We start from the raw sequence: 142,076 nt of genomic DNA, 5'->3' as shown, positions 1-142,076 counted from the left end.
GGGGAGTCCTCTGTGTACCCTCTGCAGGATAAAAACGGCCATGTTTTTTGAAAAGCACAGCAGATCCTTCTCGGTTTATGCCCGTGTGGATGCTATTACTTGACCAAACTGTATAGCATCTCAATCTATTAAGAAATTATTCGGACAGTTGTGACTATATACAATACCATATTTAAAATAATAGTGCTGGAGGCCGAGGGAATTCCTATCATCTCTTGGGCTCCCCCTGAAACACCTCAGGCAGTCAGTCTTTGTGGGACAGCCCTGCCTTTTTCGTTTAAGTTGAAAAATGCTCTCTTCAAGTCGCAATTCAACACTTTTTTCTTTGACATGTTGTACGTATCTATCATCCAGTAAAAGAGGCCCTGAATGATAGTACTTTACCTCAAAAGAGGCAACAGAAGACTTGTGACTAATATGCTGTTAGTGACCCCCTAGGCTTTGCTCTGGCCATAAATATATACAGTATTGTACCTTGGTGTGTCTACCATTGGTCTGGCTCTCTATGCCCCGGGTGGATTAGGGTTAAGATTACAGTTTTTGTTTTCAAGCCTGCTGCTGAAACTGCCTATGTGTGCAACTGCATCCTTTTTGTTTAGGTGCTGGAGGAAAACCCTGGATTCTGGCTCCTCAGTATTCAGGACCATGGCCATTAGAACAATAGCTGGGCTTCTGGTAGACCTGCGGTCATGGTCGTCTCTAAACTGAAACAGGAGAAGACTGCAGCCTCACTGACAAATATTGTTATGGAGGGAAATACTTGCTACATGTCTTACAGTATATGTTCCAGTAGCACTTACTTTGAGATGACAAGTGTTGATTGGAAGGTTGGTGGAACATTCATGGGGCTGATATGGCTCTAGGGCTATTGTTCATAACTAGAGTGTTGCATTCATTTTGTATAAACACCGGCACAGTGTTTAACACTCAGAGTTAATTAATGCTGATGTTGTGTAAAATGGCAGCTTTGAAAGGCAAGGTCACCTGCACCTTAGTTCAGTTAGTGATTTTGCGTGGGTTGGTATTCCATTTATTTATTTATTCATAACCTAATTAATTATTTAGTTCATTGTTAAATCTGATTATTTGGGAGCTTAAATTATCAAAGCATGCTTTTGGAAGAAGGTCACAAAGCATCCTGTGGTGGTTCCCATTTTTATAAATAATTATAATAATAATAATAAATAATAATAATAATAATTTACACAGGGAATTGTAATATGCAAAAGCCAGTTGCCAGAGTTACATTTAAACTGTTATAAAAGGTGTGTTAAGTTAAAATGTTTGATAACAGTAAGAGAAAATATATTTGACTTATACTGGATCAAAAGTTTTGAGAAATGCCTCAATAACATAAATATGAAAAAATATATAATATCTAAGATTTGGGGAAGGGCCAATGCAAGGCTTTCTGTGCTAGCAATGAAGCATTTTGATTAAAACAATTATCATTTTCTGCTGCACAGAGCTTCAAACGATGTTGCGGCTTTGAAAACATCTCCCTTGATATGAGACTTGATGAGGTTTTCTTTTTTTAGATTTCAGAATTATAGTATTTTTAACTGGAAATAGCTGCTCTCACAAGATCCCGGGCTACACTCTGTCAAGGACAGTGACATTTAACGGGCGCTTAATACTTTGCGCACACTGGAACAAATACATTGATATGAAAACAGATGAATGAGTTTGTGAGCGTGTTTGTGCACCTATGTTCATTACAAATGTGTGCATGTACATGTGAATGCATATTTCAATAGCACTCGGAAGCATAAAAAATATATGTAATTCTACATTTAAATGACTATTTCTTACCGGTTTGACAGTAAACAATAAAGTCCAATTGTCATTAATGACTTAAAGTAAGATGTAAATGTTATATTCTCTCACCACATCCTCACACGCTCCAATCAGAGCTATAACTTTCACAGACTCAAATTAAAACTCACCAAAGCTACAAGAGAGCATGAAAGGATGATGATTTCCATTCCTTAATCTGCACTGTTTGTTACTATTTAAGGTCATGCATATTTATAAGAGTGAAAGCCCCGAAGTAATATGAATGGTTGCATTTATCTTGTTACTGTCATTTCACAATGAATGCCAATCTGCTCACAAAGGCTGTTGAGCAACCATTCATGTTCTATTTACTTATTAGCATTTCAGTTGAATTCCTGCACTAATGGAAAATTCGACTTGCAAGAAAATTCTAATACAATATACAACATTTTAGAGATGCACTGCAGATTAGTTAGATAAAAATATCTGCCCCCTGATATTTTTATAAGGAAAACATACACGGGTATAATTAGGAAATAAAATTGTACTTTAAAATAGCACTTTAAAGCATAATCAAATGATAGAGCGCATATATCTTAAAGTAGGTGCTGTTCTCGGATCATTGTTTACCTTCTAGATGGCCAAGGAGCCAGTTTTCTCCTCCTCTTTAGGTGATTGATCAAGAAACGTCTGACAGTTTGATGGGAGCTTGAGTGATGGGCATCCCTGACTGTATCCCACCTGTCAGGGTGGAATGAATTGTCCATCTTATCAAAGTTCACCTTTGATCTTGCTGGTGGAGATAGTGAAAAGGCACAGAAAAAAAATAAGTGACTTCTACACTCCGTTTCCAGTCAATCTCATTCAATGGAATTGCTCACTCTTCCGCGTCATTTCACATGTGGAGTTTATGTGTTATGGTTTAAAGGTCTTATATGAGATTCTCACATGATATGTTTATAATTGGACAGTCTAAAAAGATGCCCGTGTGACTGACTCAAGCTATAATCAAACCACTTCGCTATCACAAGTAAACAAGGTTATGTGCCGATGTGTCAAATTTTGAATCAAGAGTGCGCATGACCTCTTCAACCTTCAAATGCGGGTCTGTAAATATGTCAGCAAACAGATTTAGTGTAATCTATCATGGGTAGTTGTTGTGTTTGAGTTAACTTAAGCATGATTATCCCAAAGACAAATGTTTCTTCTCATTGCAGAACCCCTCTCAACCTCTGCTTGCTCACAACAAACAGAGAGTAGGATGATCCTGGATGGCTGTCTTACCACGTGCACAGACTGCTGTTTGGAAGGCTTGATGGATAATAGCTTCATGGCACTGCTTATAAGAGAGGCAGCAATGCATCTGAGCAGTATAGAGGTAAAACACTGAATTGACCTGGGTTCAATTCCTGGTTATAAAACAATAGATGTGGTGGGAGGCCAGCTAGGGATCAGATCCTGGTCAGTGGATTTCATACTGGGTGGACTCTCACTCCTACTGGGCGATTTCACTCTCCCAGTGAGGGTTTCTGTTGTGGCAGTGCAGGTCAATGAACATTGCTAATGCTGGCTGGTGTTATGTAGGAAAAGGTGTAGACTACAACCTCATAGCTGACTGCAAGCCAGGCTCCTTGTCATCTTTGCTGTAGTAATCTGTTGCGAAATATTACAGAGTGATGGGATATTGCAAGAATCAGTGACGTGTGTTGCAGTCTTGAGTGTTGCCAACTTTGTTGAATTACAGTAAGACTGAGAGAGAGCCTTCACCTGTTTGACTACTTGTCTTCTGCTGACAACTGTTTATCCGACTACCTCCATATTTGTTTCCCCTTTCATACCAACCACAAACTAGCAAAACCTGAACAAGAGCATCTTTGACAAATGTTATTTTGGCTAGCTGCAGCTTGTTGGGCCACTGCTTAAGCTAGCCGCTGATGCTAACTCAAAGTAAACCCCAAACAACCCACTGCCAGCCAGCCTGAAATGTATTTCCTTAAATCATAACTATTTGCTTTAACACATAAGCTTATTGTCATAACAGTTTGTGTTTGTTTTTCAAAATTTTATTTTCTTTTTTTTAATCAAACCAGTTATTCTGCTTCAGTCCATATTCATTTGTATTTAGCCTTTTTTTTAACAAAATGTTCACTGCTATCAAAATCACAAAGGGAGGCAAAGGGAGGCACGGTGGGGCAGCAATCTAACGGCACTATGGATTACATTTGTATTACCACAGTAACACAAAATCATATTTTCCACATGTTTAAGGTGTTGACATCATAAAATAACTCTGAAGTCAGTGTAAAAGTCAGTGTTATTTGCATGAAACACACAATTCAAATGATAGTAAATAAAATATAAGATGATTAGAGCAAATTGTTTAATACTATTTAGTTTTTAGCCAAAAGACTTAACAGCAGTATCATACATCATCATCGTATTGTTCCTAAGAAGAACACACACTGACTTCTACTCAGCTAGCATCAGATAGCTATCTTTAGTATCATTTCTCAATGTTTCCTTCATAGAGAGCTTGGGCCTGTATCGCCCTTTGAGACATTAAATGTGATTCATGGGCACTACAAATAAACTTGACTTGACTATTATCAGAGAGTAAAGGGGTGCATTCCCCTGGTTTTTGGATTGCTTATCATATGAAAATACATTTATGCCTGTTACACAGTTATGCAGAGACCAAATGTGCCATTTGTCTTGAAACCCATTTGTCACTGTCATAGCATATCGCAATCAATACATTACCTACCAAGAATCTTTTTGTGCCAAATTCAACTCATTTGATCATCTGTGGCTGTGTTTTTCATTATAGGTAATCTATATTCATCATTGTTAACCACAGATATCATTTGTCATAATATGTTCATTTCCATCCCTGGATCCATTTCATGGTCAGAGATCAAGCTATGTGAGCTGAAATAATATATATATGCTGTTAGATGGGACTTGATCTGAAATGAATCTGTTTGAAGGATAAAACGCTCACAACCTATGTAACGAATAACCATGATATCCAGTTGATATTAATATGCTTTGATGCAGGTTTTGTGTGTTGTGAAATGTACCTTCTTGTTGTACATTAGTGGTTTCGTTTGTTACACAGAATGTCTTTCAGTGACTTACTGTGCACGCTATTCACCTGGACCTGCAGCATCCAGCTGGGGTTTTTATGTATGTGGGAGGAGAGAGCAATATTCATGATTGATGACTTTCCAGGGAAGAAAACAACTAAAGCTGAAACATCTTACATATCATGTGGATACATCACATTATAGACTACTGAGACTGCTGCTGATGGAAAGGCTAGAAATACATAAAAGTGACTCTCAAAAAAACATTTTTGGAACATTTAAAACAAATTAAAGAGGAACAACAACAGGCTTTGGTATATAAAGTATTCAAATACATTTTTACTCCACTCTTCCTTCCTGAATCAAAAACTACCTGAATCAACACAAACGGCTGCAATTAACTTAATACCAAAGCAAGCTAAAAACATGGAGGAACCTTCCTCATATAGACCAATTAGTTTGCAATGTGTGGAAAATAAGATATTGGCCAAGCTTTCAGCTAAAAGACTCGACCTTATCCTACCCACCGTTATCGGGCCTGATGAAACAGGATTTGTGGCTGTGAACCTCTTGCTGAGGCGATTAGAACACACCAACATGTTACTGGTATTAACAGGGAAAATGGAGCATATTGTTTCATTGTAAGCGGGCGATATACAGCTATTTCTCTGCAACCCTAAACAATTAATTCCCACTGTGTTAGAAACAATCAATGAATTTAGAAGTCTCTCATGGCTATAAGATCAATGTGGGTAATTCTACTGCCTTGCTACTCGGAGTCAGTAGAGACCCAGATAACTGTATAATATTTCGATCTAATTTGTCTCATAGTGGCTTTAAATATCTGGCAATCCATATCTCCTACCAACTGGAAGATCTGGTGAAGATGAATCTGTCTCCTATCCTTAATAAGCAGGTTGGATTTACTTAGATGGCTGTCACTTCCAATTTCTTGGCTGGGACGGATAGCTTTTATTAAAATGAATATACTCCAGAGAATTTTGAATCCCTTGAAAAGAATACATAATATAATGACATCCCAAGTAACTCATTTAAAGATCTGCATAGGATCATATCTAAGTTTATTTGGAAAAATAGACGGCCTGAAAAGACATTTGAGAAACTCCAACCAGTGGTAAATGGGGGTCATTCTTATTATTATTAATTGTGTCATTCTTAAATAATGTTTAAGCACCAGGCACAACTTCATATAAGTAAAATCCCAAACACATGGAATAGTGTAAAGGAGGTACAGAATATTCTCTTTTTATGCACACAATTGTTTACCTTAAACTGTTCTCTTTAAGTAATATATAAGTATTCACAGCAGCAGGCCATGGCTACATAACTGGGACCGAGATTTGAGATCATTTAATTCTTTTTACAGTGTTAAACTGTAAAAAGCTTCCTTTTCACATCTCCACAAGATGCAATGACATTTAAATTTGGGATGTTGTAATCATTATAACATAATTGGCCCAGACATTCATGGTGTATCACAAAAAGCTGCATTCAAAAGTAGCTTAGTTGTTTTTTGAGCTACTTATTGCAATTATCCATGCAACTGCTGGCTGCTCATACCTAAGACCAGCACATCTGTCACAGTCAGCTAATGTGTTTACCAAGCGCACAGCTCTGTCTCTACCAACTCCCCAGTGCAATGAGGCCACAGAGAGGGCTTGACCTCCATTGTCCCTCCTCAGCTTCCACCTTTTCCGTTCTTTAGTCTGGAAGTTCTGACCAGCAAGAAGGTGAAGGTAAAGACATCTGCTAATGAATTAACTGTCCAATTATAGATACGGCAGTTGCACAGAAATCCCCGTTCACTTTCAGTTACACACTTTCAACTGCCTGGTCTCCTCTGTTTACCTCAATCAGTCTCACCAGATAACAGGAGCATACTGCAGCAAGTACGGCCAATCTGGCTGTTATTAAGGAGAATGATACAGAAATAAAAACACTCTAAGATGAAAATAATTTTCTCAGGCTTTAGACACGGGTTGATTATGATTTCAAAGTTGGCCGTCATGTGAATAGAAAACGTCGCACAAAGCCAGATTCTGCAGGACTACATGTCCATGCTCTATTTTTACCTACAGCTGTTTGTAACTCTGAAGGGTGCTGAAGACAGTTAAGACGGTGTCTTGGCTTCAGTTTGCACCATAGCAAGAGTGTGCCTCATATTTGTCTCAATAACTCCTTTTAAGTACCTGCTGCTATGTGTTGTTTCCCCTCATTATAGGCAAATTACTGCTCTCTCTTTGTTGAGTATGAAATAGTGAACTTAATGTAGATCAGTAAACAGCCCGAGGCCCCTACCCACTTGAGCCTGTGTCTGTCTCCCTGTCAATCACATATAATTAGATCAACAATAGAAAGACATGGACAATTTATGAATCACTTCAGGGAAAAATGGTAAATAAAATGAACACAGATGCACACACACACACACTCTGCACACAAGTATGTCCATATGCAGGCAAGCAAACAAGCATGTGCACGACAAACGATGAAGAAGGTGTACTGCTTTTGGAATATACTGTTCTATACATGCACTTCATACATTGCATGTAAACAGCTTAACTACGACTCTGTGGAGAATGTTTAGGGGGACATCCTTATTCATGGTTCTCAAAACATAATAAAATGGCACAACCATCCACCACCGAAAAGCACATAAAAGTCGCAAATTGCTCTCACAACCAGGAAAAGATATTGGTGCATTTTAGAGACTAATAGCATGGGCTTTTTATGTACCAGCACTTCTTGTGTCTTAAAATGTGGTCCGGTTGTAATGTTTTATCGTTAAAAGGCTGCATCGTTTCACTAAGCATCTTGACTAAATGCTGAGTAAAGACTAAATCTTGGAAACGCAACCAGTACAGCTTTTGTGCAGCTGGTGGTGAATCAGCTCACTGAAACAAATTCAAGGCTGTAAACTGAATACATGTCTGGCAGCTGCAAAAAAAAAAAAAAGACAGTTTGGGACTGCTTATTAAGATATGTACAGTTACTGCAAGACACCCATAAAGGAAAGTGTAGTGGGATATGTCATGTCAACTTTTTTATAGTGAATTAAAGGTGGAAAGCTATATGACAGCACAGTGCAAACCAGATTTAAAAGCATCCCTGTAGTTGCATTTGAAGAAAGGAGAATTACACCCCACTGGTACTTCGCCGGGTGTCTTCACAGCCCCAGCGTATGTAAATCCTGGAAGTGAAGAAGTGTCTTTCTTAGGGGGAAAAACATTATTCTGTAGAGCCTTCATTCAGCGCAGGAATGAAAAACACACCTTGTTGAGGCACTTTGTTATTGTCATCTCCTGTAAATACACCGAAACATGTCAAATGGAAAATGCGCTTATTCATCATTCAGCTGTAACAAGTCCATCACCGACATCCTACAAAATAAATTCAAAATGTCGCATCAGCAAATACGTGCTGTATGGCTTTTTTAGCTTTCAAAACACTATTGTGGCATCTCCGAGCACGATGATGCTTTAAGGACGCTGTAAAACAGAGCCAGATGCTAACCTGTTTTTAGGCACACCCAGAACCATATATCTTCCTGAACCGCATCAAGGAGGCACATTCTACCCGTAGCTTTCATTCCTCTAGGTCTATTTTTAAGTGAAGAGTTTCCATGGTAACCCGAGGTGCAGGTATTGCTTGTTGAAAGTGGTTTTTGAGGTCTAGCCACGGAGTTGGAATTGAATAAAATAAGAAAGAACCAGAAACAACAACCTTAACTCCAATCTTTCTTTTTAGTTGCATAGCCGATGAGAACATGAGAGAGAAGTGTTTGAGCTGGTGATCTGAAGGAGACAGGTGGAAAGGGGGGGGGGGAAGGGGTGAGGATACCAAACTGTTGCTTGCTTGATGGATGCAAGCTGAGATTTGGCAGCCTCTGTGAGTTGGAAAGCTTTGTCTCAATTCCACTGTTTACCTTGAGGGTGTTTGTCGGAGCTGGCTCAAATGTTCATTACTGTGTACCCAGAGAACTCCACGCTCTTAATTTGAAGGGCATCACAAATTGACCCAGACAATCTGCAGAAATTCACAAGTATGCTGTGTTTTAAAGCAAAACAAACAGGAAAATAAAAGATTGGTATTCGACCATTGAAGTGCAGAGCAGTGAGTCTTTCTTCTCCAAAGCCTTCAGGTTGAAAGAAATAATGACTTGGCTGTCAAACAGCATTTCTTGACTGCTGCGATTGAGCGGAAAAGCTGGTCAAGAGAAAAGGCAACTGCATTGATTTTATTGACTGCCAGCAGCAACAGTGACAGAATGAAACGAATAGTTGCGGGAGTTATTCGATAACCAAATGAGAAGCCACATCATTTCGACTCCATCACATAGATAGACTGCAAGTATCCTTCACCGATATCTGTTTCAGTGTGAGCATCCTTCACCGATAATACAAAGTCACACCTTAATGGACAAATCCACCCACAGATGTTCACACTGTCTTATATCAAAAGGTGATATGCAGTATTGTATTTAACGCATTTCACTTTTTTATGTGAAACTCTACAACATGAAAACTCTTAATTTTCAAATAAAAAAGCGTTTCATTGCTCCCCACCTATAAGGCTGTTATAATATAATATAATATCTAGAAAAAACAGTCTTCCATCTTTGTGATTTTTGAAATTAAAGTGTCAGTTAATATAAAACAATCCATTTGCGAATCAACATTTCACCTATTTTAAATGGCACTCACTGTTAAGACTGGAGAAATTGGTCACCTTGAAAATGACACCTTCCACATGCACATTAGCCGTACACTCATCTTCAGCTTCTTTACTCTCCAGACACTCAAACAATCGTAATAACAGAGCCACCTATGTGTCCACCGTCCGTGTTGCATCTATTTTGGAGTATATCCAGCCCTGTTATCAACAGCTTCTAATTAAATGTAAAATGCCAAACTTCTTAAATAGAACGACAAAAATATATGTAAATAGCTATCACACCTCATCCTGAAATCCCTTGAAATAATCTGGGTGTGATGTTCATGTTGGTGGAGAATGCACAAGTAGATCTTGTCATTTCTCTTCAATAAAATACATATTCAGGAAACAAATAAAGTTATCCACATTGGTAAAATAAAAAACATGCAACAATGATAATACTTAAGTTAATAAACTAAGTTTAATCTGCTCGGTTGACTGACACTAGAACAATGCAGTAACCTCTAAATAGAATTCTGCTTTCAAACTCCTCTCTGGCTGTTAAAAGGTTAACCTGGTGTTATCTATGCGAGTTACAGTTGGTTAGGTATCTTTGGGGCAAAGAAAAAGACACCGAGCAACAAAATGGACAGGATGAAGATGAATTCTTACCTTTACCTTTAGCTTTCAAGCACAAAAATGGCTTTTACTCAAGCGCTGCTGTCGTGCCCTGCTGTGACACAACGCTTTGGGATTGGTAGTGACCTGTTAACATTGTTTGTAGTGCATCAACACGACCTGGAAGAAAAAGCTTCCTTCAGCAAAACAAGTAGAAAGGCTGGATTTGACACACAGACACTGGCATTCACAAACCATGAATACATACACAGACAGACCAGGCAGACAGCCAGGGAAATACAGTAATGTGCTGTGGCACAAAATGTTAAGCCTGTCTGGCTTCAACACGCTCCTGATTATGGAGAGAAATTAAGTCTTTAATAAAGGATGGACATGAATATATTAATCAAGTGTTATTTGACAAAGAGAAACAAGGTCAGGGAATTTCATAAAATTATTTAACAAACAACTAATTAGAAAATTTGGAAATAGCAGCTAAAAATTATAACGCCAAAACAATTAAACCTGCTATCACTGAAAAAAACATGCAAAAAATCATCACTCAGAACCTAAACCCTGACTTGTAATTAGTCTCTTCATCATTATGATCAATAATGACAACTAGCTAAAGAGAGACTACATAAAAGACGTGCCAACAATCCTTCTAACATGATTTGTGGACATATTTTCTTTCTGTTACATTCCACGTGGTCGACTCAGCCACAGGTCTGGACCTGAATAGCAGCAAATATGGAGGGACATTGGGCAGGGTAACTTCTTAAAGCTCCAGCGGCCTGTGTAGTCACTTGACTGTAATACAGGCAGACACAGATGAGACATAAGCAGTTCATCTCTTCAACAATACATCAGTGTTGGAGGTTGCAATGGTCCAGAAATAGAAAAATTCTGCTGAGTTGTAGCTATTACAATTAATAAAGCCTGTCAGGATTCTTTTCCTGGTAACGTGTAAGTGACATTTTTGTCACTGGTCTGGTGAGCTGTAATAAGATTTGACACAGATTTCAAATGAAATGCAACCAATCCTGCATGAGCATTAATGAACATGAGAAAGAGCCTTTTTTTTAAAATGACTTCAAAATCTATTTTTGCCTGTTTTTTATTATATTTCAACTGGACAAATTCCAGCTTTTCATATTTTTTTTTGTTTAGCACCGTATTTAGATCAGCTTTACGCTGGCTGCCAATGCTTTCTGAAAGGATACTGTATATACTGTAGATCAGTGCTTCTCCAGAAAGCTTGTGTACCTTGGCTTTTCACTGTTATATTTAGTCAAAGAGCATTGTGAGTCATGTCCATTGTTTAGCTTCGCTGTGCCTCTTGTGTTACTAATCTGGCCAGTTGCTAAATCTCTGCGATTGTCCTGCAGCAGTGAGTCAGTCAGTCTCCAGGTATAGATTTATAATGTTTTGTTCTTCTCATGGTAATCTTATCTTCCCTCCTTCTTCTTCGTCTTTTTCCTGCTCGTCTCCTCCACTCTGCACCAGCCTCACAAATGCGGGAGCATTAATCAAAAGAACTGTCTCCCCATTCCCTCCTAATAAGTAGAGAGTGAATGCATGGCTGCCTCCATCACAAATAGCAATGAGACCTTAGACTCCATTACCACGGGTTTGTTAATTCATGAAGTGGGTTTCTTCTTGCCCCCTCCTCTCAGAGGTTTCAGGCTTTCACATGCCCTTTTTACTTATTCTCCTTGATATATTTTGTACCCTCGCACTTTCACTGCTCTCATTTCCCTGTCATATTTGAGGCGGACGAACATTGTTTCGTTTGGGAGTGCTTCCAGTCCAACATGTCCCGCTTCATAATTCAGCAGCGTACAAGGTACAAGTTATTTCTGGACATGCAGGCAGAACAGAAAAGCAATCCCGACACTCACATTAGCAGCCTTATACCTGCTAATGGATTTATCTAAATGGCATGAGGAGGAAGACCAACATTATTCAGTAACATTTAGTCTTTGAACTTCTTGTTATTCTTTTTTCAGCACTTTTCTCTCAAGAAACTATGCTTCACCAAAAGTACGTTTTGAGGCTCCTGCATTTATTTGAAATTAATTTAACCGGTTTTACCGGTTTCCAAATAAGAAAATACTTTGTTTTATTCAACCTGATATTTGACATTCTACAGATAGTGTTTTCATAAAAAAACGGACATCTTAAAGGGCAGAGCTTTGAGTCCCGTGAGTGCCTGGTCAGTCAAGCTGACGTCAACCACGCTCTTTCTGAGTGGTTTTGTTGCCTAAACCTAAGTTCCTGTGAAGACAGAAGTTCATTTTGAAAGGACGCTATGCACGGAACGAGCATAAATTAAAACGCCAACACAGAGATGTCCAAATCTGACACTAGAGGAATACGCAGAGCGTCATAGTTTGAAGCATAGTGCCACTGACCAAGTTGCAATATTTGACGCATTGGGGGTGAGAATGTGTTTCGATATGAAAGTGGTTTCCTTATCTAACTATATGTCAAACTATTCCTTTAAAGGCAGAGTCAAAGGTTTTAACCCATCCTTTAACTTGGACCCCAAGGCATCTAAAAGAGCTTTATACCGTTTTATAATTAAACAATAAAATATATATATTCTGTTGCTGGGATAGAGAGTGCAGATTAAGGTTGTTAAATTGTGTCTAGCTGCAGCCTGGGGCCATTGTGCCTGAGCCTTCCTGCTCCCACTGACTTAGACTGAGGGCCCCAGTAATATTTGCAGAGCTCATTTGCACTCTGTGTGGCACATGAAATTGCCATTGACTGCAATCTTGCAAGCTCTCAATGGCCTCACATCGACAGTGCTTGTTAAAACCATACCACGAATAAGTCCTACGATAGGGACACACGCCTCAGGGGAGTCCGAGATGGCTAACAAGCACATTAGGTATGGCAACTATGTAGTGCACATTGTTTACACCCACACTCGAGGCACACATGCACATGAACACACGCTCTCACACACACACACACACACACACACACACAGTCACATGGGCCTAAAACTGAAATGTTCAAGGGAAGTAAAGAGGGAGTGCCGACAGGCGTGAGTAAAATTACCTTATTAGGCAAAACACTTAACGCAGGTTGCAGCCTCCAAGTTAAGGATCACACATAGCACAAGTGCCAGCAAAAGATCAGGTAGTCAGGATAATGACTGTAAAGTGGTTTTGAGGTAGCAATTAGCTGTCAGCCGTCGAAATACGGGCTGTTTGTCTTGTCAGAGAATCTGTTACGAAAGGAAAATCTTGTTCGTACAGTTTCCTCTCTCCACTTCCATTCCTCTGCGCTCCTCCTCTGCACTCTGGTGCATTGCCAGAAAATCTGATTTCTCACATGGGCAACTTTTCTCCTACTGAGAGATTATTTCAATAAAAAATAAACAGTCTTCCCCCGCAAGGCATGATCACAGGCCAAATGATCCACTCAGAGAACGTGGCTTTGAGAATGAATAATGCATATGTTCACTGTTAAATTTTATCTCGCTTACAAGCAAAGGGAAAGAAATATCTGTCCTGCTGCCAATCAGAAAAGTGTTAAACCATCATGAAATTTAATATTGCACGTTATTTCTATTGTGCTGTAAAAAGCTAAATACACAGTCAAAGCAAAATTACATAACAGTTAAAAAAAAGTATTCTCTAAGCTAACTCCTGTCGGTTTTGTGACCTGTGCGGTGCTTGCCTCTGTGCAGGCTCTTTAGTTGAAAAATCAATGAATTTAATCAGAAAGTCTATGTAGAGAGGTATCATATTTATGTTTAATATGGTGTGTTAGATATGAAACATAATCTTAAATGTGTATCAAAGTCTACCCACTGAGAAGCTATTAATGGACACATATGAGCAATAAAACAGCCAAAAATACATTAGAAGATTATTTGTTATCCCCGATTTCCAGATTCTTGATGTTTTTTTAATTATTGCCCGCGCTCAAAGATATTGTACTTTCAACTCCAGTCCTCCCTGTAGGAAATGTATTCATCAACATCTACCCTGACTCCAGCATTAATTAAATAAACTCTTAATTTATCAACAAGCCAGTTATAGTATCTTGCAATCAAACCCCAGGAGATGGTGTAGTTTTGTACTCAAAAGACTTTAGCAAATTCCTGACAGCATTAAAGGATTCTTTTACGATGCAGCTTTTTCTCTTGAACCCACAGAGTGAGTGCAGGTCGAACTAGATCACTTTTTTTTTATCAACCAAGTTCTCATGCTTTCGTAACATCTGCAGGTTGCCTTTAAAAATACTGCCTAGGGTAATGGAACTCAAACATCTTGGGTACCAGCCCACCGAGTCTATTTGGCTGTCACCCCGCACTATTTTCATTAATCCCCATAGAAATGTTGGCAGGTGAGGATAATTTGGCACAGTCACCGTCTGAATGGTAACAAGAAGGAGACAGCAGGGGAAGCAATGATTGTCAAGGACTCGGGACTGGGATCACAACACTTGAGTGGCATGTATAAAAAAACTGATATATTTAACATTAGGCTTCAGTCCAGTTATGATTCATCAGTCTAATTCCTTCATCTGTTCTGCCCAAAGACTCCAAATGTAAATGGACCAACAGAGTTGGACCATAGCACATTATAGTAATATCATTACATTTTTCCATAACAAGCAGGAGGGATTACAATTTGGAATTCAGAAATATACAGTTAAGAGCTGAAACGAGTACAGTCAAGTAATCAATGAACTGAGTGACAGAAAATAAATCAACTATTTTATGAATTGATAAATCGTAAGTAATTGTCAAGCAACAATGGTATTTGCTGGGTTTTTTTAATATTATTGGACTGTTGGCCGGATAAAACATTTGAAGTTTTTAGCTTCAGTATGAGACCTTATATTACAGCATGTCGACAACGCAGTCCTATTTAACTAAACTGCGCTCTCAGTAATGTTTCAAGGGAAGCCCCTTTACTCCCGTTCTACAATCAAAGTTTTAAACACATGTTGTAAATGAAAACAAAGAAAAAACGCAACAAAACTACTTTTATAGGTGTAGTAAAACATCATAGTTTGGCTCAAAATAAGTATGTTTGTTACGTTATTTAATTTACAGACATTAATCAAACTAAAGTAACGTTGAGTTTTAGTTTCACACGGGACACAAACAGCTTCTTTTTCTTCCGCTGACTGTGATTAGAGACATATTTGACAAAACAAACTTAATCCGTTTCCCTCAAATCGTAATTGACAATGCAGTTGTGTTGTATAGGAACGCAACATAATTGTTTCAGACATTTCATAAACCCATTAATAGATTAATCAAGAAAATAATCAGCTGATTAATTGATAGTGAAAAAAAGTAGTGTGTTGCAGCCCTTATACACTTTCTGAACCCGGTAACTCAACATTTTAGAGGTAAGCTTGTTTATTATTATTATTATTATTATTATTATCAAATTTGGTTTGCACGCAGGCATTGACACACAGGTCCCAGGGATACACCGATGACACTGAACAGTGACAATGAACACGCTCATACATTAAAATGAAACGTTTTTAATATGTGATAGTGTGCATTCAAAAAAGAGGGCCTAATGCAGGTGCAATCATGTTAAATAATAACTATCGTATTCTTCCAGAGATGCATTTCAGAGTAAAATGATTTCTAGATAACTGCAGCCAGTTTAAAAGGGCAGGGGGGGGGATCCGCCAAATGAAACGGCCTGCCAAAACAGTCCATTAGCAGCTCAGGCGCTGATCAAACCCACATCCCCATTATCTCAACCAGCCTCTTCATTTCTCATGCAGAGCCATGTGAATAGTCATTCATATCTCCCATCTTTCACTCATCTTTATTCAGCTGATCTGATTATAGTTTGCCTTTTCAATTAATGCTACAACCCAGAGAGAGAGGGGGGGGGGGGGGGGGGGGGGGGGGCAGAGGAGAAGCTGATTTTCAGATTGAGCTTGATATGTGGACTGATTGTAAATGAATTGAACAAAAGTTAGATGCATGGAAAAATGCCACCGATGCTGCGGTCCACAGCTCTGGAGGAGCACATCTGGAGCTCCTCCAAGTGCCCCGGGGGCATCGCTAAGAGGAGTTCCACTCCCCGACTCCGTCAGAAGCAGCATGGAGAGGGGGAGGGAGCCTTTAAGAAAACAAGAAGAGAGAGAGAGTTGGCTGGTAGGGTTTGATATGTACTGTTGAGCAGCTGTTCCTTGCAGAGCTTCCTGTTTTATCAACCATCAAAGAGATACTTTGTCAGACATCCACAATGGCTCACAGACTTTCTGTATCCTTTATAAAATCTTTATTTATCACCCTACTCCAAAATACTAAACTAATGAAGTTGAATAGACAAATCTGCTTCAAACTGGCGAAATCCCCAATTTGGATCTGTGATGCTCGGATGTTCAAAGGGAGGCACTGGGAGGACAGCGAGTGTGAGGTTAAAGGCAGAGAAGAGGCGGAAATAGCATCGGGCTCAGAGCAGGCAGGACATCGTTGTGTGCAAGAGGTGACGCGGTAAAGAGGTCTTTTCGGACGCACAGAAGACAATGCCTTATTTGGTTCTAGTAAATTAGAACGGTTGATTGATTTGATGGCACTTGTGGGGCGGGAGAGTGAAGTGCACTGGTCTGTGAAGGGGTCCACGCTCACGGTCGATATTTAAGCCTTCCAGGGAAGCTTTAATAATACAGCATTAAAGGCTCTGTGAAGAAGCACCGTTTCCTTTCTGAGTTTGTCTTCCAGGACACAGTCACCACATGATTACACGACTCCTTCATAAAAACAAATTCTGTTTGCTCTCCCCATGACTCTGCTCCAAATATCTGGTGAAGCACTGTTTAGTTTACAGTGTGCAGTTGAATCAAAGAGCATTGATTTGTTTTATTTGAGAGCCAGAAATAAGCCATTTTAATGAAATGCTGTTTACGACACACGGTTGTTCAAGAGGATATAAAGCTCTTCTGATGATGATACACTTCACGCCACATCTATTTATCACTGTGGGACTAGCTTGTGTATTAAAGCCAGACTCCTGCTGAGCTGCTCCGCTCTGAGTCTATACATTATTTTGAAATTTGAATTATGAATCGTGAATCATGATCATATGAATAGACAAAAGAATACAGTAAATATTCCCCACATCGCTGCTTTAGATTTGTTTGTCTCTTAAAGTTCAGCTAAAGTTTGATTTTAAAAATACATTTGATTTGAAGAGAAGTTTGAGTTTTGTGCTTATAAACTATTTGAGAAAATTCTGCAGCCCTTGGGCTTACCAACTTTTCCAAAGCCAACATAGCTGCAGGCAACAATATAAGAGCTGTAAAACTTTATGCATATATTTTGAAAGGACGTCACGAAGTCAAAAATAATGGACACAAAGATATAGGACACAGGAATATACAGTGACTGAATGCACCGGGAAAGTAAAAGCAATCTCCACAAAACACAAGGGGAAATGGTGAAGCTCTAAGTGTCGTTCGTGCACTCGCGTTGCCTTTTCAGAAAGAGACAAAGAAGAAAATGAAAGCGAGGAGGAAAAACACCGAAGTGTACTGTTCTGTAATCCAAACTGTGCTGTAATTCTTTGTTTTTGCTTTATTGAACGGCAATTTCGTTTTTTATTTCGTTTTTAACTTTTTACTGCTGCCCATGTTTGCTATGCTCTCTGTTTAACTTTTCACTTTTTACATCATGCTTATTTTTTTACTTTGACAGTAAAGTTTATTAATATGCTCTGCCACTGAGAAATAAAGTGGAAAAAGAAGATAGAATAAAGAACAAGAACATTATGTGCTTGAATGCAATATTGATTCTCGTCAATCTAAAAGTCTTTTTTTTTTATCAATTTTGAATCGTCAACATTTTGGAGGTGAATTATTTCTATTCCACACAAGCAAATAATATATTATTCATGACAGTAAAGAAAGACAGATCGACAAAAACTGGTATAGATATTTGCAAGCTCCTGCGCGCGCACACACACACACACACACACAAAACACAAACAAACAATAAAAGTCAATCATTTTTCTTCTGACATCCAAATTAAAACTAAGCGTCCCCCAGAGGATTACATTACCGCAGTGGTGTGTGCTTATGACAGCTTCATCACAGTGGTATGAAATGAAGACCAGGACAGAGGGACACTATTGTTTACCCCCAAACCATTAACAACTATTCTCTCTTATAAATCATTCCTTGCATTCTCTCAGCCTGTTTCTTTTCATTCTGTGTCTGGTGGTTTATTAATTCTTGCACCCTTCATGCTCGGCTGAACGAGATGAGCCGCACACTTCTGGCATCCTCCATGCATCTTGCCATGCGGAATTGATCTTGCTTTGTTGCTTTTGGGCACCTACTGTCTGATAATGTCCTAAAAGTACTGTCAGTATGTATGTACAGTAAACTGTGCTGCTTATGTAATGATCGTGCTGCGTTCATGCTCCATATAGTTGATAAAACACATCTGTGGAGCTGCCTCAGTCACTGGTTTTATGACAAAAGCTTTACATTTTTATATATACATGTTTTTTATGAGCAAGGTTTTATGTCATTTTAGTATCTGTTTTTATTTCTACAAATGTTGAATGTATTAATTTGCATAATGAGTTCATTGTCCTGTGACAAATCTGTTTTACGCAGTACATTCTTTAAATTTCCATATAAAAAACCCATCAGTCATGCATTTCTCTGAATTTCATGAATACGTCTCCATTTGTTAATTTTTATTGCAGCATGCAACTTTTCTTCATTTTTTGTTTTGGTGGCACAGGCAGCAAAGAAATCTGAGCATTCTGATGAACTACAGATAATGTAACATTTCCAGATAGGGCAGAGCTTCAGTTATCTGCCATATGGGCTCATAAAAGGATTCTGAATCTCTGTGAGATCGATTTAAGAGACTTTTCAATAACGAGCTGCTCTTTGATCAAGAGATGCAAGTTGCTTCGCATGGATCTCTAAACCGCTGAGCGCTTACATGATGAATCAATGATATCAATGTCAGACTTTCGATGTCAGATTCTTGTTCCAATTCAAGGATTCTGAACTGCACACGAGCAAAAATACAGAATACGAATTTTGATGTGAGATTATTCTGTGAAAACAGAGCGCCATGGTCTGGAGCAGATACTGCAGCTGCTGAAAGCACTTGACTCATACCTCTCATACTTTATTCATTCATATATAATGCATTCTTAAACTCAATGGCAGTATCCAACACATCCCTTCCTTTAGACCAAAATTGTGGATTGACAAATAATTTATTTATGTGGTTGCAGTTGTTATATTGCTCAACAAACTATATAGGTGGCTCTCAAGCCTTTCTATTTTAGGTGATTGGATACTTGAGCCAGTCTCTGGTGAGTTTTCTTTCTAAAAACCTTTGTTTTACTCAAGTTATTCAAGCAAGTGGGAGCTAATGCCAGCATGATGACCGTTTATAAGAGCTGATGAGATATTGGCAGTCTGTAAAGGCATGCATGTTGATTGGCTGCTTATTCTCAATGCCGCCTGTGACCTTTCGAGTCAATCAGAGAATAATATGGGGGAGGCCCTACATGATGCTTTGGGATGTATTGACTGTTTTCAGCAGATGGTAAGAGCCATTTCAAATCCCAGTGGAAGCTGAAAGGCCCTACTCCACCCTTTGTTCCCCCACACACTCGCACAAACACACTTCAGGGCTGACGGGATAAAATCAATCTTGCCGTGACAGTGCTTCCCCCGGCAGCTATATAGAGGCCTAAATTTACTGGTCTAAATTAGGATCTGACCCAACACCTTTCTCTCAGAGGAGACAGGAAAAAGTACAATTTGGAAAGCGAATGAAAGCCACAAACATCAGACACTAATGTTGGTTTCCCAATGGATCCAATATGCTGCCAACTAATGTAGGAACTCGCCTCTTTAATCCTCCAATTCAACATTAGCCCATGCCCCAAACTACTTATTGGTTGGGTTCGAACTGGCAGGTATAAATTCAAACTTTGTCTAGTCTCGTGTTTAATATAGAGAATATAGGTGCAAAATACAGTATTATTGAGCATCAATAACTACCAACAGCATAATTAGTCTAAAGCCACTAAATCTCCTCCAACTAATGTCATAACGCAGTAATCCCCAAACAGGGAAACTTCACAAATAGTCAGATAAAATCAATAGATAAATGGTTGACATAAACTAAGGATAAATAGGTAAAAATTCTACCAGTTGTTTGCTGTTATCAATATGTTTAATAAGTTGGAAAATAGCCTGCATTCAACAGTTGGTGTCCAGCTCTTCCACAGCGGTAGTGAAAAGTCATTCACAATTGTTCAATTCACAAGGAGAGCTGCAATCAGAGCAAATCAACGCTCCTCATTACAGACTACAAGCAGTCATCTCCATCAGGAGAAGCTTCAGAAACGATATGCCGTCTCTCAGAGAGTATCTAGTTAGGACAAAGCCTGTGAGGCAGCATATCCTGAACAACAGATTTACACAGGTCCAAATAAAACATTCAGATGCTTTTTAAGGTCAGATATACTATCTCTGCATTATCCACACTATTGCTGCGGATCTTTCTGCTGCTCACGTAGGAGAAAACAAACAAAGCCCTGCCCTTTACTATCATGTGAAATGAAAGATATTTGGTATAGACTGTATCAGAGAACTACAGAATATGATTCATCTTTAAAGCACTGAACTATACCAGCTGCAATTCTTTAGATCTTCTTTAAATAACCCCAGATTCTTAAAAATATGTTTTGTTGCAATATGTTTATTTCTATTTAAAATATCATTTGAAGGTATATATAGATACAGAGGTATTAAACTGTGATACAAATGCCCACTGAAGTAATTGTGTCATGTTTAATAAGTAACACAAACATGAAATACATGTTACTCCGGTGTGATTGTTACACACCATTAGTCAATATTGCAATGATACTGACTGTGTGCTATCACAAAGTCAAAGTTGCATGCAGTCGAACATCGTGTGTTTGATTATTGCTCCTCCACTCACATAAAATACCGACCAACATGCTGACTTCCTTTACATAGGAGTTAACTTGTCCAATACGCGTTGATATACCTGCATTGAAAACCGGCAATGTTTCATTCCATTAATAATGAGATACCTAATTGATACCTGCGGGGAAACTTGTCTATTTCCCTCTTTTCACCATGAAGTCTGAGTCAACTTTAGAACACAGGATCTGAGGCGCCACAAAAGCACCTTAAAGAGGTACTGCACACACTAGCTGCAAACTAAAGGACTGCACTGTGATGAAACACAATCAATGCTGGTGTTCTTAAAGAATTTATAAGAATATGCATTTCATGGGTAGCAAATCAGCCCTGAAGCTTTTCTACATTACAGCAGGGGAGGCTTGTACTGTTAGTTCCATTGCAGTTTACATGAAAAGTATCTTTGCATGCAAATATCATTCGTCCCACATATTTTTTTTATATTCTGAAATGTTTGTCCTCTCACATTTTTCCCCACATTATCTTTATTGAAAGTGTCATTTAACAGGATGGCAACATGTTGTTTTATTTAATATATTTGATGTTATTCCCCAGCCATCAAGGCTCACAGCTGAATGAACTCCACTCTCTCCATAATAAAATATGAATAAATAATAATGATGGCAAAGTTAAATACTGAAGGGCGTAGATGCATTACTTGTTTAAATGCATATGCATCGACAAGATATCACCAAAGATACATTTCAAGACAACATTTATAATCTATAGAAAAGAAAAGAAAGAATCCCGTCTCCTTCTAGACTCCCTCTCTTCAGTTGGCTGATACTCCATAATGCTGTTAACTCCAGGCTCAAGTCCAACATGGGTCAGCATTCAAATGCTCCATTTATTTTGGCATCGAGAAGATGATGCTCCATTAATTTTACGAAAAGAATAACAATATTCTCTCGTGCCCTCCTTACATGAAAAGCAGGAGCTCTGTGAACCCGAACTGCAGATGTCCATATACCACTCTGGTTTTCAGGTGCATGTATGCTTGACTGGCCTCCTCCCACCTGTGCATTAGTTTCATCACTCTGGCAAATCATTCAATCTGGACTCCCTGTAGAGCTAATTAAGCCAATAATTCCAAAGCCTCTCCGTGTTTTCTCCTTCATTCAGCTGTAGGCTGCAGTCTGTTTTTTTTTTTGTTTTTTTGTTTTTTCTACCTCCGCAGCAGCTTCAGTTTGTGAAGTGGAGTAAAAGAGAGAAGTGGGGAGAAATCAGAGCCATGGCACAGCAAGGTAAAACCTTAGGGGCCAGGTAATAGACGGGCTCAGACACTTGTTATGATACAATGTCAGTGATATCAAACACCCAGTCCAGCCCGGCACCTCGGCAGGGTGCTAGAGGAGGTGAACCCTGCCTGTTGGATACTCCTCCTCTGTCCCACAGGTGACCAGTGCAGCGTAAGCTGAAGCCCACCAGGAGCACAGACAGTAAGAGTGGCATTAGACCTTCCCCTCCAGAGTACAGCGTGACTGCCACTGCCCTTGACTTCAAAAACATGCATTAGATTCAAATATGTATCAGCACTTATTGGTAAGACGATCACTCTGCCTCTCCCTGTTTCGATTTCTTCGTTTTCCTTTTGCAGGAAATCTCAGATCACTTCACATTGACATTTCAAGGGGAGGAGGCATATCAAGGCAGTGTGGTAGTATGAATGGTATATCCACTGCCAACAGCATCTCGGGCTGGATCTCAGTCCATCAGGCCATGAAATATTCATCCATAATCCGAAAAGTGTCTGTCACGATTCACGAATAGGCTACTGTACAACACGGCCCCTCCTGAATCCTGCAGCACAATTAAAATGGAGCCACGTCATTGTTGGATATGACAACATTGTTCTTGCTCAAACTGGATTTGTAGATGTGCTTGACACTGTTTAGGATGCAGTACAGTAACACCACAGCAGATTGTAAGAATAGAGCCGGAAGAAAGTCTCATTGCCTCGGTATCTTGTTGCCTGATAAGGCGAAGCTGCCACAGTCACATACTGTGTGCAGCAACATGTTTCTGTTGCGCTCTGGATTCGAGCCGAATCCCTTGACTGCCTGCCATTGGACATGGTACAGTTACCACAGGCCGTAGATATCCGCTTCCTTAGCAGCCATTAGCAAGCAGCCAAGGATTTATCATTAATGTCAGGGAGGCATTAGCAGACCTAATGAAATTTCACGTTGTTCTTCAAGCAATATTATCCCTGTGACCCCACTCTTTTCACTACAGCAAGGTCTAACTGCTGAATGTCAAACAGCTGGCTAAGCCTGTGGCATGAAGCTTAGTTTACGTTTCCTTTTCTTTTCTTTTTTATCTGTGCTCATTTGGATTTGTGTTGCACAGAATAATAGAAAATAATGACAACCCCCTAGCTTCTTTCAGTCTGAGGTGGGCTGCAAGGTAATGACATCGGGCCATGTTGTGCTTGGCTGCATCCCCACACATAATTATGGTCTGATTGTGACAAAATTCGTCTGCACTTGCCACTATAGCTGCTGCTGTAGTGTGCTGGGGCTCCAACCATAACTGGCCTGAAATGAGTTATTAAAACTTCATACGATAGGTGCAGCCTGGAAATGTATTGCCATACCGAAAATTCGCATTCGGCATGAGATCCAGTGACAGAGAGAATATGTACAGTAGTGCAGTAATAGTGTACTCATTGTATGTATTTGTATTATATCAATGTGTGCGGCACCATGAATGAGAGAGAGGAGAGAACCCTGTTAACAGGGCCATTAGTTTTATAAACTATAAACTTAATATATACAAGATATACATTTAAATACAGCCTTTGTTTCTGGTACAGTTTGTATTATTTGCTTTGTTATACCTCCCAAAAAAACCCCCCACAATGATTCATTATGTTCTATCATCAGTTAACGTTGTTGTCTCGGAGGTTTAAAAGAAACATTTTCCATGACAGGCACAGCAGAGTCCAGTTGTGCCTGTGCACAGAGATGATAAAGTCTGTTCTGTCTGCTCTTCCAAAACAAAAAGCATTCTGAGAATATACTTCCTCTGTGGCCATCAACACAAGCAGCAAACAAAACTAAGTGAAACGTATTTTCTGGCTCTGTATAGCTTCTGATAGAGGCTGTTCACGCTGACCGTGTGTGTTTTCCATTTTCTTAAAAATCTGTAGTTGTAAACCAATCCCCTGGAAGTGAGACATTCTGCTGGATTCGCCGCCATCGACAACATTTTATATATATATATATATATATATATATATATATATTTATATATATATTTAATCAGAAGGTTCGATGTTGAATTTTTCAGTCAATCTTTTCCATCTTGTCAGTTGTTTCGCCATCTTAAATTGAGCTTGGAGCCGCCATTGCACAACACTGGGACGACTTGTGTGCAGTGAGGAGATACATGGAGGACTTGGCAAACCGTAAAACCAGGACACACACGCCTCTCCTCCTCCCTCCTGCCAGACCTCTCCTGGGACTTACCTCCAAGTTCAGGTGGTTGGTCGTCATGGTAACTGCTGAGAGTGAGGGCTATTTGCATTGTTTCTGCTTTCATCTCTAAAAACCATGTCGCTATCCATACAGTGCAGGTACTCTTGTTTATTTGTATGCTCCAGCCTGCCTGATTGTTCGTCTATTTGTCCGTCCGCCTGCTCGTCTATCAGCCTCTGTCAGGGTCTGCCTCCCTTCCTTCCTTCACAACTGCTCTCTTCTATTTCCGTCCAGTCAATCTGTGCACTGTTCCTCCATCAACGATTCATTTACCACATTTGCCTCTTTATCTGTGTCACAGCTGTGTAGTGCTGTATCTGGACTCACTTTGTTCTGCACCCATTCTCTATTAATTACTAAAGTACCACTACACACACACACACACACACACACACACACAAAGAATGAAAACCTACTTATTCAAATTAGTTATTTACACACTTGACAAAAGCCAGCCCTTGTGCTATATCTGTATTTTGTGCCTGAACATTCATATTACATGTGAAATGTGCAAAGAAACAAGCTTGATGACAATAAGGTGATCTCAGTGCTTAGTGGAACAGCCAGGTTTTGAGGAACACTTCTGACATCTGCTGGTCGTGATGTGAACATCCCAAAATATTTAAAACGGGTAAGATAAATGGACCAAAGCTCGATACTGGCAGGTAGAAGCAGAAACAGCAAATGTGGTGGACTAACTCACTAATTAATGCGCTGCAGAAAAGAGACCAACTACAATTCATCTTCATAAAACATGCAAATATCACAATACAGGTAATATTTGTCATATCATTTGTTATTTAAACAGCAATTTCAAATCCAACAGCGCAATTAGGCTTTTAGTCAACGTACATCTGCATCAAAAAAAGAGCGAGTACGCAAATGCATGAATAGAAATGTATGAGCAATATGCAATCCATTGATAGCTTCTGCTTGAGCGAAGCACATGGTGATTATGCTGGAAATCTGAAGACTGTTTGCTGTGAGATATCCTTCTTTTAAAACCCTACTCCTCCACAGCTGCACTAATTAGGGGATTTATAAGCTATCAAAATGACAGCTTTTTCTATTTTGTTTTGTTTCACTGTATCATCTCCGCATGTAAAGGAAACAGATTGGTTTCCACATTACAGTTCAGTTATTGGATGTGCAAACACCTGTCAGAAAGACTCAACGCAGCAAACATCTCTCTCAGGACTTAATGTGTTATCATACACATATTATTAGAAATTAAGGCCTGAGAGACTTGTGTTTCAATCTGTCTATATATACCGTTTGTATTTGAGCAAGATGAAAATGAGAATTCACAGAGGACTCTGGGAAGACTCTGGAGTTTACAGTGTTTTATTGTGAGTCTGGATTTATGCCAGTATTTCTTGAAAGAGAGAGCAGCTGTTTACTGAATTCCCATATCCATATCCAACTGCTCAGTGTTTGTGTACACCAATTCCCACCTTTCCACAGCATGATTCATTTCAGAATAGTGGCGCTTTGTAAAGTCACCGCAAGTGAAAAAGCCAATTAAACCTGTAAATGTTTGAATTTAAAGTGTCGCAAACATCGGGCCTAAGCAGCAGTCAGCTAGACAGGCTCTAAAATAGAAATGAAAAGCCATTTGAAGAATGGAGGGTGGGGGGTGAGTTTAAAAAAAAAGTTATATAGCAGCAACAGCAGGTCTTTTTAAAAGCAGCAATATTTGGCAGTGCAATGCATTTTTTAAACTCAGACTCAGCACATTTTCCCAAATTAGCATATGACTTCACTAAATATATAAACTCTAAAATACAATACACTCGCATACAAAACTAATTTCTTTGAACATCATTCAGCAGCAATAACTGATTTGATGGCCGATTGGCATTAGCTGGGCTGTGGGCCGTAAAAACCAAAACAATAAGCTAAAATAAGCTTAAACACGCTGTGGAGCTGAGGCAAGGTCTCATCATGTGTAACCACTCTCACAACAATAAATATTGATTAGTGCAGCTTTAAGAATTATTTTGTGATGTATTGTAACGAGAAGAGGACAATTCTACAGTCGAAATTATGATTATTTCGGAAAATAACATGAATATTCAAGGTCAATGAAGTTTGTTTGTATATACATAAGCTAAATGAACAAGCAACACAAAGTTAGTCATTGCTTATTTTAAATATATATATATATATATATATATATATATATATATATATATATATATATATATATACACACACACAGTATATTATATATATCCTCCCACTGAAATGTCTCAGATTCCTCTCATGCACTTCCTTTAGTGAGCAGTTCATGCCACAGGGGCGGTGGACCCACTAAGAAAACTCATGGGAAAGTGAGTCATAGAGCGAACGCTGCAGACAGGATGTGATGATATGATGGGCTGTGGAGAAACTTGTGCTGGCACTGAGAGCTTAATCCGTCTTATCGATGACAGGTCTGTCTCCGTGGCGAGCCTGCGATCGATGGCCCTTAAATATCAGAAGTGCCGGCATCCCTCTCGTCTCCAAGTCTCGTCCAATCAGGATTGATTGCACCTCCTCTTCCACGGACAAGTGACTGCTGTTAGTTCCTCATCTTTGATAATGATGCTCAATGTGTTGCTATGCTGCATATTGATCCAATAGCAGCTTTCTGCCGTGCTTGTAAGTGTCTTGAGAAAGGCTGTTTTAAGGCCTTTGCGCACATTGCACCCATGTAATTAATTCTGCTTTGTCTCGTATTTAGGATTTTTGCAGCAAATGGAGCAATAAAATGCATCCGTGCAATGTTTCTGTGCACTTTGTGTTCCTTCAATATTCTATCTGATAATACAGTGATCGTTCATTTAACACCAAGTCTCCAGCTACATAAGAATCGATGCAAGCCAGTTTATGAGAATTCAAGATGAAATAATTTGAATAACAGTAACACTGAGGTAAGTATAGATTTAGGCTTGACTTACTCAATTATACTATAATGACTACAAATGACTGTAAATTCCATTATTTCTTACCTGGTTTGGATGAATGCTCTGATCTGATTTGCTGACCGTTTTCCGAACAGAGTCCAGAGGAGCAAGGTGTCTTATATTTGTCAAATATAGAGCACCTGTTCAGTGTTCTCACAGGGCCTCCTAACAATGCCATTGACCTTTTCTGTGACACCGACTGTATTTCAGTTGGCCGAATGCTCAAACACCCTAAGCTGGAGACCTGGAGGTGCGGCTTGTGAGCCGTGATTAACGCTTCTCTCTCCCAATCTCTGACAAGCACAAGGGCCACTCTACCCGTGTGATACACTTCTTCCCAAATTGAATCCTCTCTTCTTCTTTTTTTCTTGTTTGTGATGTAATCGCACTTGGTACCGCCACTTCTCACAGGACACCTATCCTCTTTTCATTTCCAGCAATAAAGTATAATGCGTGAGCTGACTTCAGCAGCAGCTCCCAAAAACACATTTGGTTCTTTTGAGGTCAACACGGGTATTCATCAGCGCCGTTCCCCGCTGAGGATGTAATGATCAAAGTTTGTGTGGCACAGGCATAGCAGGATTTACAGCACCCACAAGCGCCCTTGCCCATCACTCTGCATGGCGCAAAGCTTATCATTGTTCAGACCAATTATATGACCCGGTGAGAAGAATACGATTGCCGTTCTGTACCAGTGGCTTGCCAAATAAATAAGTGTTTAATGACCCTCTCACTCCCCCTTTTCAACTTAATTAGGGGAGGACCAGATTTGCTGGATGGATGACTCTACAGCAACAGACTGTGAATTTGAAGCAGGGGACTGCCAGCCCTTCATTTGTTGTGTGTGTTGGTTTGTTCTGCAGCTGCTTGATTGCTGCCCGAGCCACTTAACTGTAGCTGACCACCAGCAGGCCCAGCTGTGTGGCTGCAGCCATTTGAGCACCCTGCTGCAGCACGTCTGAGAGAAACAGACAAGAAGATCGCGTAGCCAATGTTGCAGGTCGCTCGACTGTGCCTCTTTGACGACAAATACGTGCGTGTGTGTGTGTGTGTGTGTGTGTGTGTGTATGTTTCATTGACGGATTTCAATCAAGCATTTTGTTGATGACATTTCTTTACAGTATCAGCAAGGGACAGAAAAGGATTAGTCACTGCAGGCCAGTAATTCTGCATCTGGCTCAGGACACATCAGTGTGGCGCCCTTCAATAACAAACAGCGCAACAAAGAAAAAACACAATTGTCAGTCATACGTGTCGGCAAACGTGGCTTTTCACATTGCCAACATGCAACACAGGCGTTGAACAACAACGGAATATTCAATAAATATGCAAAGCAGGCAATAAATTGTTGGTATTGATCATCAGCTAAATTGGATCTCCTGGTTTAAAAACCCTCGCAGTGCTCAGTATAATTATTAAAGCCACTCACTTTGCCTTCCATCACTTATGATCGTTGAAAGAAAAGAATCTGCTAAATAACCTCTGCTCCTCATACATCTGCACAATCCATGCAAGTATAATGCTCAACGCAGCAGAAGACACATTTCAATAGCATGGGAGAATAAATAGAACAAGATTAGGGTGCTTAAAGTGAAGGTGGTTTCCTCTCGTTCTTTGTGCCAGGCAATTAGAGTGTTATTCAGAGACAGCTGGTTGGGTGGACTTCTTTGTGTTGAAGGCTGCCATGTGACTGAGAGCGGTGTGTGGCTTGTATTTAAGCACATGCTGTTTATGTCTTGACATCTGTACCTTTTTTCATCGCTGTCCTTTGATTCAAGGTTGGGCCTTGCAGTTGTTGTGTTGCTGCATTATCTTCACAATAAGGTACTATATGGTCTAATAAGGTGTGTCTATATATCATATTATATGACCGCTAGGTGTGTTAGTGATGGTGTGATTTCCAAGCTATAGATGGTAATCTGCATACCCACCAGAATGTCTGTTTGCCTGTTCTGCCAGGATTCAGATGATAAGAACAATATCATATATTCTTTGTGCATTCAGTAGATAGAGCGTGTGATTGGTCAGGCTTATCTCAAACACTGGAAGCAGGAGGGAGCTGAGCATTGAGAGCATGGGCCTCGTGTCACAGCAGACAGTTCGACTCGTCACAGCAGGAGAAGCACAGGTGTGCTAGTAACAATAACGATGTCTCAGTGCTATTCAAGTGTCCCATTAAGCCGGCATGCTCAATACCAGTACACTAAAACTGAAGCAGCTAAGTGGAATTCGGCAATCATTAATTGTTTTATTCGCGCTTGTGCCTCCCCTACTGTGACATGTCAGAATGGCCTCAGTGAAAAAGGCCTATTGAATATGTGCCAATGTGGAATCTCCAAAACGGTTAAGGACATCATCAGCCTAATTGATGCCACTGAGCAGTCAGTATTTATTAGATAGCTTGTTTTGGGTCAATAACGAGAAATTATTCATTAAGAAAACGATCAGTATGCAGTAAGTGAAAAGCTAGTAGGCACTGGTATCTAGCGGTCTGCTTGATAATCCTTAATTCAGTTACAAACTACTTGTTTATAAGCAGCAAATTACTTCTTTACTCATGCCTTTCTTTTCTCCAGACAAACTAGACTTTGTTAACTTTTTCTTAGAGCCTCTGCACATTCATGGTCGACCCACACAGGAGCTTCTGCTCACTGCTGATTAGACTCTTCTCAGAGCTGTTTGGTCATGGATGGACCGTGATTGATTCACATCTCTCTTACTCTTCTAGCTGGTTTGTTGTAGCTGTTAGAGACTTCTTTACTATTCATTACCGTCATTATTTTCATGCATTTCTGTTTGACTGACGACGGGAAATGAGGGACGAGAGAAAGATTGGGAGTGACAACAACAAAGGCTCTTCATGGTTGACGTATCAACCCCGCGGATGTCCCCATCTTCATTATTCTTATTATGACATGGAGTCTGTTGAACCAAGCATAACTCCGCCCGACTTCAACATGCAGGTCTAATCAGCCTGATTAACACAGGTGCTCAGGCTCCTTAATGCTATTTGTAAAAGCTCATCCTTTCAACGGTCCGCATAACTTGCTTGAGCAGGCTTAAGTTTAGTTGTATTCAACTCTCGAGCGATGTCGCAAAATGAGTTGTATCACAATGAATACACAAGTGAAAACTGATTGGTCAGTTTGCAGAACAGGGGGCATGGCCTCTATAGCAAACCCTTCAATCATAGCACCGCATTGTGGCTGATTGGGGTCAGAGGTCTTGAATAATGAGGATACTATAGTCGTATTATTGTGCCAAGAGTCAGTTCTCTAACATGGACCGTCTCACAGGAATGTATGTAGAGAAATAATAGTCTTTAATGAATAATAATAATAATATGTTAATTAGAAATGACTTGGTTGTCTAGTTTAACAATATCACAGGTTCCTGCAAGGATGTGATTGGTTTGTCATTCAAAATGTGAAAAGTATGTCAACAAATGCTCACTGAAGGGGACAGCGTAGCGCTGCTGATATGTGACAAATTACATCCTACCGGAGACACAAATGTTTTTTAATGAAGCCCCACAAAGAAATCCTTCTGAATGCAACAAAAGTGATTCAGCCAAACAAACAGTAATTAACCTTTGGTTTGCAACCAGCTTGAAACTGATCACTTTACTGAGTGCTTTGTCCAAATTGTAATTTGGTGGCTCAATGTTTTCCCCGGGATTATTAAATGTACTACAAAGATTTCACAACTCATTAAAATTGTAGCGTTTCAAATTTTCACTTTCTTATTAGCATATTTGGTTGCCACCAGGAGTCCCAGCTGCTTCTGTATCTTGATCCGCAACACAAGCTGTCCACTGAAAACTGCTCATGATGCTGTTTTACACACAGACAGAAGGTACTGCAGAGTCCTACTTAAGGGGGATTTCAGGTTTAAATAGCACCCTAAATTATCTATATAGTGGACAAAGATAGCATCATATCTAAGACGATTAACGTAACAGATGTAACTGTTATCCCCGTTCCACCAAAAGTCTGTCTTATCACCTTTTGGCTAAAGTAGTCTGTCAGAAATAATGGCTACTGCTATGTTGGACATGTACAAATATAGAGTAGACTGCAATGCAGGAATGTTAGGTAAAGGTAAATTAGTAGTGAGGAGTGTTTCGGAGATTCAGAGACATGTCTGTTCTCTGTGAGGACTGTCCTCAGTAGACAACTAAACCTCTTCTTCTGGATAAACGTCACAGCATCCCGAAAAGAAAGATGTGTGAAGATGTTTCTATCAACACAAATATGCCAATGGCTGGGCCTTAATCCAAGTCTCCGACTCTCTAACACACCACACACACACACACACACACACAGAGCCAATCCCAACACTGCTGTTGCAGTCCATCTGGCACTGAACGGGATGCTTTGATGTTGGTAGAGGCCAAAAAATCAGCTGGAATTGCATGAAGGGTGTAAATTGTGAGCGGTTCTGCCTGTAGTAAACATATATGAGTTACTGTGCTGGAGATCATGTTGAGACATTTAGAACAAAAACATTTAAATGACTGCAAAGTTTCCTCAGATCTTTTTTGTAGCTGTGTGTGCGTGTGTGTGTGTGTGTGTGTGTGTGTGTGTGTGTGTGTGTGTGTGTGTGTGTGTAGGTGTGTGTGTGTGTGTTGTTTTGGACCACTACTCAGGACAGAGCCGACCAGGCACTTGATGTACTACTGACTGATTATCAGTCATAAAAAATGAAATATTGAAGCCCCATGTTTGAATTTTGAGGAGAAGAAAACAGTTCCAAATTCACATGTTACCTCTTTAAATGACTCTTAAGACAGCCAACATGCATTCAACAAGTGTACTGTAATGTTCAGTGATTGCTAATTGGTGGCAATTATTGCATATAAAAGTGTTTTTTCCATTTATGGAAGTCTCAAAAGACTTTAAATGAAATGAACAAAGAGGCCATTTGGATTTTTAGAAATCTGTATTCATCAAGTGAGCAGGTAACTACCATGAACACAGTTGGATGCATAATAAGTGGAAGGGTCCCAAAATTAGTTAACCAAAGCATTTGCTTGAGTTGTGTTACATAATACAACTCATACAACATATATGTATATAAGAAGTGGACGTAGTACGGTTTTGAAGCCTCGAGATTTGACATTTTGGTCATTGCAATCTTGCCTTTTTGCAAACAGAAGTTAAAGTTAAAGTTGTAAGACGAAAACATGGATAAATCCCACACCAGACAACGCCGTGGTAGCCACCTGTCAATCACTAGGTAGCAAAGCATGCACTACTTTATAGTTTATTAAACTCTAAATGGGACCATATTTTACTAAATGAACATCACTCTGTATTGAAGAAGACTTGATATAATCAATTGAGAACATAAACTCATGTTAACAATGTTTCATTCAGGTCATTTTCTCATAGACTTCTATATACTTCTTTTTGAGGAATCCCCACCTGCTGGCCGTTTGAAAGAATTCAAGTTTAAGACGCTTCCACATTGGCTTCATGTTTCTAAAACGGAGGTTGTGAAAAGTGGGGCAAAGGGAAACGTTGCTCACTTTAAACCAGACTGCACACTAAAATAACCAAATATTTAGTGTGAATCGCAACCAAAATTCTCTAACTTAACAGCCCATATCTAAAAAAACAAAAATATTCTGCACAGCTCTCTGGACACTCACCATTTCAGCTCACTGGCTTCCACAGAGACTGCAACCAGGCCCGTGTCCCACATTCACAACACTGATTATTCTTTAGCTCCAGATCAGAATGAATCAGTGATCAAAGACCAGCTGGCTTTTCACAGTGGGATTCCGGAGCTCAATTCCAGATATGAAAGTGCTCTCTGACATCTGTTGATCAAACCGAAGAACTACAGCCACTTCTAACAAGAGCTATTGATACAGTAAGTGCATCAAACAGCGGAGTGTCTGATCTAACATGCTAGAGGAGATGATGTTTCAGCATGAGAGCTTTCTAAGAATCTGTTTGGGGTCCTGCAGTCATAGAGGACCCTGCTCTAAATACTCGTGTATGTCCTGTCTGGTTGTGACAGAGTTAACTCTCTTAATGCGATATCTCTGTGGTGCATTTCAGATGTCCAAGGACCAGTGAATTCCTGCCCTGATAAGCTGTCAGGAGCATTGCCCTGTCAAATTGTGTGCGTGTGTGTTATATGAGTGTGTGCGTGATTGGGAATTGAGAGAGAGCGGACAAGCCTCAAGGTTATATGCTATTAAAAACAAGTCTGCATAAATTCCGCCTAATAATTCATAATAATGACTCCCATGTTTGTTGGTTGCTTGTTTATACCACATTCATTAACATGCCCGCCTCATGGTGCACATTTTGCAAAACGTCTTGTGAGTGGGAGTGCGGGAGAATGATTAGAGGGCATATGGAAATGATGTTAACCTGCTGAAGTGGAAGTATCCCAGATCCACACATATAAAACCCCTTATGACCAGCAAGGATTAAATAAATTAGTAAGTTAATGTCCTGTGTGTGTGTGTGTGTGTGTGTGTGTGTGTAGGTGTGTGTGTGTGTGTGTGTGTGTGTGTGTCGCTATCTCTGCTTCGTCACGTTGAACTCTCTTGGCTCTCTTTCAGTCTCCTTGGCCGCTACTTCCTTGTTGGTGATATGACTCCTGTGGTGCCCTTGAGTGTGCTGTATCCTTGGTTTTTGAAGGCAAAGACAATCATTCTGTTCCTCCTAGCTCTACCTAAACACCACTCTATTGTTATATACAATTAAAAATGGAGGAAGTTATGATTTAATGCTCCAATATATTTTTAAATGCCTCCTGCGGAGTAACATAAACTGAGATACAGAAGGAGATACCACAAATGACAACATTATCAGCAATCAATGTCAGTTCAGGAAGAGACTGTTATTCAGGGTAGAAGAACATATATTTACCCGACTCAATCTACCAGAATGCTCTTTTAATTCTCCTTTTCATGTGTGTTGGTTTAACACGGTTGAGTAAAATGCAGCCTTTTCTTTTTCAGTGACACATTCACTCACACACACATTCCCAAAAGCACATACAGATGATGGAACATGGTGTCCTTGCCTATATCCAACTCCCTGGGACTCAATCTGGAAGCTAAATGACCAACAGAGGAGACGCAGCTCTCAACCTTGTGGTTTCAACCAGACATTTCTTAAACAAATGTCAGATTACAAAGCCTTTTGGACTGTAGGAACGTCAGCACATACAGTACAGAGAGTCAGCTGCAGCATATTGTCCAAGTTACACTCACTTTTACAATTTTAATTCAAATGTAAAGGTTCTCTGTACTTGTGATTATCAAAGTGGGGTCTGTGGCACTGTGTCAGAGGGTCGGCAAAATAATTAGCTTTGAGAAATTGTGATGTATCATTAAAAAGAACATAAGACGGGGATCACTGTGTCCATTACTCCCAGTAATATTTTGGACCAATAAAAACAGATATGCTTTTGACCAAAGCACCAAGAATATCAGTCTTAACACGATCCAAATAGTGTGTTTCTGTTTCTCACTATCAAACAATGTTTAGGTTGAAAGGCTTTAAAATACAAATAGTTCCAATGGCATCTAAGAGTACAAATGGTAATAAGCATAAGTGTAATCACTGGTTAGCTCACAGCCACTGCTCTGCACTGCGCTCATACAGCTGATCATCCTTACTCCGGTAATGAGAGCCGTGCGGAGGCGATAGAAATGCTCTGAATTTTGCATTTAGCACCTTTCGTCGTGAGCTCATTCATTTGACTTTGAGAAGGGGTTTTCCATTCAGAGACACTTCCAGGAGTCCTTATTGGTGGAAAAGGCTCTGCTGTTTGCGGGAGCTCTCAAAGTATCAAAGCAACGACGAGGATTCAGCTGAGAGAACTAATCCTCCACTAATTAACATATATTAACTAAAATGATCTGCAAATGAACAAAACGTTCATCACATAAGGAGGAGGTGTCAGCATGAGCGCAATTAGCAGATAATAGTGAAAAGTGCACTTTGCACCTACATGAATATGACTGGATGTTACAAACCGCACAGCTATGAATGAGACAGCGTGACTTCTGACTAATGCGATGCTTCATTTTTGTTAAAAACTCAAATGGGCAGAATTACATGAAAAGAGTTTTGTTCAAGGCCTTGAAATGCAGCGTTACCTAATAGCGGTTGAATTTGACCGAGAGTGGAACCGGGGGATCGTTTTAATTCTATTCGGATTAGAACTTGTCCATTTGACAGTGACGGAAAGAAGTCGATCTTCGCTGCAGCTACAGTGAAGAATAAAACAAAAGCACTCTCACAACACACTCAGTGCCCCTGTTGCCAATTACCTCAAATGCCACAGTGATGTGTGTTTGTTCTTCAACTGACTCCCTGGAAATGTCACTTTCTGTGGAAATAGCAAGTAAACAGCATTTGACACAAAAGTTTGCTTCCACCACTTTCAGTAATGACTGCAGGCCTGTTCTTACTCATAATGGGCTTCACTGATGTACCTTGCTTTTTATGATGCATTGTCTCATGTTGGTTTGTGTTGTTTTGTATTGTGTCATATTCTGGATTCTGGACGCGTGTCACGTCATTTTGTGTCGAGCCGTGCTCCTCACGCTCTCCTTGTGTGCCCTGAATACCAGCAGGACGTTGACAGGTCAACAGCCTCCCAGCCCGAGGCAAGCCGAACCTCGTCTCTAAAAAAGGAACCTCTACATAGTAACAAAGAAGGTGGCGGTGACATTGTGGGGTGCGATCCCACCTACAGTCGGTTATGCCACATCCACACAGGTCTGAATGACACTGCTCTCATCGGCCCCTGTGGTACTCTAAAAAAAGAAGAAGTAGTCCATCTTCCTCGACTGTGGATTCACAAAATATTACTGTTTAGATGTCAAAGATTTACATTCTTACCAGCATTTGCAGATGGTTTTCTTGGAATGCTTTCCACGTAAAAGCCCAAAACAAAAGCAAGGCCATGACTGATTTGGGAGAAGTGCGTTTTAAAGTTTATCTGCAGGAGTAGACATGTGGTCTTATGAGTAAAATCCTCTGTTCCTGCTTGGTGTAAACATGACCTCAGTCCTCTTCAGCAGAGGTGGAAAGAGTAAAAGTATAAGTACTGTTAGTTGACAAAAAATGTACTCAAGTAAAAGGTACTTAAGTAGGAATGTACATAAGTACAAGTTGAAAGTAGGTATGTCAAATGTACTCGGAGTATAAGTTACTGTGTCACATTTAATTATAGGGTGCTTAGAGAGATACTGTTAAATCAAAGAACATATTAAGCTTATAAAATAGATTCATGTGCATTAAATGTCAACTTATACACAAGTGGAGCAACATCCGCAACTAGACTCCTTATGATCACACCAACAGACAGGCAGTCTGCAGTCTGTGCATTCAACTGATAATCAATTATATAAACAGCAAATGTAACTGCCATCCTCAGTGTAGCCCCACAAGAATATAGCAGAAAAGAGAAAAAAACTCAGACAATTAAACCCAAATGATCAATAAAACCAGCTATGGACACGGTGCCTGACACTTCTTTTAGTATCAACAGTAGAATAAAATATCACCAAAGCACACAGCGTGGACAAACAAGGTCAATTCCACGGTGGCCACGGCGGCTGCAGCCACTTACACCAATATTACAGCAAAGGAGAGACTGCACAGTTTCTACACACCGCCTTAGCGCGCGCTTATCTACGTTGTTTACGTCGTCAACTGGAGAGGCCAGCAGTGTGTTTGGTGTACTGACCTGTCCGAACGGCAAGTCCCCCAGGATCTGCTCAAGGTTCAACTTCTCGTTCATTCACAAAGCACATTATCCAGTACCCGGTCCACTCAGCCTCTCTGGTCCCAGTACAACCAGTCCACTCTCTGGTCTCACTGCGCTCCTAAAATTAAAAACATTTAGAGCTGAATGAGGCTCTTCTATCATATATGGGATTAACAGTCTCAAACAGCAGAAAGTCTATGCTAATTATGCTAATTGTCCACACCCACTATGTGAGCCTTCATTTGATTGTGCTTAAGGTGGTACCGGCCGTGAACTCGGCCCCTGAACGCATTTATAGCGTATCATTACCGGAGTAAATCGTCTCTCTGAACACAGAGCTGCAGATGCGCAGCGAGAAGGGTCCGAGTGCGGCCTGTAGCGCGCACAATGCTAACCCTAACCCGTCACCTTAAACATAGGTGCCACAGGCCGCAGCTCGACCATATTGGTCATTGTTGGCATATTGAGATCTGAGCCAAATCAAGGACACTGCACCAAAATGAGCACTTCTATTGGTACAAGGAGACATGTGGATATCTAAGCAGCAGCTCCTGAAAACAAACCTGTACTTTGGACTTCAAGATTTTCTTCATGTATTCTTCATTTGTTGGTCAAAAAAGGAACTTCAACAAGCACTTTTACTGCAGCAGAAATAACAGTGTGGTTTCTTATTTCTTACTAGTATTATTGCTATTATTTTCATCATATACCTTGTTTTTTGAGGTCTTATGTCAGATGAATGAAAATGAAATGAAGTGCAAGCCACAATCTAAACTGATGGGATGATTATACTAGAATAACTAAATTAAAGTTGAATTTGATTTTAATTTATTACAGTGAATAATGAAACATTATGTAACTAATAATATCCTTTATAATGCAGAGAACCAGGACTTTAAATGTGAGTCTTGACATATTATTACTTTACAAATATGCCCCATCCCCCTTTTTTAAACAGTGCCCCATTCAAAAGTTTCTAAAGCCACCCCACCATATTTATAAAAAATAAACTGCACTTTAACAGAGTGTTATCCAAAGATAAGTTTCATCCGTAGCTATTCCAGCCATCCTGATAAGCCTAATAAAGCATGAGGCAAAGTGCTGGCTACTAAAGCACAGCTAATGCTTGAAAAGCAGCACTAATCCAACAATCGACTATTAGAATAAGTGTAACCACTTATTTTTCACATTCCGTCACGCAATTATGAAATTTTAATGTGACGCAGATCTAATTTTGAAATTGTGTCCGTATGCTTTTTCTTGCAAGTCTCTCCCTGCTGTGCGTGACCTTCGAGGTGTGATGTGATGCCCAGCGTGGTGTCGAGCATGAAGACGTGGGCTGACTCATAGAAGTCCACTTGCATAAATTAGTCCCACTCTCTCCCTGTCGGTGTTTCTTTTTTTATCCTACAGAGTTAAACATGCAGGAACTCGACACTGTGCTCGGCTGAGAGGCTGGCAGGGAATGCGAGAGTCTTGGTAAACAGTACCGGGAGGTAACCTCTCCAGGGGACTGAGCGTGTGTGTGTGTGTGTGTGTGTGTGTGTTACACAGCAGCAGTGAGAAGGTGTTGCTGCTCTGTGGTCCTGGGTCACAGTGGCAGTGTGGAGGAGCAGGATGAAAGAGCTGTAAACGGGGTCAGAGTCGCTGACAGGAGAGGAGATGTAGCTCAAACTGGAGTAAATGGGACCTCGGCTCGTTGTTGTGTTGTCTCCTGTGATGTAAAGTGTCGTAAAAGCCAATGTAGTTTAACAGCAAAGTGGCTTTGTGTTGTATTTTCAGTCTCCTTCTCCCAGGTAGAGGTTTCTGCTATGAAAAGGGTTTTCGAGTGGAACAACAAACATGCATCCTGCCTGAGCTTCGTCTTCATCCATGGATGACTGTGGCTAAGTGGAGACCAGGGCCGTCCTTCAATCAGAGGATCGGCGGTTCAATACGTCCTTGAGCAAGACTTAACCCCAAATTTGCTCCCGCAGCTGTGTATGATAGCATCTGAATTGGATAAAAGCGTCTGCTAAATGACTGTAATGTAATGTAAATGGAGGCGCCTGTTGATCACTGCATACAGATAGACTTGACTTGGTTGTACTATTAGTTTCAATGGAGCACACCGACTGTTATAGACAATATAAATAAAACTAACTAGGTTGGTTTAACATGTGTGTCATCCAGTTTTCAGTTGGTCTGTCTTTCTGTTGATGAGTCTTTTAAGTCTGAGCTACACAACTGTGTAAAACTAGGGAAGGAAGAAACTGTATTTATGAAAGTCCCAGTTTCCATGTGTGTCTCCCTCTGTGAATTCTTATTTAGATTTTAATGAGTCAACATAAAAACACATTTTGCTGCAGAGAAGACCGGGCCATAAAAAAATACAGCTGCAGCTTCAGCAGCATATTTTGATGAGAAATGTCTTTGTCTTTTCTCTAACTTCAGGTTTGATTTCTGGCATTTTAAAGGGTACACCATTTAGACAGGCTTTTTTTCTTTTTGTTGGTCTTTATCCAACATGCATTGGAAAAAGAAAATGATGATTCCTTTCAGGGCTATTTACAGCCTCTGTGTAGGGAATTGGGATATGCTGCCGTCAAGTGCAAAAGAGCGTACAGTATGTGATCCTATTTCCAAGTCTGTTTCCTTCCTTCTAATTGTTGATGCATTTGAATTCATTTATTTGGCTTCATAACAGAGTGAACATAATTAATGTCTCTCTTTTCGGATATCCAGCAGAGCACCAACAGAATGAAATTGAGATAATGTATAGTTGACAATAGAAAGTGTTCCATTACAAGACAAGTCCTGCATTCAACATTGTACCTAATTAGAAGTAAATCTATATAAATTATATTGAAAGGACCATAACAGCACTTTTGTATGATTTAGCTCTAAAACTCATAGGGTATACTTTACATTTCAGCTAACACATTTGCTCTATCATGCATCCACTGGTTTCCATTCATTTCCTTAAAAACGTAGTTGCAGAGCATTGTAACTTGCTTAAATAGTGTAATCTATGGCTCAACTTTCTATACATTGTTGTCAACATGATTGTTGAGAGTTGATGCAGTGCAGCCCTTTCAAATCAATCGGCACCTAAACTAGATGTCCAAACCTTGTGGAATTATTAGAAACACATGGACACCTTGAATCACAAAGGGACACATTTAATACGATTTAATTATGCAAAGTATGCTGTTAAATTTGGAGAACTGCACAATTTCCCATCAAAGCTATCAAGATGAAAAGAAAAATGGACCAAAGACTGTTCTCAACTGTAAATGCAATTCTGCTCCCATGAAAGTGGATCTTTCACAAACACAACCGAGTGACAGCTTGACTTCACTGTCACTTTGACTCCAGTACTTGAGTATTAGACAGGTCTCCGCCCACTCAGCGTCACTTCTTCGCAGCTTCGCTGTCAAAGAAAATTTCGCTTGAGTTTCACTTTGTTCAATCTCCCGGACTGGAAGCATCCTCACAATTACGACAGCACCTGAAGGCAGCAGTGGGTCCTGTTGAGAGCACAGGTGGAAAAAGACCGTAACATTATTTAGCCTTGGTCTCGCATGTAAGACTTTCCTAGGTGTTATATATATAAATATATTCAATTTAGAGCAGATTCAGCAGAGTTTTCTTTCTCTTTATTTCATTTTTTAATCCCGACGTGAGTGGTCCGGTGTCACGCATGGCTCCCCGGGCGGTCTGGCTCCTGGTCGCTCTGTCCGGTGTCCTGAATGTGCGCTCCTGCTGGGCTTATACCTGTCCCGCCATCTGCCGCTGCAGCGCCGACACTTTTCAGTGCAGCAGAGACACTCAGCTGGCCTCTCTGGCAGGAGCAACGTCCGTGCCTCGACTGTAAGTAACCCAACTTTCCCCAGATTCAGTGTTGATTGTCTGTGGTAACTTTTAACATTTGTTATTACACTTAGTGTCACTTTAAGGGTTTAAAAAAAAACAAATTTTAGGATGAATGTAATGTTTTTAAGGACAATCTGAATTGTTAACAACTTTACTTATGAATCTCACAGATGGCTCAAACATCTGCCCTTGAAAGAAGTCCCCACTCATGCCTTTAAGGAGCTGATCAACATTACAGTAATGTAAGTCCCTTTATCTCTTTTTATGCTTTTGTTGGGTGAAGAAATATATGTTAAAGTTGGGTTTAACTCAGGAGAAACTTTAGCCACAAGCAAAGGAGAATGCTGACTATTCAAACTTGAGTGAAACACTGGCAACATTCAACATTGTTGCCAGTGTTAAAGTTTGACAATGTTTAGACATTAAATTCAACTAAAAACATTGGACTGCCCCTCAATGAACATTGACAGATATATTATTAGTATCATGTGCTTTCCACTCTGAGGAAATGTAATGGACTGGACAAAAGAAAAATAAATCGATCGGCCTTTCACAAGTCCTTGGCAAATTAACCTCCAAACACAGTTCAAGAATGCTCTCCCTGTAGCGCCACCTGTCGGTCTGTGTGTGCAGAGCATTCACAGTATGTCCATTTTGGATTAAAGAGCAAAACCAAACTACTGTAGCCTAAAAACGATAAGATCAGATCATTTATCCAATTAGAAGCATATTGTAGCACCAAAATATCTGCAAGACAGGTACACACATGCACTTGCCTCTGACAATTCACAACTGAAGTACAATTTCATAAAACATTGTGGTACTATACAGTGTGATGTTTGTACATATTTTCTCTGAGTGCTCTTTGAAACCCGTAAGTGTTTTATTTTCCGCTGTTCCATTGTTTTTGTGATTTTATGTCCTTTAAAACGACTCACATGTTGTAGTGTCTAATGTTAAATTGTTAGAAACGTGGTCTCCAGCAGTGATATTGAAAAATAAATTATAATACAAAAAAAACAAGGTAAGTATATTTGAGAGTCATTTTTATATTTGAAACTTATTTTTTTAAATACATATATTTTTCTGTTATGACACACTGACTAATAAAGAATATACTGTTACATCAGATGTTTGCTAGATGCTTGTACAGAAATAACAACAGTGGAAGAGGTGAACATTTGTTTGTGGCTACTTATTATTCCCTAATATAATTGCATTTCACTGCTCTGGAGTTTACTTCCTATGAAGAATTACGTACGAATGCCATTTATCTTCTTATACAATTTATTCTGCATGAGCAGCCTGCCCTGTAGGTATTAGTCCCATTCAGTAATGAGAGACTTAAGGTGAAAGTGAACGACCCGTATCCAGGACTCAGATGGAAATTATTCATAAACAAGCTGAAAAAGATATCCCACAGCTGAATGATGTATCTTACTAAAAAAACGACAGTCAAGTGAAAACAACCTCTTTTCATCTTAATAGCTGATCTCATCTTTATCATGTTTAGAGCTACTAGAGTCCTAAAGCCAGCACATTATCCTGAATGGGTTTCACCATTTAATTAACATATCACTTACAGTTTGATGAGCAGATAGTGTGTGCTCGCCTGTGGTGAAATCATTTTGAGGAGGTTCGTGTTGAGTGTGTTTGACTTTGCTCCACTCCTCAGGGACACGTCTTATCAGTCTCAGATACGCACAGTACCGACATAGTGTGTTCGTTAGGTTCAAATCTGGCCTCTGTTTGCAAAACAGTTTAAAGCGATAAAACACGTTTGGGTTTAAATGAGTCCTAAAGTTGTCATCTCTTGAGCCCCTTAGCGAGTTAGCCATAACTCCTGTGTCAAGGTGGAATGACATGCGTGTGTGGTTTGTCCCTGGTGACGCAAACCAGAAATCACTGCACAGCTTCAGCTAGATGTAAAAAAAAAAGAAGCTTTTAATGAGCTGTAAGTGGTAATTAGGACACTATACATAATGCAATCAGAGCAGGGCATGAGAGAAACAGAATTGAAGCAGTACAGATGGAGTCATTTAATTGTTTGTTTTTTTTGTTGTTGTTGCTTGAGATGGAAGCTAGGGCGACGTTAACCCAAGAAAAGGGTGCGCTGATTACAGTAGAGTGGGAGAAAACGATGATTACAAAAAACAAGAGGGAGAGCGGCTCGGTGGGGGAAGTCAGCCATGCCTCACATCAGAAAACAAAGTGTTCAAGGACGAACGGAGGAGTCTTGTTGACTTTGTTTGTCTCTGAACGTCTTTGTTTAGTCCTCCTTCTTAAACAGCTTCACTTAGTCTCCCCTGGCCCAGATGCATCCCTGATGTATGTTTGGAGCTTCTCCACACATGAGGTGAGTCATATTCGTGTGGTGCCCTAGAAGTTTTTAATATTCCCCTCGTGGTCCGTGTCCCGATATCAATCATCTCTGTCCTATTTCTAAAAGAAGTGCATTCAAAAAAAGTTGGTAAAGCTCCATGTTTGTTTGCTTGATCTGAGACAATTTCAGGCGTAATTTGTTTACAGGCTGTTATTAATCTGTTGACTGATGTGGAGCCATCTCTTTGTGCCACAGTGAGATCTCCCAGAGCGACTGCATCACACAGATACATAGACATGCCTTCCTCTCCCTCCACAGCCTGGCTCAAATGTAAGTGTACACTTTACCTTCCACCATACGTCCAATTCAAGCAGCACGATGAAGCCAGTTATTCATTTGAGCAGTTGGAAGGTGTTTTTTTTTTGCGTCGCATTCAAGTTTTAGTTTCTCAATCACAAAGCTGCGTGTTTAATCCCAGAGCGGCCGACGTACGCGTAGGCTTCACCGTGTTTGATTGTTGACAGCCAGTAATATTGTAATTACTGATGCCTTTCCCTCAACTTTTTATTCCCACAGTTTTGTGCGGAATATCAACAGTCTGAGGGTTATTGAAAAAGGAGCCTTTACTGACCTCCCCAAGCTGGAATATTTGTAAGTCATTCTGCTTCACATTGCATCATTACTCTATCTATCGCATCTATCTAAACCCCACTGACCAGCTGGTGGGTCAGTCAGTATAATGTGCTTCTCTGCAGCCATGCATTATTCAAACTCACACTTTAAACTCACACTTTACTTTAAATCTAGTGGATCGTTTGACCGTAATCCTACCAACTGGTCCCCAGAGGTATACGTTCTGTCGTATCTCACAGCATGCTTTATTTTTAATCTTTGCAATTTTCTCACGACTTCCTTATGACTTCATGTCATTGTTTTCTGTTTTAGTTAGTGCTTTTTAAAAATACCAATGTATTGGGGTCCTGCGAGACTCCAGTCAAAAGCACCCAACTCAATAAAAATGTATTGAGTTTGTGTTTGCCACGGATCCTAATTCAAAGTATCAATCACTCTCAGTATTAGGGGCACTCACATGTAGCACACATTTCATCATGTGTCTATTTTCATTTCACACAATATGCAAATGAGCTAACTTTCCTCAACTAATACTCATCAGTTTTCTTTTCAGATAACATTATTTGCTTTACTGTTTTGAGAAGAGATAATTGGTTGTTTCTGACAGTAGTTTGGTAGTCCTTGTATGTTTAATATCTTGGTAGTATGAAGGATAAAGCTTCGGCTATAAATGCTGTTGTGTGTGTGTTTGTTGGCCTCTGCTATGTACTTAAGCATCAAAAAGTAGTAATGAAGAGTTAGAAAAAGCCAATACAGAATGAATATGACACCGTCGGACAGAGCTGAATGAGATATTGTATAAATAGGGAAATTAAATGAGGGAAAGTGGATGTTGAAGGGTTAAAGGGGCACCCGAGCCAATGATGTCATCAGGGTTATCTTGAGTTTATACCTAAGACTTCAAATATCTGATAAAAAACCTGCGAGGAGAAACTGGGTTCATGGAGTTTGACACATGAGCGCATTTAACAGGCAAGGACGGTCTAGAGAAAAATGCTGTTGAGTTGCATTCTGGGATACATAGGATCCAGCATTTTGAGTCGTTCAACCTGGAAATACTTTTGTATTTATCTAGCATTCATCGCTGCAAATGAAATGTGAAGAATCGTGTTGAAGGTCGCGAGCAGACTGTGAAATGATGTGATGAACAACATTTAAGCTGAACTGGAAACATTAACTCTTACCTACTCTGACAATCTGAAACCCTCTGCTGCCTGTCCCCACAGGAGCATCACTAACACAGGGCTGATACACTTCCCAGACTTCACAACCATCTCTTCCCTGGTGCCAAATGTTATCCTGTAAGTAATCATATTTAGGAAAAATTGTGTTTTTAAATTGGATTAATGTCTTCCTGCATGTTCTTGTTATAATAACGCCAAGTGGAGCTCAAGTTGTTTATTCTGAGCCCGGTTTTACTTTTATCTATCAATGTCATGATGCCAGCTACCCCGCCGTAAACCCTCCGACCGGGTCACAGTTCATCAAAGTGCTCTTTTTATGTGTGAACGTGCATTATTTTGTCTAACTGATAATTAAGCCAAACAGCCCGGGTGAATGTTATCTCCTCTGTGTACAGAGAAATGGCAGAAAACATGAGGATTGACATCATTCCTGCCAATTCTTTCCAGGGTATCACAGAGGAGTATGTTGTCATGTGAGTACAGGAGCCACATTCTTTTTGCCACATTATCAGAGCTAAGGGCAACAATTTGTCACCATTTGTTCAAATTTGTTGCTGTGTCTCGATATGGTTGTGTCAGTTCTCAGACCTTGGTGCTTTTACAGCAAACGTGTTACATTGTGTCCTTGACAGGAACCTGTTTAGAAACGGCTTCAAGAGAATCAAATCTCATGCATTCAATGGAACCAAGCTCAACACACTGTAAGACTTTTCCCTCATAATAAACATAATCAATTAACAATAACAGAACAGGTTTGAGGACATTTCTGTTTCTAATCATAAAAAAACGGAGTGTACCAGTAAACAAACGTTACGTAAGACCAAACACAGATTGGATGCCCCGTTGTTTTCTTGCTCAATGTGGGACGGGGGACAAGATATGTGCAGACACACTGTAGTCTAAAAATAATGCTCATCTTCCTCAGTGTCACGCTGAGGAAACGAAAAGTAGAAGAAAAATGCTTTTAGGGGCATTGTTGGCCATTAATGTGTCATCTTACATTTTCTTTCATAGTGCATGTTAACTGCCAAACTGCTGTTGGAAGTGGAGGTCACTTGTTTTACAGTTGTTGTTTTTTATGTCTTGTAGGATTTTGAGAGACAACTGGTATCTCAGTGACATTGACGAAGACGCTTTTGAAGGAGCCACAGGGCCGAGTTCTCTGTAAGTGGCAATAATTCAAGTTGATAAAACCAACAAAACGAAAGAAAATGTCATGACAACTAGCCAGAAGTCAGCTTAAAAATCCTTTTAGTTAAAGCTGCATCTTTGGGCTCATTGGTGTGGTTGTTATGACCTGTTTTGGTTAACTCTCTGTGTCGATTTCGGCCACAGCAGACGCTGTTTCCAGCGACCAAACTCTAAAAAAACACATCTGTTGGACTGAAACAGATGTGTCAATCAGGAGCTGGTGCTCCTGATTTCATTTGGAGCTGAAATCAGGAGCTGGTGGAGAGTAAAACAGAGTAGATGTAATTCAAATGTTAAATTATATTGATTTAAAACGTACTGCATTTAAAATATTAACAACAGAACATGCCTAAAGTATCACAAGTTAAAGCCCTTATTATGCAGAAGAGCCACTTTCAAAATCTTTTCATTTATAGTTTTACATTTTTAAGCCATTTTTGTATTTTTTAGATACCATGAAGCAGAGACATGTGTTATTTGTGTTAATGTGTCATTTTGATCTTGTAGTTTATCAGCTCAGAGCTAATTTGAAGTACATTATATTGTATACTGTTGGGTAGTTTAATCTGTAAAAATACATCTTATTTTAGAAACTGAATATATGATTGACTATAAAACCTTCACTTGCAGAGTAACCAGAATCTGTCAAATATATGTAGTGGAGTAAAAAGTCAAATTTATATGTGAAACGTTGAGAAGCTCATGTAAAGTACTAGCACCTGAGAATTGCACTTGAGTAGATTTCAAAATAAAGCAGAAGATAAGAGGTTGAAATCAAAAGAGCACATCATTTATGATTGTGGGAAAGTTAAATACGAGAGAGGACAATCATACATTTGCTATCTTTTGTTGTTTCAAACAACAGCATTAAGGCGACCATATTTGAACTGGGACAGTGAAGCATGATTAATATTCATAACAATGTTTATCATTTCATTGTATAAACATTAGGACAGTGACAGCCTGTCTGTGTAAACAACCAACAAGGAAGGCAGGACTGCTGAATACTGATGAGTGAGCAAATAGCCCAGTCTGCTGCAGCTGCAGCTCACAAGGTCTCTAGATATGAAATATGTCCTCTTATGAATTACAGAAGCATTTGTGGTATTATTCACTGACACGCAGGAATTTTATTTTTCCATAGTGGTACTTCTGAATATTTTCAGATTGAATGAATGCCAGGTTACATGTAATGCAATCAAATGAGGGGGCGAAATGGATCCTGAATGTTATTTTTTATTTTGGGTCACATGTATTCAGTCCTTAAGAGTCAGTAATTATAACCTCCATTCTGTGGTGAAGTATTCTTGTTGTGAATGAGCATCTCTTTAGAAACACCTTGATGAATAAGTAAACTTTTACATTTGCGCTTGGCTGCCGCAGTCGCGATACCTTATGAGCTCCTTTGAGAGATTCAGCAGATTTGCCAGAAGCAGCATTTCTTACCACCATCAACAAAACACCTAATGGTGGTAAGACTGACTTTATATCCGTCCAACGGTTTAAATCACATGTGAATAGATAGACCATAAGCCGCTCCAGTGACTAGTAGTCCAATGCCTTATTGATTATTCACTAATCTTCACTGAAATATACGCCCGTGTTCTCTGCGTGTGTGAATCAGGGATGTTTCCTCCACCGCTCTGAGCTCCCTCCCCCCTACTGGGTTGAGGCAGGTGAAGTTTCTGAAAGCCGGCTTTGCCTTTGCTCTGAAGACCCTCCCTCCACTGGAGAGCCTGGCTGAGCTGCTGGAGGCCGAACTCACGTACCCAAGCCACTGCTGTGCCTTCCACACATGGCGCCAGAAACAAAGGTAACTGCTACCCAGAGACGTAACAAATATATTCACATCTGCATAAAGATAAAAAAGCTCTGTCCGGTGCCGTTTGGTAATTAGCAAAGAGTTGATTGAACTCGTGTGCGCTCTAACCTTTCCCCTTCTTTTTTCTTTAAAGGGAAAGTGCCTTGAAGAACTTCACAAAGTTGTGTGATCTCAGCGAAACTGAATTGTAAGTCACTTTACTGCCCACTGTACAAAATGATTGGTGTGTGTGTGACCGGTGGATTTCTGCTTTGTGCTGGTGAGATAGGAAATATTAATTTGTACACAAATACAATGAATAAAATATAAACTAAATATAAGTTGGCTTAGTTTACTGTAACTTTAAGCTAGCAGCACTCACTCTTTAAAGTATTTTTAAGTGCCATTTCGTTAAAATGAATATATTGACGGGTTGGGAGAGACATTATACGTTTGTAGGAAACAAAAATTTAAACGAAACAAAAAGATAAATAATGGGATGGATTGGAGAAATAAATGTGTCAAAAGAAATGACACCCACCTCTCCCACATGAAAATTGTACAAAAGAGGAGAGGGGACGGGGCTAAAGGAAGTCATACTAGGGACCACAGAAGAAGAAATAAAGGAGGCGTGGCTCTGAACTTCGACACATATTCAAACTAAAATAAAAATAAAATATAGCTCTAATACAGATACACAATATTTTTGTACATAAAATAATTGATTTCAATACAATCTAACTCTGGGATTTATCCAAAGACAAAGTAATCCCCCTCCAAAAAAGATATGTGAAATACCGTTCCTGACACAGATAATTCCCTCTGATCAATTGCTCTGTGATTTTTATAGTAATCTCACTATCTGTGTGTTCTTTAGAGAGCCCACTGCAGATGGCGAGGACCTTATCGATTACATCAACTTTCAGTACCCGGACCTGGAATTTGACTGTCTTAAAAACCCATTCGTCAAGTGCACGCCAAAGCAGGATGCCTTTAACCCCTGTGAGGACCTGCTGGGCTTCCCCTTCCTGCGCTGTCTCACCTGGATCATCACCATGTTCGCTGTGACCGGCAACCTGGCTGTTCTCGCTATGCTGCTAATTAGCCACCACAAGCTAACCATCTCCAGGTTCCTCATGTGTAACCTGGCCTTCGCCGACCTGTGCATGGGACTCTACCTGATGCTCATTGCCTTCATGGACTCCCTCTCCCGTCACGAGTACTACAACCACGCCACGGACTGGCAGACGGGGCCCGGATGCGGCATAGCCGGCTTCCTCACAGTGTTTGCCAGCGAGCTATCCTTATACACACTGACTGTGATCAGCCTTGAACGCTGGCACACCATCACCAATGCCATGCATGTCAACAAGAGGCTGCGGATGCACCATGTGGTGGCCATCATGGGGGCGGGCTGGGCCTTCTCTCTGCTGGTCGCCCTGCTCCCTCTTGTGGGGGTCAGCAGCTACAGCAAAGTGAGCATCTGTCTGCCCATGGACATCGACACAGTGGGCTCTCAGGTGTACGTGGTGGCTGTGCTCATCCTCAACGTCGTCGCTTTCCTGGTGGTCTGCTACTGTTACATATGCATATACCTGAGTGTCCGCAACCCAGAGCACTCTACCCGTCATGGCGACACCAAGATTGCCAAGCGCATGGCTGTGCTCATTTTCACAGACTTCGTGTGCATGGCCCCAATCTCCTTCTTCGCCATCTCCGCAGCCCTGCGCGTGCCCCTCATAACCGTGTCTCACTCGAAGATCCTGCTCATCCTATTTTATCCCATCAACTCCCTCTGCAACCCTTTCTTGTACACCCTCTTCACACGCGCTTTCAGGAAGGACGCGTGCCAGCTGCTGAGTCGCTGCGGCTGCTGCCACGCCAACAATGACTTCTACAGGTCACAGGCTCTGCCGTCACACCTCAACTCTACCCCAAGGAATCCTCACTCGCTCAGCTTCTATGCCTATCACATTAAGGATTGCTTTCTGAATAAGGGAGCCACATGACCACCAACACCGGGAATTGTATTTGAAACTTAAAGGCGGCATCTGCAGCTGAAGATGTAGCATTTCTTTAAAACTGTAGGTGAAGAGATTCTCAGTCTTGTACATGGCAGGCGTCAGATCAGATTTGATCGAGGTTAGTTTACAAAGTGAGAAATGTATCAGTCCGGACCAAGAGACCGCAAATTGAAGACAGCGAGTGCTGCAGCCTGTATTTATGCACAATAATGTGGCACAAAGAAGCAGATGGAGATGGAGCAGAGAATGGGGAACAAATAAAACAGGCCAGTTTATTTGCAAATCTATTCCGAAGCGCTGATGGTCACTTGTGTTATCAAGATCCAAATTATATACAGCGGCTTTTATGTAAGATGTTACAAGAAGAGACATTTAGTTCTGTTCAAGATCAATAAGTAGAATACAATGAGTTAAATGTGATCAAACGGAAGTCTTTGTTCCAGCTCATCAGAGATGAGTTTTAGTGCCATCCATTTGTTTTTTGTACTCAGGAGACTTAAAGACTGAAGACATGCCAGAGCAGCCCCAGAAACTCAGTTCAAGCTAAATAGTACTGCTGTTGGTTTATTGGTTTATTAACTGGATCCCCATTAGCTGCCGCCTTAGCGGCCGCTAATCTTCCTGGGGTCCACGAAAAGGATAAAACGTAATACATACAAAAGATGACATGAAACAAACAGTTAAAAATAATACAATCAAAATGGGATTTGAATAGAATTTGAATAAAATGTTTAAAAACGTGTTTATTAGTGTTTTACTTTTAACACTACTCAGCACCATCTTTCCGTCATCACGGCTGACTCCTAGAAATATGTTTGTGTCTACAATGGTCAACTTTAATAATATAATCTCCTTCTCATATCTGAGAAATATGCTGAACAGACATATTTGGATGATTTCAGTGTTCTCTAGGATGAGTGTGGTCATGATCACTGGCATAAAATGGCATCTGGTTTATAGAACCTGGCAAACAGAGGTCACACTGAGGTGGTGCCACAAATCCTCCCACTGTGGCAGCGAGTTTTCATATTTCAAAATGTAATTTAGTATTTTTATTTTCTGATTTCATATCCTGTTAATAACCATCCCCATCCCCTCAGATTGAAAACGTATCAACCCTCAGGGGGTCCCCGCTCCCCTGTTGGGAACCACTGCTATAAAGCACAGTATACTATGTGAGAATGTGCACACTACACTATTTTGGATGTAATATTTGAAGCCGTTCTATATCAAATCGACTTTACAGTTTAATACGAAGGAAACGACAGAAGGACTGCAACAAAGACTGTCACTAAAAATAAATAAAAAACACTGACAATGTCAAAAACATTTTCCAAGGGTTTGTCACTGATTTGTTTTTGTGAGTTGTTGTTGGAGCTGTTTCACCTCCCACATGTTTTCTTTCCAGCTGTGAGTAGCTGCTTGAGAGTCTATCCAAAACAGTCAGACATTAAATCGAGTTTAGTGTCCATGCTGGCATTCATAAATGAAATGTGTCACGTTTCAGTGAATTTGTACTTAGTTTGGTTTAAATAGTGAAACGATATAACCCTCATTAGAAAAATAATATGAAAACGACTGGCTTCGTACAGGCTCGCACAGAAAGAAAAGAGTTCATCGAATGCAGCACAACAGTGCAGCTCAGTGTATTTGAAGCATGATTAAAGGCAAGACATTACAACGTTTGGAAAATCAAACAGCACATTAGGTACCCTCAAAGCAACATGATCATGACAGAAGAAAACACATTCCAGATCAAATTATGTTTCGCTCCGGTAATAAAGAAAACTATTTTCAGCTAAATATACAACATAAATTCATGCTGTTTGTCTCAGCAGACTGGATTCACGAGCAACGCCGTTAGTAATTGGTTGTAACATCGTAAACGACTTGCAGTATTGCTCTGATAATTACATAATGAAAGAAAATAAAAGTATCAGATTTTGCACAGAGGTGTTTTTGCAGGTGTTTTTAGCCAAATTACACCACCAAGACATCTAAATTCCCTCATTATTTTTCCTTTTTAAATCAGTTTCCCCTGTTTCCACATGATTATCTGATGCATTCAAGGGAACTATAGCTCATCACCACTCGGCTTCCCCAACAGCTTTAGAGAACACATAGTCCCTGCCTCCGTAGCACATCACTCCATCCTTCAAATGAAACTTCCAGCGGTTCTTACTGCGGTGAATCTGCAACAGAGAGAACATTTTATACAACATTAAGAGCCAGTGATCAGCTCATGATGAGAGGCAAACAATGACCGACAGACTCAAAATGTTCTCACTTTGTCATACTGGCAAACAATTACGTTGTCAGTGTCAAAGAGATCTGGGATGTCCTGCTCAATCACATCATCACCCGAGTTCAAAGGATCCTGATTGATAGAAGTGTGTCGTTAAAAACGTGGATCAAAGACATGCTGCAAAACATGACTGATAAATGTCATTTACACTCAGATCAGATGGAGCTTTCCAGACACAGAGGTTTCAGCGGCATGACAAAATGTATGTCCAACTCGCTCTTACCTCGTCCTCTACGTTGGCGAGTTCATCTACTCCGTCGCTGTCGCTGCTGGAGGAGATGCTGTTGCCGTCACTGCTTCCGTCTCCTCCCTGCAGGGCTTTTATGGCCTCTGCGTTGATTATACCCAGGAAGTCGTTGTCTTCCAGGGAAACGGCCTCTTCCTCTTCCATGTCAGAGTTGCCCGCAGGACCATCCAGCTGAACGATGTCCGACAGCTCGCTGTAGTTGTAGTCCAGGTCCAGCTTAGCAGGAATTGTGAGAAGAAATGCAACAGTTATGCCATGATCGTATTCATTGAATATGGAGTATGCGATGGTAAAATGTCTTCTTTAAATTGACCGCCTGAATTGGCTTCAGCTGAAAGCACAGCAGCCGGTTTTACAGCATTTAGGCATTAGAGATCTTGGGGACTTAGTAATCAAAAAACTCTAATGTGAGAAAGTGTGTTAACATGAATGCAGACTTCATCATGAATGGAAACAGTTATTTCAGACAAATTTAATTACCTGACTTTAGACTTTTCGCGTGGGTCCAAAAATGCTGGATCCTACACTTCCCACAAAGTGTTTTTCATTAGACCCTCTCTACCTGGTAAACTTCCAAGTCTTTTAAATTCCGCACATTTTATAACACTGGTTAAATGCCCCTTTAAGGAATAGTAGAACATTTTGTTATATAGTTTGGCACAGAAACAAAACAAAAAAAACTAAAGCTAAATGGCTGCAGCGACATATTTAGAGTTCAGATATGAAAGTCTCAGCTTAAAGCGAATAAATCGATTTCACCAAAACTATTGAAAACTATTCATTCAACAATGGACATCTGCACCTCAACATCTAGCCTTTTCTGTTCAGGGTCTTTGCTTAAGGACAGGATATTATTTACCCCAAGAACAGCCTCAGACTGGTTGTCAGTCTTAGCAGGCGCCAGATTCCGGGCCATTTCTGCCTTCTCTCTCTCCTCCTCAATCACTTCCTTCAGGATGTCATCGATGTCTCTGGTCTTTAACTGTCCCGTCTGTGTCAAAGCCTCCTCGGTGCTGATCTGGAAGTCTAATAACTGACTGCAGGGTGAGACGCTCATACTGAGGTTCAGCGGTTCGGGTTGTGGACTCGGCTCATTTTCTTCCAGCATGACCTCTGGCTCTGGAGCGTGGGCCCCCTGAGGCTGCGAGGTCTCAGCAGGAGGAACTAGCGGCTGCTGGGGGAGGCTGCTCTCCTGACCGGGGGGGAAATCGGTCTTTGGATGTGGCGGCTGCTTGTCAGAAGTAGCTGGGACAGAGGGTGGCTCCGCCTCCTGAGGAGGACGGGAGGTATTTGGCGGGGCTGCAGCCGACTGAGGGGCAGGAGCTTCTCTCCGCTCACTGACCTTCTGTGTGAGTCGGGATACAGGTGGCTGGCCCGCTGGGGCCTGAGTGACTAAAACAGGAACATTGACCTTGTAAAGTTGACCTCAGGGAGACAAAAGAGGAAGAGGGACATGTTAATTCAAACTATTGGTGCACGCTGCAAACTAAAACAAAATCTAGGCCAAGCTAAACAAGTCATTGTGTACCAGAAGCTGTTTGTAGAGTGACTCCAGCTGGTATCTGCACAGGGTAAGATAACCCAGCAGGTAGAGAGAAAGTAGGAAGCATCTCTGAATTGTTCTGCAATGAAGGAAAATATAACCCACCATATCAAACAGTAATGATTGCAAAATGTTGAGCTTATCAATTAAACATTGTCTGACAGAGTTTGGCCTCATTAATGCACTCATAACCCTGCGGTCATCAGGTCTGTCTCACCGGTATCATTGCAAGTGTCAGACAAATTCAGTGAATGTTACTAATAATAGCAATTACGAATTATACTATGACAGCAATCTAACTGAATATGTGTGGCTTGAATTACCCATTTTAAAAACACACAATGCATTTTCAAAAGTAATTTTTAGGGCTCACAAATTCAGATAGAAACTTGTGTCTAAATACATTTATTCAAGCTGATCAAACTCACAAAATTTGTGAAAATCTGATCTAAAAGTTAAAGTAAAGAAAAATCACTACGCTAAAAATGTGATTGGTTAAGATTAAAACTTGAACATCCAGGCTACCAAGAATAACATTTTAATAAAACAGTTTGTCATATCAATGCATTGATATAGTTTAGCTTTTTTTAAATCAGGAGAGGATAAAGTAAAGCCCAAGACGTCTACATTTTGAGTCTGAAATTTACAAATTTATCCCGAATGCAACTAAATCTGAACTTTAAACAATAACTTAAAGTCAAGTTCTTTAAATTTTACCAGTGCTGATTTAATTAAGCGATAAGAAGTTCAGTTGCCTTCAAGATGGAAAGTATTATGTGCCCCTTATGTAAAGAGCCATACGAGGTTAGGGAGAAGATGTACTATAAGTCTCGATGACACTTGCCTTCATGGGGAAACTGTGGATATTCTGACTTGCAGGGATCACAATTGAGGCTGAGAGCAAAAAAAATAAATTTAGAGCAGAGCAGGTGATCAAACAAAAATCAACCAAGCATGGAGCAGTTAATTTCAAGCAGAGCTGCATCACCTGTGAGTTCTTGATTGGTCCGACTGTAGTTGGCAGGGAGCTGCAGTACAAAGTTGGATGAGTTGATATTATTTTTCCGGAAGTCTTCCATTGCTTTTGACTGCATCATCTTTGACTCCCAAAGCTGCACAGCAAGAAGACACAGCAGTCGGTCTTCCTGGTGTGGTGTATACTTCCTCACTAGATGGGTCTAACTTTGCTGTAACCGACGCCTTGAGTCAAGATGTGCACTATATCCATTTTATTTAAAAGATGAAGCAGGGCTGTGTGACTCACATGTCTTAAATCGTCCAGGACGCGGTCTTCAAGCCCTTCATCCAAGAAGATCTCCCTCATACTCTCAATCACATCATCAATTATGGACAAGTAGAGTTTGGCCTGCAGTTGTTTACAGACACTGAACGTCAGAAGCTGTTGAGCTGCTTGTGAGCATGTATGATTTTATAAGCAACATGCCAAACACCATTCAAATATCGGCCTATGACTGTTGGAAACTGCAGACTCATATTTAGCATTAACTCAGGTCACTCTTCATTTTGGGTTACATGTCAGTATCCTACAGTAGTATTTTTTAAGCTAAAATGTCATTTTCAGAATAGATTAAAGATGTGCCCAATACTGTTCATTTAAGTCAATTTAATCAAACAGAAATTCAAGTTAAAATGTAAGTGTAAGGCTTCTTAAGGTGACAAAACCATTGTTCATCTTGATATTAAGAGTTGTCAATATAGAATGCCATGTGACCCAACTGATCGACTTTTTTTTAATGACATTTGTCTTGACAACATGATTGATTAAACTGCACGGAGCTATTCCAAATAAATACCTCGAGGCTCAGAGTAAATATAACATATTTGAATAGAAAGGGTGCGTTCAGGAGCACATTTATTAGGCTAGTTTACGCACAACCCGTTGCAGGCTAACTCACAGCGCAAGCCGTGTATCTTGTTTAGTTAGCAAAACAAGCTAAAAGCAGCTTCGCTTACCACCGGGCCTGTGTTGGTCAGCATGATTCAAGGCAGGAATCACTGCCGTCCGGTGACAATGGACTTTGGGAACATAATACCACGGATGTATTGAGCGGAAATACCTACACCTAAAGGTGGTGAAGTCAGGTTGTTTTGCACCGAATTCACGGAAAGTGGACACACAGGTGATAGTAATCAAGCTGCACAGAGGGATGTGATTGGAGCTGAGCGCTTCATGTTTGTTTGGATGCATTCTCTCAGAAAGTAGAAATAATAGTCTTTTTTTTCTGTATAATGCCTAACTTAAAATACATTTGGAGTGAACATGTAATTTAATTGCTGCTAAAGCAAGTGCGTTTTTGCATTGTGCATCTCATTTATTTTACCATCAAAACAATTATGGGACTCCTTTTGCATATACATGGCGTTAACCAAACTTTTGATGGCGTTGGTCACATTTCAATAAGGTGATGGTGAGAATTTCTCCTGCAGCTTGAGAGGCATCATGTCCGAGCTGGATGCCACCTGTTCAAGGATAGATAGTGTCCCTGCAGGCCACCTCACACCCACCCACAACTGTGATCTCCAATACATCCTCATGTTGAATATGGCTTCAGTACCTTAGTAGTGGCTCAAACAACTCTGTCCAACACAGCTCTAGTTTTCTGGTTACTTTCAACAGAAAGGTAACACTGATGCACATTTTCCTCAGTGTCTGATCCCAAGAATGCACAATGCCAGGAGTTAAAAATATTTCACCCTTTACAAAACACTTTATTTTGAAGTCGGTGTTAAATATACATCTGTAGCAGCAGCAGCAGCAGGGACTGTGATCCCTGCTTCCTCAGAGCATCTGTTTGGTAATGCTGGCACTCTTTCAACACTGTAGGTTGACTCCTGTGATGAGGATGAGAGAGCTGTGGTTTAAAATCAGCATCATGAGAGTATCCACCTCTGTGAGGACTGTAGCCAATGACACCAACAGGCCCAAAAGCCACTCTGGACTCAGATAGATGCTCTTCATTCCTATATATATATATATATATATATATATATATATATATATATATATATATATATATATATAACTAATGTTCAATAATGTCTGTTTTACTAGTCCACACTTACTTCATAGATAGACAATTTTAGGTAATTGAAAAATAATTAATGTAATGGATGTAACCATGGTGAATTTACTGTGACAAACACTGCCCCCTATCGGGATCAACAGAACTAACTAATCTAAAACCTGTTCTAGTTTCTGATCATTTTTTAGTTGGGAAATACAAAAAAATCAATCAAGTGCAACTATTATCATTTTCGATAAAACTTTGCACTCACTTTTAGGGTTAACAATCTATATTTGTGTGTGTTTAAGTGAAACGTCCTAAAGTATAAACACACAACGACCATGAAAACTAATAGACATACAATTAATAACAAGGAACAAGCTAGTGAAGAGCAGGGCCTCAAAGGGCCCAGGCTGAGGCTTCGTTAAATAGAGTCTCATCACCCCAAAACTAATTGGTTTTTATTCAACTCGTAAGAACTATCACAGTTAATCAAATAAAACAAATAACCCAGCATGCAGCACCAGCTCAAAAATAGTTTCCTAGCAGCAGCAGCAGCCTGTCATTACTCACTGCTGGATGTCGCTCAACAAAACTGAGATGATGGATAACACGGAGTTCAGTTGTGCTGCTTTGACACTCATCAAGATGTTTGTTTTGCCCCTTTGTTAATAACTAATACATGTTATTGTGGCGTTTCACGCATTTGTAGTTCTGCAGTAGCCCTTCATGTAACACGGCATACACGTCTGTGAAGAAATACCATGAGACACACAGCTTTAATTCAATTTTTACTCTTGACGTACATAATATCCAGCTCAAGCCAGGTACCTTATACATGAAAGTCATCACTGAAGGCCTTGTTGTTCACTATGAAGCTTCACCAGTCTTTTTTTTTTCTTTTTTTTCTTCTAAATCCAACCTATTCACAACCCAGAGGCAGAAAAATCACATAATAAAGATTTGCTTTTTTGTTTAAATAAAATTACAGTCCTCCAGAACACAACCTTAGTATACAGTCAAAGGTCAATTTGAGGTAAGCAACACAAGTAATGAGTTGTATTCCATGTGAAATAAAGAAGAAATATTAATTTCTCACTTTACGTAATAATAATAATAATAATAATAATAATAATAATAATAATAATAATAATAGTACCCTATGTTGCACATCGGACCTGACGAGTTTGAGCATAGCTGCTACTACTCTTCAACTTTTTGAAGAAACTAGTCCCGTTGGGTTAGTTTCTAACTGACACTACCGTCTCATTTTGTAAAAGCACATTTGGCCAAACCTTCAAATATGACATTATTTTGTAGCCTTTTGGGCCAAAGACGTGAGAAAAATGATATAATTATCGGTTTCTCTCACGTTGCTTTGAACCTTTGATCAGAGTGTCTCACTGCTGAGAATGGCTGCTAATTGGCTTTGAGCCGGAGTCACTTTAACCATAATTGTTTTGATTAGGGACACTTCAGACAAATGCTGATGGGGCGCAGCATGAAGTGACCCAACCTTTGAATCAATGTATTTTTGTTCAACTATAATCGCATCACTCAAGTCATTTCCACATTGTTTTGTGACGTTTAATGATACAAAGGGTTACCTACATGGGGGCTGCAAAACATTGCCATGCCACTGCCACATAGAACTTAGTACAAATGTTGAGGATTTAAATTAAAGTTTGGATGTATGTTAACTTTAAACGTTGCCGGGCAACAAAAGGGCCTGACCCTAAACATCTGCTGATAATATTTATGTTTTTCTCAAACTCTGTGAATATTGCTCATTACTTAAGCTGTTTATCTCATGCAGCCCGTTCGGCGTACATTTATTAAGGCTGCGAGTCATTCTGGAGGGCAGTGCAGATGATGCAAATGCAAGCTTATATACAGTACTCATATAAACTGTAGGCGCACAGTTAATAAATCTATTAAATGTAAAGTGCTAGGCAAAAGGACCACATTTTTTTTGTTATTAGGTCTAGACTAATTCAGTCTTCGGTTAAAGGGTACAAAATCGGTTAACCTCCATGAGAAATGCTAACAGGCTATGAGTAATTACATGAATTTGATACCAGATATAAGCAGAAAGTCCCTCATCACCCTCGTTTTTGTTCATTTCTTTTCACCGTTAAGAAGATTTTGGCAAATGTCTCGGACCAAAGGGAGAGCGTCCTCGTCGGAGCCTCTTTGATAATCACTGTGTCATGCAGCCCGATTGCTTCTCTGACTCCGTTTCAATCCATTTCTTTTCCACCTCCACCTAAAAAACAAAAAACACAAAATGAGGTTAACTGCGCTATGTTTTCTCACGTATTGACCCGAGACATTATCACACCGGTGGGCCTCCTTACCTGACAATGATAGCGCGTCCAACTGGTTACATGTTTCTGCGGCTGGATGTCGTTGGCAGTGCCCAGTGACTTCACCCTGGTCTGTGACACCACTGCGCCCATAATTTCACATTCCATGGTGACAAAAGGGTACCAGTCACTTGGGATCTCCTGGTCAGATCCCAGCTCCAGCTTGCAGGAAAAAGAATGGGGATGATCCACTGCTGCGTAGGAGAAAAACAAAAGGTCACTTGTAGTTAAAGAGAGTCACACCACTGAGCAGCAAACATACAGATAAGCACAAGAAGCCGAGGCGTTACCCGTATTCTTCGCGGGCAGCCTGTCGATCCTCCACACGACGGCTGAATATACATTCTCATACTTCACAGTGCCGATGGTCACCTGCATGACGGGCTGCGAGTCTGGAGCGCCGACGGCGCCCAAGCAGGCGTTTCTGTTCATGCGGGCCTTCAGCGACCTCTGCCGCAGCAAGGCCACCGTCTGCGTCACTTTGACCCAGTCGCCAGGCACCGGCACGCGGATCACCACATTCTCACACAGCGGGTACGTGTCAGACACCCTCGCTGTGGAAAGGAAGGTGGCCGACATGTTAAGAAAGGCCTGGAGCTCCACATAGGCACCTTGGACCGTGACGACAGCTTTGATCGAGAAGGGGATATCCGTGCAGCCCAAAATCGCCGTCTTGTAGCGCATCAGCTCCACCCTGCAGGCCTCGGGAGGCGAGAACTTCACCAGCCGGGTCCTCTGAAACGCTGTCTCGTTCACAGATTTGTGAAAATGGCAGTCTGCGATCTCCATCCAGAGTTCACCGTCCTCCTCGGACCCGTAGCTGGAGTCGCAGCGCATCAGCCCGAGGTCGTTGAGGGCGAGAAAACAATCCCCGAGTCCGTTCAGGAAAGCCAGACAGTGAATCTGGGTGAGGGCTGTCCGCTCCACGACTTCTCCGAACTTGTCCAGCTGTACCCAGATATGATCGGTGATCTGCAGGGACAGCTCCTGCTCCTCGTAGTGCCGCCTCTGCTGGTGGTGCAAACACAATTTGAAGATCTCCTCCTCCATGGAGACGACCAGGTCCTCCAAGTCGCCGTGCACCGTGGAGCCGAACTTGAGCAGCTCTTCTGCCTCCGCCTCGTGACTGACCTCCAGCTTTGGGTGGTAGCGCTTCTTCTCCGTGTACGAGAAGTGTTCCACCTTCACCGAGAGGACTTTGCGGGGCTCGCCGTAGCTCTCCAGTTTAAGGTCAGACAGCCTGCACTGGGGGAGGAGCTGTATCTCCTTGTACGGCTTCTCCAGCCCTTTCTCGTAGTACATCTGCAGCACGCCTCCCGACAGCAAGCGCAGGTAGATCGGCCCCCACTGTCGCGAGGACATGCGGTTCTTTTTCTCAGGAATCCTGAGCAAGACGGACCAGCCGTCTCTCTTCTGGCTACGGAACAGACCCCGGGGAACAAACTGAGACGCGCTCTCGCTCAGCACCTCGCTTTTGCAACTCAGCCGCCTCTCCCCATCTTTTCCCGTCTCCGTCTCCGTCTCCTGGTCCGATTCTGCTCGCAGGCCGTCCAGTTTGTGGCAAACGTAGGAGAAGGAGGCGCTCTGGAGGTGGTCGCGTGGAGGCTCACTGCCGTCTTTGGTCCGAATAAAGAAACGCGGTAGGCTGTTGTCCGCTTCTGAGGAGTCTGAGGAGGAGCTGTCCACATCCGCGCTGTGTCTAGATCCATCCCAGAAGGGGTTATAGTGTCCTGAGCTCCCTTGGAAAGAAGGGAACGGGCTTGGGCCCTCTGAGGTTTGATGCGGGCCCTCTGGTGCCGGCGAGGGCACAGAGGGGGTCGACGTGCTGGACAAACTCCGGAAGAAGTCGTTCTTTTCGTACGTGGTGGAGTGGAACGGGGACGCGCTGTTAGGAACCCCGCTCACAGGAGTGCAAAAAGGCGTGTTACACGGTACACAGGAGCCTCCGCTAAGACTGGAGTGGCTTTGAGGGGATTCCAGAGAACTATTGAAGCTCCAGGAAGTGTCTCTGATTGGAGGAAGGACTAATTTCAGGCCGTTGGGACGCGGTACCGATGCTTTGAGAAGCCCCGGGGACTGTAGGGGCTTTTGAGGTGACGGGAGCGGCGTGCTGTCATCTTCAAATGTGACCCAGTTGGAGTGGTTTGTGGAACACATGGCTGGAGAGGGCTGATGGCCAGTTTCAAGTCAACAATTCCTCCTTTGTTGGGTCAACTGCCCCCCTGAGGCCTTCTCGTCTGCAAGAAAACAAATGGGTACCATTAGAAAATGCTAAATAAATGTCTTGAAAGATATTTTTCAAAGGCTGAGTGAGAGCTCCTGGGAATATAAATGAAAGATATTTCCTTAAGGTACTCCATTAAACCGTAATGAGAGAGTGACCGTGAAAACCTGGAACGTGTTTACATAATTATGTTAGCGCCACAATTAACTGAGGCTCGTTCGATGTTAACGCTGAGGCAAGCACTCTGCCATGCAGTGTCAAGCTGCAGCAGATTCTCTCTCAGTGACAGCGCGGATTACAGCTTCTCTTGTTTCTTTTGCATGTGTGAGAAGTTCGACTAAATGCCAGCTAATATATTTCTCCCTTTCCATCATTTGGATCATTTTCGCAAGCACGACAGATACAGCACCGTGGCTTTTATTCTCTACTGTGTTACTACTTTTGTTATCGCGATACATGGGTGATAAAACAGCGCTGTGATTCTTTAAGATACTTTGAGATATGCACGAAACATCTATTCTTCTATTTAAACTTTGGAAAACTGAAGTCTGAAGGAAAACGCTCTGGGAAACTTTCAAAACTAAATGTACTCAACAGGTGAACATCTTTTGTATCCATACATTCTGACTAGTTTGACACCGGGTTTCTGGAAGCATTGTGGTACATAAAGGTGAAGTGTTTTTAGAAGCTCCCTCTGGAGCCGAGGAGGAAAGGCTCAGAGAGAAAAAAGGAAATATTCCTGTTTTCAAAAGGGAAAAAGTTCTGGTGTTCAAAGGTTTGGTATTGGAAATTGGTGAGCTAAAATGTTATATTTCAGACGTACCGTGGCTTTGAAAATGAGCATAGTCTAAATATTTCATTGCAAGCCTGCTCTAAAATGCGTGTGAGAAAAGTTAGCCTTGGCGGCAGAGATCCCGCCTCATTAACCAGCATGAAGTGAACCGTGAGAAGCAGGTATGAGATGTGGCACAGCAGCCGGTGCTGTGCGACGCGTCAGAGAGGAACGACGAGTGGGGATATTGCTAAACAACAATGGCATTCAGGCTAATTGGCCAAAGGGGCGGAGAGTGAACACGCTGTAATATTTACACTATTCTTCGGTCAGTCCACCACAGAGCGTCTTTTGATGTGCTGGCAGCTCTGCTCTCACAAACACCAGGCTCACAGGCCACAGAGAAGAAGCCACTTTCAAGCCTCATCTAATCCCCCCCCCCAATAAACATAATAAAATATATAATTGAAGGCAGAGAGCTTTCACAGCAATGACTTTGCATGAGGGAGACATCCAGCAGCACGTTCCTCCAGCTATAGATAAAGAAGGACGCGGGGGGTTGTGGTTCAGGGTGGTGCATTGACGAGTCTTCAGTCAGACACTGGAGAACATCTTTCTAATGAGGGGATGTTCGCAGTGGCACACAGACACTCAATGGATTCATCCCGCCTCTGCGACTCATTGAATCCCTCCGCTTTGGTTCAAAGGAGTCGGGCACTGAGGAGATTGAGCGCTCCGCGGGGGGTTACCGACAGTCTCTCAGACGCATTCCCAGCCCGCCGTCTCCTCCAGCAGGCAGTACAGCAGCGAGACGCTGCTAAATCTACAGAGGACCAGAAATTACATTCCACACATTCCTCGGGGACAAGCAGCTCTGCACACAGGAAATACCAGCCTGCTCTGGCCGTGTGAACTGACAACAAATATTATCTTAATGTCATTTTTAGTAAATTTCCCCCCCAAAAAAATGAGCCGGATATTTATAAATTCTGGGTCTTTCTGGTTGTTTATCACTGTCAAACATAAGAAGGCGATGGGCCTATTACAGTAGGTACTTTGTAAACATATAAAACCAATTACTTTTACAAGTTTAACATTATTTCTTTTTATTGTTAATATCATGTTGAGACTTGGGGGAGGTGAAGACATCTCACACACCTCTAACTTAATGCAAAGACAAGAATATTCATGTCTCTCTTACGAACACTGATCCCATGCATTAGGCCCATCTCAGGTTTATTACTATACTTACAGAAACGACTACCCTCCTTTACCTGGGGTAGGCAAAATAATGTGCACACCTCACGGACTATAACTTAAAAGGTCTGCAGTCACTTAATTATAATTGTCGGGTCCGAATTTGTAGCCAAATAGATGCATTCATCGGCTTTAAAAGAGGCCAGTCAGCTCTTTGACGTGGATGCTTATTCTCCAGACAGATCCATTTACAGGTGCAACTGTTCAAACTGCTAAAAATGTGACAACTTATCACAAACACGCAGAAATTTCCCTCCACAAAGAGGAACAGCAACCACAAGCTGATGCTACCCAACGGGGATATGAGAAAACATATTCTGGGTATTCAACCTAATATGTATAATATCTTAACTGAAGCCATTGCAAAGATCATTTCACTCTAGGTTAAAGTCCATCATGAGGCGTTTTTGTTATTTGGCCTTTTACTGTATTTCCTGACTCCTGTGACAGAAAGGACAAATCCCTTGATGACAGGAAGCAGGAACAGACGGCTGACAAATGATGATTCGGAGGAAACTATTGTGGTTTAAGAATAAAACTGCTGAGTAAAGAAAACCCATTTGAACTTTAACTTAGCAGACAGATGCTTCCTGGTTAAGTGAGACACGGTGCTGTGGGACACTCGAGATACATCCTGTGTATTCACACGATAGTGGGTGGCTTTCCTTGGGAAAAGTATATAAATAAACTAAACGAGACGCCGTCTCTTTTTCATTTGACGGGAGAGTACTACTGTTGTGACCACGGTGATTATGTGACTGTGTAATCTAGTGCAGAGCTGAAAATGTGATGACCCGTTTGCAGTGGCAACACTGGCGCTGTCTGCAAACTGAGCTCTGTTCTCCCGTCAAAGCAAAAGCAGGAGAGGACGTTTGGCTGCTTGCTTTTGTTTCCTCACGCCTTAAAACAAACAGAATAAATCAATGCTGTGTTAGTCATATTATATACAAACATTCCAGGGGATTTATTTTTCCCAGGTTCAGAAAAGCATTACTGTTTGTGTCAGCTGATGCACTCAAAATAACAAGCTTCCACTATTTCACTGTATGTAGTTTATTCTAGCAGGAGTGATTCATTTTGATCTCAGACACTTCCTGATAACTAATAATAAAACTAAAAGGAAAATGTGCATTTCCTTCATATTTTAGAGCACACTAAAAGCAAGACTATTGTCACCTTTGAAAGAAGTGATAGCAAGAGTCTTTCCTACGCAATAAAATACACTATTACTTCATTCAAGGGGTTTTTGCTGCTGCAGCTTTACTTTACATGGCCTGGCAGCTTTTTGGTTGTTAAATGTTAGCACACTTTAGCTAATCACTTGTGGCAACAGTGGCTTAAGTTTACAAAGTCTCACTTAAGAGAGCAAACCATCGCATTGTTTCCTAATACTATATAGCACGTTAAAATGTCCCGCGAAGAGCAAACAGTGTGTGTTTGCGATGAATGTCCTCAACAAAACAAACAATCATGTCGTTGAAACATTGTTGCGGAGCATTCTTGCAGCGTGGGGTCAGTAAATACCAGACAAACCCACGAGTCGCCGGTGGAAACGACTTTTTTTTGTTGTTGTTTTTGTCACCCATAACAACTCGGGCTGGAGAAAGAAAACAGTAGCAGCGTGTTGTCATCCACCACAACACACAGGGAGAGAGAGAGAGAGCCAGGCCCGTGTCCCGGGACAGAGAGGCCCACTTCTGGGATCACTTCTGCGCCTTTGTGCTCATGCGAAGTCTGCGTAAAGTTGTCACTCACTCTGCTCTGTGGAGCCAAACACACGCCATTCAGCCCCGAGCTTACGACTGACAACACAGTCAACAATGACGAAGAGTATAGACCCCCAAAAACGGGTTAAAGTCGTTCCTGACAGACATGAACTATCTCGGCTCTCTCGAAAAACAAGAACTGAGCGCGACCAGAAGAGAGAGAGAGAGAGAGAGAGATACTCACACGTTCACAGTGGTGTTCACTCATTCAGGTCATGACTTCTGTTTCATGGACGCGTCTGTACTCTTGATGTCGGCCGGTTTTCCTCAAAATGGCAGAGTGTAAATCCTGGGAGTTTGAACAGCGCAGCGCTTCCCCTCCCCGAGTTCACACTGACTGTCCTGCAGCGGGACACTTTAGGGAAAGAGCAGCGCAGTGATGCGTTCACAGGCTGTGGGAAATGTCGAAATCAGGAGATGGGCGCGCATTTGCACACAGCAAGTAGCGAGTGAACTGTTCCGCTTAAGTGGTAATTAAGATAACAGGCCTACTGGTTTGGTATGTAAAAACTGGACATTTACCCATAAACATTACATGTAAATCAAATAATATGAATGCAGTAAGGAAGCCAATGGATAACATCTAATTACAACGTTGGCCTGATGGCAGTGTTGCAATTTTACAGACTCAGCAAAGGATGGATTTGAATTAAAGTGTGAATCACAGTAGCAACAAGAGGCTTTACAATAAAATGTGTTCATGAGGAATAAAAGAGGTTGTGCAGGAACCATCTGTTGGTCCATTCATTTTGTTGACTTACGCTATTTGTAAGAAAATACTTTAAACTCTGTCCTGTTATCATTTTGCCTACATTTAGAAGTATTTATTTCAACTTGCCACTTTTCCACTACTACAGCCTCTGTGCTTCTTGAATGGCAAAAATGCAAAATACCACATTTTTATCCCCGTCATCACTATAGGCCAAAAGCTCTTTAATGCACAAATAAGTGGTGGTTATTACTACTTTGACCTCTGAAGTAGTGTTCCAAGAGTTCATGAAAGCATCATGAACTCAACTACAATGACACAACATGGTTTTCCTTCCAAAGAAAGTGACGGCATCAAACGGTAATATTTCAGTCCTCACATGTCTAGTTCAGTGGTGCTGCCTCATTTCCCAGTGGTTAGGGTGTGTTAAGGGCTGCTTTGTTTTTTCTAAAATTACAGGCAATTTAAAATCCCAGTTTCCTCCAACTCCCAGAAATGCAGCACGTAAAGATACAACAGGGTCATCGACAGCGAGGAGACTCTAAATACATGAAGCATTTAAATGTTGAACAAGCTTTTTATTTTGTTTCACATGTTTATATGTGCTTTTGAAGAGGTTACATTGTGAGAATACAAGTGTTATTGTTATTTAAAAAAAAAAAAAAAAAATCAGTTCATGGGTTGTTGGCAAATCTTTTATGATGAAAAGGTTTGCTGGCAGGTGTAGACTGGTGAACTGCTCATAACCACTGCTGGGCTTTTCTTTCATTTTCCTCATGTCACTACGCGCCAAAGAAGTTTGTACTTTACTGTAAACTTTAACTGCACCCTGCCGTGACTCATACATCCGGTTATCTAAGCACCAGTTGCATTATGGGTCAATCCCTCCATATGACACTTCCCCATTATCTAACCCTACAGGAGAAAAACCAGCTTTCCAAATGTTGTGGAAAATAAACACATGTAACCTCTGAATAAATGCCTTTGTGTATATATATATTTATATATTTTTTTAGAAATGATACAGTACAATTATATCATGATTTCAAATGAGTGTATATTCACATTAACCCTTTTTGTGCATACATATTACAACATGAATTTAGAGACTGCTGTGCCACACCAGGCTTCTGAGTGCACATCCACACTTTGGTGATAAAAAAAAACAAAAAACGACTATTGTTACAACTTCACATGGACAGACCGACACCATTTTACGAGCTCCGACATGTCCAAACGCAGTTAATCAGTGCTTCAAGGCAGACATTTCTTCTCACCTTTTCTCAACTCTCACAGGACTGGACATCTTCCAAAATGAGGAATGAACTCAAGTTTGTCTTTGTTAGTAGTTCATTCCGGTTTTAAAGCCCTTCTTTACAGAAGCTCTTGATAGATGCATGCGTTTGATGGTTGTATTGTGCTGTATGTACACATACAGGACCGTGGAATCACTTGCGAAAAATAATCTCTAATTTCATCTAAAACAAAATAATAAAATGTCAACGGTGTAAATCGATACTCGCGTGTTGTGAAGCCTGGTGCCACAGTCACACGACACTCTGCACACATACAGCCACACCAACGTTTACTCTGCTCCCACAGAGAAGCAGTAAGAGCGCAGTTTCATTTTCTTTTACACGTACGGTTAAAGCAGGAAAAGCACACACGCAGTTCAACAGGGTTTGGTCTTCAAGTCTTGACTTCAGTGAGCGTTACCAACTTCGACTGTTTATCTTCCTCTGTCCCTTTTTTTTGGGGGGAGGGAGGGAAGATGTTTCTCTCCCACTCTGCTTTGGCCAAAAAGGTCAAGCAGCAGCTTCTTGTACAGTTTCAGAAAGCATTTGTTGCAACTCGTGGTGTGTTATAACGGTGCTGTGACAAGGAAAAGGGTAAAAAAAAAACAAAGAGAAGCTTCTTCAGTCAAACATGTTCAAGCCTCCATACGAGTTTGTGTTGCCACTGCATGACAGTGGAGGGATCTGAGGCTCCTGTAGTCATCCTGTGGTTTGGTGACAGCGCTGGGAGGCTCCACAGACCAGATCTTCTCTCACGGTGCCAACATGGAGCCAGAGTTTAGAGGGCAGCTCTAGCGACCTTTGTTCTTTTTTGCGTTTCCCTAAAGAAAACGGAAAACAAGAGAAAACACAAGCTCACTTCTGCAAAGAAACAATCAAGTTGTTTCCAGATGTGGCACAACACTTTAAGAACGGTGTTGCGTTTAAGTGCAGCAAGTTAAGAATGCTCAGATTTGTTCTACCGTTTGTTTCAAAATCTAAAAACATGCTGAGGCTGGTCTCTCGCCTTCAAGAGAAAATCCCTACCCGTAACTCACTGACATGTTCTGTCCTGCATCTTCCCAACACACGGCCATCTGTGTGCACACAAGCAGGAACATGCGCGCTTAAAAAAAAAAAAAAAAAACACGGGCCTCCCCAGTTCTGCTGCCTTAGCTTAACGACTTCTTCAGATGGCTCCAGCAGGTGCTTTTCCCACCACGCCCCCCCCCCCCCCGACGGCAACCACAATACCGCCGATGACCTCACAGCTCACCTCATAACTGACAGAATCTTTACAATGTCACATTTCACCGCCAAACCTGAAATGATTCTTCACGCTCCCTGAAACCACTGGATTTATTTATCTTTTTATCACCACTCTTCAATGACAGAGCTGTTAAGATTTATTTCTATGGAGACTGACGGCATGAGACAGCTGAAAAACATAAGAAGAATAAAAAAAAAAAGCGGACACAAGGACAGGAAGGTGTTATTACCTTGCTGCCCAGCTTGAGCGTGTCGATTTCCTCCCTCTGCTTGCTCAAAGTCTCGTTCATACTACACAGGTGGTCGCTCATCATGCTGAGCTGGTCTTCGTAGCTCCTCTTCGTTGTGGTCAGCTCGTCCTGTAGGCGAGACACCACGGTTACAATGAGCAGGAGGCTGCCGTCTACACTTAGGACAGGAAGCTCTTTGGTAATGGCTCCGTCTTTTTACCTGCAAGCGTGTGACGTTCTGATTAGCCAGTTTGACCTCCTCGCTCAGAGTCTCCCGGGATTTCTCTGCAATGGCTAATCTCTTGGCCAAAGCTCGACACTAGAGAGAGGGGAGAAGGAGAGTTAACAACTGCATGTCTGGCACACTTAACAGAACTTTTTCAAAAAGCTGAAATTAAGGGAGATATTTCTCAGAGTAATGGGGATATTTGAGGACGGTGCCAAAGGTTTTTTAAAAAAAAGTGACAGTTTAATTCCAGAGACGCCGACTCGAGATCAGGTGCGTTCCTGTTGCTACGATACCAAATGTTGATGACTGACATAACGGTTAATCACAATCCGACCGGATGTCACTTAGAGAAGAATCTACATTCAGATCAAGCCTCAGCGTAATGCTAAAAATATACGGTGTCAGTTTCTCACTTGGTGATAATGAAACTCAAAAAACATTTCCAGAGCACAAAGAGGAAAGAAAAGAGAAACAAGGTTAACTTCCTGGTTCGGTGTCTTTGCCCTCCGTTTTCTCAAATTAAAGAAGCAGACGAAAATAGTACACACGAGGGAGCAGGTCACTGTTCTGCACTGAATGTATTTGGTTGTAAGAGTTTTTCCATATCTCTTCCCAGATGACATGAAAAGGTCAGTTCTTTGCTGTGACAAGCAGTGCGGTTAGGGCTTCACCTCAGAGTGAAAATGCACAGCTTTGCTGTCTGAAATCTGGAGCTGGCTGGTGAGCTCTCCCACTCTGGCCATGTAGTGGGTCTTTATCAGCTGCTCCCGGGACTCCTCGTCTCCCCCCTGCAAAAAACACACACACACACACACACACACACACACACACACACACACACACACACACACACACACACACACACACACACACACACACACACACACACACACACACACACACTAAATCAGACTTGTTTCCTTCTGGAATTTAAATATGTCAATTGGTTATGTCTGTGACAACTCACATGCTCAACTGTCGGTGTTGTGCACAGCATGCCAACCTGGAGACAAGGCAAAAGAGAGAAACACGTCAGGGGCTCGATCATAGACCGGACGTTATTGCAAGAGACAATAAGAGTAAAAGCTACAACACGAGCAGTACAGAGACTAGAGAGTTAAGCTGCCCTGGATCGTGACTGCACTGTGAACTCTGCACTGACTTGCTCAAACAACAGTATTCTTCTATTCTGCAAGTGTCTGTACCAGGCTGGTGCACAGCGCAGACTCTCTCCCCGCAGCCTGCTGCTCTTCCTCCGCTTCCTCGTGGCTTTCTGAGAGCGTGCCGGCTGCAGCTGGTTGCGAGTTTGGAGTCCCCCCCAGAGCTGCTGCGAGCTGCGCTTCCATGTCCGCAATGCGCTGGTTCTCCTTTTCCAACCGCACCTTCCCCAGCTGGGCCTCCAGGAGCCAGTGCTCCTTCTCCTGCTCCAGCCGAGCAATCTTCTCCTGGCTCTGCTGCACCTGCAGGGACGAGAGAGGAGAGAAGAGAGAGAACAGTGAGCTGATGAGGTGAGCAACGGGCAGCAGGATTTGGTAGGTCAAGACATTTATAAAAAAACTTTTTAATAAAAGAAAAAGGTGTTAAAGATGAGCTCCTGTGGTCTTTTCATGTCAGTTTTATGAGCAACTCTTCCACATCCCCGTCTTTCTCAGAAACCATTGACGGTGCTGTTCTGCAGTCACAACAAACATAATTGCGTGTGGAACCATTTTGGGCTTAACCTCCATGTTATTATATCACCATCTCTAAGGCAACCACACCTGGCTGGCACAATGACTCACACATGGTCTAATTGGCCACATCTTTGAAAGAAAATAAAAATTCTGAAATCTTTCAACCAACACAAATGGTTTACAGAAAGACATTCGGAGGCGCGTGTCCTACCTGCTGGGTGAGACCTTCTCTGCTCTCGGTGGAGCTGGTGAGTACACGGCGGTTTGACAGAGCGTCTCCGTATGGAACAGACTGAGGCCTGCCCTGGAAAAAGAAACAGGAAGTATAGTGGAAAACCGGTCATTTATAAATATAAATCTCTCCTTTTACTGCAGCAGTGTTTGACAGTGTGCCGCACTAAGTCCTGGTTCTGGTCCTCCTGGGCCTCCCGTCCCCTCGAGAAGGACCGTTATTTTGGCCTGGGCCTTCAGCAGCGTGCCGTCGGTGTCGTTCGACTGCAGGTCGAAGGTGGCAGTAAAACCGGACCTGGGTCTGTTCATGATTTCATGCCGACCCGGTGGCACCGATGACGGGCATTATTAATAATAACTATATAGAAACAGCAAATCTTCTCGCTGATGATCTTGTTTACTCATGTAGGTCATAGAGACGCATCAGTATTACATTGAGACCATTTCATGACAAGTTGAAAGTTCCTCATATTAACTTTAACAAAGTCCTTTCAAATGAAAATAAAAGCAAAGCAAAAAAAACAACAAAATGGCAAAAGAAGAGAGCTAAAACCAGAGGAAACGTATGAAATATCCACAAAACAGATTAAAAAGACGTTACAGATATCGGATTTGTAATCTCAATGGGCACAATATTCCAGAGTCTGGGGGCTTTAACTGCAAAGGCTCAGTCACTCTATCATGAGCAAAGACCTGGAGATAATCATTCGATTGGAGCGGATACTGACCTGTTTGATAGCATGTATATAGGCAGCTGCTTTCTTTTTGTTGGCCAGCATACTCTCTGCCTGCAAAGGGTTGAGTGCTACTGTGCTGCCTCTTGGACTGTAGCCCGGTGACGTGAAGAAGTCCAAGTTGTTGCTAAAGAAGGTGGCAATCTGCAACAAAACAGTGACACAATGTCTCCCATCATTAAAATCAGAGAGATCCTTATTTAAAGAAACACTAATTACGCCCGCATGTCTCACTGCAGATACTCAGCATTCTGCTTCGCCTCAAAATAACCAGTGTGTTTACGACAGAGATTATCAGACCACCGAGTGTCTAGGGTGATAAACGTCGGAGCAATTAAGCTTTGGCCTGCAGAGATGATCACTCTCATAGCGCAGCTCACGCCACACATCACGTGCCAGCGCGGTATTCAGCGCGGCAACCCGCCGGACTGTGCCGGACACAGCAGACACACCACAGCCAACGCTTCACTTGGTTCACAAAGAGAAATCTGGGTCCCCCCCCCCCCCCCCCCTTTACTCTGACTGGGGAGCAGCTGTACACACTGAGAGTTGGACGTTATCTTTGAACATTTACCGGCTGCCCACCTGAGTCCTGTCGTTCTGCGGTGACAAAAACTACCGATTCCAGTTGCAGTGAAATCTCGCCCGCTACTTTGCAATTAAGCTTTTTGTGCTTCACATCGTCAACATGCGGTATAGGGGAGAATAAACCTGGCTGCAGCCTGCCCCCTGTTGGCCATACCTTGCCGGTGCTGCTGGTCAGAGAGCCCAAAGATCCCAGCAGGCACTCTGTGGTGGTGCAGAGCTTCTGGGTGACGCTGGGGAGCTCCTGCTCAAAGCTGGCCTTCTGGGTATAGTGCTTTGACATCTCTGGACACGGGGGGGGGGGGGGGACACAGAACAGCAGGGGGGAGCATTTACAGCATCTGTTGGCTCGATGCGATTGCATTTCATATATAAGTGCATGTCTCTAATGTCTGTTTGACCACAATCACTGTCCCCACAAGTACAAAGACCCTCATTTCCACTCAGCCAATGTGTCACCTGAGGACATGAGTGACTCTTCTCTGCCAGAGAGCACTAAATTATACTTCCATGTCCCATTGCAGCGTGGTAGGCGCTTTTTGAATGGCAACAGCAGCGAGGTGGCTACGTGAGGGAATCGCTGTACTGCCACACACTGGTTGTGAATGGCTGCGGATAAAAAAAAAATTAAAAAAAAGGCTGGCCGTGCTGCTCACCTTTAATGACATCGTGAAGACTGTGGAGGCAGGCGGCCAGCTGGGTGAAGACAGCCGAGGTGCTGCTCTGTGGCATGGCATCCTGCCGAACACCTGAGACACATCGCACACATTTGTAAAACAAGCATATCGGATCACTTCACAGCAGCACCCGCTCTTTCCATAAATACTGCCACAGTGTCTTTTTTTGTAACCATTCAAATTTGAATGTTACTTTTCTGATCCAATATGAACAGAAACACACAAGTCACGCCCACAATGCTTTATTCCCGCCTCTAAAACCATCAGCTGTATGAACTAATCCGCGACATATGGTTTGTATTATCACCGTTGACCTACTGGGTAAGGCCAAAAGCTTAATGTAGCTCTGCAGCTTCTCGAACACAGAAGTCACTCTCTTCATGTCACTCTGCAACTCCTGGTTTTTCGCAATCAGGGCAGCCGTGCAGAGAGGTGCGTTGCACTCTTCTTCTAGGCTGAGAAGAGAGGAGAAGATCAATACAGCCTTGCTCTCACATTTTTACACAACCACCCCCCCACCACACACACACACAGAAGCACTGACCTTTTCAGCTGGTAGGGAAGAATCTTTTGCAGAAAGCCGGTGTATGAGGAGAAATTATCAGCAAAGCCCTTCAGCTTGACCACAGTCTCCTTCAAGTCAAGAAAACAAAAGGACACAGCTGGTGGTTGGCTGTAAGCGAGCATCGTGAACGAGCCCTCACAATGTCCCCGTCCGAAAAAACCCCACTCACCAGTACTGTGACGGTGTCCTCTGTGATGCTTTGGTGTAGCTGTAGAAAGCCGTCCTCCAGGGGGCGCACATAGGCTGCATTCTCATGGAGATACTGAGAAAACTATGTAGACAAGAGGAATCATGCATTTCAGCTGGTCTTCTATTGTTGGTGTAAATGTACATCTGTTATATGATGAGCAATCTGTATTTCTTCGGTCGGCGGCCTCACCTTCTGGTTTAGGGGGGAGATGGACTCAATGGAGGAGTCCAGGGGATAGATGTGCACTCTCTGTTCTGTGTACGAGTGGAAGTTCAGCAGAGCCGCCACCAGGTCCTGAATGAAGCTCAGGGCCTGACCCGCCACGTCCCGGGCTTTAAGCTGAAACCACAGGAAGAGCACTCTCTGTTTTACTGGGCGAACAAATGTGTGACACACGGTATCAAATGTATTCCTGACAAAACAATTAGGTGATTAATTGATGAGTCAATCTAAAAAAAGACAATTAATCTGCAACTATTTTGATAACCGACTCATCATTTAAGATGATTCAGCACGCCGCTGAGAGCGACGGAGACGAGGAAGAACGGTTCAAGTCGAACCTCAACGAAGAAGACGAGCGGGTTCTGAAGATATCAGAGAAAGAGGAATCCAGCGAGAGATGGAAGAGTACGATTCAAGAAACCACAATCATCCAACCAGACGCAGATGTTCAAAGAGGAACAGCCACCACTGCATGCAGCTCAGCCTCCAGTCTGCCCATCAGAGCCGTCAGGGGAAACGACACCATACCCAGGTGTTGTCACATGAAATTTTCCAAAATTGGGTTTTACACCAAAATGTAATCTTCTGTTAAATTCTGTTAGTTAAACTAATGGTGGCTTATGGCGTAAGCTGAGTGCCATCATTCCTTAATACTAATTGATGGGTTTATAGCTTATAATTGAATTATTAACAATAATTACATATCTTGATATTAATTCATTACTATTTATTAGATCTGCTACCAGCAACAACGCTCCACTTTTAACCCCTGCAATGCATTTGCACTATAAACCAATTTAAAAATGGGCTTTGTCTTCTCACTCACCTGGTGCCTGCGGTTGTGTGGTGGCACATTTAGGCTGTTGTAGTCACCAAATTCTGCAGAGTAGAAGAGAAAGGCAGTCAGACCGGCACAGAACTTTATTGACAAAACAAATATGGCTTCAGTGGTTTAGCCTCCTGCCTCATCGCGCGCAATATTACAGTTTGGTGTGTTTACTCCTGGGCAGACGTGAATGTTCTCAAATAGATGTCTGCTCTATAGCCCACCATGTTTGTCCAAGTGGCTCAGAGATACTCACTGGTGTCATTGAAGGGCACTTTCTCCTGGATAACACTGCTGCTTTGTTTCACCTGTCTGTTCAGCTCGGACTGGCACCGCCTCAACTGCTGCTGGCTGCATCAACAGATGAAATGATGCATTTTACTTAGAATGTACGTGATCGTTTTTAACACTGTTGTAGTGACTTCTTTGCATGCATCCACTTCTGGTTTTCTGACACCACACTGGTGGATTACATCTTTCTCAAACCGTGAATAAAAAGAAAGATGTACCACTCTTCTGTTCGCATTCTGCACTCTTTGGCTTCCCTCTCCAGAGTCTGAGCTTTCACCTGTCAGATGACACCAAAAAAATAATATAATAATACACACATTGTAATAAACTTCCTTAAAACTTAAAATGACAAAATGTACCACCTCCTCCTCCCTCCCTCCTCCCTCCCTCCTCCCTCCCTCCTCCCTCCTCCCTCCTCCCTCCTCCCCCTTCCTCCTCTCCCTCCTCCTCCTCACCTCTAAGCGAGCCTTGTCACTCTGCAGACGGTCGATTGTTTCCATGTACTTGGTGGTGAGTCCGTGCACAACAGCCTGGTGCTGCCCGGAGTCTTCTTCCAGCTCCTGTAGTCGAGTCGTCAGCTCAGCCTCCTGCTTCCTGTGATGCTCGTCTGCTTCATAGAACTAATGCGGAGACGGCAGAAAACAGACCCATCACATGCACGGCCCCCACCAGCACATCAACCTTATACACAGAACAATGAAAGACCGATCTAAAACACAACGCGGCCGCTTACCTGGATGTGAAGTCGCTCATTTTCTACGATCTTTTTCTGCAGGTCCTCGTCAAAAACACTCTGAGTCTCCAGGCCGTGCTGTGACGGAGAGTCTGCTTTGCTCTGGAGGAGGTAGAGGTAGTGTTAATTGTGATCTTCTGGCACTACAAACATTAGGGTTTAATGATAATCATTATTGAGTTTGCAAATTTCATAATCACTCGTGTTTTTTGCTATTTCACGTCTACATGAGTACATCCTGTTCCCTCTACCCAACTGCGTGGCCTCTCCCTTATTTCCCCTTGTGATCACCTTCCCCTTTTTGCCCTTGGATTCACTGACAGCGAGCTCCTCTTGGAGCAGCTCCACCCTTTTGGCCAGCTGTTGGTTCCTGAAGCTGAGACTGTCCATCTCCTGCTCCTGCTTCCTCAGGCTCTGGTCCCTCTGCTTGAGCTGCTCCTGAGGAGGATAATGACAAACGCATGTCGCGTATCAACTTGTGGTACATTTCTTCACACCAAACAGCACTCTGAGCAAATCACTACCTCTAAATCGTGATAATGTTGGCAAGGAAATTCTGTCGTGAGAGAGATTTGATGAGGATTTTTTTTTTTCCAGAAAAGCTTCAAGTTTTCATTTGAGCAACAAACCAAAACCGCTCATGACTTTGTGGGAGAGACAGTTGGTCCAGACCCTCGTGGAGGGCTGGTGCCTGAAAGTTGGAGTCAATTTTGTCACAAACTGTGCAGCGTAGCAAAGGGCCAGACTGAATTGAAATTTAAAAAAATACTGCACTCGTGCAGAGCGTATTGTTCACTACGAGAGAAACCAACAAATGAAACAATCCAACACAACAGCTGAGAAGCTTCTGATGGTTCAGCGGACAGTTTATGCTCCACCTGGCAGACAAAGAGGCCGAGCCAGAGGCCGAAGCATAGGGCTCAGATATTTGATTAACTTCACTTCCACATGTCAATCTATAAAGAGCTGATATAAATAAAAAGGTTCCTGGCAAATATGGTGAAGCTGACATTGTGCAAGACAAGCAACATTGCAATAAGTAGTACTAGTAAGATTAGGTGCACATCTGGATTTGTTTAGCAAATATGAAAATGTAGTAATTTACACCACTCTTCTCATGGATCACAGTTCATAATATAATATGGAAAATCCAAAGCATTATAGTTGTGGCTTAATTATTAAGCCTCCATCAGGAGTACAATTGTGCATAACAGCTGTGGATCATAATTATTCTTTTCTGTTGTTCTAAGTGACTTTACCTTAAATGAGGCGGAGTTGGCCTGTTCATCTACAACTGCCTTCTTCAGCACCTGGTTCTGGGCACGGAGCTGTCAGAGAAAAAACAGAGGATGAGACATAAGTTCAACATATGTATACATTGAATCTGTATGTCTTATATCTAGTGGTATATATTGAGATGCTAAGGAAGTTTTCAAATAAATAACATGTATGCTGAAAACACGTTTATTTTTACACAGAAAATCTATCATATGCTTGTGTGAGGTTGCTGTTTATTCATCCAATTCTGCATTACATGAAGATAAGGGACACTAAAATAATTAAAACTCAGCGCTCTTCTCTGAATGGCTCGTGGCCTTTAAACACAAACTTAACTAAGCATATCGGCAGTGTGTGTGTGTGTGTGTGTGTGTGTGTGTGTGTGTGTGTGTGTGTGTGTGTGTGTGTGTGTGTGTGTGAGTGTGTGTGACATCTGCGTAGTCAGCACTTCCTGAGCAGGATATGGTGCTTGGCTAACAGGGAGATCAGAGTCAAACAGGAAGCAGCACACACTCCCCGTGCTGTCAGCTGACACAGAAACAAAGGGCGCAAACAGCAAAGAGAAAACGCAGACTCACAGGCTTTACTGTCACTAGTTAACAAATTAAACAGCTAAAGATCACACTGCGTTCACGTTATCAACATGTGGTTAGTTTGTCACATTCAAGCTTAAACACGACACCAGAACCATCATCCTAAAACATCTGGTCTTGTTCTATATCACAATATGAAATCAGTGTACACATACGTTTATACCTCTACCTACAGTATCGTGTCCAGTCTTTGTTCACACTGTGTCAGAGAGTCCTGTTGATTCAATTGTTTGGCGTATTTTGTAGTTTGCAGTTTTTTGGGTGTTGAATTCTATTGTATTATACTTATAGGTCTAAGTCTAAGAAAATACAATTCAACTGCACCACAAAGTGCATCTCCCAAAATGATCAAATCAAATGCTCTTCATAACAATAGGACCTTCATGGAGATAGGATGTATAAGGTATTGTATTAACTAGTTTATACAATGTATTAGTTTCAGATACGTGTAATTAACTCAATGTTGAGTGCATCTCTTTGCACTGACCAGAGCTCTGCGTGTTTAGCTTCAACTATGGATCACTCCAGTAAAGCCCAGTCTCGTATATGAGTAAATACGTTTCGGTAGCATTCGTCATTGATTACAGGTGCATATTGATACAGCATTAGAAGGTGGCTAATGCTAATGCTTCTGAGTTGCAGCCTTGTCGGTCGTTAACTGTGTATTTAACAATAACATTCAATGTTTTACCTTGGAGTACTCCTGTGCCAGCTTGCTGTATTTTGTCTGGAGGTCCGTAACGTTAGCCATTGTCGTTGGACACGTTCACGTTATCGATAACACGTTGATGCTCGTAAACGGTATCCTCGCTAGCTGCTGTGTGTACAGTTAGCTTGTACTCTGGTTAGCTAGTTCACAGTTCTCATTCAGGACTTCAGGGCGGCTTGTTCCGTTACTTTGAAAAACTAACGTAGAAAACATTGTCACAGAGGGACGGACGTGAGTCCCGGTGAAAGAACTGGTCGATGGTCATCTGATTTACGCTAATTTCTAAAGCCGGATGTTATTCCGACTTGACAGCAACGGTTTTTTTAAGTTAGCACAATCACCGGTAGCCTGCTAGCTAGCTGACTGTCTTAGCCAACAGCTAACTAGCTTGTAGCAAAACAAATCCCGACACCCGAGTAACACATGTAGGTCATAACACGTGACAGCAGCCGTATAACACGCTGCGTCCGCAGATCCTATTACTGAGTGAGTGTAGCTGCGGCTAAGCTAATCAAACAACCATTGACAGCCATTCATCTGAAAGAATACATTCATTCTCTAAAGAAGCAAAAAGCTTCCTCCAACGAGACGCCGACCACAAGCACAGAGGTCAGAGGTCAGGAAATAGAAAAGGGGCGAGCTGGTGTAAACAGTGCGCCCTCTAGCGTTTGAAGGAAGAGCGAATTAGATGGACAGACAGATAAATAGACAGACAGACAGACAGACAGACAGATAAATAGACAGACAGATAGATAGACAGATAGACAGACAGACAGATAGACAGATAGACAGATAGACAGACAGATAAATAGACAGACAGATAGATAGATAGACAGACAGACAGACAGACAGATAGATAGATAGACAGACAGACAGACAGACAGATAGACAGACAGATAAATAGACAGACAGACAGACAGACAGACAGACAGACAGACAGATAGATAGACAGACAGACAGATAGATAGACAGATAGACAGACAGACAGATAGACAGACAGATAAATAGACAGACAGACAGACAGACAGATAAATAGACAGACAGACAGATAGATAGACAGACAGTAAATAGACAGACAGACAGACAGACAGACAGACAGACAGACAGATAAATAGACAGATAGACAGATAGACAGACAGATAAATAGACAGACAGACAGATGGATAGACAGACAGTAAATAGACAGACAGACACACAGACAGACAGATCTATATAATGAGCACTTTTTATGTTTTTAATACTTGAACACTTATGTACTTTGACTTGTAATACTGTATAATTGACTTAATAAAGTATTTCAACACTCTGGCATTACCAAATATATTATATTGATTAGTGTGAGAGAAAATAGATACTATTATCTATGAACATTCTTTCCTCTCCGACTAACTAGAACTAATGTCATTTACAATGAAGTGCAGTGACGTCACAGCTGAATTATTTACTGCTGAGTTTGAGTGTGGTATGTGTTGCATTAACAAAAACAAGGTCAGAAATCACAAGCGGGTTGCGTCTTCTGTGAGAGACCCTTTAAAACGCACATGACCTGGTTTAGACTAGAAGTGAAATGACATGTTGCTAATGCAGCCATCACAGCCCAAATCCTACAAGATTAATTTCACCTAATCCATAATAATCTCTTCAGATGTATTTCACCACATACTATAACCATTTTCTTCTCATTTCTAAAGAAGTTATAACTGCAGAGTTCTTATTTTATCAGCTGTTAAAATTAATAACAATATTCACAAAAAGGCTCATTTGCTTGAATGTTTTCGCATCAAAGACAGACGTTTCCTCTGCTGCTGCTCCACTATTCCCGATCAGGCAAAAACACAAACTCTGACACGCACACCGCAGCCAGTGGCTCCAGCATTGTCTGGTTGCCTGGCAACTGTCGGCGTGGCGTGGTTGCTAGGGCCGTGTAGGAGGGGGGGGGGGGGGGGGGGGGGGGGGGGGGGTGATGCTGCTCTGATTTCCAGCTGAATTGAGGCAGTCAGTAGGGAGAAGCCCCCCCCCGCCCCTCTTCCACTCCACACACACACACACACACACACACACACACACACAGGACTCTATTGAACAATAGAGCTGTGCCAGTGGGCCCGAGGCTAGTCAGACGAGCCCTTGTTCAGGGTCACACTGTGTTCATCCCACAGTCCTCCATGACTAATTAACTTACAGCGCGGCGTTGGGACATCTGATGATGCATCCAGCACTGGCACAGCCCTGGAATTTACATTAATGCGAGGTGCATTTCTGGCAGTCGGCCATGTTGGTGCAATCAAAAGACACACAGAAGAAGAAGAAGAAGAAGTGTGGATGGAGCCGCCACACGTAGTGCCGAGCACAGCTTGTGCAGTCAAAACAGCCCTGAACCGCTGGTGTTGGTGGGAAATATTTGCCAGCTGTAACATTATTATTATGGGAAAACTGAGAAAAGCAGTCACATGGAGAGGTAGTTATTCTAAAGAATAAGACTATTGTTAACAAGAACTTCAATCTGGTGGCCTTCACAGCAGGTGGCAATGTTGATCAAAAGATGTACTCGTGTAGGCTACTAATGTAAAGTGGCTGTCTTGTGTTGTGGAGGAGAGTTTGAAGGGCAAGAAGATGCGTCTTATTTTCCGTGATAAAGTGCTGCTGCTCTGACTAGAATAAAAAGACAGTGGAAACAAGAACAGGTTTTTATTAATATTTTGTAATACCATATATAATGCAATTGCATATCTTTGGCGAAAATAAATCTTATAAACATTTTATCAACAGAGGTTAGCATACAAAAACCAAAAGGTGTGTCGGTCCAACAGACGTGGCAGACAGCTGACACAAACTGATACTGGGTTGGCAACTTTGTCGAATGCAAACAAAAATGTTCATCCTACCCTTCAGGAACTGCAACAGAAATTTTGAGAATCACATAATCAATATTCAAAAACAGCTGTGGAGCAGTGGAGGAGCTGGTTTCTTTTTTTGCGTTGGACGCCTAAATGTTTAGGTGGCTCATCCACAGAGTCTGATCCAGTTTTTACTCAACATCCCCTATACAATACCTGGAAGCATGAGTCATGAGTGGCAGTCGGCTTTTTGTTTTTTAAAGACTCTAATCTGTGATGAGATCGAGAGCCAAAATTCAATTTGTGACAACTTAGTCAACAACATTAACATGAGAGAAATGTAAATAATAAAAAAAAAAAGATTCAATCTTCGTCAATGAACTTCTGCAGTACGAGGGGAAAGTGTCCATCTTACATTTTACACCCCAGCTGTGTGCATCAATTTTGGCAACAAAAAGTTTTTTTCAGGATTAATGTTAATAAACTATCCAGCCTAACAAAAAGCAAAACAAAACATCAAGAGAACCTGGCAGTCATGGTTAGATTGAAAATAAAACACCCGCTCTAAAGACAATAGACATTGGCAAAAATACTTAATCACTATGACATAGTGAAAAAAAAAAGTGTATTGCTGTAAAATAAGACAAGGAGAAAAACAAAATACTTATTAAGTGGAGTTCACAGAGGGAGAAACATAAATGTGCCTAGTCACTCGTTTCAAATGACCAGTGTTTGATAGACTCTGCATTCAATAATCCCATAAATTAACGTCATAAATAAGGTGATGATTAATGAACAAGAACTTGTTCTTTTTTCTTTTTTTTTCACAGCTAAACAAGACCAGTGTATGTAAGTATTACTTCTGAGAACTGAAGCAGTTCCCCACTCTAAAGCTACAGAAATAACCCGAGAGAGAGCGAGAGAGACGGGTTCAGTCACTGTACTGACCCGCGTCCTCTCTCTCTCTCTCTCTCTCTCCCACTTCCTGTCCGGATGATTCAGAAAACTGGAGCATTGTTACTCTCACGACTGTATAGTTACCATGGCCCTTTGCACTTCTACATCAGTGGCACAGGAAAATGTTTGGCACTGACCATGCATGCTATGCTAACAGTCACCGTGACCGTGTGATCTTGTGCTGCGGGAAGAAATATTAGGATTTCCTGTTTGTTGCCCCCCCCCCCCCCTGTGAGCGTCCATGCTACCTTGTATTGTACGCTGACTTTAAAAAAAAAAAAAAAAAAGCGAGAATGAGAATCGTGGCCTTTTACACAAGCGGCTCGCAACTTCCCCTCAGTGAACTGCGTGCAATCAACTGACAACAAACACTCCGTTTCACAGCTTGAGAAGAGAGCGCGCACTTCCTTATTTTTGTTCTAGGAGGAAGAGCGAGGACGAAACACTTGTGGCCAGAGCTGTGTGCACAACGCCAGAGCAGCGCGGGGTCTCCAGCCCCTCCGGTTCTCTCTGGCCGGCCCCCTTCTCAGGTCTTTACACCTCGATATGCACCAAACAGACACACCCTCCCTCAAGTTGTGAATTTGCCACAGGATCAGCCAACAGAAAATTTGCTGTAGAATGTTCTAATTTTCTAAAGTACATGGTTAAAAACAGGAGATCTGTAAACTCCAATTAATGGAGCGAGAAGCTGTGTGAATTTACTGCCCGCTCCCTTCTGTGATTATTAAACAGCTCTGCATTCAGAAGCAAGCAGAGCACCAAGCAGCCCCACAACACAGCTGGAGCAAGGAGATCGGTCACGACACCGAGCGCACGAATACTTTGTCAGGAGAGGAGAAAGTGTTTGGCCATTTCAAAACTCTTTCAACAAGACCGTCATATCTCAGGTTTAGGCTGACATGCACTATGATACACACACACACACACACACACAGAATAAAATTAAATCTATGGAGGATAACCTATGAACAGGCAGTGAACATCTGGTGGCAGATGTTCCCTTTGCATAGGCTGTCACCAAACGTGAATATATGTCTGCACGATAAATGTCAAAAACACACCGATGAATGAAGGGGATGGACAGGATGAGCAGTTGATTTGCAAAAGAAGAAAGAAAGAAAAGAAAACTTTCATTCGTATAGCACTGTAATGGCCGCACAGAAGTAGTTTAGCTAACTTTGCAACTAAATTTGGCAGTGGCAGAGTAATACCATTTCCACATAATCCTGAAATAGAGCCAGAGCTTGTGTGTAATACGGTCATCGCAGAACAAGATAATAGTACTACTCCATTCATTTTTCTTAATTGTAAAGTTGAACTAGCGTACGCCACCATGAAATGAAGAAGAGTTAAGGTTGTGGATAATTATTGCATCTCTCTTACAAGAGGATTCATGGTGCAGGGATTCCTTTCAAAGCATGTGGCATTTCTTTTTTTTCTTCAGCACAAAAAGGAGAGAATGGTAACACCAGGAGGTTCGGTTTTGTCTGTTACAAACATGCACTCATTCGCTTCATAAATAGATTCACTTGGAAGAGGATACAGGTTTGAGGAGGAAGCATGCAACGCTTTGAGTTATAAAACCTTCAGCTTTTTCCCATCGTTGTCTTTTTTAGAGGGAAAAGAATCTTGAATCACAATCTTCTAATCCAACAGAAGCAGGCAGGTCATTTTGGATAGGGGGTTTTCTTGATGGTTCTCCATAAGCCCAAACACCCGCCCCCAGAAGTCCCCCCCCCCCCCCCTCCCGAGGTACAGAAGTCTCTATATGGCTTTGTTCTCCTGTGTGAACGATACTATTGCCATTTGTTTTGTTGGACGGGGTTATTCCCAAAACAAAACAAAAAAAAAGGCTCAAAATGGCCAATGAACGATCAGATAAGGAGAAGGAGGCACACTCGGACACACGATCAGGGGGTCAGAGGTTAGGGTTCACAGGGTCCGGAGTCTGATGAGGGGGAGGGTGGGGAGGGGGGCAAAAATAATCTTTATTTCCTGTTCAGTTTTGTGCTCTTGACAGTGCGTTTGGAGCCCTCCGTGCAGCTGCGTATACCAGCGAGGTGCAGCAAGGACCCGGCGGCTTCCTTCAGCTCCTCGTCCAGCTCCGGCTTGACCTCGCGCCGCGCCCTCTTGCCGGCGGGCCACTTGATGGCGGGCGGACGCCGGGACGTCTGGTGGACGCCCCTCTCGTCCCAGAGGTCGGAGTCCTCGTCGCTGTGGAAGCCCTCGCTGCCGGCGCGGTGGGACTGCCCGCGGTCGCAGCCCCCTTCGTCCAGGGAGGAGAGAGACGAAGAGGAGGAGCGGGAGGAGCAGCGCTGCAGGGCCACGCTGCTGTAGTTGTGGTCCTGCTTCGGATCGCTGCTCACCAGCACGGAGTCGGGTCGGGAGAGGTCCAGAGGGCCGTCAGAGTTGCCTGAGGAGAGCGTAGGATTGAGAGAGAGATGAGTACACGTTCAAATGCAAAAGCATATATTTTCAGTCTTAGTTACAGAATGGCTAATGCGCTAAATATTGCATGTCGTGTAAAGCTAGATTAACAGTTCCACGCTTTGATTGGCTTAAAATAAGTTGACAGACACCAGGAATATCCTGTCCTATGTAAGTTGTTATGTAACTTTACAGTTAACTAGATTTAGTTTGTTTAGTTTAGTTTTGTTACAGTGAACCATATGCTGTAGCTTTGACTGGCTTTGTTTACAAATATAAAGCAGAAGTGATACTTGTCACAGCCAAAGAGAGAACACCTGATTTAAAAATATCTTCTTGTTAAAGTAGAACATTGACGGGGAAATATTAGCAAAACCCAACCGCACTGAAATAATCCTGAGAGGGCTCCTGCCGTCATTGAAACAAGTTAGTTTAGTAATATTAAAATATGATCTAATGTAAAATATAAGCAACAGCAGCCAGTAAGTTTGATTAAAAAGATCTGTTTCCCCCTATTTCCAACCTTTGTGCTAAGCTAACTGGCTGCTGTGTCTGGTATTTCCCAAATGTCGACCTATTCCTTCTAGAAGGAAGAATGTCTGCAGGAGAAATTGTATGCAATCATGCAATCATGTTCTGGAAACAACATTTTGCCTGTAACAACAGGTGACTTGCACACAAATTAAAGCACACCAAATAAAAAGATGACATAAGCAATGCAAGGGCGGTATGTCGAGGGTAGGAGACAAAGAGTTGGAAGTATGAAAGTATGGCTGCTTGTGGATTCTCTTACATGGGTCAACGTGGTGCCCGGGGGCAGAGTTTAAGAGCATCATGGCAGTGGCAGCATCAATGTCAGACTCTGGAAGAGGAGAGAACATGCATGATGGTCAGTCCTGAGCTGTGAAAGCATGCTAGCATGGCATCTGGACCGTGGACCGGGCTCCTTTCGATCATTTTAAACCGGGGGGGGGGGGGGGCGCAGAGCGGCCCAATCAAACGCTCACAGAATGGACTGGATGTGCAGGAGGCTCCCCCGAAACAAACCGGAGGATGAATTGAAGCCACTGATATCGCATCCGACTCTTTTTCAGACCTGACAAAAGTGTCTAAAAGCCTCGTAGCTCACTTCTGGGGCTCTAAATTATTAATGATTACAGTGAGACTGAGTGCTCGACACAGCACCAGCAGAACCTCTGCCTGTCGTCAAGGTTACAAATCCAAGAGGCAGAGAGGGGGGGGGGGGGGGGGCCTGATGCATCGACTGGGAGCTCTCTCTACATTATGGTCTACATGAGGCATCAATGACTCGAAAGCAACAAATCAAACCAAGAGTTGAGGATACAAGCACGGTGATGTTGAATGTTCTGGGACTGAAATGTGAAACAGGCGACAGAATCAAAATACCACACAGACACAAGCTAACAGAAACCGCAGTGATTGGAATTCCTGCTTTTTAATGTGGAAACTTAAAAACACAGAGCTGGTTCGTCTTCCGCCCTCACCTTTGAATGAGCAGCCTTGTAGAAAGAGATGGCGAGGGGGCGAGGAGGCACTGCAGAATGTAAACAAAGGAAAAAAACAAAAAAAAAGGTCAGATCTGGAGTTTGTGAAGAAAATGAAAAATGTCACCCTTTTCAGGTATTTAAAAAGGATCAAATGTTGTGATATGCTTCGCTAACAATGCCGAGTCCAATAAAGAAACGGAACACGGTATCACCGACACAAACAGTTCACAACATCCAGAGAGTGACTGGGGAAGGTTTACCTGGGTGGGGAGGCGGGTGGTGTGCAGAAGGCATGTGCGGCAGGGAAGTGCTGCTTCTTAAGGGCTTGGATCAGGTTGGGGCGGTACTCGGGGTCAACACACCAGAGAGAACCTTTTCCATTGGCCTGTGGAACAGAGCAGGGACATCAAACCTCTGACCCGGGATACAAAGGCAGACACTTTCAGCAACAAACTGAGACAAGAATTGTGATCTTGTAATAGGAGCATTACAAAACTGTGTTATAGAAAGGCCATAAGTTTGTCTGGAATGTATTCCGATTGGTCCTTTGATTGTGTTTAAACAAAGGTACCCTGTGGATTTTCTTGTAAACAAACAAAAGTCGTGTTTAAATTGAGTGTTTCTCACCAGAACTTGAAACGGTGGGAACATTTCGAATGCATTTCCTTCCTCATAATACATTTGCAAAGCAGGATGTATTATTTGAAATCATGCATTCTTTATATTCACGGCTTTTTCACATTGTTGATACGCTTCTTTGCACGTTACCACTACTAGTAAGTACACATTTTAACAAATTAGAAAATGTATTTTGACCTATTTCTATTGGCTTACTTTCTATGAATTCCTGAAAGAATCCTCAGCTGACAATATCAGTGAGCAGTGCATACAGCAGCATAGTGATGTAATGAAGGTCTCCTTTCTCCACAAATGGCAAAGAATGTCAAGGCGACAGCTCTTCGAGGAGCACGACATCATAGACAAAGCACTGGAAACGGCAAACGCATAACTGAGAATTCCTCAACGGCCTGAACAAAAGGAGGAAATAACTGCTTCTTCAGCGCCGTGTGAGGAACAAATGTGTCCGTCAGTGATGTGTGTGCGCGCGAGTGTGTTAAAGTGTCACTTTATCTGATGGCGGCGCATTGCCCAGTCTGGGAGGAGAGTAGAGCGAGCGAGGGAGGGAGGGAGGGAGGGAGGGAGGGAGGGAGGATAACCTTGACTCAGATTACCAACCAGCCCTGATGCAGGAAGAAGGAAATGTCTCCATGGCAACGGAAACCACCAGCCAGTGTCATGTGAAACTGGTCTCTCAGCAGACGACGGGGCTCACGCTGTGCACCTGCACACGCTGAGCCGCACCGTGTTGCTACTCGCCGAGCGCTAACCGCCACCGCCTCCCACGGTGGGAGAAGACGAGGTCCTAGCAGGCACGAGCCTCGGCACCACAGGCTCCACCGGTCGCAAGTCCCAACGCATACTGAAGCTCAATATGGCCGCCGTCGTGTCCCCTGGATCAGCAACATGCAAATCAGGTTGGAGTGTGACGCAGGACTGTACTCGTAGAAAAACCTTCCTGCCACCCTCTGAAAACTTGAGCAACAAATGCAGGCTGAACTACACTGATGGCAGGAACTTTGTGCAGGATGAGCAGTATGCGTCTATCCTGCGTCTATCACGAGCATGAGCACATGAGAAGGTCAACTTCTCTCTTTTCTCCCCCCCCCCTTCCTATACAGGAACAGGAATGAGTCACACTCTGCCAGGAGCAGGCGGACAAAGATTCGTCCAACAAACTCATCTTTGCACTGCAGGTCACGCTGGCTTCCTTTCTCGCGAGTGCGACGTTGAGGTTTTCCAGAATGTGGGATGCTTCTCTCCTCTGCTTTTTTTAAACAGTTGCACTACCTTGCAGTGCTTCGTGGAGATAACGTCCTATCTCAGTGTGCTGTGTTTGCATTTCCTCAGAAGGAGTATGTGTGACCTTCACTGTATTCCACCGTTATCGCAGCAGCAGAGTCAGAGGTCCCTGCGGCTGTGTTACACACCGTCACATGAGCCACAGTGCAGCTACAAAACGTTACCATCACATCATCAAACAATGCGATAACAGCTTTCTAAGCTTAAATCTGTGCATGAACGTTTAGGAGAAAGTTAAATAACCCTACCTTTCCCAAACTCCTCTCGACCTTGCGGAAGCATTTGTTCAGGGACAAGTTGTGACGGACCGAGTTCTTCCAGCCGGTGGGAGCATTGGAGAAATAAGGGAAGTGCTCGAGAATCCAGCCGTAGATCTCTTTCACGGGCAAAGATTTGCTGGGAGACTGCTCGATGGCCATGTAGATGAGGAGAGAAAAGGAGAACGGGGGCTTGGACTTCAACGAGTCCCGCTCCCGGCCTCTGCCGTGTGACGAGGAGGAGGAGGAGGAGGAGGACGACGGGCCCTGGCTGGACCCGTAGTCTCCCTCTATGTCGAAGAGGGGGCTGCCGCTGGGCTGAGCCTCCGGGCCTCCCAGAGCGAAGTTCTGAAGCAGGTTCTCGTGCAGCCAGTTGAGGTTGGTGAGCTCCTCGTCCTCGGCGCCTCCGGCGCGGTCCACGCTGGTCGCCAGCGGACTAGACGCGCACTCCGCCTCGGGGAGCGTTCCCACGCCGCAAACGCCTCGGAGCCCCGTCCGCTCCTCTTGCATACCCGGAATTTCCGTTTTCTTATCTGGTGACATCCCAATGATTGGACCCATTAAATCAAAGAGGTCTGGAGAGAGAGAGAGAGAGAGAGAGGAGAGGTTAATGTTTGACAGCATGGAGATCAAAATCACAGTTTTTGAACTGATTTCATCACAAAGTTGGCAGTATGAAATAACTGGATGCGACATGACGGAATGATATGCTCTTCTGAGCGTTGACCTGGTTTTCTTAAATCTTCCCTGGGGGGGCTAACCCCCCCTGCGGCTGAGCTTGTCTGCCTCTATTGCACCTTCTCACTGCCCCTCTCCTCCACGCCCGGCGAGGACGGAGAGGCTCTCGGCTCTCCTCCTCCTCCTCTCGACTCCGGCCGAGGACCTTCGAGGAGGTCCTCTCAAGCAACTGAACCGACTTAAGGCTCCACTCCTCGACGCCCACCTCGGCCCCGGCTGCTCGTTACGCGTGAATGAGCATGAAACCGCCCGACGACTGCAGGAGTGGAATGCTTCCATCTTTACAGAGTGGATGGCTCTTCTAGACTGATCTGCATGCAGCCAGGATCAAGTCTCAATTTGTCACATGCCAGATTAAGTAGTGTAAAGAGGCTACAGGCACTAGGACATTCAATATTGCCAGAAGCCCTGTATCATTAAGTAATTCCACCCAAGTACCATTATTAATAAGACAATGATTACTGGCATGTCATCAGCAATGATCAAAAAGAGTTTGAATTGAACCCAAAGCTGAGCAACGGTTTTAAGTACAGGCACAGAAAAACACACTAAAATAAGTAAATATGAAATTAAACGCTGTCCAATAAATCTGAATAACTGTAAAAACCAAACAACACAAGCTACGGCTGGTGAGGCCAAGAGCACAAAGAGATCTTTGGCTCACAACAACACGCTTTATGTCCTGGGTGTCACCATGACAACCATGCCATCCCTTCAATAAGAGCAGGAAAAAAAAATCCCCACAAAACAAGATCCATAGATACAATAAGAAAAATAATAACCCACGCTGGCTGGCTCCGTCATAGACGAAGCTCCTGCTGCAGCCAGTGTGGGGGGGGGCAGAGATGGATGCATGGAGAGCTGGATGGACAGGTAGAGGAGCACAGAGAGCAGTGGTGGTGTGGTGGTGTGGTGGTGGGGGGCATATATTTTCATTTCTGCTATAAGATAAGAATTGGGTCAAACTCGAGAGTGTTTGCACAGTGGGTGAGACAGGAGAGGGTGTGCACGCACACACACACACACGCGAGTTTGTCAGAGCCAGTGAGGGGGAAGGAGGAGGCATCAGTTACAAAATGACCACTCAACCCTCAACGACGGGATAAACATGTAGCAGACGGACCCTATTGTGGTTTAGATTGACTTCGAACATCTCGGGTTGGGATTCCTTTAGACTTTAAAGTACATTTCTTTCAGTTTCTGTTAGAATTGTACATCCCGTCGGCTCTATAAGTGACGTCACGCCAATCCTCCATTGTCTGCGGTTCAATTCGTCAGCACCATTGATATTTACTTGTGAGCCGCATATACAGTTTGCGGGCAAGAAGGAAGTAAGGCGAAGGGGACAGGCAGCATGGACATAGGAAGGGACGTAACAATAGAGACATCCTTTAATGGAAGGACAGAGGATGACCGAGAGAGGACCGGAGAGAGTGAGCCGGCGGTAGTGCGCTAGGCTACCTAAGTTATCCTCAGTTGAGGATGAATCACGGCTCTAAGCAAGGCAGAGCAATCAGACTTGTCAGGCAGCGAGAGAACTGCCCATTTGTGTTAAAGGGAGATCTCTGCTCAGGAGACCAACACACAGAAAGAGATCTCTCGACATGACAGCTTCCGACTCTGAATGAATTTAAAAATAGAAAGAGGGACTGTGCAGACAGACGAGCCTGCATTTTCTGAAAAAAGAAAAGAAATGTAATTTATCCCTTCCAAAAATAATTTCTGAATTAGGCTAGCTGCGTGCACAGGCCAAATATTCAATGCTTTTCAAAATGAAAGCGTTCTTGTATTTGTGTTGATGCCAGAGAGAGGAGAGGAGAAGAAAGGGCTGAGGATGCCAGGCTGTTCTGTGAAGACCTACTTTAGGCTGTTCTTTTGAAGTTTAAGTCGAGATCAATGACTGCGTTGGCCGATAAACGCTGACGACAAACATCCTCGTCTGCATCGGGCCTTTCGTTTGATTAAAAGGTGTAACTGTAACACATGGCTGCCCTTTCTTCTTCAACAGGCCACAAATGACTGCCCGCAAACTTGATTCTGTTTTGTGGCGGGAAGATGAGAAGAAGTCACCGCCTGGCTGAAGTGTCCGACCACTGATTAACCTTCAGCGTCACCCCGGTCTCGTCTTCACAGCCATGACCTCTCAGCTGGGCCCTCGGACGCTCATCCTCTTTTGAGCGTCTCCTCCAGAAGGTCAATTGAATATCAACGGAGCGCCGGGTGCACCATCGCGAAGGCTGCCTCGCATCCAGCCAAAACACAGGAAGCGTGCCACCATAAATGCAGCCGTCATTGCTCTTATGAAAAAAAAAGGCATCAAAGAGAGGCGGCGGGGACCGCCACGAATAATGGGTCACTAGTGTGCAGAGGCGAGAGGGAGCTAATAAGCCGGACCGGCCTGTTGACTGCAGCATCCTTGAAAAATACACCAAAGCTGCAAATGGCGCTGACCTGGTGTCTCATCTGCAAGTTAAAATAGCCCCGCGCACCGCCAGCCTCATCATATTCATGTGCAAACAGCCACTAACAGCAGGTGCCAAACATCCCCCCCCCCCTTTCAAACTGCTCTTTTATCCTGTTAAGCACTTAGCCTATTCAAAACTACACAAAGACATATGGAGATAGCTATAAGTGGCGAATTCAAGCCGTTGACGTGTCAAATACGTACGGATGTAAAGGAGACGATGGCGGCTGCCGACATGAAGAGGTGTACCGGTTTGGGATGTTTTCTGGGGAGTGCATCTCACCAATCTGGACTCAGTTGCCACGGCAGCCAATGTTTGTAAGGGAAGCAATTGTGCTCATGTCTGTGCATGAAGAGGGAGCTAATGTGGGGAGATCAATACAGGCGGAAAAATGCTGAGGCCAGCAGTCTGCTGCTGTTCTTCACAAACCTGTCTGACAAAGAGCAGCAGTGGGAAAGGCCACCACGGCCGATCGGGATGTCACGGCCCCGCTGACTAAGTGCCACTAAAGGCGTACTTCACAATACTTCCCGTTCTATGCGCCCAAAAAGCTATTTTGATCAGTTAAAAAAAAAAAAAAAATGACAAACAACTTATCATGTCGATGTAAACAACAGATTGTTTTTCAACTGCCGTGTGCGTTCATGCACAGACGAAGTCCCGCCACACCCTCTTTACAAGGAAAATAAACCAGTTGACACAAACCAGTTACACCTCTGTGTCATACATACACAAAGGTGTGTCGCAACAGCCCCACGGCCAGGGCTGTTATTTGAAACCCTAACTGATATTTAGGTGACTACCCAGGCTGGCTGGAGCTCTAAAAGTGTGAATGAGACAAAAGGGGGGGGGGGCTGAGTTAGAGAGAGAGGGAGAGAGAGAGGGAGAGAGAGAGGGAGCCGCTGATCCAGAGCACCAAGTGGCAGTCTTCTTCTTTTCTTTCTACTGGGAGGGTCAAATTATGTCAGAACAAAATAAAGCATCCATTAGCGTCAAAGCTAATCAGGCTACTGTTAAAGCATGTCTAAATGAAACATTTTCAAATCAAACTACTTGAATGGATTAAAACGATCTCCTCAGAGCCCCGAGGTGAAAGCGAAGGGACAAAGCTTCGCACAAAGCGTTACGATTGGCCCCACACTCGGCTCATACAAAGGAGCAGTTGTTTTTTGCTCTCGTCATGTTTCAGGAGTGCTCAGTATTCACCTCACAGTCTCAAACACAGGGACCGGGGAGGGAAGGAAACACCTCCTGCCTGTTGAGGAAGTTCATTTTCAGAAAACAAAAAAATTCAGACAGTTAAGTTAGCCCCGCTCGCCACCACACAACATGCGGACTCGAGAGGTAGCGCTCATTCGAGCAGCAGCGGTGTGTTTACTTTGGCAATCTATGAATTCCACCGGCATGAAGCTTATAGACGGCCGACAAACAACCGGGCCGAACCCCCGACGTATTGACTGATGCAATCACTGGAACAGTCGGGGGAAACGAGCAAACAAAACACCGGGTAATTATTGTGATGTCCGTCGAAGACATTAACTTCGAACTCAAACACACGGGACTGCACTTTGACTGTCAACAGAGGTGAGGCCTTCAGAGGTCCATGCCGGCCAACGCTGAAACCTTATCTCTTGGGTCATGTGGCTTTAAGTTCAGTGTGCACACACTGACCACCAATCAGCGACGCACCAACCTGTATACTGTTGAATACCAAAAAGCAGCATTGACTGACAGTTCATTTGATGCTACACTTCCAAATACTTCTAATAAATGATTAAAAAGGGGGATATTTTTCAAGTTTCTTCATCTTTTAAAAAAAAAGGCACAGAATGTGCCTTTTAAAAGTTCAGTTGAAGTTTCGACATAAGCCCTACCAGGAATGTGCTCTGTCGGAGATTACTTTCCAAGTAAATACTACAAGTATTTGCAAATGGGATTTTGTAGGAACACAGAAAACACCAATGAGGCCTCGCAGGAAAGCCAAACGACAGAAGACTTCAGTTCTGAATTATAGGGCCTCTAATGGAGTCCTTCACAGGTATCCAGGTGAAGTACAGCGGGGACCTAGAGAGGCCAGCACGAGGACTTCTGGCTAAAGTGCATACACATCAAAAGCTGAACGTGCATTAAGTAGTGGTAACGTGACCTTCTTCTGGCAGCACTGAAGGTTTAGCTCCCTACACCGTTGTTTGCCAGGAGTTCACCACCCTTTGGCTGTTGTTGTTGTTGTATTCCCTTAAATGTGGGTAAAGGAGGATCTCCTCAAAACAAGCTGCCATTTTGTTATCTTCTTCTTCTTCTTCCTCGCGGACATGGGCGTATGGCGACTGTTAAATCCCGCAGAGCAAAGCGGACCCTCGTGGACATGCGGAAAGTATGAATGGGCTTCTGGGTAACAGCCTTTTCTAATTTGTCTTTTACTCACGTATGTTGGTTCAACATCAGCGGCTCCTACAACTAGAGAATTACCGTAGAACAAAAACCAACCAGCATTTTAAATCTCTTTGTTTTCTTGGAGTCTAACCCACAACAACATTTGTACCAATTCTCAGTAACTCAGTGCAAAAAAAAGATGTAGATGTGATAGTACTCGTATAGTAGACCGGAGAGAACATGACCTGTAATTATCATAACACGTTTTTATTATTTGTATTTGTTATTTGACTGAGGATACCATAAAGAATTCAAACAGAGTTTTGGTCCATGGCCTCCGTTACATCCTCTGCTCAAATGAGGTTGACTATAAATCCACTTTAAACTTTTTGTTTTTTCCCAACATATCACCATGGTGATCTGATGACAATGTAAGACTTTTAAAAATAGCAAAGCTCTAGACATGCTCTAGTAAACTGAGCTGCGTGCTTATTCCTGGACTGAGCTGCTTCAAGTACAGCGGCCCGTATAAAACATGTAATAACACTGTGATGCGTCAGCTACACTTATATTATTATATATTATATATACATTATGGACAAACAGCTCACCGGCCCTTTACCGGTTACAAAATGTTGGTGAAACTACAATACAATCTGATTTGCACACAAACTGGTCAGCCCGTGTCGTCGTTGTCACACTGCCATCAATTAAATAAGTCCCCGTTAACTCAGCCAGGGGTGAAGGGACAAAGACCCATTGTGACACGGGACACAGGCCCGCTTCCCTTCTTCCCTTCCCTCAGCGAGGAAACGGTCGCATCGGTGTCGCCTTCGCTGAGGCCGGCCCTAATGGGCTGCGTCTTCAGTCCAGCCCGAGACGGGCACAGTCGGGGGAGGGGGGGGGGGGGGGGGCTGCTCACTATAGAGTCAGTGCATAACCACTGTGACCAATCACGAGACCTAAAACAATAACTGGAGCAGACGGAGGGACGCCACAACAGGAGTACTTTGCCCATACACAACTTCTGTACACACACACACACACACACACACACACACACACACACACACACACACACACACACACACACACACACACACACACACACACACACACACACACACACACACGCTTAAAGAGGAAAAAGTGAGGCACTAACTCCAAGCATTCACATTCAAATTATGTATTTTCAGATTTTGAACCGAATGTCAACCTGCTCTGCCTTTTTGTTGATGTCATGACATTACCTACAATAGTTGGCCACAGTTTGTAAAATAGGGACAGCTGTGAAGTGGGAGGGGATAAAAATAGATGCCAATTAGATGCTGTACCCTTATCCCTAAATGATGTGAAACGTCACCAAAAAAACAACAACAGACAGACAAGTTGAGAGTCAGGAGAGTAAAACAAAAGAAGGGCGGCAACACATGCTTTGACTGAAGTTTACATTTGCATCTCAAATTCAGAGCCACCAGCTCTGTTTGATGAGCAGAATGTCACAGGCCCGCGACCACACACTCCCGGGGATACCCCTCCTTTAAAACACGGGGCGTGAGCAGGTGATGAAACGCACATGTGCAGCTTTAATTATTCAAGCCAACCACCACAAAACTGCACGAAGCAGTAAACTCCAGCAGACGGATGGGGCCGACGTCAGCAGTTAGCGCTGGAGCTCACTGATTGGTGACTGATCTGAGATAGATAATGTGGTTGTTCAATGTAACAACCTCCTTCCACCAGAATGGGAGGTAGAAGGAGACCAACATGTTCTTTATAGAAACAAAAAGACTTTCTGTGGCTGATAATACAAACAACACACTGGCTAAACTTAAGTAGCGCAGACTTGTAGACTTTATTTCCACATGCTGTTAATATATTGTTAAAGCATTTTCCAGTTTATATGTGTAAAAACACTGCAATATGCGCACACCATCCTAATTATGGGAATACAATGACTGCCGACTACCTTATCCTGCCAATCATGGAATTATTCAACCTCTGCCATTACGCCGATTTTAAAATAGTCAAATCAGAGTCACAGAGGACGTGGTAATCACAGGGTGTTCGAGAGAACAGTAGGTTAGAAAGCTTTGAGCTTTTCTGTTGAGCCAGTCCATGAGACACCAGGTTTAGACTGCGTTGAGCAATCCCAAAACGGTTCTGCCACACAGGTCAGCTTTCGTAACGAATTTAAAACCCACAGTCACTCTTATGGCAACAAGAACACGCTTTTTTTTTTTAGAGGACGCAACCTTTCCATTTGCTCTAGGTCAGAGTACGCAACTCCAAGATAAGACTGATTACACGGCAACAACCACCATTTTGAAGTGCAGGTTCTTCACCACTGCTTAGATAGGGTGTCACAGTAACAGCTATGAGCTACAATGGAGCACCGTGCCACTTCCTTGTTACGGTGTTTTACTTTATATTCAGTCTGTTGTGCTGTGGTGGTCTCTTTCTAGTCACGTTGCGTCAGCGTGATCGTACATCCTCGGAGGAACATCTTCCTGTTCTGTCAGCGGCACACAGTGAAATGGAGCAACTTCTCAGAAAAGTGACACCTATGTGTTTGTACCAAGTTGTAAAGATGAAGCGTGGCATTCAAGGGCGTTCTAGAGGAGCTTACGATGCATTTGATAGCACTGTGTCTATTGGTATTGAACATGAACATGGAGCAATGTAAAAGAAGTGTGTGACTGTCAGGGCATTACTCTTTTGGAAAATGTTTGAATGAATTTAAAAAGCAGGCCAATACTCGATGGTTAAACGTAAATGATACTGTGACTGTAATCAATTGTCAAATTCACTAATTGTGTCAGTTTCAAGCTATCGTCAGTAAACGCATCTGATTCTCTCAGGTCTGCCAGAAACATTTTCAAACATCGTGCACTGTGAGCTGACCCAGAAAGAAAAAAAGATAATGATATTCACAAAGACTGTGCGGTATGCCTCCTCGTTCACCTGTACTTCACCTCTTCCTGAGGACGAAAAGAACTTCAAACCATGGAGTACTGCTGTATATGGTAACTACAATGTCTTAAGTCTTCTTCCAACAATTCAAATAAACATTATGATGGTGCACAACCAAGTCAAATTCAACTCCACTACAATGCTTTCCATCCCCGTGTTTATGAAAGCGGTTTCACGTCAGCAATAACAGCATCAGTGGGTTACGACAGGTCTTATTTATAGTAATGAATGTCAGTAAAGTTAGAAGACCCAGGTCTATTCTGGGAGGCACCAGTCCTTCCCCTTCAGAGGCTTCTGTACATACAAACATGTAGCCTACAGGAGCGGACACATGCTACGACTACAAACAACAGCAAAGACAACAGATGGTTTGACCTACAAACATGACCATGGAGATTCTGGCCATAAAAATAATGGCAGATTGACAACATCTGTTTCTTTTTTGTCTTTTTCTGCCCCATAAGCTCCTGTTGCCTTTGTCTCCTATTTATCACTGGGGCTTTAACAACTGTCAAGCAAGAAGAAAAGGAACGTCAGCCTACATTAATGTCATAACCTCGCGAAAGATAAAGACATTTTTCCCAAATACACACAAAAATCTCAAGAGCACACAATGAATTTTAGATGAGGTTTGTCCAGTAAATAAAACACCAACAGGCAACCGGTAGGGCACCAGACACGTGGAATAACATAAAGACCTATTCAACAGCAACATATAAACTATATCCAACTGGATTAAAAAGGGATATTTTTCCTTCCCTCTGACAATGTTTGTGGAGCACTCTGTATCTGGGACAATCTTGTGATAATCCATTACATCATGTGCTTTAGCTAGCCAGTGTAGCCTCCCAACCTCTGGTACCGTCGATATATATACACACACACCATGAAATATTCAACAATTTATGAATATGAGGAGGAGACATGCGTCTTAAATTAAACAACAACTGATACTGATTTAATATCGCCGTCTACTAACTTACCACTCGAGAACTACGCGACAAGCAAAGGCACTGAATGGCACAGAGTCGAAGCGAAGTGGAAAACGTAAACTGAAAGTGCTGTTAGCAAAGAAAACTAATATGCTTTGTAGCTAACGCCGTGTAGACGGTGGCATTAGACAACACAACCACAGCCAGTCACACAATGAGCAATACAAAGTTACACGTAATGGGCTGGGCTATTGCACAACACTTCCAGACAAACGGGACTCGTTACAAAGTAACGTATCTCCCGGTTAGTTACACATTTGATTCCGCTTTAATTAAAGTAGGTTTACGAGCCGTAACGTGACGTTAGCTCACCCAGCAGCACAACCGTGAGGCAAAGTAGCGTTAGCAGTAGCTCCGTGGGTCAGGAAACCTACTGCTAGCGTTAGCATAACATTTTAACTGTGTAGAGTATATATATTTCCATATATCAAAAGACAGCCCTTCTTTGGTGCTATGAATACGAGCCTAGAGAGCGGAGAGACGTACCGTTCATATGAACTAGCTAGCTGGCCACATGCTGTCGCTGGCTCTGCCATGCTGGCTCTGCTCTAAGAGAAGTCACTTGACCACATTTACTTTTCGCGTGTTCCACACACAAGCCCGTCTATCCACCCAAACCATATTAAATTATAAATACATATTTACAGGTTTAAATACTCACAATCATGCACGGCACGTGCCTCGGTGCGGTATGTTTATAGACACGTCCGCGCGCAGTTTTATTCCGATGTCTGTCTCGCACAATGTCAGAGATCAGATCAGCAGCTGCTTCCTCCATACACGCAGCGCGCGGATCACACAGCGCACGGGCAACGCTACCAAACCCCTTGCCGTCGCCATAGCAACAGGCCCCACTTCAGCCAATCAAAACCCCTCCCCTCCTATCTCCCCTGGCAACTGCCGCAGCGCAGGAGCTCCCGTGAACGCGCACGCCATCCTGTTTTTGCATCGTGTCAGTGTGTGCTTTCACTTTTTTTATCGCCAGCTGCTTGTAACGTAACATAAGAGGAGGGAAATACGTTCTGTGAAAAACATTTTATGAATGATAGGGTATGCAGTGAAGCAGTGATGGGGTTTATTGTAATTTGATAAAGTGTGTGTGTGTGAGTGGATGAAGCCGGACGGGTCCACAGCACAACAATCCCGCGTTATTTAGGCTACACAAACACCTCGGGGCGGAGAGAAAGGATGTGTCACCACACCCAGCCTCGTGACGATAGCGGACCCTCAGCAGGGCCCCTCCCAGAGTAAACGATGATACAAGGAGCTAACGTGACGTGTATACACACACACACACACAACAGACACATGCTGTTTGAGGCCTGAACATTTAGACAAAGCAAAGACAAGAAATCGGAAGAAAAAGAAAAGCACGATTATGTAGCCTACTTTCCAAGTTGCAGATGAAACTCATTCTCTGTGAATGTGTGGACAATCAAAAAAATGCACAAAAGGGTCATTCACGTGACCGTACAGATGTGCTTGTATAGAGCCACGGGAAAACCATGCAGGCTATCTGTTGAGTGCAGCTTTACTGGCCAACTGACTTCACACCAAACTGTAACTTTCACATGACGGTGATACCTTACTCATCTCAGCCACTCCATTTCATAAGCGTACACGAGTAGCTCTCAGTGGACTGATCTAATAGCCTCTCTGTTTGCTTTTACTGTCTAACCAAATACCGGCCATGCAGCAAGGGCTGTTCTGTACTGGTGTGGATGCACACCCTTGTTTTTCCCCTTCCACTAACTGGACAAACAGGCTTTGCAGTGGCGCAAAGGCGGCTTTGTGTCAAAGTGAATACCTGAGCGAAACTCTGGAAAGTATTTTTCTTGATCTGTGGCTTGGTACTTATCATTAACGGGCTGCTTCAGTGAGTTCCTTGTTCATCTTATACATTGCATGGAAACAATGTATATTTTATGCCAGAATGGTATTAAATGTTGCAATATTCATTTGTCTAACAAAGAAGCACATAAAGTGATTTATTAGTGGAGGCAAAGCACTCTGGATACCACTATATTCATTCATTCATGCTTTTGAGCCTTCGCTCGGGTTTCTGTGGCATGATTTTCCTGCACACACTGAGCTATTCTTAGGGCCAGCAAGATGCGTAGACTCTGCCCCATTTTTCCCTCCAGCATCACTCCTAGGGATGGTGAAGTTGCAAAGCTAGCAAAAGAGAGAGAGAGGAGCGCAAGATGCATTAATAACAGGGAAACGTGGATGCGTGAAAAAGACAGACCCATTAGTCTGTGTGCCTGCAATGGTGCTAATCTGATTGTAAAAGCTGTTAAGCTAAAAAAAAAAAAAAAACATGCCCCGCTGACCATCATCAGAGATTTTCTTAACAGAGCGTTTCCTGGTCCATATAACGTGTTGCCTGCACAGAGTGCTGATGACTGACTTTAGGAATGATCCTTCTCTGTGACATGAAAGGATGACAAAAAAGTCTTTGTGAGAACTGTGTTAACTTAACAATGGGGGGAGAATAATCACAGTAAACAGCTCACTTTGTATCAAAAGGAGTGCGGTGGAGAATAACAGGATTACAGACTATGAGAGGAGTTCATGTAAGGCAGTAAAAGTGGTCCTGATGGAAGGGATGAACAATGAGGAAGCTAGCCTGTGATGGAGAGTAGTGGCCGAGCGTGAATGAGGGTGCAGTGTGTCTTAGCAGCCAGCCTATGGTGGCACGGCGGTCAGGAGGCCTGCTGCTTTAATGGTCCATAAATCTGTGTGGACTGGCTGGTCTGATGCCGCCCCAGTGAGACCCTCTCATGCGGAAAATGAATCAGACCGTTTTTTTTACGAAGCGCAAGTGTGGAAGCTCTCACCCTCCCCTTGCTGCCAACGAGCCGATAAGAGCTGCTGCACACGCACGGCACTCCATTTCAGCAGGTCTGGAGCTCATAAAACTCTCTATTAGTGACAACCCCTGTTCGTATGCTGCTCTTCATTCAATGTGTCCTCTTGCCTTTGTTGTTCCCTCTCCGTTTTCTTTTCTCTCATTACAGCTCTCTTTGGTTTCTGGAGTGGGAAACACAGATGTTGACTCTTTGGTACACAGCCAGCAAAGAGGTAAACAAAAACTGTAAAGATAAATCACATTCCAGAAGAAATTCAAAATAATCTCTTTTTTCTTTTGTCACTCTATCACACACACACACACACACACACACATGTACACTGAATAATACATTTAGCATATTCATTAGAACTATGCCAGGTATCTCTGCCTCTTTCTTTCTCCTGCTTACTCTCTCACATACATTTAGAACAATAGATACGGTTTGTGTAACGACGTGCATTCTGGGACTATGATGTTGCACAAAGTAATTACAGCCATGCAGACTGTACCAAGTATTTTCTCCGGTTATTTCAACTTCATGTACCTCAGACAGGTGAAGACTTTGAGTGCACTGAAAGTCGCTGTCCTGGTTTGACATGTTGGAACAATCACCTGCAGTTATTAAGGGACTGAGACCAACAGACAGCCGGCACTCTGAGCTAATTAGTTTGAACCTCCTTTGAAATGCGAAGTGGAAGAGTCATCGAGAGAATTGTGACGTAGATTAAAGAGTGCTAACACACGTGCACAGATATGCATGCAGAAACATGTGCACACATACATGCACTAAGGCTCTAAAGCATTTCATTTTCCCAGATACGTATAGTCAGTGGGGTTTACTGGTTAAACAGGTAGTATTTGCATTCTCTCAACCTTAACTGTGGGTGAAGCTGTTGTTTGAGGGGAGAGAGAGAGAGAGCGCAAATCAAGCACGACTGACATCTTATTTCTATCTATAAGTATTCCTAAAGGCTGTACATTTATTTTGCAGTCAAAATAGAGTAAATGTTACTTGCACATGCCTCTAACTATTCGCAGAGCAACCAGGCGTGGTCAACTTGTTTCAAATGCAACACTTTCTTTGTTCTCCAGGTTTGTTTTCCCTGGAGGTTCTCCCAGCTTTTGCCTGCAGTTATCCTCAACTGAAGAGCGTGTTTGCCTACAGAAGCCTTTGTTTGACAATCCTTTCTGCTAAACGGGTTTCATGAATTGTGTCAGCAGTGTGCTGATTGCCTGTTATCTGTCAGCTGATAAGTGCCTCCTTTAATGCACAGGCAATAAAATGCTCAACATAGGGCAGAGGAATGATCCTTTCAACAGTCAAACAAATATCCCGTAATTCTGTATTGATTCAGTATATTTGTTCAGGTTGGATTGGGCATACGCTTGTATAAACAGGCCCAAGTGTCAATTTGTTCCAGCGGAGGATTAAGCATGCCAGCATGAACTAAGGACAGTAAGTTAAATTTGACTTGAGCTTAATGAAAAAGACCTGTTTAATGAGACTGGACTGTGTAACCAGCTGCTTAGTAAATACATTTTTACCTGTTTCGACATATTCATTTTAGCAAGCAGCGCTCAGTAAACAAAGAGGTTAACAGTTGTGTTGTAATGAAGACAAGACTCCTATTCACTACGCAACACAGACATAACCAAAAGCACTAGTTTCCCCCATGTGACACTGCCTCGCCCACAAACCTGGCTTAGCAAACATTATAAAAGGGCTGGGGAGGAATGGACTATACCCACGATGTCTAGCTGCAGTAATCTGGCATAAAAGAATGATGGTCACACGGTTCATCTCTAAAAAAGTCAGATGAAGCCCAAAACTCCCCACGTGATATAAAGAGTCATTATGAACCTGCAGAAAATAGTCCTTCGCATTGGCAGTAAAGTCTGGAGTTTGAATATTTCAATCTAAAATAAACAATATGTTCTTCTGTTTGAGTTACTGATTGTAGTTTTAAGCAGACATTCAGTAATTTGTCAGTTATTTTACTGTATATATGCAATGACAGCACTTTACCAGACTTCACTGTATCAAGTGAAGGCAGGACTTCCCTTTCAACCGTCTGTATGTACCTGACTAGTTGCCACCAAACACAAAGCGTTGAACTTTGGTCTTTTTTATGTCGTTCCCTTCAGTGCTGTGCTTTTCTCTCTTTATTGACCAATATCCATGCTATCTCTTTGCACTTTTAAGCACACTAAAACTGCATGACTCCCTTATAAAGGACCTTCAAATGGCCCTGCTTTACAATACACCACATGCAGAGGCAATTGAATTAACCCATTGATCCCTGGCGGTTCTATTGCCAAGCTAAATTCTGTTATTCAACCTTAATGACTGTTCCTTGCAGACAAATGAACACTTGTAGTCAATTAACTGTGAAGCAGGAGGAGGATACAGGAAAGACAACCCACTCCGACATGCACCTTTAGAGTTTAAAATCAGCGTTGTGGAGTCGTGACGTCTGTAGTAACATTCAGCCGATGACTTCTCCACTGTAAACAACAACACGAAACCAAAAGCTTTGTTCTTTGACACTCCCTTATCTTTTCACAGTATCTGGTCCTCCCCGCATTGCCTCGGTCACAAACGCACTTTATCTTGTGGGACAATGGTGGTGTTGTGCCCGGCGGTGTTGTCTGGCACTACCAGCTCCGTGGTGGGCTATGACACGTATGAGGGATTGCTGATGCTCTTCAAGCAGTTTGAATAAGCGTGTGTTGGGTTTTCACATGTGCACACACTCCAGTAATCAGTCCGCCCGCTGTTTTGTAATATTATCCACGGATAAACAATTACACACAACTGTTATCTACAGTTTCAAATGGTAATCTGGCAGTCGAGCTGTGAATTTCCATGAAACCACCTTTTGGTGTTGGGGCACTTACGGTATCACTGATTCCCATCACTGTACCTGCTGCGGGTGCAAAGGGAATATTGGTAATATTTGGATGTTGGATTTTGGAGCTCAACTGATTTAAAATAAATAGAATTTACAATTACATTTTTACAAATATGTATCCTATATTAAATCAACTGTAACACCTGAACAATGTTATGATCAAGATGAGTGGAAAACCATATGGTGAAAATAGTTAGCAAGCAAGCAAGCAAGCAGTTTAGTTAGCTACATTTGAACTGTTAGCTAAAATTGATGGATAGTGTTTGAATAGATAGCTGAAATAAATGGATAAACATAACAAAAAAACTGTTAGCTAACAGTATACTGATATTTATTTAAAAAAAAAAAATTAAGGATAAATATTTAAAATCTTTAGCCAAAAGTAAAGGATTCAATGTTTAAGTTATGATAAATAGCTATAGCTAAAATGATGAATGGCTGAAATACATTAAATACATCTGTCTACCATTTCAACAGATTTTCAGTTGAAATGGTAGACAAACTCACCTAAACATTGACAGTTTAATTGTATGAAAAACGTATAGTAACATCCGCTATTATGTCCACTTTTCACTTTCATCTGACAAAAAAAAGAGGTTGGTGTATGATGCCAGTACAGACCTCCCAATGTTGTCTCTGCACTATGTACTGTATATAAAATCAGTGTGACCCGAGGCCTGAGGGGCATTTTATACCCGGCCTGGGTCTGCGGGGAGCCTGGCTGTGAGCGGGCACACGGCTGTAGTGTGGAGAAAGTGGTGCAGTGCCTCTCTGTGCCTGGCTGAGCACTGTGTAATGAAGCGTGGCAGAGGAGAGAGGAAAGGAGTGTGTCTGCAGGGTAGGCATGGCCCTCGTGTTCCTATGCAACCAGGGCGGATGGCGAGGTGATGCAGGACCGCCTCTATTCTGCTTACTTGTCATGCTGCTGCCACGCTTTCTTTCGCTCGTTCTGGTGAGTTGTCCTTTTTCTCCCTCTTCTCCCATCCCTCTTCCCTCCCAACACATACATGTGATGCTGTCAAACAGCCTGCCCCATTCCCCAAGGACAATATGCTAAATGTCACAAACCTAATCTATCAACATTAATTATTACGGCAAATGACAAGGAATTAAGCAGATTTCCGTGTGTAATCTCAGATCAAACTTTGGCAAAACAACCATTCAATACGTGTTAAGTATCTCTATGAATTTCTTATTTACTTAGATTAGACTCTCTTGTTTTCTTAATTGATTTCTCCTCCTTCCTGTCTGTGAGACAGTTGGCTGCTCTCGACCTTTCAACCAGAGGTCTGGTGAGAGCAGATGTGCTATTGTTTCAGAGGTGGTGTCTTGACTGATATACTTTCCTGGTGCCTCACCTCATCTACACTCCCCTATTTTGGTGCACTTTTTATATTTGCATATGGATAGATTAACATTCAACAAACATTAAAAGCAAAGGCAATGACTAGAATGGGGACGCTCAGATAAGCAAAAACAAGAGAGATTAAAAATAACAGGTGTGGCAGAGAAAAACCCCACTCTACTTACGTCAGAGTCATGTTGGGATTGTGTGTGTGTGTTTGTGTGGGTGAGTGTATCGTTTTAGAACTTCCCCACGCGAGGAATGACCAAATTATTTCCATTCATTGTTTAGGAAGTAAAAAGCATCACTAAAGAAGCAAGATACAACCCGTGATCATCCTTGGTGAATGATTTTCATCCCGGGGAGAGCATTACACTACTACAAAGACAAACTCTTGACATATTATCATCTATTGTGAAGCCACACATTTCCCGTGGGCAACAAGTGTGGATCTATTCTTAGCCGATGGCCTGGGCTTCAGCCCTTTCTGCTCCGGCTCCTCATAGGTTGGACAGGAGGAGGTGTGATTCAGTCCTGCCAGGTCTGACTGTGTCACTGTAGCCCACTGTGTCACTGTAGCCTGTGTCCAGCTGTAGAGACGTTGGGGCCCATCGACCATCTGTCCCCGACCAGCAGATTCAAGGCTCGGTCCCCAGAGCGGGGAACGAGGGGGTGGGAGCGAGATGAGGTCGGATGGGGGAATCAGCTTTGTGTTGCCATAAAGCTGTCTTTCCTCTCTCCTAGCAACGGCCTCCCATTTCCTTGGTTTTGGGCGGCATGGTCCTGTTGGTCGGTGTGCACGGCCCCCTCACTCACTCTCTCTCTCTGTCCTATTTATGGTAATGAGCCATCTGCCCTCTCTGTAACAGCCGCCCGAATAGAGGAGAGGCTGGGAGGGGGGGGGTCTCTGACAGACAGGAGTCTCTGAGACAAAGACGCTTGTCCTGTTGTGTCTGCCTCTGCCCCAGTGGATGCCTTCAGATGTGGATGGAGCTCAATGATGGCGAAGAGCAGAGACAATCCTGAAACGTGTTTTCATTTGCATTAGCGAAGGTTATGTAAAGCAGAGATGTTGTTTGAAATAAGGACTTAAACATAAACTGTGGTTGTATTTGTATGCATCTGATAGAGAGACAGATGAAGTAACGAGAGTGCTACAGCGTGCAGGTCAGTAGGCCTACATTAAGCGGTTGAGCACAAAGAGCATTTGTAATATCAGTGCTTGGATGACCCCTCCACGATCACACGCACGCACACACACACACACACACACACATTATTGACTGAATATTACACAACCCTACTATTATTCAGAGCTGCTACATGGATGTGCCTCTGTCACTTGGTGACACGGGAGAGTGGTGGGCACACCAGCCAATACAGAGCCACCCAGCATTCAATAGACCTCTGTTGCCACTGGATACTAGATTGGTTACCAAGCCAACACATGTGCCTCACTGTCATATCTCCAACAGATTACTGTCGAAAACAACGGATATCTTGACAGTTAAGCTCCTCATGCTCCAGGTTTAGGGAAAGTCATATTTATTTAGTATATTATTCTAAGAGGACTGGTGATTCAGTATGAAAAACAGAACTTACCTAATGACTTACCGAAATGAAGATTACATAAATGTTCCTTCTGGCCATGGCAACATTGAGTCTAACATTTTATCATCAGAGGATGACCGCGAGTGCATTACAGACACAGAGGTTTGTTTGTTTGTCATTCACATTTAACGCTGACAAAACACGTCCATTCAGGAAAAAAAGGATCAGCTTGATTCAATATTTCACAACCACATAACTTCAGATTTAACATTAAAAGACACAAGACTAAAACCAAAACAAGAACGCCTTCAGTTGGTGGCAAAACAGTAGCCAATGCTGGCTAGAGGTACTAAGGGTTTTGTTCAATTTCATGTCCGACACAAGACTCTCAGCTGACTCCTTTCATGAGGTCAATCACCATTAACCTCATCAGGCAGACAGACGGACAAAGTCACCGATGGGTCAATGACCACAGCGCGACAAATCACAGATGGTCCTGCTGATTGGCCTGGAGTTGATTGTAGGCATAAAACAATCCAATATGACAGCAAACAGATGCATAAACAGTTATTCTTAAAAACTATGTGGAGGAAAACTAAAGGTGTTGCATCAGTTGGGATGATGCTGCCACCTAAAGGCAGTTGCAGGATAGTTTTGCAGCTCAGTGTGACTCATTCACTGTAGGAAGTTAATTAGTCTGTGGAACAGTATTCATTTAGATCAGCCAAAGAATATGCTTATTAATTACCATGTTGTCTTCACAGGCACATATTGGGATCCTACGAGGGAAATATTTACACAATCACAAGGTTCAGCAGTGTCAAAAAGACTGAGGGTTGTCAGAGGGGAGATTATTCTTCAGTGCATTTGGCAGTTAAGTATGACACACAACAGCATCCTGGGCCAAGGGTTGTGGAAAGAAAAGATAGATGACTGCTCAGGATGTATGTGAAGAAAAAGTCCTATTTTAGCATAAAAAAATGGAGAAAGGTGAAGCAGCGTTCAGACAGGAGAGACAAAAAGACAGACCGAAGGCAAAGTATCATGGGATGCTCATTTTCGCACAGCATGCAGTGAACATGAGGTAGAGATGAAGAGACATCTAGTGGTCAACCAGGCTACTGTGCAACAGTATGTTCATTTCATGTAAACTGAGGAGAGCAACAATAAACCCAAACATACGATAAAAAAATAGAAAGATGACAAAAATACTCTTCTACATACACATCTTATTTTCTCTTTTTAAAAAAAAAAGGTTTCTCACAGAAGCACATGAAAAGCACAGGTGTAAATAATTACATAATAGTGACAAAATTCTATCAGTTTCTCATATACTGTGTATGGTGTTTTTGGTTAAAATGTGACGCCACTGGGTCTGATGAAGCGTCAGTATGTGACGAGTTGGAATGAGAATGAGTTGGTGAGGCCCTTTCCAGTGTATGGTCATGCTGAACAGCCCCATCATACAAAATACCCAATTTTCAAATTGCAATAAGTCAGGTGCCATTTCACCTGCAGTTGAAACACGTTTGTGAATTCTTAGATAAGATAATTTGCTGCGTAGGTTTGGTATGTGTGGCTGTATTATTATTTACACATTTACACTCTAGCATTTGTTCTGATTGTTTGCACCAAATAATAAAAACTGTGAACTGAGGGGTAAAATGTTGACATGCTGACTTGGGAGGCCATGAGGTTTATTCCTCCTCACAAACTGAACAAGGACTCTGTAAAGATGTTTTTTCTGGTACTGCTTGAAAAGTGAAAAGGAGGAAGGAAGTATGTGAAGTTTTATTCCATACTCATGAAAGAAACTTCTCAGCATCCAGCTGTCAATTCCACTAAAAAGTGAGCATCACTACAGTCTTCTTCTTTGCTTGGTGTGGAACACACACACACTCCTCCCAGTCTGTTGTAAAACCTCTGAGCATCCTTAACAGGTGCCAAATCACTTCAACAGACTCTTCTTAATGTGACGGAACAGTGGATCAATACTAAGGTGACCTCAAAACACTGAGTTTCTCATTTTCATTCAACAATGTTATTATCTGGGACACTATGCAATTTAAGATTACGTGATTGACAGCTTTGCTTTCTAACCAAGCCCGCTTCTTATCACTTCATACAAAGTATGCATGAAAATAATAATGAGACACTTTATTGATCCCTGTGGAGAAATTATCTTCTTAATTGCCTCTTCTCTCAGCCTAGTACTTTCAGTAGCCTAGTATGGTTTTCGAATTGGACAAGGACAGCTTTCTTATCACCGCGGGACCAATCTGTTCTCACGGATCAATCCTGTATTTTATTTTCAATGTATTTTTGCAGATTATGCTAAATTAATTATGAATCAAATGTTATCTTATAGGTCCCAGATCAAGCAACACACACGCTGTTTAATAAGATATACATTTTGTTAGATAAAGAGTAGTCAACTCTATCATAGCATTACAAAATATGATGGTATGTTTAGGTATTTTGGTGTCACTGACAGCAATCATAAATAGATGGCAATCTGTTAGATTAAACAATGTGGGAAAGCTCACATTTAACTGAGATAAGTAGGATAAGGTTTGTGTTCCTTTACAAGTAGGAGACTGCCAACGTGCCCTTTAGCAAGACACTTTACCTCCACCTACAAGGATTATTATAAGGATTGTTCAGCTCAAACGTGTAGGCCTAAATGTGAAGTAGAGTGCTGCTGCGACAGACAGCTGATTCTCCCATGATGGATGTTTGAATGGTTCAGATCCTGTTGAGTTACAAATGCAAATCACCGTTAAATAGACCGCCGTGAACGACTTGACGGCGAGAGGTCCTCCCATGTGATGTGACTGAGAGGCCCTGACGGACTGTGCCTGTCTGATATGGCTCCTCCTGCTACAGTAGACGTAACACCAGTGCAGAGGAACGGGAATAACACACGGCGATACGTTGTTTTCTCCAGGTGCCACGGCTAAAAGATGGCAGATCGTGCAATGCTGAAGAAAAATACATAGATGATGAGCTTAGAGTCGCCTCTTCTGCTGTGAAGGCTTCGACGTTTCTTTAGGATTACCAACACCGCAAATGAACTCCGTCAGAGCAAGTAACGTTAGCAGAAGACCTAGGCGAGTCTCGAGGCCGCGCCCGGTACAGCCGGAGAGGAACCACCAGGAAAGAGGTGATGTTAGCTTCGTTTAGCTAGCGTTAGCATTGCGGAACGGCTTGTCAAACAGCTAGCTTTAGGGTGGAATTGTGTTATATGATTGAACATTTGTATGTAACGTTATTATTTATGTTTGTATGCAGTGTGTGCACCCGGACAACGTTAATTATTGCAATAAAACACTATGGGGCTAACGTGAACAGCAGTCTTAACGGGTCTCTTTGCAGTCAAGAAACGCCGATGCTTTTGTGTTTGTCCCTAGCACAGAGGCCGCGCTTTGTTTTGCTTGTTTTTTGCTCTGAGACGGCCTTTCTTTTTCTTATCTGACCTCATATCTTTGCTGAATTTCGTTTCTGGCAGCTAACGTTACATTACTGGTGAAATGACAGGCGACAGACAATGGTTAGCTAGATTCATGGGTGTCAAACGCGAGGAAGGGTACACAAAGTGGTTTCGCCAGTTGTCGTAGCATGCTAACTGGACCTAGCCTGTGCTAACATAGCTGTTATTATTAGCATGTTTGGCTAGCTATCTGTGCTCTGGCGTGTTTTACAAAAGCAACAACCCTTAACGCTGCATTTGGTAACATTAAAATGAAAATGCGTGTATATCATGCGTGTTGTTAATGTAACCACGTCACTGTTACGATTCAGTCACATTATGGGTTTTTCCCCCACTGAACCGCTGTGACAGCAGACGGTGCAATGAGAGCGATTGACTGCAGTGTTTTTAAAGTAAACACTAGCTAAGGATGCTCTGCAATCATAGTTGCTATCTCAATCTGGGGAGCATTAATCGGTAACATTACTGGTGTGTTGCTGAATCTGATTAAACGATATTTGGTGGACAAGTGACAGGTTGTTATGTTGGATCTTACATTATTGAATGGCAATTAGCAGCAGAGCTCTTGTTGTTTCTCACAAAGGTGATAGTAAACATAACAAAACAACTATGGTAATCATGTGATTATGTTGCCAAAACAATCTATTAGAGAGTGACCTGTCGTCCAAATAATGATTTATCAGGGGGTTTTTTAGTGCTTCGCCCTCAATTCATCTATCAGTCATGCGCTGCCATGGGACCTTTCCCTCTGCCTAGATGTCCACAGTATAGCTGAGTTGTCATTTTAAGGCGACATTAAATAAATAAAAGATATTGTGTTCGGTAACGGATCGACAACAGTGTCTTTGTCTATTTCTTATCATATGGTGTAGACTTTGATATACACTTCTGGTCTTAAATGTGTTTGTTTTGGTGAAACAAAGCAGGAGAACCGATACGTTATTTCAGTTTACAGCTACAGAGAAGTGGCTTTAACGGCTTTAACAGTTTGTTACACAGACAGCGTTTGTAGTGGTTACTGGCCTCGTAGCCGAGGAGAGTCATCCTTGCAACCAGAGCAACAAGAAGACAGAGTTTGTATCTCCTATTTGGGGTAGCTGTCCACTCAGTATGCCATGGTGAACAGCCTTATAAATAGAGGTCTTTAGCTCTGGATTTATGCTATGGTTGTTCTGTTGAGTGATGGGATCTGTGATCAATTTATAGCATACAGAGCAGGTAATAAAGACATTTTTTTTTTTGGTACTTTTGTTCTGTGACCTGCTGTCAAATACTGTTTATGCAACTGCCTCTGGTAATGTGTTGTTATAGTGTATTGATTATTACGGACAAATTTGTCTTTGAAAGCTCTACATCTAATCAATGGCAAACACAATAAGTTGATGGTTAAAATGTCTTTTGTTCAATTAAAGTACTGAAACATACACACAAGTAAACAAACATTATTGCAAATCAAGCTATGCTTCATGGGCTCCACAGCAGGGAGTATAGGACACAAGTGAATACACACTGTGTATTTAGACATGGTGCTTTCTAGTGTTAGCTCAGGAATATCCAGTTCACTTTTTCAATAAGCATATTTGAAATACTACATCATGTGTAAGTTGTTGGCAACACATCAAAAATATGTTTTGTATTTCCCACTGCTGACTATCGTACCATATTTTAGATTGATTAAATTAATAGAATTGGAAATAATCTTTTTTTTAAAAATGTATTTTCTTTTACCCTTTTTACGCCATTTGCAGATGAGGACGTTCCTGCAGATATGGTCGCAGAAGAATCCGGTCCAGGAGCTCAGAACAGTCCCTACCAACTTAGAAGAAAGTCTCTACCCAAGAGAACAGTGTGTCCGACAAAGACTAACATGGAGGTACATGTACCAGGAATCCTTAAAAGATGGCGTAGCGGCCTAAAGATAATGATCTATTTTAAGGAAACACAATAGTTAATGTTTAAATGTCTCCACTGACTTTTTTTTTTTTCTATCCGCAGGGTGCTTCCACTTCAGCCACAGAAAACTTTGGACACCGACCTAAGCGCCCAAGAGTTTCAGGAAAGTGTCAAGACGTACCAGGTAATTAGGAACACGTTATTCGAGAGGTGGCGGGCTGTGTATCTTCCTCAAGGGTGCATTCGTTGTTGTGTTTTCCACAGGGTGGGAGGGGCAGGTTAAGGATTAATTACTCTTCCTTAAGTACAATGATGGCACTGAGGTGACCCATCAAATATCAAATCAGGGACATATGTACCGGACAGTTATGCATTATACAAAGTGTCTTGTGAAGACCTGTTTTTTTTGTTTAGTTTTCTTGCAAAATGTTATGTTTCGCTTTCCTTTTTACAACGTGATAGCCGTCTATTGCATAAACCCTATTTATGTAATGTGATTTGTATGCATGTTGACACAGTGTTGCACACGGTGGTGTGCAGCAGGTATCAGCAGCACGGCCCCTTTGATTGTGTATTCACTCTGTAGTCCAGGCGTAGCGTTCTCTTAGTGTCGACTTCTGGGGTGGGAACCCGGGGAAAGTAGAAGTGTAATGGATCTTCTCTTCGTTGGTAAAGACATGAAGTAGCACCATGACTTTAACAAAGTGGAAAGTATAGTCTGTTATTTGTGGCGTTTTGGAGCCCTTCTCGTACAGCGCGGCTCTTGCCAAAGCATCCGAAATAGATGTTTGTTTAGGTGGCATTTGGTTGTGGCTCTCCTCTCATCATACATGGCTTTGTGGTGTCCGAGTAAACGGTCACATTGCCTCATGTTGGGCTCTCCGATCAGTAGTTCAATGTGATCCGTTTTTTTTAAAAACAAAAATGACTTCCTAACAGCAAATATGACTTTCTTTCTACACATTACATCTTTTTGTTTCATCTTCTTTCAACTTGGATAGAAAAAGCGACACAAATATCAGCGTTTTGTTTATTTATATTCAAAAGTAAAGGCCTCCATAGAGTCCACACAGCCTGCACACGTGTGAGGAAGTAGTGTATTTGTCCATGAATTGAAACAAGTGGGTTACCCCTGAAAGAGAAATGATAATTACATGTAATACTTTACATACATATTGCTTTGTAATTAGAGGTTTAATAGAAATAGCATTTAAAAGCTTCACTTATTCAAATGCATCTCGTCGTAGAATACAGTATTCAGTGTTTTAATTCCACACCCTGAACTTTAGGAGGATGCAGGACTAAAACGTTGTTCATTGATTCATGTTTCTGTAGCCGAGCTGGTAAATCAATGCTCACTCTGGTGGAGTAAATGAAAGAATTGTTGTAATTAAGCTGTGACTGAGGGTCAAGTGTTGACTTTTAGCTTTTATGGTGTTTGAGGGGGTTTACATCAACATTGGATAAACACTGTGATTGTACTCGTAGCCTTGTAAATATATCCCTCTTAACCCCAAAACAATTTGAAAAATGTATTAGGACAAAGCTCGGGCAATTCGGATTGTTATGCACATTCATCCTTTTTGCAGAGATTCGTTGCTATTGTGACTTGAGGGTTAGTTTTGGACCTTGCTATAAATACGCTCCTATGGTTGCAGCTTGTCTAACCCCAACCAAAACCCCGTATTTTATTCTAATGCCACGGTCCTCCTCCTCCCAGCAGCTCCAGCAGAGCAGTATTTGCAGGAAAAGCTTCCAGACGAGGTGGTGCTAAAGATCTTCTCGTACCTGCTGGAGCAGGACCTGTGCCGCGCAGCGTGTGTGTGCAAGCGCTTCAGTGAGCTGGCCAACGACCCCATCCTCTGGTGAGACTATTATTTATATATATACTGTATATCCTCTGGTGAGACTCGTTGGTGCCGATACCGTCTTATGTATGAGTGTTCTGTGCAAGAGCTTCTGTATGTCAGACTGAGACAGGAATGAGAGCAGGATGGTGTTAATTGCTGTTTTTTTCCCCTTCACATTTCAGGAAGAGGCTATACATGGAAGTGTTTGAATACACGCGTCCCATGATGCACCCTGAGGCGGGGAAGTTCTACCAGATCAACCCAGAAGAGTACGAGCAGCCGAACCCGTGGAAGGAAAGCTTTCAGCAGCTGGTATGGATCCTCCTGTGGGCTTACTGGTCCGCTGACAGTCTGAAGTCTTGCCCTGTTGTAGCTTTAACATCTGATGTCACATTTTATTGTCACTATCACTCTTTCTAGTTGTTATGGTCTTTATGTTAGATATATGTAGTAATGCTGACTCAACACTAGAAGAAAACCTACTAAAACCTTTATACGGTGCTTTAAAACCTAATGATGTGAAAAATGACCCAGAAGTTGAGAGATGTGGGGTCGGACCGTTAAGCACAAGTTGCTTCTACTCTCAGCAAATTACAGAATTGATCAACTTTATAAAAGGCAGTGTTTAGGAGACAAGATCCACTCTGCTTTCTTTTAATCTTTACATTGATTTTTGTTTAGTCCAGTGTGACTTTAAATCGTCCTGTGTACAGAGAGCTAATGTCATGTGAAAGGGCAACACCACAGGCCATAATGGTGACATTCAGTAAGCAGGGGATGGAGGAGAACTATGTTTTTAAACTGTATTGTTTTTGTATTGTTTTCTGTGGACAACATTGTCTCCACATCAGTGCAATGTCTTTGTCTCTCTAATGGCTCAGTATGAATTATTTTGTTCTCCAGTGTGTGAATATTCTTTATGTTTTAGTATAAAGGAGCACATGTGAAGCCGGGCTTTGCAGAACACTTCTACAGTAATCCTGCCAGATACAAAGGGAGAGACAACATGTTTGTAAGTCCGCTCTTTTCGCCATTTAATTTTGTCCCTTTTTTAATGCTCCAGTCATTGATCTCAGTTTCGATGTTTTGCTCCAGTACTATGACACCATTGAGGACGCTCTGGGAGGGGGTCAGGAGCCACACTTTGATGGCCTGATATTCGTCCACTCTGGCATTTACACAGACGAATGGATCTACATCGAGTCGCCTATCACAATGATCGGAGCCGGTATGTTTGTGTGTGAAGCTGTAAAGCTGTGAAGCCGTGGTCATAGATCCATTGTGCCTTTGTTTAGTCTCTAATTGAACCTTTCTGATTATTTTGCAGCTCCCGGTAAAGTAGCAGAGAAGGTCATCATTGAGAACACCAGAGACTCAACATTTGTATTCATGGAAGGCTCAGAAGATGCTTATGTTGGATACATGACCATCAGGGTGAGCGGGCTTTCTCTCTCACTTTCTTTTAGGGTTACATAGCCAACATGTGCAGTACTGTACATCCATCCTTTTGCAATTGACTATTGTCCCAGTTGTTGAGCGCCGGTTTGTTTCTGCTGCAGTTCAATCCCGATGACAAGTCCGCCCAGCACCACAATGCACACCACTGCTTAGAGATCACAGTCAACTGCAGTCCCATCATCGACCACTGCATCATACGCAGCACGTGCACAGGTAAGGCAGCTGCTCCTTTGGTCCACTTCAGTGGTTCCCAGCCTTCAAAGGGGCCAAAGACGCATAAGAAGAAGAAGAAGAAGGTTGGGAATCACTGCTCTACTTCTAAACACTGAATATGTTTGAGCTGACATTAAGTTTAGAGGAATGATCGTGTTTGTTGCTTTTTGATGGCTGCACACTTTGACGTGGATATCGGTGCACTAATGCGTCTCCGCCCTGCTCGTTCCAGTGGGGTCGGCTGTCTGTGTCAGCGGCCAGGGGGCGTGTCCCACGATCAAGCACTGCAACATCAGTGACTGTGAAAATGTCGGTCTTTACATCACTGACCATGCACAGGTAAAGCACGCATTTCACCCACGTTACAAAGCATTACACTAAGACTTGAAGGCATCTGTACAGGAACAGTAGCTGATTGACCAACAGCTGCAGAGCTCATCGTTCTTCATTCTCATTCTTCTGTTTCATGAATAAGTATCGTCCCAGTCTTAAGAAACTGGCCTGAAATGATAAAGTATGATAAAACAAATAGGTAAAAAAATAACTTTGAAGTGTAAAGTGGACATGAACGTGTTCAAAGCTTTAAACTGTGTTTTGTTGTTTCAGGGAATATACGAAGACAACGAGATCTCGAACAACGCTCTGGCTGGGATCTGGGTTAAAAACCACGGCAACCCGATCATCAGACGGAACCACATCCACCACGGCAGAGACGTCGGCGTCTTTACATTCGACCACGGCATGGTGAGATAGAAAATACTGCCCTTTGCTTTGTGTTCCAACTGTGTTCACTCAGGTATGATTACACAGTGTATGGTGTAACGAGGCAGCGCTGTCGTTATCGTGGAAGTGTAAAGGGTTCTTGTTCTTTGGAATGCAAAGTATGCTGATCGGACATACAGCAATGTCGTGTTTCTCTGTACACCTCCAGGGTTACTTTGAGAGCTGTAACATCCATAGGAACCGCATAGCCGGCTTTGAGGTGAAGGCGTACGCCAACCCGACGGTGGTGCGTTGTGAGATCCATCACGGTCAGACGGGGGGCATCTACGTGCACGAAAAGGGCCGCGGGCAGTTCATCGAAAACAAGATCTATGCAAATAACTTTGCCGGGGTGTGGATCACCTCCAACAGTGACCCCACGATAAGGTCAGTGTGGCCCGGCGGTCAACGGTCAAACACTGACTTCATCGTGTCATTTAAATGGTATCAATTTGGGCTCTGGTCCAGTCACAGTTGTGTGGTGTCCTAAATGAGTTGTTTTGTCCTAATACAGGGGCAATGCCATTTTCAATGGCAACCAAGGTGGCGTTTATATTTTCGGTGACGGCCGAGGCCTCATTGAAGGAAATGACATCTACGGTAACGCCCTGGCAGGAATCCAGATCAGGACCAACAGCTGCCCCATTGTCCGACACAACAAGATCCACGACGGCCAGCATGGCGGCATATATGTGGTAAATATAAACCCACGGAGTCACAATGTTTTTTTTGTTCTGACATCTTGGACGGTTCAGCTTTCTTCTGCTACAATTTGTAAACCTAGCAGTGATGCTCGGCTGCTTTGTGTCACACAGCATGAAAAGGGACAAGGCGTCATCGAGGAGAACGAGGTGTACAGCAACACGCTGGCAGGAGTGTGGGTGACAACGGGCAGCACGCCAGTCCTGAGGAGGAACAGGATACACAGCGGGAAGCAGGTGAGATGACAGGCCATCAAGTCAACTGATGAGAAATGAATGTAAAGTGGAAAATACACCTTCGTGAGGTGTATTCTGTTATATGGTGTGATGTAGTCACACTGGCAGGTTTATGTCACTCTTCTGATGTCGTATATGTCACCACAAAATGTCAAACTGGCTTACTTTTCTATAAATTTAAAGAATCCGTTATGATCTGATGTTGGCGGCTCCGTCATATTGGAACAAAATCATAATAAAATGCATTTTGATACCAGGAATAAATGTGAGCTAATTCATATTCTCACTGTTATTTAAACAGGTCGGTGTCTACTTCTATGACAATGGCCACGGCGTGCTGGAAGACAATGATATCTACAATCACATGTACTCTGGAGTTCAAATTAGGTTTGTGAAATACTACAGTAAAGAAATCACCCCAATGACACAACATTTTTGTCCTGGTGTTGAGTTCAGCAGTGAAGCTAACTAGCTAGCTTTGGATCATCTGTCCCTCGTGTGCCCTCTTTTGACAGGACCGGCAGCAATCCCAAGATCAGGCGGAACAAGATCTGGGGAGGCCAGAATGGAGGCATTTTGGTTTACAACTCAGGTGAGCAGCGGAGAAGTCTTTTCTGTTTTTGTTTTTTCACATCGCATTACAACAGTTCTTCCCTGTTGCCAACACGACTGTGTGTTTTTCAGGCTTAGGCTTCATTGAGGACAATGAGATCTTTGACAATGCGATGGCGGGAGTGTGGATCAAGACCGACAGCAACCCCACTCTACGGAGGAACAAGATCCACGACGGGCGGGACGGTGGGATCTGTATATTCAACGGAGGACGAGGTAACGCCATTTATTTTAAGGATATAAGGGGGATACTCATCACAGTCTGCGAAACAAAAAAAAGTAATGTTTACATTTAGTGTTTCTCTCCAAAACGAGAATTTTAATTGTTCGATAGATTTTCACAATCCTTACAAATGACGTCAGTTACACACTTTGTACCTCTAAGACATTCGTACGGTCACATTTTCACGTCAGTGGTTTGTGTTTGTCTTCAGGCTTGTTAGAGGAAAACGACATCTTCCGAAACGCCCAAGCAGGAGTCCTAATTAGCACCAACAGCCACCCCGTGCTGCGGAAAAACCGGATATTTGACGGCTTTGCGGCAGGTAAGTAACACCTGCACCCCGTCTGTAATCTGTCATCATGTAAACGTCCTCACAAACACTTCTTAATGAGGTACAGTATGCCTCGCTAATGGGGACTCTAATATGAACTCTTTGTTTTTTTTTACTGCTAGGTATTGAGATCACCAATCATGCCACAGCGACCCTAGAAGGCAATCAGATCTTCAACAATCGCTTCGGCGGATTGTTTCTTGCATCAGGTGTCAATGTCACAATGAAAGGTGCTCTCCTGGTCACACACATTTATGACAATCCCTGTAAACAGACCAAAACGTACCAATTTCCTCCTCTGCTTTCTTTTCTTCCAGATAATAAAATAATGAACAATCAGGATGCCATTGAAAAGGCTGTGAGCAGAGGTCAGTGCCTGTACAAGATTTCAAGTTACACCAGCTACCCAATGCACGATTTTTACAGGTAATTTATGTTCATACTCGCAATCGAGGTGACTCGCGGTCAACTGTTTGCCTGTTTTTGCGATCGTGAACAAACACAATTTTGGGTCCCCCCCCCCCCCCCACACAGGTGTCACACCTGTAACACAACAGACCGCAACGCCATCTGTGTGAACTGCATCAAGAAGTGTCACCAAGGGCACGACGTGGAGTTCATCCGACACGATAGGTGAGTCTAATTGACCCACATTAGTAATCAATGATGTGGTTTGGATATATTCTTTTTTTTTTAATCTAAATGGAGTTTAACTAACATCATAATTTGTCCTCTTGCAGATTCTTCTGTGACTGTGGAGCGGGGACGCTGTCAAATCCCTGCACATTAGCTGGAGAGCCGACTCACGACACAGACACACTGTATGACTCCGCTCCTCCTATAGAGTCCAACACACTGCAGCACAACTGAGCTCCAGACCCGAGCTCCTCGTGCGCTTCAATGGACAAAAGACACTTTACGTTGTGCAGTGGAGGAGGAGAACCAAACCACAATGCAGAGCATATTAAGCGACTTAATGAAAAAAAAAAAAAAAAGACTTGGACATGAATATGCTTAAAGGAGACATTTAAGAAAAAAAAAAAAAAGTCTTGATTTTGGATGCCTCGCTTTTTTTCTTCAATTATTTGACTTAAAAAAAGACGGCATCGGTGGGAGAGAGCAGAAGAGCAGCTGACTCGGGGTTTGTGGGCGTGTCGGTTTGGTGAAGCTGGCGGGAGATGGACAAAAAGCCGCAGAGGCTCACCTGCTTTTAGGAAACAGAAGAACAAAATACTGCAGCCATGTACAGACGCTCTGTCAGAACAGGCACAACTTTTCTCACGAGGAGGCAAAAAAAGTCCCCAAATACAACAATGCTTCCATCACTGGGCAACCGACGTGCTCGTATGATATGTACGGCAAAAATGACCTAGCACTTCAGCTTTTTTTTTTCTTTTCTTTTTTCATCAAGACAACTGTTGAGATTTGATTTTAATGCTTTTTGTGTAATTTTGTATTTTCATGCAAAAATCTTACTGTACTTGAATGTCTTTATTTTATTAAATGTGTTTTTTTTTGTTTTTGTTATATACCTTTTTAGAATAGCTGTAATTCTACATGTCGCAGTATCTAACTTCTTTCTGTGAAAGAGAAAAGAGGAAAACACTAAACATTTTCTCCAGCAATGTTGACTCATTTACATTTGCAATACCGATGCTGAAATGTGCTTTCACCAGACTTGTATATATATTTTTTTTCTGTTTGGAGTAGCACCATAAATGTTTGTCTCTGTATGGGAGCTGAACAGGTTTCTGTTCTTTTACATAATCTATGCATATGTTATGTTTATTCTGTTCGTATTGGCCCATCACGTTAAACCCAATTTACAGGAAGAGAGACGTTGTTTAGCCAGATGACCACATGGTATTCTTCAGAAGATGCAGCCTGTCTTTTCCTCTCTTCAAATAAGAGAAGCATTATTATGCAGCCGTTAAAACATTTGGATGGTTGTAACTTCTGTGGTACATTGACTAACTATAAAATCTATATACATCTTAACCTGTTCTAGAATCAATGTGGTTTTATTTTCTTCTTTTAATAAAAGGCACAAATGCTGCTTCTTGGTCTGTTAAGATACACTTTGAATTATGTCGAAGAAGCGGAGACGAGTCTTGTGAAAGCTCAGCTCATTTTGATGTTTTCCCTTGTTTGCCAATGTTGCTGGAGAATTTCAAAGGCGTTCACTCTGCTGAAGCTGAGACAAGTATCTATACACAGCGCTATATGGTTCCATCGCCCCCTCTCCTCCCCACTCATGTGTACTGGTGATTGTGGGTTCTCATACAGACTGAAATGTATGCATGTATCATAACATCTAGACTTAATATATTGTGACGTATTCAATAACCGTTATGTAGGCGCTAGCGTGAATTAAAAGGGTTTAATTTCCTAGATGAAACATTGTCATTTTTTTAAAAATAAACTTTATTAGATCATTACAGTAGTGTTTTTTCAAGTGCTGAGGAAACAAACACTCAGCGAGAACAAAGCGTGTTTTTAAACTACAGGGCGTTGAGCATCTGAACGAGGGAAGAGAAGTGTGTTCCTCCCGGTGTGGCGTCTTCAGCAAACTGGCAGAGCTTCCTGCAAGACAAGAGGGAGGAAAAGCTCGTAACTACGCTTTCAGCATTTATTAAGCCCCCCCCCCCCCCTCCCCACTAATACATACTTGAAGAGTCGGAGGCTGGTGGTGCTCTTCTCAAACTCTCTGGCCTTCCTGTGTCCTGATTGGATGACCTCCTCTGGCAGGCTGGCGAGTCGAGCGGCGTTGAACCCGTAACTCTTTGGACAAGCGCCAGTGATGAACTTGTAGAGGAACGTGATGGTCTCTTGACTCGGATCCTCACATTCGTTCTCCACCATGCACGCCTGAAAATGGACGACACAGGGACGTTATCCTCAGACCCAGCGCTCATGATTCACACTCCGGTTAAAACAGACGGGATGCAATGTTCAAATACAAGTCGAATGATAGTTGTATAATAAAAGCTTTTTTTACATTTTAACATTCCAAAGCTGTCCGCAACGGCTCGCCTATGCAGTGCAGTATACACTCACCATGTGGCCCAGCCGCACAGCGGGGTTGTTGGCGTAGTCCTCCACCAGCGAGTGGTAGTGTGTGGAGAAGAGGGTGCGACAGCAGATCTTCTCAGCGAGCTCCTTCACGACAGCGCTGGCGATCGCAGTGCCATCATATGTGGCTGTGCCCCTCCCTGCAAACAATCACAGCTGAATGGCTGCACTCCGAAAAACACCACAAAAGCAGTGCAGACTGCCCGTAACGTTCCCGCGTTACTACGAATAAGCAACAAAGACCAACCTAATTCGTCCAGGAGCACAAGCGAGTGTTTAGTGGCGTGGTGCAGGATGCTGGCAGTCTCACTTAGCTCCACGAAGAAGGTGCTCTCTCCTAAAGAAGACACAGATAGTGCAAGCTTAGACCACGAGACGAGAGCTTGAGACGCATGTGTTACATTGCAGGAGTTCGTGGCGTTACCAGCCATGATGCGATCGGAGGCTCCCAGCCGAGTGAAGACCCGGTCGACCGGTGTGAAGCGCAGGCTCTCGGCGGGAACATGGCAACCCAGCTGAGCCAGGATGATTACAAGCCCACACTGTACAGAGAGCAGCACCGTGTCTTAATATGAAATATAGACTGGGTCTATCACTTGCTCCTGTAGTTTTATACACAGTATATAGATCCATAAATGATTTACCTGTCTCATGAGAGTAGACTTTCCGCCCATGTTGGGCCCCGTGACGAGGACGCAGGAGGCGTGCTCCTTTCCCTCGTCGGTCTCGCCGCTGCCGGGGCAGCCGATGAAGACGTCGTTGGGGATGAAGTCGTCGCCGAAGTAGGTCTTGGTGACGCAGGGGTGGCGGGATCCGGTGAGGTCGAAGAAGGTCAGCACCCGGTCGTCCCCCTCGGGGAGCACCACCTGTGGCCGGGTCATCGGCCCGTCTCCGCCCTGACTGTAGCGGGACAACGCCAGCAGCACATCTGGAAAACAGTTGACGATTCATTAGTGAGAGAAGGAAGAGGGGTTTAGCACTGAAACACTTGAAAACAAATTCTTTTTTTTTTAATTAGCTACCTGCTTTCTTAATATTCTATGGGATGATTTTGCAGCTCTGCTCATAAAACAACATAAATAAACCCAAACATAACCCGTGGCAGCGCGATGATCTAGTGGGAGGAGAAGCACATTATCTCACTGCACCAGAGATCAGTAATAAACTACACAATCATCTCTCATTCTGACAGGACAAAATAAACACAAGTGCACAATTTACATAAGAGCGAAAAACAAACTAATTACTGTTAAATTTGCCAAGTTTGAATAATGGAATAGTTACTTGACGATAGCAAGCACTCCGACTGGTGCATCAGCAGCAGCTTTAGTGCACATTATGAGGCACATCTGTAACCTCGGCAGGAAACGTATTCAGAGCAGAACACCTGCTACGCAAACTCCTTATCTAAACCCCCGACGACACACTTTTTGATCCTGAGAAACTGATTGTAAGACAAACAATACTTTGTGTTTTGTACTGCAGTAATGTAAATGCATCACTTGAGACATTTGATTGATGCTTGCAATAAAAAAAAAAATGCAGATTAACAATAACAAAAAGAATGCAGTTACCAATCACCGCCATGCACTCCACGGCGGTCTTCCAGTCTTTGTAGTTCTTGTCGAAGTTGAAGAAGAGCCTCCTCATGCAGTCCTTCAGGGCCGCGTCTCTCTTCTCCTCGAACCCTTGCAGCTCTGAGAACAGCCGCTCCGTCTCCTTGGTCACGTAGCGCTTCCAGCCTTTCTTGGTAGACTTCACCTCGTACTCCTCGGGAACGTTCCTCTTGGAGAAGCCGTCCGGCACCTCCATCTGGAAGCGGTTCCGCCCGGTTCCCCAATACGACATGTTCTTGCAGCCGAGTCTCTGCTTCTGTCGGTCCAGGTAGTCCTGCAGCTCTCGCTCGCAGCTCTTGATGGAGGCCAGAGCCTGGTCGAACTCCGGGTCAAAGCCCGCTTTGGGGGTGATGACCCCGGTGGTGCGGGCTTTCTGGTGGTCGAAGGCCGTCTCCCAGCGCCTCAGTTCAGCAGAGAGGTCGGGAAAGAGGCCGTCGTCCTCACTTTTCGGACGGCCGACTTGACGGAGCAATGCGGATTGAGATTCGCCCGACACTGGAGCGAGGATGGTGATGATCTCCTGCATGGTTTTGAAACCTTCCAGGGCCGAGAGGAAGTCCGCTATCTTGCGCTTGCTGTAGGTGACCTCCTCGTAGAGCACCGCCCGGCTGTCGGGGTGATCCGGGCCCTTCAGAGGGGTGCCGATGCTGTGGATCTTACTCAGGAGACGCTCCAGATCTGGGAGCTTCTTCAGCAGGTCTGAGACCTCGGTGGCCTGAGCCGGAGCGCCCATCAGGTCTTCCACCGCATCCAGCCGGTCCTTGATGGACGTGGGGTTGCACAGAGGAGCGCAGAGCCACTGCTTCAGCAGCCTCTTGCCGAACGGGGTCGAGCAGGTGTCCAAGCGCTCCAGCAGCGTCCCTTCGGTTCCTCCCGACCCGTTCTGAAAGATTTCCAAGTTGGCCAGAGTCACTCCGTCGAGGACCATCCGCTGACGGGTCTGGGCAAAGAAACTGGCCGGTCCGGTGGCTTTCTCCAGCTCCACATCGACGGGGACGTATTCTTCAAAGTTGGCCAAAGAGAGCAGCTCTTGGTCGACCAGACACTTCTTCAGGTAGAAAATGCATCCGCCCAGTGCCGACAGTCCCAGCTCACAGCCCTCTTTAGGAGTGAGGCACAGGGAATCGCTCTCAGAGGTCATCGTTTTTAGAAGAGCGGGGAGGAAGTTGGTCCTGGTCTCCTGATCCGTGCCAGCAGCCTCTCTAAAGTAATCTTCTTCTGAGAGGGTTTTCAGAGTCTTCTGAGCGTCCCAGAACTGGGTGCCCGCATTGAGTCCTTCCTGCAGAGCAGCGGACAGAGAGGCCTTGAGTATTTTGCGCGTTTCGACGGATGGGTTCCCCTTTTCAAAGAGCACTTCGGCCGGGGCAAAGTGTGCGATCAGGGTGCGCAGGCGGGAGCAGTGGCGATCGTCTGGGAACTGGCCGATGTGAAAATAACCCACGGAGGTGTCGACGAAGCAGACTCCGTAGGTGCGGCAACAACCCGAGCTTTCCTCTTCGGCCTTTTCCTTTAAACTCAGCAGGAACTTGCTCTGACTCTCGGAGGGAGCGCCGTCCAACACGCTGTAGGTTTGGGTACCGCGAGTGATAATCCGGCACACTTCTCTTCTCACCACGCGGTCGAACTTCGTGGGCTTGGCCATGCTCTTGCAGCGCACCTCCATCATCTCTGGAGTCTCCGTCTGCTCCACGCGGGCCACCTTGTAGCCTTTCTGCACCAGGACGTCGGAGAAACGGCCAAAGCCGATCTCCGGGAAGCCAGAGTGCGCCCAGGTCCCCTTCATGAAAGTCAGTCCCATCTCGTTGACTCCGATCACGGCGTCCATGTGGTATAGCTCGTAAAACTTCCCCACCTTGTAGAAAACGACCGTGTCGAACATCTGCGATTTGAGCTGCCACCACCGGCGCATACCGGGACTGGTTCTGTTGAGGAAGTCTTCCGGCACATACAGGGTGGTGGGGTCGTAGTCGTCCTCGGTCTGCCGCCGCCTTCGGTCGTCTTTCCTCCTGCCGTCCTGACACCACTCCAGCTTCTCGTGGTCCCAAACTGTGGTGCCTCCACCGGCGCCGGATCCGTTGGCATGGCTCTCAAAGCTGTCGGGGGCCGAGAAGGCCGACAGACGAGACTTTGTGTCGACTGCAACGGCTGCTGGAGCTTGTTTTGCTGCGCTGGACGGGGTAGCGGGCATCTTAGGTTTGGCAGCAGCGGGCTTTTCTGCCGGACGTTTGCGCTTCACAGGCTTGATGGGGCTTTCTGCTTCTGACTCATGTGTGCTGCCTTCTTCACTGCTCACCGTTGCTGCTGCTTCCTCCTCCTCCTCCTCTTCCTCACTACTGGACGCAGCCTTTTCTGGTTTGAACTCCTCATCTGATCCATCACTGTCGGAAGCTACGATTATGCGGCGGCGCTTGGCCTTATTTCCCTGTTCTGTTGAAACACGGGATGAACGGAGGCTGACTTTGGACGACTTCACTTTCTCATTTTTCTGTTCTTCCTCATCACTGCTCTCTTCATCACTCACCGTTGACCCGTCAACCTAAAAACAAAAAGGAGGTAAAAATAAAATGACGCAACCTGTAATACTGACCTTTTAACTAGTGTTTAAGAGTTATTACACTGACTATTGTAATTACATAGTAAATACAGAGTTGTATGTCCATATTACTGACATAGACATCAATTATTATCACAAAGTTACCTCCATTTCTTCTTCTTCTTCTTCTTCCTCATCCTCCTCCTCCTCTTCCTCATCAGACGGATCCACGCAGACAGGCATCTTCAGTCTTTTTTCAGGGCTGTCAAACATAACTCCATCAGCAAGCTCCATTGATCGACGGATTGCAGGCTTGCCGCTGAAGAACACCCCTCCTGTTTTAGCATCGCTGCTGTCAGAGCCTGCAAAACCGTAAAAATTACACAACTTATTAAACTACAGCAAATACTGTCATGTAGCTGACTGAGGAAAAGCACATCTTAGTTACAGCGTCAAGATATTCTAACCCTTGATTAAGGGATGAATTGTAGCCCACCGTGGTACTCTCTGATATACTTGGTGCTGACCCATCCTCTAGTAGCGGGTTCATCAAAGAAGTGGACGTGTATGCGCTGGCTCCGACCGCGGCCCCTCATCTGCTGTCCAGTCAGAGGTTGGGGTACCACCATGCACGGCCACCAGGGGTGTCCCTCCAGCTTGGCCCACACAAGGGCACCAGCACTGAATGTGCATGTGTTGCTGCTAAAGGAAAGAGAGTCAGTCAGTATATTGGTTTACATGCACATTGCGTGCACATCATAGTCAACTAACTAAGAGTGTCAACCCATGTGGAGGATAGTCAACAGCTCGTACTACTGGCATTTGCCTAAATAATCCTCAAACTACTCCTGCTGTTCATCGACATCTACGGTAAGATTGTGTCAAACGGACATAATATTGCAGCTCTGAAAAGCTGATGCGGTCAAAGAGTATTCTACAACTGTTTATGAAACGGGAAAACATCTGCACTTCTACCAGTAAAATTAATAAACTATGCACGGGAATTATACGGGAATAAGTGATACAACATTTATTTCAAGATGCCAATTTAAACCCCACAATTTAACTTAAAAATGTAACAATTTATAAAGAGGTCAAATAGTGATTTATAGGAAACTTCAAAGTGTAAGTAGGCTTAACATTAAACATATTATTCACATGCATTTTTGAATTATACATTTGTGGAGTTATTTTCCATTGATTGAGTTGATGTGAAGCATGATGTTACCTAACCACTTAAGACTCCTGCATCATTGCCATGTTTGCATTGAGGACCATATGACTTTATTTACGTTGATTACACACAGTCTGTTATAAGTGTGTCTGTGGGGGGGGATTCAGGAACCACCAGCATTAGCTCATGTGACTTCAGACAGTCCTCATTGCCACACTTTGCCAAGTGACAGTCATTGGTATATTTAACATTTAATCTCTGCATCCTGCCTTGTTAACTGGAGACATTAGCAGAGATTTAAGCACTAAAAAACACTCACGCGAGCAGAGTCTGCAGGACTCATCAAGTCGTCTGTGATTCGAAAGAAAGTTTAACTTTCAAGAACGATTGAAAACATGACCAACTTAACCTCTCAAATGAAAACAAAGGAAGTTAAAGCGGATTCTTTCGATTAACCAAACGCATGTTTTGGGGCCTTGCAGGATGCGGATAATCTTTAGCAGAAAGGGAAACGCAGTGAAACACGTGTCTCCAGCAATTACACGGCTCCCAGTGTTATCACGGCTAACTCACCTTTGTGCGGCTGCTGGGGCCTTGTCGCCGAATAGTTTGTCGAATCCTCCTTTAGAAGACTTTCCGTTGCTTTTCGGTTTGACTTTGCTGGTCTTGGTTGCTTGTTGCGGTGTCTGCTTAGCTTGCTCTTGCGGAGAGGAGCTAGACTTCTCCACGGAGGAAGGCAGGTCCGCCTCGGTCGGTGAGGGGCTCGGCTTCGGCTTGGAGACCGGCGGCGGAGACTTGGTGAAAAAGTTGAAAAGGGAGCTTTGCTTCGCCATGTGTGCGAGTTTAAAACCTGCTGTCACTGTATTGTTGAGATAATCCGGAGGGCGGCACCTCCGTCCGTCTTCTAGCAGCTAGCAAGACAGCGTCAGGGCGCGAGAGCATCCACCAGTTCGCGGGAAAGATACACGAGTGTTGTGTGAGTGGACACGAGCCTCCGCCAATGACAAGCGAGTACAGTACAACGTGGAAGTCACGTGGTGACAACATGACTTCCTTTGGCGTTCAGGGCGGGTAAACTTTTCCTCAAAACTGTATTTAGAATACAGAGGATACATACATCTAACATGCAGTTTGCACGTTGTACATTTTTACATGTTGCTCATAAACTCATCACAGCCGCTTTTTTGCTTAACATTCGCCGTTCTTTCAGTGTCTTATATATTTGAATAAATAAATAAGTGATAAAATAATAATAGTTTGACTGATGGAGTATAAACAGCATCTAGCAAACAGTGGCGGGCCATCAGGTCCAGCAAAGCCTTCTCTGCTGGCCTAGACAGAATCACAAAGGTATAGCTTTTTTATAATTTAATTAATTTTCATAAATACACTACATGTATTCTAAACCATTTTTTCCATTAGCTTATTATCTCATTGCACAGCTACTGTCTTCCTATGTTGCTCTGCTTCCAGTGCAGCTTGTTTTAAGTAGAGCTTTTATCCAATCAGATTTAGCCACTATGCTGTCTCTAGGTAAGAGGAGAGGCCCAGAGGCCTGCAGAATTACAAGTGAATCCCTGTGCAGTTTAAGTAAATGGGGACACTATTATTGATTGTCATAGTCTTCAACCAATCAGATCTTTAGTTTGACATGTTGGATGCATTCTTTGACATGATAGAGCCTTCCAGCTGGCCTACAAGTATGTGATTGGTCAGTGGGCTCGCGTGACATGTTGGGTGGTGACAATCCCAATATCTGCTGCCTCTGTCGAGTGGACATTTTCAGCCCTCAAACGCATTAAAACGTATTCAGGAAATGCAACTGGGGAGGCTCGACTGTCATCACTGGCGTCCATGAATCGAGAACCACTTCTTACTGGAACTAAAACGCATGGATGTACTGAACAACCGTGGGATTAAACTCTTTATTAACAAAGAAAGGAGGATGGACTTCATCTTTAAATAGTGATCAGCAGCTTTGGTAAGTGAACTGCTTTTGTTTTAACATCTCCAGTAGCTTAAACCACCATAAATATTATTTATGTCATTATTTAATATGCTTGTTTATATATTATTATTTGTACAACTTGTTTTTATGAATATGGATTTTTGTTTGGTTTTATTTGTGATAGGAACTATTGTTCATGAACTTTTACGAACCAAAGGATGAATAAATAAATCAGCAGATTCATCCATAATGAAAATAATCATCAGTTAATAGCTAAAAAAAATTGCTCCACCTCAACCAACTACTACAGTAAAATCCTGCTTTGACATTTATGCATGAGTAATACTAATCTAATGATATATTATAAATGAGTACAGTTTTAGGGGACATTCATATATTAATATTATACGATATGTGGCACAATAAGTCATATGTAGTTCAGTAAGCACATTAGTTGCTTGGGTGTAGTGTAAGTTAAGTGAGTTTATTATGTTTCCTGTGTTTATGAGGAGGAAGTGTTCATTGTTGTTAAAATGTGGGGTACAGCGTTATTTATCACCTTTGTAGGCAGTAGATCCAGTGGATCGCCAGTAGGTGTCAGTGTTGCGACATGAGCCATGTCTGTGACGGAGGGCCAGAGGGTCGTGAATACGCGAGAGGATGAGAATCTCTGAACAGGATAGAAGCAGAAAGCGCTGAGAAGCGACTGTAAACCTTCATGCATATCTTTGTATTTTGCAGAACCATTTTCATTAAATGTGTAGCACCAGAGTGAGCCTGTGCGACGTCATTTTGTGCACCGCTACTTATATTTATTATACTAGTACAAGTACTTATATATTTTAAGTTAATTGTGGTGGCTTGTATCCTTCAGCTGGGGGAGAATGTGTGTGTGTTTAACTTCAAGTAGGATGTAAAAAGTTATTTGAAGACGTCACCTTGTGTTTTTATATTTCTTTCTTTACATTTTGTATTCTTTGACCGGTGGAAAATGTTCGAGGTAGGGCCATCCAATCAATTTCAGCAAAAATCCCAGTATGATTTAATGCAAACAAATTAAGGTATCAAACACGCATTACTACTTTGCAGTTAAATATTTAACATTTATTCCAACACGAAAAAAAGCAGTAAGTAACATCTTATTTTTGTCACCCTCACAGGCAATTCAATATATATATATAATAATAATAATGACGACTATAATACTTTTAATTTCATTATATTTTTTAAATAAAGATGTCTACATTTCCCTTTCTCTCCTGTAAGCTAAGCTCATTTTTATTCTACTAAGTAAATAATCAATGTGAACAATTTGATATTCAAGGAGGGATTTGGTAATCCTAAAATCAGTCTGGTGGCACCAAACATCCTGAGCCAAATAACAAAAAGTGGTAGCAGTCAAAGTCTATTCTGAATCCAAAGTTACAGGTCAGATATGCTACTGGTTTACACGACAGGAGTTTGGTGCAAGTATCTTACCACAGCATCCTACATCAGAACCACGGGAAGCTTTAAGTGAGCTCTGAGGCAGACTGGCACAAAGACTTCCTGCCGCCAGGTAGCACTGAAAACTGGCCGACCATCTTTACACTCTGCTGACGGCAGCCTGCGGCTTGCCCCACGCAGCGAAGTAAGCCACACAGTGACCTATCATTGGCAGGACTCAAGAGCGCGACTGAGTCTTCCCCCCAGTTCAAGCACTCACCGTCAGCATTGGCTCCGAGAAGCCAGCTACTACCTGGGGGCAGTTCTGAAAATATGCTGCGGCCTACCTCAGAGCTATCCAGCTGTCCTCTGTGGAGTTGTTTTTTTTCCATACTATACAACATTTCTACAACTGTGTGATTATAAATACCGTGGCTCATTGGGTAGAGGGGGTCGTCCGGTAACCGCAAGGGCGGCGGTTTCATCCTTGGCTGCTACATGTCCTGTGCCGAAGTATACCTGAGCAAGACACTAAACCCAGCCCACTGCTCTCAATATGCTAGGGATTGGTTAAATGCAGAGCTTGAATTTCATATGTATATAATGACGACTATAATACATTTAAGTTCACTATATTTTTTAAATAAAGATGTCTACATTTCCCTTTCTCTCCTGTAAGCTAAGCTCTTTTTTATTCTACTAAGTTAATAATCAATGTGAACAATTTGATATTCAAGGAGGGATTTGGTAATCCTAAAATCAGTCTGGTGGCACCAAACATCCTGAGCCAAATAACAAAAAGTGGTAGCAGTCAAAGTCTATTCTGAATCCAAAGTTACAGGTCAGATATGCTACTGGTTTACACGACAGGATTTTGGTGCAAGTATCTTACCACAGCATCCTACATCAGACCCACGGGAAGCTTGAAGTGAGCTCTGAGGCAGACTGGCACAAAGACTTCCTGCCCCCAGGTAGCACTGAAAACTGGCCGACCATCTTTACACTCTGCTGACGGCAGCCTGCGGCTTGCCCCACCCAGCGAAGTAAGCCACACAGTGACCTATCATTGGCAGGACTCAAGAGCGCGACTGAGTCTTCCCCCCAGTTCAAACACTCACCGTCAGCATTGGCTCCGAGAAGCCAGCTACTACCTGGGGGCAGCTCTGAAAATATGCTGCGGCCTACCTCAGAGCTATCCAGCTGTCCTCTGTGGAGTTGTTTTTTTTTCCATACTATACAACATTTCTACAACTGTGTGATTATAAATACCGTGGCTCATTGGGTAGAGGGGGTCGTCCGGTAACCGCAAGGGCGGCGGTTTCATCCTTGGCTGCTACATGTCCTGTGCCGAAGTATACCTGAGCAAGACACTAAACCCAGCCCACTGCTCTCAATATGCTAGGGATTGGTTAAATGCAGAGCTTGAATTTCATATGTATATAATGACGACTATAATACATTTAAGTTCACTATATTTTTTAAATAAAGATGTCTACATTTCCCTTTCTCTCCTGTAAGCTAAGCTCTTTTTTATTCTACTAAGTTAATAATCAATGTGAACAATTTGATATTCAAGGAGGGATTTGGTAATCCTAAAATCAGTCTGGTGGCACCAAACATCCTGAGCCAAATAACAAAAAGTGGTAGCAGTCAAAGTCTATTCTGAATCCAAAGTTACAGGTCAGATATGCTACTGGTTTACACGACAGGAGTTTGGTGCAAGTATCTTACCACAGCATCCTACATCAGACCCACGGGAAGCTTGAAGTGAGCTCTGAGGCAGACTGGCACAAAGACTTCCTGCCCCCAGGTAGCACTGAAAACTGGCCGACCATCTTTACACTCTGCTGACGGCAGCCTGCGGCTTGCCCCACCCAGCGAAGTAAGCCACACAGTGACCTATCATTGGCAGGACTCAAGAGCGCGACTGAGTCTTCCCCCCAGTTCAAACACTCACCGTCAGCATTGGCTCCGAGAAGCCAGCTACTACCTGGGGGCAGCTCTGAAAATATGCTGCGGCCTACCTCAGAGCTATCCAGCTGTCCTCTGTGGAGTTGTTTTTTTTCCATACTATACAACATTTCTACAACTGTGTGATTATAAATACCGTGGCTCATTGGGTAGAGGGGGTCGTCCGGTAACCGCAAGGGCGGCGGTTTCATCCTTGGCTGCTACATGTCCTGTGCCGAAGTATACCTGAGCAAGACACTAAACCCAGCCCACTGCTCTCAATATGCTAGGGATTGGTTAAATGCAGAGCTTGAATTTCATATGTATATAATGACGACTATAATACATTTAAGTTCACTATATTTTTTAAATAAAGATGTCTACATTTCCCTTTCTCTCCTGTAAGCTAAGCTCTTTTTTATTCTACTAAGTTAATAATCAATGTGAACAATTTGATATTCAAGGAGGGATTTGGTAATCCTAAAATCAGTCTGGTGGCACCAAACATCCTGAGCCAAATAACAAAAAGTGGTAGCAGTCAAAGTCTATTCTGAATCCAAAGTTACAGGTCAGATATGCTACTGGTTTACACGACAGGAGTTTGGTGCAAGTATCTTACCACAGCATCCTACATCAGACCCACGGGAAGCTTGAAGTGAGCTCTGAGGCAGACTGGCACAAAGACTTCCTGCCCCCAGGTAGCACTGAAAACTGGCCGACCATCTTTACACTCTGCTGACGGCAGCCTGCGGCTTGCCCCACCCAGCGAAGTAAGCCACACAGTGACCTATCATTGGCAGGACTCAAGAGCGCGACTGAGTCTTCCCCCCAGTTCAAACACTCACCGTCAGCATTGGCTCCGAGAAGCCAGCTACTACCTGGGGGCAGCTCTGAAAATATGCTGCGGCCTACCTCAGAGCTATCCAGCTGTCCTCTGTGGAGTTGTTTTTTTTCCATACTATACAACATTTCTACAACTGTGTGATTATAAATACCGTGGCTCATTGGGTAGAGGGGGTCGTCCGGTAACCGCAAGGGCGGCGGTTTCATCCTTGGCTGCTACATGTCCTGTGCCGAAGTATACCTGAGCAAGACACTAAACCCAGCCCACTGCTCTCAATATGCTAGGGATTGGTTAAATGCAGAGCTTGAATTTCATATGTATATAATGACGACTATAATACATTTAAGTTCACTATATTTTTTAAATAAAGATGTCTACATTTCCCTTTCTCTCCTGTAAGCTAAGCTCTTTTTTATTCTACTAAGTTAATAATCAATGTGAACAATTTGATATTCAAGGAGGGATTTGGTAATCCTAAAATCAGTCTGGTGGCACCAAACATCCTGAGCCAAATAACAAAAAGTGGTAGCAGTCAAAGTCTATTCTGAATCCAAAGTTACAGGTCAGATATGCTACTGGTTTACACGACAGGAGTTTGGTGCAAGTATCTTACCACAGCATCCTACATCAGACCCACGGGAAGCTTTAAGTGAGCTCTGAGGCAGACTGGCACAAAGACTTCCTGCCCCCAGGTAGCACTGAAAACTGGCCGACCATCTTTACACTCTGCTGACGGCAGCCTGCGGCTTGCCCCACCCAGCGAAGTAAGCCACACAGTGACCTATCATTGGCAGGACTCAAGAGCGCGACTGAGTCTTCCCCCCAGTTCAAACACTCACCGTCAGCATTGGCTCCGAGAAGCCAGCTACTACCTGGGGGCAGATCTGAAAATATGCTGCGGCCTATCTCAGAGCTATCCAGCTGTCCTCTGTGGAGTTGTTTTTTTTCCATACTATACAACATTTCTACAACTGTGTGATTATAAATACCGTGGCTCATTGGGTAGAGGGGGTCGTCCGGTAACCGCAAGGGCGGCGGTTTCATCCTTGGCTGCTACATGTCCTGTGCCGAAGTATACCTGAGCAAGACACTAAACCCAGCCCACTGCTCTCAATATGCTAGGGATTGGTTAAATGCAGAGCTTGAACTTCATATGTATATAATGACGACTATAATACATTTAATTTCATTACATTTTTTAAATAAAAATGTCTACATTTCCCTTTCTCTCCTGTAAGCTAAGCTCTTTTTTATTCTACTAAGTTAATAATCAATGTGAACAATTTGATATTCAAGGAGGGATTTGGTAATCCTAAAATCAGTCTGGTGGCACCAAACATCCTGAGCCAAATAACAAAAATTGGTAGCAGTCAAAGTCTATTCTGAATCCAAAGTTACAGGTCAGATATGCTACTGGTTTACACGACAGGAGTTTGGTGCAAGTATCTTACCACAGCATCCTACATCAGACCCACGGGAAGCTTTAAGTGAGCTCTGAGGCAGACTGGCACAAAGACTTCCTGCCGCCAGGTAGCACTGAAAACTGGCCGACCATCTTTACACTCTGCTGACGGCAGCCTGCGGCTTGCCCCACCCAGCGAAGTAAGCCACACAGTGACCTATCATTGGCAGGACTCAAGAGCGCGACTGAGTCTTCCCCCCAGTTCAAACACTCACCGTCAGCATTGGCTCCGAGAAGCCAGCTACTACCTGGGGGCAGATCTGAAAATATGCTGCGGCCTACCTCAGAGCTATCCAGCTGTCCTCTGTGGAGTTGTTTTTTTTCCATACTATACAACATTTCTACAACTGTGTGATTATAAATACCGTGGCTCATTGGGTAGAGGGGGTCGTCCGGTAACCGCAAGGGCGGCGGTTTCATCCTTGGCTGCTACATGTCCTGTGCCGAAGTATACCTGAGCAAGACACTAAACCCAGCCCACTGCTCTCAATATGCTAGGGATTGGTTAAATGCAGAGCTTGAACTTCATATGTATATAATGACGACTATAATACATTTAATTTCATTACATTTTTTAAATAAAAATGTCTACATTTCCCTTTCTCTCCTGTAAGCTAAGCTCTTTTTTATTCTACTAAGTTAATAATCAATGTGAACAATTTGATATTCAAGGAGGGATTTGGTAATCCTAAAATCAGTCTGGTGGCACCAAACATCCTGAGCCAAATAACAAAAAGTGGTAGCAGTCAAAGTCTATTCTGAATCCAAAGTTAGAGGTCAGATATGCTACTGGTTTACACGACAGGAGTTTGGTGCAAGTATCTTACCACAGCATCCTACATCAGACCCACGGGAAGCTTTAAGTGAGCTCTGAGGCAGACTGGCGCAAAGACTTCCTGCCGCCAGGTAGCACTGAAAACTGGCCGACCATCTTTACACTCTGCTGACGGCAGCCTGCGGCTTGCCCCACCCAGCGAAGTAAGCCACACAGTGACCTATCATTGGCAGGACTCAAGAGCGCGACTGAGTCTTCCCCCCAGTTCAAACACTCACCGTCAGCATTGGCTCCGAGAAGTCAGCTACTACCTGGGGGCAGTTCTGAAAATATGCTGCGGCCTACCTCAGAGCTGTCCAGCTGTCCTCTGTGGAGTTGTTTTTTTCCATACTATACAACATTTCTACAACTGCAGTTGGCAGAGCGCTACCGAGTCTTCCCCACAGTTCGAACGCTCACCGTCACCTTTGGTTCCGAGAAGCCATGGGCTACTAACCAGAATGTAGTTGTTAACATATACTGCAGGACACTCTCCAAACAGCTCAACACAGTGAGCATGAATCTGCTTACATGAAAGGGCAACACCCGACTGTAATAGGTTGAAAAGCCTCAGCCAACTAGCCAGATGATAGACCTTCACGTCAACAGGGAGCCCCCCAGGAAGCCTGACCACAGTCAAATAAAATAAAACTGTACTATAAATTATGAGCAGTTGTTTTCCCACGGCCTACCTCAGAGCCTCAGAGCCTCAGAGCTGTCCGGCTGTCCTCTGTAAAGTTTTGGAAGATACTGCGTTTAATTTGCATATTAACCTGGCTTCATACATAAGATGACACGTCAACATTCTAATTTATTCGAGTCAGAGAACAGCGCATGTTCCATCCAGCATTCTATTCTATTCTCAAGGGCAGATAATGTCTTCTTTTATGAATTCACTATTTGCTAGTCCAGCGTTCACTATGTTTTCCATGGCACAGTTTTCACAAAACTCCACACATTATGACCAGTTAGCAGTAATGAAATAACACTGTATATTAGAAATAAAATGTGTCTATTGCTTTGCAGAGTCACAAGTCAGAACAAAAGTTTAAGCTGTTGCAAGTAACTCAACAAATTCTCCTTTTAACATTGTTAAGCTGTCTATGTTTGCAAATTCATATTCAAATGCTAATATATTGCATCCCGTGTACTTGATGGTAACTATAGCAACATCCAATCTCACCTGCTCCTGAGTTTGGGAATTAGTCAGTTGATGGATTTAAGACCTTAAAACTGTTTTGAACTGAAGTATTTGATGGTTAATAGTTAAGACAAATAATAATAATAAGTCTTTCTATTACCCAATTTACATTTTACTACTATGACTTTTTTTGACATAATATAGGCCTACTATGACTTTATTCAATATGCTATACTGTGACTTACTTATTACTTTATTCGACATGCTAAAGCTAAACTATGACTTTTTTAGCTTGTGAAGTAATTCATATTTTGCTAGCTACAATGTTAGCGAGCAAGCAAGCTAAGGTTAGCCAGCTAGCTGCAATTTAGCTATGCTGCATGGATTTGGCAAAAACGTTTTGGACATACTTTATATGACTTTTTTCAATATACAATACTTAAACTTTTTAGACATACTGTAATATGACTTTTCTTTGACTTGGTCCATATTATTTTGCGACAAAGGATGCTCTGCTTAATATTTAAAATGTAAAAGGTATTGTGGACTCTCATCTTAGTATAAATATTCATTTTTAATTGAAAGCTTCCTAAAATTCCTCTTTTTGGGGTCCCAGTAAAGGAGGACGATGCTGTAGGATCTCTGAAGTACTTAAACTGCAGGCTTGCTATCTTAGTGAGTGTGCAGTATGAGAACAACGGAACTGTGACGACTTTGACTAAAAAAATGAATGCTCAAATACAACAAAAAGTATTTCTGTGTGGTGGAAACCTATCAGCCCAAATATTCCCTTCACCTACAACATTTCTACAACTGTGTGAATATAAATACCGTGGCTCATTGGGTAGAGGGGGTCGTCCGGTAACCGCAAGGGCGGCGGTTTCATCCTTGGCTGCTACATGTCCTGTGCCGAAGTATACCTGAGCAAGACACTAAACCCAGCCCACTGCTCCCAATATGCTAGGGATTGGTTAAATGCAGAGCTTGAATTTCATATGTATATAATGACGACTATAATACATTTAATTTCACTATATTTTTTAAATAAAGATGTCTACATTTCCCTTTCTCTCCTGTAAGCTAAGCTCTTTTTTATTCTACTAAGTTAATAATCAATGTGAACAATTTGATATTCAAGGAGGGATTTGGTAATCCTAAAATCAGTCTGGTGACACCAAACATCCTGAGCCAAATAACAAAAAGTGGTAGCAGTCAAAGTCTATTCTGAATCCAAAGTTACAGGTCAGATATGCTACTGGTTTACACGACAGGAGTTTGGTGCAAGTATCTTACCACAGCATCCTACATCAGACCCACGGGAAGCTTGAAGTGAGCTCTGAGGCAGACTGGCACAAAGACTTCCTGCCCCCAGGTAGCACTGAAAACTGGCCGACCATCTTTACACTCTGCTGACGGCAGCCTGCGGCTTGCCCCACGCAGCGAAGTAAGCCACACAGTGACCTATCATTGGCAGGACTCAAGAGCGCGACTGAGTCTTCCCCCCAGTTCAAACACTCACCGTCAGCATTGGCTCCGAGAAGCCAGCTACTACCTGGGGGCAGTTCTGAAAATATGCTGCGGCCTACCTCAGAGCTATCCAGCTGTCCTCTGTGGAGTTGTTTTTTTTCCATACTATACAACATTTCTACAACTGCAGTTGGCAGAGCGCTACCGAGTCTTCCCCACAGTTCGAACGCTCACCGTCACCTTTGGTTCCGAGAAGCCATGGGCTACTATCCAGAATGTAGTTGTTAACATATACTGCAGGACACTCTCCAAACAGCTCAACACAGTGAGCATGAATCTGCTTACATGAAAGGGCAACACCCGACTGTAATAGGTTGAAAAGCCTCAGCCAACTAGCCAGATGATAGACCTTCACGTCAACAGGGAGCCCCCCAGGAAGCCTGACCACAGTCAAATAAAATAAAACTGTACTATAAATTATGAGCAGTTGTTTTCCCACGGCCTACCTCAGAGCCTCAGAGCCTCAGAGCTGTCCGGCTGTCCTCTGTAAAGTTTTGGAAGATACTGAGTTTAATTTGCATATTAACCTGGCTTCATACATAAGATGACACGTCAACATTCTAATTTATTCGAGTCAGAGAACAGTGCGTGTTCCATCCAGCATTCTATTCTATTCTCAAGGGCAGATAATGTCTTCTTTTATGAATTCACTATTTGCTAGTCCAGCGTTCACTATGTTTTCCATGGCACAGTTTTCACAAAACTCCACACATTATGACCAGTTAGCAGTAATGAAATAACACTGTATATTAGAAATAAAATGTGTCTATTGCTTTGCAGAGTCACAAGTCAGAACAAAAGTTTAAGCTGTTGCAAGTAACTCAACAAATTCTCCTTTTAACATTGTTAAGCTGTCTATGTTTGCAAATTCATATTCAAATGCTAATATATTGCATCCCGTGTACTTGATGGTAACTATAGCAACATCCAATCTCACCTGCTCCTGAGTTTGGGAATTAGTCAGTTGATGGATTTAAAACCTTAAAACTGTTTTGAACTGAAGTATTTGGTGGTTAATATTTATTAAGACAAATAATAATAATAAGTCTTTCTATTACCCAATTTACATTTTACTACTATGACTTTTTTTGACATAATATAGGCCTACTATGACTTTATTCAATATGCTATACTGTGACTTACTTATTACTTTATTCGACATGCTAAAGCTAAACTATGACTTTTTTAGCTTGTGAAGTAATTCATATTTTGCTAGCTACAATGTTAGCGAGCAAGCAAGCTAAGGTTAGCCAGCTAGCTGCAATTTAGCTATGCTGCATGGATTTGGCAAAAACGTTTTGGACATACTTTATATGACTTTTTTCAATATACAATACTTAAACTTTTTAGACATACTGTAATATGACTTTTCTTTGACTTGGTCCATATTATTTTGCGACAAAGGATGCTCTGCTTAATATTTAAAATGTAAAAGGTATTGTGGACTCTCATCTTAGTATAAATATTCATTTTTAATTGAAAGCTTCCTAAAATTCCTCTTTTTGGGGTCCCAGTAAAGGAGGACGATGCTGTAGGATCTCTGAAGTACTTAAACTGCAGGCTTGCTATCTTAGTGAGTGTGCAGTATGAGAACAACGGAACTGTGACGACTTTGACTAAAAAAATGAATGCTCAAATACAACAAAAAGTATTTCTGTGTGGTGGAAACCTATCAGCCCAAATATTCCCTTCACCACCAGCATTCATTAATAATATCAGAGTTGTCAGTGTTGTTTTTTTCCTGACTGCTGGTCTCAGGCCCGTCGCCCGGCAGCACCGTCCTCTCCACCGTAACACCAGCACGCTCGCTGCTGAGGAACACTCCGGCTTCACTGTTCGGACAGGCTGGTAGGCTACGACACACACACACACACACACACACACACACACACACACACACACACACACACACACACACACACACACACTAGTTGTCATTTTTCAAACTGTTTATTTATCTTCTGTAAAAAAAAAAGCTGATGAGATGTAATAATTTAGTCACCAAAAATGATTTTAAAAAACTGTATATGTTGCCCTCATCAGACTGCAAAGATCCTTAAAATAAGTTTAACAAAACTGAACTTTATATATATATATATACACAAGGGAAGCATCATACATTGGCTCTGTAATCTGTGCTGGTCTTTTACCACCAGCAGAGTGCAGCAGAATACGAGAAGCTTTCTGAGCTCGATCTTAAAATACAATTCAACTTTGAGATGGCAGGACAAATACTCCAGTTTCTTTGCAACGTGCTTTCACTGTTACCAATCAGAATAGCAATTAAATGTTGATTTGGCCGTTTTGTAAGCATCAGAGCACCAGTCTGCATTTAATATATACAGTGGTCTTGTTTCAGTAGAAATCTTCAGCTAAAACATTACAGTGTACCTACTATCTAGTAATGTTCTTCCCAGTTGTGCTGGACAAAAAAAACAACGTACTATGGCTAATTTATGTTACTCGAGTAAATAAATCCTGCGATAAAGACCGGAAAATGAAATAACCAAACATCCACCCACATACTGTATGACTTTTTGGCATACGGTGTGTGGGTGATCGAAAGCATCTAGTTAAGACAGCATCATGAAACCTTACAAAGCAGCTTTTTTATTTCAGTCATTCAGACTAAATTCACCATCACTAATAATCAATGAGTAAACATGAGGTTATCATGGCCTTATTAACATCCAAAGGGTTCACATTTGGATGGTGTTAGGTGTATCAAATATGCATGTATATATTTAATATAAATATGTATGTACTATAAACAGAGTATCTCTTAGCAGAACCAATTCAGTTACATATGTTTGAAGTACATATAATTAAATATCTTTTACTTTGGGGAAAACATGGGAATTCACCATCTCTTCACTAAGTAGCTCTCATCAGCTTTCAAGGAAGCAGACGTCTGCTGAAGAGCAGCTAATTAAGAACGCCATAGCAACAACGTAGCAACTCATCAAGGAAAAAACCTAGAAACCACCGCAGTCTTCATTTGTCAACTTGTAACAATTTAGTAACCACCTGGCAACGTCTCAACAATCACGTAGCGACACCTCAACTATAACACTAAACATGTTAGCAACCACCGTTAGCTCAGGCAGAAACACGTGTAAACAACCTTTTTACACAGCAGACTTTGTGACACGTAATAGTATGTAAAGCACAGTAATAACATGAATCTGTTCTTTTCATGTGTCCCAGTAAGCCATGCTAGTGTGACAGCATGCATTCATTCTATTATTTACATCTCTCTTTTATGTTATCGCTTCACAAATGCAAAACAAAAACAACAAGAAAAGACAATTTTCCGACCAATTAAATTATTTCTTCCAACAATCTACTGCATCCTTGTCCCCTTGGCCCCTTGGCCCCTTGTCCCTGCAGACTTCTTGCTTTGCATGTGCATCCTCCTTTCTGTGGTCCACAGTGTACAGCGGTGGTTTGCCACTAATAAGTCTGACGCAACCATGCAGGCTTGATGTTTAGGGTTAAACTGGGTATAATGGTGTCAGAGAGCGATGGAATACAAGACACATAAAGTATTTATATTCCAAGGACCTTTGGATGTGTCCTTGGATGACAATATAAAACGTTTTAACCTTCATTGGATGGTCGTCACCCGGTCTTAAAGCTGCTCCAGCCAAGATTAATGTGTACAAATACACCCACCTCAAACCTAAATCATGAAATAGGGCTGCAAAAGGGAGGATCCTCCCACCTCATTGAGATGCTTCACTTTGGAAGGTTTTTTTATATTGGAAAGTTATACGGAAAGTGACAAATTGAACCTTGTGAGCAGCAACACACAGCGGCAAACAAGTCGGAC

General features: G+C 42.7%; 7 protein-coding genes across 14 annotated transcripts; 2 read left to right on the top strand and 5 right to left on the bottom strand.

The window, feature by feature from the left end:
• Window positions 1-41,003: 41,003 nt before the first annotated feature.
• On the top strand, window positions 41,004-50,317 carry LOC306703073 (lutropin-choriogonadotropic hormone receptor-like; the record flags this gene model as incomplete). The annotated part of the gene is made up of 11 exons (XM_079168902.1): window positions 41,004-41,173; window positions 41,347-41,418; window positions 43,755-43,829; window positions 44,076-44,150; window positions 45,359-45,433; window positions 45,712-45,789; window positions 45,949-46,017; window positions 46,406-46,480; window positions 48,132-48,320; window positions 48,463-48,516; window positions 49,186-50,317. 11 exons carry the CDS (start codon window positions 41,004-41,006, stop codon window positions 50,315-50,317), a joined length of 2,064 nt encoding a protein of 687 aa, XP_079025028.1.
• Window positions 50,318-52,416: 2,099 nt separating this feature from the next.
• On the bottom strand, window positions 52,417-56,425 carry gtf2a1l (general transcription factor IIA, 1-like; the record flags this gene model as incomplete). Its single annotated transcript, XM_079169430.1, has 9 exons — window positions 52,417-52,524; window positions 52,620-52,709; window positions 52,861-53,100; window positions 53,744-54,309; window positions 54,413-54,506; window positions 55,272-55,321; window positions 55,416-55,539; window positions 55,692-55,793; window positions 56,402-56,425. 9 exons carry the CDS (start codon window positions 56,423-56,425, stop codon window positions 52,417-52,419), a joined length of 1,398 nt encoding a protein of 465 aa, XP_079025556.1.
• Window positions 56,426-58,153: 1,728 nt separating this feature from the next.
• Window positions 58,154-66,162, bottom strand: ston1 (stonin 1). 2 transcript variants are annotated; one of them, XM_079169428.1, is made up of 4 exons: window positions 66,023-66,162; window positions 60,110-62,056; window positions 59,811-60,013; window positions 58,154-59,719 (listed from the first exon to the last, which is right to left on the bottom strand). In XM_079169428.1, exons 2-4 carry the CDS (start codon window positions 61,974-61,976, stop codon window positions 59,654-59,656), a joined length of 2,136 nt encoding a protein of 711 aa, XP_079025554.1. In that variant the 5' UTR covers window positions 61,977-62,056; window positions 66,023-66,162; the 3' UTR covers window positions 58,154-59,653. The 2 variants fall into 2 exon arrangements, with proteins under 2 accessions (XP_079025554.1, XP_079025555.1); XM_079169429.1 differs by having other exon boundaries at window positions 59,811-60,010.
• A 1,364-nt stretch (window positions 66,163-67,526) lies between these two features.
• ppp1r21 (protein phosphatase 1, regulatory subunit 21) lies at window positions 67,527-79,438 on the bottom strand. 2 transcript variants are annotated; one of them, XM_079169124.1, is made up of 22 exons: window positions 78,839-79,438; window positions 77,536-77,604; window positions 76,568-76,714; window positions 76,277-76,378; window positions 75,999-76,163; window positions 75,762-75,820; window positions 75,509-75,603; window positions 75,253-75,305; window positions 74,394-74,543; window positions 74,184-74,285; window positions 73,994-74,082; window positions 73,768-73,904; window positions 73,429-73,521; window positions 72,930-73,057; window positions 72,182-72,331; window positions 71,434-71,526; window positions 70,755-71,009; window positions 70,517-70,552; window positions 70,221-70,337; window positions 69,541-69,639; window positions 69,305-69,449; window positions 67,527-68,648 (listed from the first exon to the last, which is right to left on the bottom strand). In XM_079169124.1, coding segments are annotated over exons 1-22 (2,346 nt in total). In that variant the 5' UTR covers window positions 78,899-79,438; the 3' UTR covers window positions 67,527-68,646. The 2 variants fall into 2 exon arrangements, with proteins under 2 accessions (XP_079025250.1, XP_079025249.1); XM_079169123.1 differs by having other exon boundaries at window positions 67,527-68,663; window positions 69,321-69,449.
• A 4,972-nt stretch (window positions 79,439-84,410) lies between these two features.
• On the bottom strand, window positions 84,411-99,090 carry foxn2a (forkhead box N2a). 2 transcript variants are annotated; one of them, XM_079169002.1, is made up of 6 exons: window positions 98,968-99,090; window positions 88,757-89,340; window positions 86,849-86,973; window positions 86,586-86,635; window positions 85,874-85,942; window positions 84,411-85,066 (listed from the first exon to the last, which is right to left on the bottom strand). In XM_079169002.1, exons 2-6 carry the CDS (start codon window positions 89,324-89,326, stop codon window positions 84,642-84,644), a joined length of 1,239 nt encoding a protein of 412 aa, XP_079025128.1. In that variant the 5' UTR covers window positions 89,327-89,340; window positions 98,968-99,090; the 3' UTR covers window positions 84,411-84,641. The 2 variants fall into 2 exon arrangements, with proteins under 2 accessions (XP_079025128.1, XP_079025129.1); XM_079169003.1 differs by lacking the exon at window positions 98,968-99,090 and adding an exon at window positions 92,172-92,290.
• A 10,791-nt stretch (window positions 99,091-109,881) lies between these two features.
• Window positions 109,882-120,794, top strand: fbxo11a (F-box protein 11a). 4 transcript variants are annotated; one of them, XR_013767271.1, is made up of 22 exons: window positions 109,882-110,131; window positions 112,207-112,331; window positions 112,454-112,535; window positions 114,072-114,216; window positions 114,384-114,513; window positions 115,130-115,213; window positions 115,297-115,429; window positions 115,529-115,635; window positions 115,761-115,872; window positions 116,105-116,211; window positions 116,479-116,616; window positions 116,804-117,021; window positions 117,149-117,329; window positions 117,450-117,572; window positions 117,874-117,959; window positions 118,088-118,164; window positions 118,257-118,400; window positions 118,619-118,729; window positions 118,861-118,968; window positions 119,056-119,106; window positions 119,273-119,371; window positions 119,479-119,617. XR_013767271.1 is itself a non-coding variant. In XM_079168387.1 (22 exons), exons 1-22 carry the CDS (start codon window positions 110,038-110,040, stop codon window positions 119,606-119,608), a joined length of 2,640 nt encoding a protein of 879 aa, XP_079024513.1. In that variant the 5' UTR covers window positions 109,882-110,037; the 3' UTR covers window positions 119,609-120,794. The 4 variants fall into 4 exon arrangements, 3 of the variants coding, with proteins under 3 accessions (XP_079024513.1, XP_079024512.1, XP_079024511.1); XM_079168387.1 differs by having other exon boundaries at window positions 114,075-114,216; window positions 119,056-119,164; window positions 119,479-120,794; XM_079168386.1 differs by having other exon boundaries at window positions 119,056-119,164; window positions 119,479-120,794.
• Window positions 120,795-121,183: 389 nt separating this feature from the next.
• On the bottom strand, window positions 121,184-127,997 carry msh6 (mutS homolog 6 (E. coli)). Of its 2 annotated transcripts, none has more exons than XM_079168350.1 (10): window positions 127,707-127,997; window positions 126,456-126,661; window positions 126,125-126,321; window positions 123,385-125,962; window positions 122,455-122,738; window positions 122,235-122,352; window positions 122,058-122,147; window positions 121,796-121,950; window positions 121,407-121,606; window positions 121,184-121,321 (listed from the first exon to the last, which is right to left on the bottom strand). In XM_079168350.1, exons 1-10 carry the CDS (start codon window positions 127,964-127,966, stop codon window positions 121,240-121,242), a joined length of 4,170 nt encoding a protein of 1,389 aa, XP_079024476.1. In that variant the 5' UTR covers window positions 127,967-127,997; the 3' UTR covers window positions 121,184-121,239. The 2 variants fall into 2 exon arrangements, with proteins under 2 accessions (XP_079024476.1, XP_079024477.1); XM_079168351.1 differs by having other exon boundaries at window positions 126,456-126,658.
• Between the last annotated feature and the right edge of the window lie 14,079 nt (window positions 127,998-142,076).

This window comes from Pholis gunnellus (genome assembly GCF_910591455.1).
Source record: "Pholis gunnellus genome assembly, chromosome: 11".
In the NCBI taxonomy this organism is placed as follows: Eukaryota; Metazoa; Chordata; class Actinopteri; order Perciformes; family Pholidae; genus Pholis; species Pholis gunnellus.
The sequence above is the reverse complement of the archived record's forward strand: the minus strand, read 5'-3'. Positions and strand labels throughout refer to the sequence as shown.

Excerpts from the sequence above, each read along its gene's own strand:
- msh6 (XM_079168350.1), bottom strand. The coding sequence starts at position 127,966 with ATGGCGAAGCAAAGCTCCCTTTTCAACTTTTTCACCAAGTCTCCGCCG. Across the intron at positions 122,739-123,384 it reads GGAGTGCATGGCGGTGATTG|ATGTGCTGCTGGCGTTGTCC; the intron begins GTAACTGCATTC and ends ACTGTTTTCCAG. Across the intron at positions 121,951-122,057 it reads TGTGCTCCTGGACGAATTAG|GGAGGGGCACAGCCACATAT; the intron begins GTTGGTCTTTGT and ends GATTGTTTGCAG.
- foxn2a (XM_079169002.1), bottom strand. The coding sequence starts at position 89,326 with ATGGGTCCAATCATTGGGATGTCACCAGATAAGAAAACGGAAATTCCG. Across the intron at positions 86,636-86,848 it reads CCACCCGCCTCCCCACCCAG|TGCCTCCTCGCCCCCTCGCC; the intron begins GTAAACCTTCCC and ends TACATTCTGCAG. Across the intron at positions 85,067-85,873 it reads CGGGCACCACGTTGACCCAT|GCAACTCTGACGGCCCTCTG; the intron begins GTAAGAGAATCC and ends CGCTCTCCTCAG.
- ppp1r21 (XM_079169123.1), bottom strand. The coding sequence starts at position 78,898 with ATGGCTAACGTTACGGACCTCCAGACAAAATACAGCAAGCTGGCACAG. Across the intron at positions 72,332-72,929 it reads TGACCAGCAGCACCGGCAAG|ATTGCCACCTTCTTTAGCAA; the intron begins GTATGGCCAACA and ends GTTTTGTTGCAG. Across the intron at positions 69,450-69,540 it reads AGAACGTCACACGCTTGCAG|GACGAGCTGACCACAACGAA; the intron begins GTAAAAAGACGG and ends TCTCGCCTACAG.
- fbxo11a (XM_079168385.1), top strand. The coding sequence starts at position 110,038 with ATGAACTCCGTCAGAGCAAGTAACGTTAGCAGAAGACCTAGGCGAGTC. Across the intron at positions 117,022-117,148 it reads AACAGTGACCCCACGATAAG|GGGCAATGCCATTTTCAATG; the intron begins GTCAGTGTGGCC and ends GTCCTAATACAG. Across the intron at positions 118,401-118,618 it reads TATATTCAACGGAGGACGAG|GCTTGTTAGAGGAAAACGAC; the intron begins GTAACGCCATTT and ends GTTTGTCTTCAG.
- ston1 (XM_079169428.1), bottom strand. The coding sequence starts at position 61,976 with ATGTGTTCCACAAACCACTCCAACTGGGTCACATTTGAAGATGACAGC. Across the intron at positions 60,014-60,109 it reads GCTGCCCGCGAAGAATACGG|CAGTGGATCATCCCCATTCT; the intron begins GTAACGCCTCGG and ends TCTCCTACGCAG. Across the intron at positions 59,720-59,810 it reads GGACGCGCTATCATTGTCAG|GTGGAGGTGGAAAAGAAATG; the intron begins GTAAGGAGGCCC and ends TTTGTTTTTTAG.